Source organism: Electrona antarctica (assembly GCF_951216825.1).
Source record: "Electrona antarctica genome assembly, chromosome: 14".
Classification (NCBI taxonomy): Eukaryota; Metazoa; Chordata; class Actinopteri; order Myctophiformes; family Myctophidae; genus Electrona; species Electrona antarctica.
In genome coordinates, this window is record NC_136795.1 from 19,526,352 (window position 1) to 19,652,148 (window position 125,797).

General features: G+C 42.4%; 2 protein-coding genes across 2 annotated transcripts; both read left to right on the plus strand.

Moving 5' to 3' along the window:
- Nucleotides 1–37,266: 37,266 nt before the first annotated feature.
- tlcd4b (TLC domain containing 4b) lies at nt 37,267–67,835 on the plus strand. The gene is made up of 7 exons (XM_079519839.1): nt 37,267–37,695; nt 47,266–47,421; nt 55,309–55,398; nt 62,173–62,231; nt 63,353–63,447; nt 64,031–64,104; nt 66,140–67,835. Exons 2-7 carry the CDS (start codon nt 47,273–47,275, stop codon nt 66,513–66,515), a joined length of 843 nt encoding a protein of 280 aa, XP_079375965.1. The 5' UTR covers nt 37,267–37,695; nt 47,266–47,272; the 3' UTR covers nt 66,516–67,835.
- A 17,210-nt stretch (nt 67,836–85,045) lies between these two features.
- cnn1b (calponin 1, basic, smooth muscle, b) lies at nt 85,046–98,369 on the plus strand. The gene is made up of 7 exons (XM_079520546.1): nt 85,046–85,365; nt 91,875–91,996; nt 92,645–92,711; nt 93,907–94,044; nt 94,657–94,773; nt 95,354–95,500; nt 96,436–98,369. Exons 1-7 carry the CDS (start codon nt 85,306–85,308, stop codon nt 96,682–96,684), a joined length of 900 nt encoding a protein of 299 aa, XP_079376672.1. The 5' UTR covers nt 85,046–85,305; the 3' UTR covers nt 96,685–98,369.
- The last annotated feature ends 27,428 nt before the right edge of the window (nt 98,370–125,797 follow it).

The window sequence follows — 125,797 nt, forward strand, 5'->3', positions numbered from 1 at the left end:
ATCAGGCATAACTCTATATACCTCAACCTTTACATTTACTCTCTAAATGTCTAATATAATCCCACCCTGAATCTGTTCCTAAATGTACATCTAACTCCCCAGGTCTGTTATTTATAACATAAAACAACCATTTATCTTGTGAGGACTCACAATGTCTTGTTTCTCTAATTCTACTGTGGTGGTGTGGGGACATTTGGCCCTCACAAGTATAGTCAAGTACACACACACACACACACACACACACACACACACACACACACACACACACACGCACGCGCGCGCGCACGATATGCCAGATGTGTCAGTAGGAGTCATAACAGCAGTGGGCCCCAGCTGCTCAGATGCACAGAGAGAAGGACCAGCGTCTACTTGTCGGAAGGAGACGGACGTCAAATCCTCCACGCGCGCACGCACGCACGCACGCACGCACGCACGCACGCACGCACGCACGCACGCACGCACGCACGCACGCACGCACGCACACACACACACACACACACACACTGTTCGGCGCCCTGCTCTCTCTCCCCTCCACCCCTCTTAGTTAATTTAACCAATATCTACAGCTATAGTATCTAAACCTAAAACACTGGTTTTCAACCCTTTTTCATATCAAGCCACGGAACACCATTTGACGAGATTTAGCCTTGCAGACCCAAAACAACAAATATTTTGTTATTGTTGGATAAGATTTTGTCTGTATTGATGTGGTACCATAGGAGAGAAATGTTGATCAAAATGTAGCACTGCCCCTTTAAGGGTAGTGCATAAAATGGGTGACCAGGTTTGAGGCCTCATGTTGAAAAAGGAAGCAAATGTTAAGAGGATCAGAGAGAAAAGGGGAATTTCGTATGCTGAAGGGGTGAGGAGGACGGAGGACTGTCAGGAGGAGGCAGCAAAACACGAAAGGAAGGAAAAATCTAATGGAAATGGGCAAAACATTTGGATGGACAAGAGGAAGTTCCTTGCGTTTATCGCGATGGTTATCAACCGTGCTATTGAAATACAAGGACAATCAGAAAGGATAAAGATGGTACTGGATGCGGCCAGGAAATTCCTGGACATTGAGGACATAACAGGAGAGGATCTTGATTATACCCTGAGGGAAGGGTTTGCACCGGCTCAGACCATTGGGTCTGGGTGGTAGAATGGATTGAATCATTTTGCAAGGGGATATGGTGATAGGCACTGTAAATAAGTTGCACTGTCTGAGAATCAAATGTTATTGTGTGGAAAGTTCCACACTCAGTTTAGTAGGTGGCGGTAATGCACCATTTAGGTTTGCCAACCGCCATAAAACCTGAGAGAAGAAGAAGAAGAAGAAGAAGAGGCCTCATGTTTGTCCAGAAGCCTGATTTGAGTGTTTGTTGGGGACCTGGAGGCATAAGGTGTATAGTATGTGGTAAGAAAACCTCAAATAAATGTTGATGCTTTAATAATTTATCTTGATTATATGGGGACTGCCTGTATTTTAACTAGTGACATTTTAAATTTGATTTTCAGAGTTCGGCAGGTGTGATGTTTTGTGAGTGTCATTAAAGGGTAGGGGAATGGGTTTGTTGGATGCATTTGTTTCCTGATATTTTAACCATTGAGTTAACTTTCCCCGCCAGGATTGATTAATTAATTCATTGCGTAACGTATTGCCAGGATTTTCCCCCAGTTCAACCCTTATTTTGAAGAGCCAAATGTTATGTTGTCTAGTGTGTGTGTTGTCGCATATAATTTCCGGTCTCCCGATCAGGGCAGAGAAACCATGATCGTGACTCGCAAGGATCACAGCATCGGCTATGGGCCGTGGAATAAACCTTGTTTTGACCAGAAATGCCATCTGGGACAAGGAATAGGAGATAAAATGGATTGAAAGAAACTGATAGAACGGCCACGGATGCATGTGTAGTTCAAGATGGTGTGCTGACATCAGCTATAGCAACCCAATGCTAATGTGAGTGAGTAGCATCTTAACTCGATCGATCAAAAGCTCTGTAAAAGACCAATTTACGTTAATCCCTGCCAATGGCGCTGGGCCAGAATACAAATGACGTGGTTTCACGCAAATGGCAGGGAAAGTGTAGAGCCTGCCTGCTTGCCCAGGGGATAAATGTAATCTTGACCATCAGGTCAAACTTTGTGTCAGATCCTGTGATAGATGAGATATGGCCTTTGACAGGATCATGTCTCAATAGAAGAGCAGGGAGAACAGATACAATCGCTGAATCACCCCAATGTACAAGTTATGTTGTATTAACATACTCTACCATACAGATTGGACAAAATTACATTTTATTCATTAAAACAAAGTTACATAGTGCCTCTTTAATACTAAACATACATTAACTGATAAATATATTTTTAGGTTTAACACAGAAAGTAATTAAAATAAGCCCCACCTTTACCAGCTGCGACATTAAAGTGATGAACACATGAATGAATTACTAATTACAGCGGTTCTCAACCAGTGGTCCGGGGACCACCAGTGGTCCTTGAAGGCATTCCAGGTCGTCCCCAGCTAAATGAAGAGTTGGTAACCAGATGGACACTTATTAGATCTTTTATTTCTTGCGAGTATAAAATGAAACCAAATGAACCCGTACAGGTCCATTTGGTTTCCTGTACGGGTCCATTTGGTTTCATTTTACACTCAATCAAAGGATACATTATTGTTAAACACCTGCCTTAGGCTACTTCATTTACAAGAAGTCTACACCATTGGAGAATGTAGAAGAAGAATATTGTTATCTTGATCAATGTTTGCCTGTCTCTCCTATGGTACGTATGTCATGGAATTGCGGACAAAATCTTATCCAATGACAACAAAGTCTTGGGTCTGAGAGGCAAGTCTAATCAAATGGCTCAAATAAATAATGGGCCTTGTTATGAAAAGGGTTGAAAACCACTGCTAATCCAGTGATATGATGAATGTGTACTTTGGTGCTGTAGCCTTACTACAGTATAGAGATACAGTAAGAGTTTTCTACCCGACAGCAACGTTATACATAATGATTGTGACATAAATTGCTACAAATCTGAGAACATCTTCCACCACTTGCCAAATGGACCCTGGAGGGGTCTGTAACTGAGAGTGTACAAAATGACAACTAAAGTGCACATGAATTATGAATATGGATGCCCCTGTCAGTGCAGGCTGCTGCTGGTGCAGCCTATTTATTGGGTGCTGGCTGGTGGATGATATGGTGAATAACACTTTCTTCTCCCTGCATTCGTTATTTGTTTTCTGTTTCAGTATACTTTAGTTGGAGTTGTTGTGTGCAGCAGCAAGCAGCGCGCGTGGGCGTCGCATGGAATAGAGACTCTGCGTGACACCATGCAAATTTATGGCACCCTCTATCTCTCTCCCCTCCACCCCTGTGCAAACGCCTACGCACGCACGTTCTCGTGTGTGTGTGTGTGTGTGTGTGTGTGTGTGTGTGTGTGTGTGTGTGTGTGTTGCATGATGAGAGCATGTACACACACACAGACAGGGAGACCTGGCGCGGGCTGCTATGCCACCCATCTGAGTCCAACTGCTCTACATTAATAACCACCAGGCCTTACGTAATGTGGCATAAAACTCAATATTAAAATTCAAACCTCGGGGGAGATGCTAGCTCAGCTGCAATGGGACGTGGCGGCTTGATATCGCCCCATCACTCTGTTTTTCCGTTCCTTTTCCCCCCATCCCAATGTCTATTAAACACAGGGGCTCCTGTGCACAGTAGTAAATGCATCTGTGTGACGCACGCGGGCGCGCGTGCGCACATACACACATACAGGGGAGGAGGAGGGAGATAAAAAACTGACTGCCCTTCTGACTGTAATGTCACTTGAAGACAACGTCTCTGCTGCCACCTTGTGCTCATGGTCAGAATGACAGCAGGAGTAGCCTACAAACGTGAAATCAATGGATTTGTTTTGGAAAGAATCCAGTCATTACTTGTGAGCTGCTGTGCTGCCAATAGCCAGCCTCTGTGGTAATAGGAAGAGTGGGCACTAAGGAAGAGTGGACACCTGCATGTAAAATTGGCTATTTGATCCAAAATGGATAAATAAACGAATAAACAAAAAAATAAACAAACAAACTAAAATAAAGATTTCTAAAACAGTCTTAAGTTTACATGATTAGAATATGATTTAACATTTGACAATTAAGGTCTAATATTTCTACAAATGTTACAAATTGGGTAAGTAAGTACAACCATGCATTTACATCATGTATACTTTAGGCTACAATTTATTTATTTTACTGTATGTTGGATATTTTCACGATTTTTGCCTCTGTCACATTATTTGACAATTTGGCCAATGTTTGACCAGTCTTTACTATAATTTGTTGGCTACTTTTTTTTTGGAATTAGGTCCAAAAACTGTCACTTTACGCCGGTCATCTGGGATCCCTCCTGTTACACATACAGTATTCATCCATACTGTTGACAGGCCGTATAAAGCAGTGTTCTCAACCTTTTTAGCTTGAGACCCAAACGAGAATTATGTCTCCCGAGTGAGAATAGCCAATCTACTACCGATCTACAAGCTCACAGCGTTGCAATGTATAAAGTTATTTTGAAAAATGTTTGACTGTATTGTATTTTTGAAACAATAAAAAAACAAATTCTAGGAGAACAAATTCTAGGAGACATTTAGGAGATATTTACACACAACCCGTTGGGTCCTGTTACAGTACAGTACACTACAGTATTCATTCTTACACATTCACTGTACATAGTATTGATCGTGATTCGGAGATGATATATGTGCAGTGTCCGCCAGGATACACAGTGTGTGGTTTATAGCCTATCTGTACAGTCAATCATTAGCAACAGTGTATATCACGAGTAGTGCTGGGAATCTGGAATCGGATCCAAAATTGAGGAACCGAAATCTGTTCCATCACATTTTGAAGTGTTTCCAGAACCAGATTAATTACACCGTCAGAGCTTCTAAAACCTTTTAATTTCAAGGACCACCATAACTCAGAGTGTACAAATGTGTACATCCACTCAGAATTCCATTTGTACACTAGGAATCGTTAACACATTGTTAAGAGGGAATCGTTAAGGTACAGGAATCGTTAAAAACCTAAAGGGTCCCAACCCTAATCACGAGCAGCAATATAGCATCTATCAGTAATAAAATATTTACAGCGGCTCACTTAGGCGTCGGCCACTGTCCTGGTACTTTAATTTAGTGTATGTCCCAGTTAGTGCAAATGTGGGACTGTGCCAGAGTAGAGCCGGCGTCATTAATCCTGAGTCATTCATTTGGTCATTAATCCAAGAACAGAGCAGAATGTATGAGGGCTTTGGTTATGTAGCCTGATGGCTATACTGGCATAAAGGACTGATCGAGTTGTCCTCATGCCGAACAACTTTCGTGTTCTGACTTTTGACCTCTGACCTTTAGATCACACCATTTTGAATTGCATGAAAAACAGTTCAAATCTATCTACTCCCGGGATCTTCCACCATTTTGAGCAGTTTGAAAAATGCTTAAACCTGATTTTCTGCCAGGATGTTTGAGCAATTTGCGTGAAACGTTCTACACACAATCTATGAAATCCCAGTTGAAGTTTGTACGGTTTAAATAAATAAATAAATAAATATAGCTGCAAGCAGCGATAACAGGCACTGTTTCAGTCCTGAAAACGTCAATTTAAAAAATCCAAATATGGGTATAGACTATAGAGACACACGGGGACTACAAATTTCACGCCCCCAAATGAGACAGCGGCCCCATTTCTGGTCCGTTTCAACGGTGTACTGCAGCTGTCAATGCAATCCCTATGAGAGGCATCATAAAATACCCTCATTTCACTGGTCCATTACTGAGGCTGTAGCGATTTTTTTTGGTGTTCTAATAAAGTCACGGTCGCATCCCTTGAGGTTTTCAATACCCAGATATTTTTGTTGTGTTTCGTTTTATATGCTATGTATTTGTGGAAAATTATCTAAACCGCATCTTGCAGCCTCACTCCCAATCTTCTGCCGTAGTCTGTGCCCAGGTCTCGTGACATCACTATGACATCATCAGGGTTGATAGTAAATCAGGGATCAAATGCGACCTGCTGTTGCAATTAAGCCCATATGGAGATCCCTGATGTCATCAATATCACTGACACCACTGCACACCAGATTAATAGTTTAACTTGCTTCTCGCCCTCAGGGCGTCTGAGGCCTAGTTCACACCTACACAACAAATGTTCGGTCCTTGTGTGATGTCTGATTGCTGTTTGATTGCTGCTCCAATTCATTTTCAATGGGAGTCACATGGTTTGACCAAACATTTTTGTTTGATGAGGGGGGAGCAATCAGCGATCAAACACAAATGTTTGATCAAACCATGTGACTCCCATTGGAAAAGCATTGTGGTGGCCCAAAAAAACTAAAAAACGACCAAACATTGCTTGATTGGTGTTTGGTACGTGTGAATGAGGCCTGAGGCTTCGTACACACATTGATCTGTCCGACCGACCACTGATTACATTTTTATGATTTGATGCCTCCATGTCCCACAATGCTTTGCGCGATTTGGGCGGTGCTACGATACGCGGAAATAGATGCACATATGTTCAGTGTAGTTTTCTTGACTGCAGCAGCAGCTAGCGGTAGTTTGTCGAGGCCGTTTTTCACACTCAAAGTTCACTTAGAAGGTCCGGATCAAGGACCAAGGACCAAATATTTGCATTTTGATTTTGGTCCGTTTGGTGTTCACACTGGACTTTGTAAAGCGTACCAAATATGTAAACAAATGACACGTGGACATGTTAAGCGAACCAAATAGTGAAAAAAAGAAAAGGTCATTTTACGACGGAGGGAAAAATAACATGAGGGGGTGCGGGAAATCACTGTCTACAATTTTTGGGCGCAACCTTCAGTCACACAGAGAGAAGAGAACAGCAACATGAATCATGATTGCAGCAACAAATTGCATTAATTCTTAATAATTCTTTTATTAGCCAAATAAGACAACAGATGAACAGAGGAGCAGGTGTTTGAACAATAATGTGCTTGCTGCTGGTGCATACAATTCACCGGAGACGTATAGCCTACAACAAAGTATCCCCGAATCCCGATAAAAAGGACTTTTCTTCCATGTGTGCACCTTAACCTGATTCGATATAGGCCTATGTTATTTCTGCGCATCAAATCGACGGGCATTTCCATGTCATCTTATGGTTTAAACTTGAAGCCGTGCTGGTCAGTTAAGCTTCAAGTCAGAACAGCTCCGCTGCAGTTGACCTATATCACGTCTTTTGCTATAGTGATGTAATCAATTAATCATTTAGGACCACCTGTGTAGCTTATTTAACATTTGCTCCATTGGCTCTTTATGCGTGCGGCCGTGCGCTAGAGCGAGACAGGATGATTTTAAATATTTCTCTGTCTGCGTCTCTCCCATAGAGCTATAAAATATATCGGGTCTCTCCCCCCACATGTGCGCGCGTGGTGGCGGTGGTGCATGCTTAAAATAAACAGATCTACAAGCTTACATCGTGTACCATACCGTAAGTACCATTCGTGTCGATAACTTGTATATCTGTTATATTTGCGCATGTGAACCTCGTACGCTGCCATTACATTTCTACTCTAGGCTACTCATAGACATATATGCGTCTACTATTAAAATCAATAGTGATCCCCGTAAAAAAGACATGCTTTTAGAACTAATTATTAATGCAGCCTCACAACTGCCGAGGCCCGACGGCTATTTTGGCTATCGTCCTGTATTTCTGTATATAGAATAGAACTTAGTACCAGACTGGACTCACTCACTGGAGACAGCCGTGCGCAACTTGGACTCTCCAAGTTACGCACGGCCGTAGCCAAAAGAAGACATACAAGCGATATAATAGTCTGTGTCACGTAACTCAGAAGACTACAGCCTAAACCCCACCCAGTGCTGTCAAGAACGGAAGTTCTCTCCTATTAGTTGGCGGTTAAAAAACACCCTTCTGTCCGATCTGAAGTCCCACCCTGTTCGTTGGCTGTTTTGACTACAAGGTGTCCGATGTGTTTGTTGTGCCCTCCGCCCCCACATCGGACAGGTTTGTCCGATCAAACGACGTGACTCCCATTGAAAATGAATTGGAGCAGCAATCAAATAGCAATCAGGCATCGCACACGGACCGAACATTTGTTCTTTAGGTGTGTACGCAGCCTTACTGGTATTGTAACATACACTACCATACAGATTGGTTAAAATAATGTTTAAGCCTATCATTCATTCAAAATAAGTTCCTGATTGCAGCTTTAACTCATTTACTGACAACATTGAGTCGTATGTCGTATGTCAGTCACTGCTTTCCATGGCAGCGTGGACTTTTATTTTGAAAACCCCCAAATGTACTGATAATTTTGAGTTATGGTAGATCTGTTAGTTTGGTATTTTTGTGGAATTGTTCAAATGTTCCCTTTGGCCCAGACCGTGTTCCTTATAGGACATATTTTGTCATCTTGCCCTTTTATCATCAGTTTACTCATAGCCTACTGCCTGTTTACTCCGGGTTGTTCTCCTTATCCTATTTATGTCATGTCACCATCCACATGCCTAATTATCTCAGACCTATATTATCCTTTATTATTTTATCATACTTATATTATGGGTTGCCTGACGCCAAGTTCAGATTCACTGTCTGTCCCCAGTCAAAGTTAACTCGCATACTGAGAGGTCTATTTTGATATGAGAACTGCATGTATTTGACCTTGGTGCCTAGTGAGAAAAGTAGATAGGAGTCTTTCTCTCTGTCGAAAGTTTACCGCTAGCAGGGAAAGAATGTTATCTTCAGGTTGCCATAGCAACGCCAGCCTCTGAGCTTTCCCGGTTTATGGCCCTCAATGACGGAACCAAGGAAGCTGGCATGATACCAGTCTCATCATCCATGTGCTGGTCCAATGAGCGCTCGACAACCAGCGCCAGCGTGGCATAGTGCGGAAATTAACTGTCTATTCAGCCAATGAAAGTTTATCAACAACTGACGTGATCTACAGTATTAATGCCTGTGACATACTGTGTCCGGGAGAGAGAACCCTGTGCATTTTGGTGGCACAGGGTGAGAGATTTTGTAATTTGGCTGTATGTGGATCTGTTCTGTCTCTCTGATCTGAAAATGAATCGACATAATCATATTCTGCTCTGACTGGACAATCCTTCTTCCTGGTGGTCTCATCTTTTTATTGGGTACTTAAGGTATTTTTCTAAAAGAGTATTTCCTGCTTAAAGTAATCCTGTTAAAGCTAATTGTGATCTTTGTCATCTAAAATGTTTGGTAACCATTTTTTACCATTGTCAGAGGCTCTCTGCCTAGAGTTGTATTTATTTGTACTCTCTGATTACTTTCTTAAAAGTATTTTTATAGTTTCAGTATTATACAGTCCTTTATATCATTAGTGAATCATTAATTGTCCCTTCTGCATTTTAGGCAACAAATTGGTTTTATCTTAATTATAATTCCAACAAATTGGTCTTCGAGCCTTCCCTTATCTGTTATCTACATATTTATGTAACATGTACTTCCCCAAAAAACAGGAATCAAAATCACCTAAAGCTATAATGTCGTAGCCTGGCTAATAAGCCAGACTCAAATCACACTGTCGTGTGGTATTTGAGTCTGGAGATGCTGTGTATGGATCTTGTTTCCTGGGGGGCGGGTTCAAACATTTTCTCTTTGACGCAATTGGTCAGAGCTACTGTCAGTCAAAGGTCTCAAGCATTGAACGTCACTGTACCAAAGCCCGCCCATATTGCATACCGTGTCCCGATTGGCCCCACCAGTTCTCTGGTGTAGGAAATGGGCGTACAATTGAGCCTCTCCAGACCGTAATCCGCCGGCAGGCAATTTTTTTTTTGCCAACGGCTGATTCGGTCTGGCTTATTAGCCATGCTAATAATGTCGTGTGTTGGAAGAAAAAGCTGGAATTCTGTGTGGCCTGAGGTTGATTATCAATTAGGGACATATGAAGGTCACCTGTGCCAAATTCCATGCTTGTATCACCAACTGAACCATCATGTATTCAAATCAGCAATTTCCCGCCTGACTAACCTGAGTGATTGTTTGTTGTTGTTTTTTATTGGTGGGTACCTGTAATAAAGAGGCAATTAGCCTCCCTCAGAGGTAATTAGATGTTGTGAGCTTTTTCAAAGTTCACATTACTCAGTGAGCTCGAGGCAGCTTAATGAATTCTCAACAAGCAAAGACCACATCACTGTGAAACTTGTTTTGGTGATGAATTGGGGTTGAGGATGTGAGAATGAATCACGGTTTTAACCACTTAAATCTTAATATAATTCGCATCACCCAGGGGTCTATACTTGGTCCTCCCCCAATTTTCCCCCAATACACCAAATCTCTTCGCTAAAAATAGTGAATCTATAAACTGCTGTTGTGAGCTTGTGGATCCTATTTTCGCAGAATGTTTGCAGATGATGACATACACAGACTCAAGGCTTCATGTGGTTGAGGGGCTGAATCGGGGGGTGGAAGAAGGGATGAATGTGGTAGAGCTGATAACGTGGAGGGAGAAAAGGGTCCAGGACGCTTAAATAGGTGGGAATACGTAGGTATTTTGTTCATAACTTCAATATAAAAATGACTTGGGTATTATAATTTATTCTATTGTTCTTTTTCATGTAACAAACCCCCTGACCTCCCTTAATCTGACGGCAATCACAATTCTAAACAACTGACTGTGTGTGTGTGTGTGTGTGTGTGTGTGTGTGTGTGTGTGTGTGTGTGTGTGTGTGTGTGTGTGTGTGTGTGTGTGTGTGTGTGTGTGTGTGTGTGTGTGTGTGTGTGTGTGTGTGTGTGTGTGTGTGTGTGTGTGTGTGTGGTGTGGTGTGTGCGTGCGCGCGTGAATCACACTTCTTGCATACCATCCTAGATATCAAACAACCTCAGGGATAATAGCTAACATACAGTATTCACTCAGTCTACTACTGCAGTTAATCAAACCTGTTTTGTAACCACGATTAACACACAATCTCTTATGGCTTTGCTTCCAGAGCGTACCAAGCGTCATGGTTGGCTTGTTTTACTATATTTCAACAAGTTACATCACAATATTAGCATTTCACTGCTAAGCTGGTGTGTACTGCATGTCACTGGGATTACCAAGCATGTGCTGCCGCGTCCCTTTTCAAAACAATGACAGCATTGAGGGTTTTCAAAATCCTCATTGTTAGTTCATTGTTACCAAATACCATATATATATATATATATATATATATATATATATATATATATATATATATATACCCTTTTCGCGGTATCGTTTCCAAAAAGTAAAGGTCCGAGCTATACAGATGATAAACTTAGGATAGGCACGTAAAATGTTTAGATAGGGGTGAAACAACCGCTTACAAAGCTTCTGAAGTTAGCCAGTACTTTTCCCAAAGAAATCTTACGGAAGCAGTACTGCGCATGAGGACGGGTGTTGACTGGACTTTTTTTTTTTTTTTGCCTGATTTTAGCAGTTGTTTCACCCTAAGTTTATCACCTGTAGCTCAGTTGTGATACCTTTACTTTATATTTCAGAACATTTAAAGACACTCAAATAAAGGAAATACAGTTAAAGAAAGTAAGGGACCAGTTTCGAATTGCAGCCGTCAATATAGGTGCTCTTTGAGAGCAGTTTGGAAGGAGTCTAGGGATTCACATTTCTTAATGGCTGTAGGGCATGCCACATTTTAGTGGCATAGGAGCGAAATTAATTTCATCCCTTGTTTGAGCCGAATCTATGTTGTAAGTGATTTGTTGAACTCCCTCTGGTGTTGTGATTGTGGATTATTTTGAGGTATCTTGGTGTGGCACATTTTGTAGACCAAGCCCATTGCAAGTTGCTGTACTCTGTCGTCAACACTAAGCCATAGCCATTCCAAAATGGGCAGGGGTGAGGTGGGTTCTGGGAGTATAAAGGCCAAAAAGTAGCCTGACCAGTTTGTTTTGGGAAGTCTGGAGCCTTGTTTTAAGGGCCTTTGAGGTGCTGTGGTACCATGAGGTGCATGCATAGTCGAAGAAACCTTGAGGGCTATGAGGGCTCAATATGAGTATGAGGGCTCAATATGAGTATGAGGGCTCAATATGAGTATGAGGGCTCAATATGAGTATGAGGGCTCAATATGAGTATGAGGGCTCCTGTCCTGTCTTCAAGGTGTTTTTGTTGACCAGTGAGGAGATCCTGCATGTACACTTAGGTAATTTCATCGTTTCGTGTGATAATATTGTCAACCACTTTAACTGAGAAGCCGTCGACCTTGCTGAGATTACTATTTGATTCAAAGAGAAACCACTGTTCTAAATCCTCAGCTTGTTGCTTTATAATACAGTAGCTAAAATCTAAAATGACACTGAATACAAATTTATTTTTTATTTTAACACATCTGTAGTGTATGGTAGAAATGTCAATCCAATATAAGTAGTACATCTCATCTGTAATGGTTGGATGTGATCTCCCTATTCTTCCAATGACAAATGTAGACCTATTGTCTGGTTGTAGTAGACCCTTACTCATTGTAGCCTACTGCCCTAAACTCATAATCTGCCTTGGCTGGCTGGGATGCTGGCTGGGATACTGTTTTGGTAGAATAGTAGAAGTTTCGTCTCCCACAAGTGGAACATGAAATGTTTAGCATACTACATCCTGATCAGCGAGTCCCAAACTGTTTGTTGAAAGCATTTCCTTCTATTTCTGTCAAATAAAGGCATAGAAAATGCACCAGAATAACTTGCAAACACTGCAGCTATAACACTACAGGGTTTGACTGTAGTTCTCTAGATTAAGCCATGTACCTTCCTCAGGACAGAATATGTTGTTTTGCACCTTAATGTTACAGTTTCCCCCATAGCAGCTATATTCAAACGGTTTTAAGCTGAAATCCCACCACCCACCGCCTCCCCCCACCCCATCAAAAACCCCTCAAGCCTCTGTTTCTCTGTTATTGTATGGGTGCAATCCAGATAATTTAATCATCTGTTGTGACTGGCGGGCTTTTTGTATCCCCCCCACCGACGGTCCATTTGCCCAGGCTGTGTGTATCCTGTAGTGTAGTAGGTTATCTGTGGGGGAGCAAAAAAATCCAATCAGAGCTCTAAATGTGCCTGACCCGAGGCCATAGCTATGCTGACATTTCCTGCATGTCCGGACTGCAGGCTCTGTCTTGACCACATGTCTCCCTCTCTCTGCACAGTAAAACCCTGAGTGTTCACTCCACTCTGAGAGAGAACACTGCAACCGAATGGACCCATTATGGTTATGGGTCCATTTGGTTGCATTTTGTCCTCTCACAGAGCTTACAACATTGATAAATTAACATGAATTGATGGGTTATTTTACTGGCTAGAAAGAAAGGTTCTTTTGCAGTAGTCCTTCCTCAGGCATGACCTGCTCAACCGATATCGTGAAATGACAAAACGACAAACTCTTACTGTACATGCACACACAGTTTTACTTGTCGTTCATGTCTTTTGCTTCCGCCCACTTTTGAATTAGTGCGGAGATCTGTCATGTAACCGTTTGTCCGTCCTACCCAGTAGTGGAAAAAGTACTCACATTTTGTATGTAAAAGTATCAATACTGCAATATAGAAATACTCTGTTAAGTAAAGTAAAGGACCAGTAATCAAAATGTACTTGAGTAAAAGTACAAAAATATTGGTATCAAAATACTATAGTAGGCTATTGCCTATTACTCATTATGCAGAATCTCCCTTTTCAAATGTAGGCTTAGTTACTTTCCACCACTGGTCCTACGTACCTGGATTCGAACCATAGGATTCAAACCCTGGACTTCCAGACGGGAGACCAAACTTCCGCCTCTCTTCAGGGCGTCTTCGTCCTCGCTTGGCCAGGGGAGATATCGCGCTCATGAGCTTCGGTCAGCAAGAGTACTGCTTTTCGACCGGTAGGTGTTCTTCCCTGTGAGAATGTACATTATTTTCACTGTTTAGCCTTGCTAATTCTTCTCTTTTGTGTCACTTTTTGACACTTCTTTCCATTCTAAAAAAAGATAAATCTGAATAGCATTTACATAACAACACCTTTGCAAATGCCCTCCTTTCTCTCACTGACAATGTTCTGTCAATTTAATCCACTGTCTTGCCAATGGCATTACGTGTGAAGTTCTCAAATGGCACATCTGTAGACCTGAAATACTGCCGATTTTACACACAAAGTTGTCTTTCTTGTCTCTCTCCTGTCCAGACTTCCAGCTAATGTCCCCCAGGGAGAGAAAACAAAGCAAGCCGCTCACAGTCTTCATCTAAGGGCCGATTCATACTCCTATTTTAGAGCCGAATAAAAGTCGGTTCGGCCCTAAACAAAAGTGAGCGACATACACAGCCACAATAGTAGAGGGAGCTGGTACCACCCACTTTTAAAACAAACATGGGTAAATTCTCCTTCTACAGCACTGCCACCCAAGCGTGGAATGCCCTGACCTCTTCCCAAAAAAAATAAAAAAAAGCAGATCACTGGCATCCTTTAAAACAGGCCTGAAAATCCACTTTTAAGCAGGCCTAAAGGAGAGGAAATGATCACTTCTCCCTTAGATAGGCACTTATCAGACTGAGTGGGAAGGACTGCAGGACATATACTCACCAGTATACAAAGGCCAGAGTAGGACGCAATCTGCATGTCATGTTTATGAATTGATTGCATATAGGGCCCGAATGGAAACAAGACAAGACAGCAAGGACCTTTTTTTTGGTGCTATGCCTTTTTGAGAAAGTGCTCTACTGTATTCTGTTGCTGTTTTACATTTCTGTCCAATAAACTATTCAATCAATCAATCAAAACCTCATTATGTCCAAAACCGATCTGCTACTTGTGATGCTTCTCTGTGATGCTGTAGTATGATCAAGTATGAATTAATTAATTAATTTTATTTGTATAGCACCTTTCCAAACATATAGTTACAAAGTGCTTTACAGACAGGTTATAAAACAGGAATCATAAAAACATCAAAACAACAAAACATCAGAAGCAATAAAATATGAAGAAAATAGCAGGTCAATAAAACAGTTAAAAACAATATTAGGAAAAACACTTGGCATATAGATGTGTTTTTAAAAGCGTTTTAAAAGAAGACACTGATTCTGCTAATCTAAGAGCCAGTGGCAGGGAGTTCCAGAGCAAAGGTGCCCGAGCCGCAAAGGCCCGGTCACCCCGAGTGACCAGACGTGTTGCAAGAGGAACTAGGAGGGCCCTATCCGAAGATCTGAGGCAGCGCACAGGGTTATGGGGTTTCAGCAAGTCTGTTATATAAATGGGAGCTAGACCATGTAGAGCTTTAAAAGTAATCAATAAAATCTTAAAATCAATTCTGTAGCTCACAGGGAGCCAGTGAAGAGTAGCTAAAATAGGAGTGATATGCTCACGTAGAGTAGAGTAGAGCATTCATTTACGAATAAAAGCACTGTCACTGTCACTCCCCATCTCCAGCTAATTTCCCCCATTTCTACTGTCTTATCAAATAAAGGCAGAAAAAGCCCAAAAAATAAAAAAAAAGTTAGAATATGGAGATAACGGCCTCGGCCGTGGCTCAGCGGTACAGGCACCCTGGCTGGTAGCCCAGTCTGGCAGTGTGCCGTGGGTTCGACTCCCGATCCTGACGGCCTTTACTGCATGTCACCCCCCCATCTCTCCCCCCATTTCCTGTCAACCTACTTACTGTCTATCCCTCTAGAAAAAATATAAAATAAAGGCGAAAGCCACAAACACATTTTTAAAAGAATATGGAGATAAGAGGTTTCTGCCCGACAGCGACCATATATTTCTAGGGCGATGCCCAATGGGAACGCATGCCCACAATACCCGTTGTACCCGTTATCAGAGTACTTAGTGTACCCATTATCAATAGTAGTTGGATACCAGTCTGTGACGTCAGACATTCGGAACACGTTTGCACGTAAACAAGTTTGGACTTTGGAGTAAACATTATCATAGTAGAGCAGGGTTTTTCAAAGTGGGTGCTGTCGTGCCACCCTAGGGTGCTGTGATGCAAGTGCAGGGGTGCCGCAGAATAATTGGAATGTAATATCACTTTGTATTTAAATCCCTAAACGGCCTTGCCCCTTCCTACATCTCTGAACTAATAACAGCTCCCCCTACCACCAGAACACTCAGATCCTCCACTCTCAAACTCCTTGCAGTCCCCCCTTCAAATCTAAAAACCAAAGGTGATCGGGCTTTCTCTGTAGCTGGTCCCATACTTTGGAATAATCTTCCAACCCACATCAAGGTTAGCCCCACCCTGGAGATTTTTAAATCTAACCTGAAAACACACCTTTTTAGTCTGGCTTTTAATACAGTGTGAAGTTTTAGTGTTTATTGTTGTTCATTGTTTTAGTTTTTGTTGTTATTTTGTTTGTTTTGGCCTGTATTACATGTTTTATTATTGCACTGTGATAGACTACGGTCTACCTATTTTGGAAAGCACTTTGGGTCAACTGCTGTTGTTTTTAAATGTGCTATATAAATAAAATTGACTTGACTTGACTTGACTTCAGTTTAACCACTTCTTAGACCCTCTATACTTATTACTTGCACTGTGGGTTCTATTTCAATCTACACCAAATATAGCTGATCTACAAGCTCACAACGTGTCATAATGTGACACATTGCTTATATAGATCATATTTTTGGCGAATGTTCCCCCCAGAATAGGGACACTGGGGTTCAAGTGCATGGTTAAATGTTAAAAGTATAAAGTTATTTTCAATTTGTCATAATGGAAACAGATATTCTCTCAGGTTTTCCTCATGACATGACGTTGTATAGTAAGTGTTTCTGTAGCGTGAGGCAGCTTGATGTACAAGTACACCCCCTGGACATGACGCTAGTATGTCGCAGGGACTTAATTACCCCCAATCCAACCCTTGATGCTGAGTGTCAAGCAGGGAGGCACTGTCTATGGCAAGCCGTTTTAACATTTAATAGCTAGACTGGATGTGTATTCCAGATATCTGTAATTTAGTTCTTCCTAGTCAAAACTAACGTTTCAGATATCCACAATGACATTCCTCCTATCCAAAACTGTAATTTAAGATATCCACAATGACATTCTTCCTATCCAGAATTGCCATTTCAGATATCCATAACGCCATTCTTCCTAGGAGAAATTACATCACTTTTATGGCAAGCCATTTGAACTTTTAATAGAACCACCCTCCTGTCTGTAATATATGTTTTAGATATCCAAAACCACATTTCTCCTAGTCAAAACTGCATTCTCACTAGTAATAATTGTAATTAAAGATATCCATAGTAACATTCTTACAGTAGAAATTGTATTTCAAGATATCTAGAATTCATTTCTTCCTAGTAACAATTAACGTTTTGGATATCTACAATGACATTCCTCCATCAACAACTGTCATTTCAGATATCCATAACCTCATTCTTCCTAGGAGGAATGACGTCACGTTTCCCATTCATGTGTATGGGGCTTTTAGTTTCAGATATCTGTAACTGCATTCTGGATATCTAGAATCAACATTCTGGATATCTGCAATTGAATTATTACTAGGAGAAACTACTATTTCGGATATCTACAATGCAATTCTTACTAGGAGAAACTACCATTTCAGATATCCAAAATGATTTGTACTAGTCATAATATGAATTGTGGATATCCATGATTAGATTTCTACTAGTCACAATGCATTTTTGGATATACAAAATGTAGTTATGGATGTCTAGAATGTTTTTTTAATTTTGGATATCTGAAATGGCAGTTTCTCCTAGTTTCTTGAAAAGAATGTATACGCAATAATACGTGTCTGCTAACTGTGAGGGCCCGCTTGCCTGAAGGAAAGTTTTCCATGAACGGTAAGTAAGCTTTCATTTATACTAGATCGCACGAGGTGACACAGTCTAATAGACAGCTGAGGGATGTATGGTTATTTTAGATGGATGTGTACAGTACAGCTAGATAGCAGTGAGCACTCTAGGCGAGAAGATAAACATGCTTTTGGTAGTCACAGTGAACTGCAGCTTTAAGTGACATGCTTGCATCAGATGGCATTCATAATGTAATAATACACACAATTCATTGTTGTGATAATCAGCAGCAGTGTGGTATGAAGACTGCGTTACCCTGAATGAAATAGCTAGTAGGCTATTGTCTGGGGATTTAATTGAATTAAATCGATGGTTCACTTCTCAGACATTTTCATGTCGAGGACCCCCAAATTGATACGGATTAGGCTGTGGACCCCACCTGAAAAGATTTTGTGCCAGCATGAGAGCATTTTGTTGTTAGATTAGATTCATATACGGAATCCTATTACTGTCTGTACTGTAGATAGGGAAATGGAAGAACCATGCATGTCCAACATTGAGGAAACAGAAATTTGTTCCATCACATTTTGGAGCTGTTTCTGGAACCAGTTTATCTCACTGTCAGAGCTGGATGTCATAACTTCTATACAATTTCAACCAGTGGTTCTCAAACTATTTCAAGGGTCAACTTAACTTCATTCGTACACCGTTAAGGACTTGGACATGGAAAGTGAAATCTACATTCTCTCATTGGACTAACTAACTTGTATCTGATGAAATACCCCCAGGGGTCCCCTGACCCCACTTTGAGAACCACTGAATGAAATGACGATTTTTTTATGGAATGACATAACATTCCACAGGAAATGATGAATCACATATGAGGCACACATGGGACAGTTAATGCATAATAGACCATGTAATCACAACATTCCTGTCATAACCTCCCTGTCTGTGCTTGGCCTATAGCTTTTCTGACTCTCCACTTTTCCATCCTAACAAAATTGCTGATTTTATTGTCATAACATGCAATAATTGTGCCGTGGCTTCCCTGTGGATCTTCATGTGGCCAGTCTATGACATCAGGACTACAATATGACATCATTCATCTTCACGTGTGGGCAAAAGTTAAGCCCATTGACTCCATTGACTTCCAGTATCAAATTAAAGTTTTGAATAAGTATTTGAAAAGGTAAAAAACATGTCAAAGAATGATTTGGGGGCTTATGTCCTTATGGCCTATATTGGCAGCATGCACAATGAATGTTGTGCTGCAGCGGTTTATGAGATTAGCCCCAGATGCATGGACACAGACAGACAGACAGACCCTCTCCTATACGGTTTTCATCTGTGTGCTGTTGTTGTGTTTTACGATACTGCTCTTGTGATTGGCATGTGTTCAGCCGTAATTAGCCAGTGATGTTTGGTTAATCTCTGAGGCTCACCATGATAGGATTAGTGCTGGTACTGTCAACTGACACTCTCTCCTCTCTCTCCATCTGTCTCGCCCTCTGCGCCCACACTGTACATTTTAAATACTGTTGTTTATTTAACTCACCCATAAGGGTCCATTTTGGTTCCATTTTGGTTCCAGTTAGATCAGATCTTCCTGGACTACAATGGACTACAGTTTGTTTCCTGTAGTTTTTTACTTAGTTTTTTACTTACTTAGTTTTTTACTTTTTTTCTCATTCCTAACTTCATTAAAACAGAATTATTATTTATTTATTTATTTATTTGACCTTTATTTATACAGCTGAGTCTCACTGAGATACAAGATCTCTTTAACGATGGAGCCCTGGAGCAGAATAAAAAATGAACATTTCAAATAATTTGCAACAAAGCTTTAAGGCTAGAAAGTAATAGCACCATTAAAATACTGAATATGCTAGGGAAGCAGGTGCACTGTCCGATGGAGTCTGCCAACAACTCAGTCAGTAAACATTTAAAAGACCTAAACGAGATCAGTTCCTTAAGCTTCAGATCTGTCTGCTTAGTTATTCCAAGCTGCAAGGCCAGTGCACTTGAAGTGCTCGTTTGCCAAGTTCAGTTCAAGCTATAGGGACAGTGAGTAAGAGCCAGAGTTGCTTGAACTTAACAGTAGTTACTTGTTTTGTTTTAAATATAGCCACAAGGCGGGAGGCAAACAAAGGATGGATTTTTAAATGAATGAATACTGTAGCAATAGCAGTGAGTGACGTTGTAGTCTACAAGACTACAACATCAGGCCAAAGAAGACCAGCCTAACCCTGGCACACAAAGTGCAATATGGTGAGTGAGAAACGTGCAACCTGTGACAAATGTTAGGCTGCTGTGGTACACCGTATCTAACCAGACCTAGTCGCTGTTTTTCCTTTATTTTTTGCGGATGGGTTCTCAGATTGAACCAGAGCAAACATTTGGCACTGGCGTGCCATGCATATATAAACCAGGTCACCATAATCTAATAAGGGAAGGAAGGAAGTTGCTTCAATCTTTTTTTTTCTTGGCAACAAAGGAAAATTATTTCTTAAAATAAAACACCAGTTTGAGCTTGACAACATTTTCAATGTGGCATCCAAATGTTAACCCTTTAAAACCGGTAAAGTATCTGCGTCATTGTAGATTTGAGCTATATATCGTATATGTCGGGTGGAAACGTCATATGTCCAAAACTGTTCAGGATTCACATTCAAAAGGAGCAAAAGTGGCAGATCTACAAGTTCAAACCGTGTTGCTTCACACTGTGTTTCCAGCCTTTAGATCGGCTGTTGATACTTTTGTGTGACACTGTACAGTAGTATCAGTATGATCAAGTAAGGCATTAATTGACAAAAAACACAAAAAGGTTTCTGCTCGACAGCAATGATAGTAACATAGTTTCTTTCAGAAAACTGTGAGACTGCTTCAATTTGGAGTTGGACTACTTCAATTTGGCTACAATGCCAGGTTACAATGCCAGGAGGAGAAGCCACTGTCTTTCTGGAGCATTCAGCACAGGTTTCAAGCTAAGCAGCTGGGATCCTATGACACTAAAAGCACTCTGCAGATAGGCCTGCTGAAGAGACTGCATGAGTGAGAGTGGCACCACAGCAATAAATATAATAGGATTCGGGTTAAGTGCCCCTTTAACACAGGATTTTAATGTGCATTCTCAGACTTGCAGCAGTGGAAAGCAATAAAGTACATTTACTCAAATACTGTACTTCGTACTATTTTGAGGTACTTGTATGAGCACTCAATGTTATTCATCTATTCCAATAGAGGGTATGCGCATGCTTAAAGTGAATGGCACATCGAGTGGCAAATCGAGTGGCAAAGCAACATGCAAAGTGAGTTTAACATTGTTTAATGTTGTTTAATGCAATCAGATAGGACTTTTCTGTTTGGATGTATGGGCTGTCAAGGCAGAAAGTTGTTTTTTGCCACTCAGTAGGCATTCCTGCATAACTTCCGGGTTTGATGATGATGTCACGCGCATACTCTAGTTAAATAAAATATAATATTTTAGGATGTATTATTAACTTGATTAGGACCTGAGGCATATTCTATTTTGGCTTCTAAATCAGTGGTTCTCAAACTTTTTTCATATGCCAAGGACCCCCAAAATGATGTATTTGTCAGCGGACCCCATCTGGAAATGTTTTGTTCTAGGGACAAAGCATTCAAAAAATAGCAGATGATGAGATATGAGCTTGTACATCTGCTATTTTTGAGAACTATTATGAACCATTGTTCTAAATCATAAGAGTTCTCCATAAAAACTATGTATAACTAAGTATAGCTCAAATCTGTAATGAACACTGATGCTTACCTGGTTTTAAAGAGTTAAACACCAAGAACTACAAATAAAGTAGCTCAACAATATGTTTCTGTATGAGAGTGGTTTTCAGCCATTTTCATATCAAGGTGCATTATTTATTCAGCATTTGAGCCACGGAGCACCATTTGATGAGATTTAGCCTCTCAGACACTAAACTTTTTTTTTTTTGTGATTAGTATTTTATTGGATTTTCTTTTTCAGACACAAACACCCACAATACCAGTCAACTGTAACAACAATACAGAACAAACAAACGAAGAAAAATAAAATAAAAAATAAGAAAAATAAAAAAAGGGTTTGACACAAATCGACAGTCACATTAAAAAAAATTAAAAAAAAAGAAAAAAAAAGAACCACAACTAGGAGGGAAGGAAGGGGAGGGAGGCTGTGTTCTTCTCGATAGAGACATATGTGAGCAGACGAAGATCTACTGTGGGGGGGCTGCCAGTAGTCTGTCATTACGTAGTGCAGTGCTATCATACAGAAGGAATCTGTCCCACTTCTGGTGGAACTGACAGACACTAAACTTAAGAATATGTTGTTGTCGTTGGATAAGATTTTGTCCACAATTCCATGCTGTATTGATGTGGTACCATTAAGAACCAAATGTATTTTACATTCTCAGGAGTTACCAACTCTCCACCACCTGGAACCCCTCAAGGACCACTGGTGGTCCCTGGACCACTGGTTGAAAACCACTGCTGTATGACATTTAAGGAGGTTTTTATATCTGGACTGCATGCTGGTACTGTTTCACTCAATACAGGATGTGATCTCTCTGTCTGTCACTCAGCCCTCTCTCCTTTCCTCCGCTAGAATAGAATGACTCTATAAAGGCATCAATCAATAATATTGATATCTTATAATAGCTGTCCATTCCAGTGATTCTCAACCTTCAAGTATTGCGGATTTGATATGCATGCTGCTATTCCTGATCATTCCTTTTTGATTATTATTATTATTACCCTTATAATAATAATTATTATTAAAGGAGTAGTTCACCCCAAAAATGACTTGTTTTTTTTGTTTTGTTTTTAATTACACACCCCTTGAAAGCCTTGAATTCCTGGAGATTGCTTTGTTTTTGTTGCTTTCCTAAGTCAATAATTTGACATACAGAGAAGGGATCCCCTACGTGAATATAACACTCGGTTAAAACTATTGCAATATAATTGGCTGATGAGGGTGTATATCACTCCAGAGAAATTAAATAAATTTAGTGTAGATATTCCAGATACTTGTATCAGATGTGGTAAAGACAAAGGTACACTTTTCCATTGTCTGTGGGCATGCCCAAGAGTGAAAGAATTCTGGGAAGAAGTAAGGAGGGAGATTCAGAAGATATTGTTGATAAATATTGAGCTTGACCCGAAACTGTTTCTATTAGGTCTTTACCCACCTGGCCATAAGATTCAGAGTAGCGAACAAAGATTTCTAGATTTATGTTTACTACAAGCCAAAAGGGCTATAGCTTTATCGTGGAAAAAGATAGGCAAACCCAGTATTGCTCAGTGGTTTAGGGAGCTGTCATTGTGTCTTCCTCTGGAAAGAATCACTTATACTTTGAAAAATAAACAAAAGATGTTTGATAAGATATGGGGACGGTTTATCCAATATATTACGGTTAATGATTTATCTTATTTAATGGTGGAAACTGAAAATGTCTAATTGTATTCTCTGCAGCTATTTGGTCTTGTGGCCATAAGGACTCTGTTGTTGTTACCAGTCTAAGTGCCCTTATTTTAATATACTGTATTAATATGTATGTACTGTATGTTTGTTTTGTTTTTTGTTTTGTTTTTTAAGTAATTGTATTGTCTGATGTATTATGTATTGTTCTGTTGTATTGTCTGTTTGTACAAAAAAAGAAAAATGCAATAAATATATTGTTAAAAAAAACAAACAATAGCCACAGCACTATAGAGTCGATCGACAACAACGGGAGACAAGAATAAATCTATCGAGACTAGCGACTGGACCGCGGAGCGCCGTCTAACACAGGATCTTTTTTCAGAAAAAGACGGGATGATTTAGATCGCGATTTATGAACGTTTTAAGATTTTCGTTTTCATCAGCTAAACAGGGGAGGGAGTTTTTCGATGACGCCTCACTCTTGCGCGTCACAGAGGAGAGCCCAGCAGGCGCGCCCGGGCTATACAGCCATGCGATCTGTTCTCGTATCAATAAACTTCGTCTTTTAGACAATACTTCGTCCTGAGCGTCGGGCGTTACTAATAGAAAGGACAAAGAACTTCGTCCTGGGCGATGGGAGTGTTAACTATGCATGGCGATGTAAAGACCGTGCGTGCACTGTGTCTTCTCTCACCCCCAACGGAAGTCAAAACGGACTCTGTCGAGGCCTTGAGTCTTTGGGTGAACCGTGAACTATTTGACTTGTGTGTACGTGTACATTATGTATCAATAAAGAAAGGCCACAGGCTCCCATTTGATATGATTCTTACCTCTGGGACCTCTGGGAGACCTCTGTGAGCACACCAAGGACCGCTGGATGGACTGCAGGTTGAGAACCGCCAATCTATTACATATGTATAAACTCAAAGAATGTATTATGCCTGGTTCAAAGGTTTCCTTGTTCATTGTAAGCTGTTTTTGGTGCAAATCGCACTGTCGCACAACAAGCGTCTCTAAATCAGAGCACATGACCTCAGGGGAAATGCAGAACCTTAGTTTTTCCTCTTTCTCGAGTGCGCTATTTAATCCTCAATGTTAAACCTATCTATCTGCAATTCTGAGAGTACAATTCTGAGACCCTCACGGGTCCATTTGGTTCCATTTGTCACAAACGAAGACTCTTAAACGAAGACTTGGATTTCAGAGTGTAAGCTATGGATCAGCGTGGGAGTGTGTGAATATTTTTTGGTGTGACGGTGGTGGAACAACCAGACGGACTGCATTGGATGACTCACAGAGGATGACAGAGCAGGGGGGGGGGGGGGGGGGGGGGGTCGGGGGGCTATACACAGATTGGTCTGTCCACAACCGTGACAAAGAACCTAAAAAACACTCCCAGCTGAAGAGATTAAAGTCCTATCTATACTGAAGTGCTTTATACATGCACATCAAATCACTGTCGATGCATGCCTCTCTGTGTGTGCTCCCTGTTGTTGGCCACTGTAAAGCAAGCAGGCAGGCAGGCAGGCAGGCAGGCAGGCAGGCAGGCAGGCACACACACACACACACACGCATGCACACACACACACACACACACACACACACACACACACACACACACACACACACACACACACACACACACACACACACACACACACACACTGTTAGGAGAATATTAATTCTCCTCTTGCTAATATACAATTAATTCTCTATAATTTTTCATTTTAACATGTTGCTCTCATAATGTAAATGCTGACTGCGAATAGCTCTCCAGTGGCCCCTCGTATCATAATTAATACCATTTGACAGACACACTCCCCTGCCTTCTCCAAGGTCAGAGGCTCTGAAAGAGAACGGGCATCTCTCAGACGCTTATCTTATCAGGTCGGAGACTCCCATGCTACAATTCATCAATGGGTCACTGTCTCGTTCCGGCCTAAACTGCACTCCTTGCTGGAAGCAAACCAGTTGTTCTCGTGTAATTAACAACTTGTCATGTTAAGACCCACCTACTTGTGGATTCTGTGTCATTCATATAAGCACTGAAAGTGCATTTATTCTTTATGTCTACCCAGCGTCTCGTGTCGAGAGGTTGTGTCTTCATCATTTTGTACAATCTTACCATGGAATAAATATACCATCTCAGACCAGACCATTTCTCCAAGAGCTTTTAATTGTCATCGTGTGCATAATTAATCTTGGTCTAACAATTGGCGCTGCGAGCAGAGGTCATCCAGGTCACCGCCCTCCAGGCCCTTCGGGTGTTTTGCCGTCGGCTGATTAACCATCTCGGAGGCTTTCTGCCAACCGGCCCCGGACCGCACATAGAAAACAGCGAGGGGGAGCCGCGTTTCCAAACACCCGGAGGGGCCAGGAGCACAGCGGACTGGATCTCAAAAGAACAAACAAGACATGCACACGGTGAGGTTTTTCTAAAAACTATAAATCTTGTTCCTGTGAATCGGGGGGGAATATTTAAGGTTGTAAAGATAAATTGAGTATTAACTCATATGTCGGGACCGTGTTTACATATGTCGGTCTGAACGGAGGTCCGTTTCAGAGGTTAGTCTAATGGTCTGTAAGCATTCGAGGTAGTGGTGAAACAGAGATTATTCTAAGGTCCGCAAGCATTCGAGGTAGAGGTGCTGCGAAGGTCAGTTTTCTGATGGTTAGTTAATGGTCTGCAAAGCATTCGAGGTAGTGGTGCATAGCAGAGGTTAATCTAAGGTCCGCAAGTGTTCGAGGTAGAGGCACGCGGAGGTCAGTCTTAATATTTAAGGTGTTCTTGACACTTTAAGTGACTGAGGGTATTTATGCTTGTTTAACCCACGGTATAACCAGCCTAGCTAAAGAAATTTAACTAGAAAAGGTCACTGAGATCGTTATCAGTGAGGAATAAAGATGGGCAACCATCGGTCATCATCAAGATTAGGTGATGAGGGACATGAAATAAAACACGGTCCTGTAGTTTTTTTTAGCTGTCTGTCTGAATGGTATTTTATGGGGTTTTGACTCACTGGCACTGCTATTGTCATGCAATGGTCGGATAGGGCGTAAAACAGTGAGGGACGCGCTGTATGTGCGTGTTAAAAAGAGCCAAGGGCAATTTATGGGTTTTTCTGAGAAAGGTACACTGAGTGTGAACCAAGTGATTGAACTTGGTGAAAAGCTAACCCAGACAAAGTTAAGTCTCTCTAAGTAAAGAGAGCATAGACAAAGTCAAACAAAATAAAAAGTCCTAAATGTGCAAAGTTGATGCAGAAAGAGGCAGTAACAAGAGAGATACTGGATGAATGTGTAATGTGATCTCCATAAAGAAGTGTTTGCAATGTGGATGAAGGAAGAATGAGTGGATGACGGAGCAGAGCTCAGACAGAGAGAATGATGTGAAAGTGATGTCTAAAATAGAATCAGTGATGGATGAGAATTCGCAACCTCCCTCTTTACATTTTTATGGGAGCCCCTACTCGCATGTGTTTTGTCTGTATCACCTCTGCAGGCACTGCTGCAGATCGACCCAGATCTTGGTTCCCCCCCCATACCAGCCATTCTACGCCCTGCCTGCCCTGTCCAGCAAAGCAACCAGCATTCCAGCACGAGCAGAGCCCGCAGCCCTCCCCGCTTCACAGCAGCAGCTATTAACCCCTTCACAACCTATGACAGAAATGGACGTGCATCGTTGGGTTAATGCTTCAGCACCCCAAACGATGCCTCTGCACAAAGTGGACAGCAGCAGCCCTGTCAACACACATGCCTGTGACCTCTGCAACCCCACGGCCTCCTACGCCATATCTCCATATCGACGACCCTGCCCACTCTGGAAGAAACACAGTCTGCACAGATGTGGGCTGCCCTCAGCCTATGGACTTGATTCAACTCAATGACGCAGGCGACACCCAACGCTCGTCCTGCACTGACATTTCAGACCCAGTGCTGTCTAAACAGTGACAGTACAAAAGGGCACACCAACATATTCGACTAACAGCCTATAGAGGACTGGCACGGTGCCCCGATCACAGGGCGCCTCACAAACGTATCATCTGCCAGGTGCTGGGCCCGCCTCAAATGAACTGTATCCTGACCCATGGGCCCAGCAAGAAGAGGAGGATGAAACCAACGTACCACCGGCCGACATGCAGACAGCTGACGACAACGAGAGTGGTGAAAAGGGAGGTGAAAGAACCAACAGCTGAATGGAGAGCGGCTTGCCCGTTACTGAGGGGGAACAGAGGTCAGGGCCGCACGGGGAGGGGTCAGGCGACTCCAAGGGAGACCACGGAGACCAGGGATGATGGAGATGACGGGCGCTGGGCCGGATTGTCTGGTGAGGGGAGGCGGACGAGAGAGCTGGGGCCGATGCTGCACTGTGCGTTCAGACGTCGAGTCAGTCACAGGTTAAGGTTATGCACTCCATACACCCACTCAAACACTACATAAACACGCTCCAAAAGGCACACATACATCCCCACACGACCTGAGAAATAAAACATGTCCCATGCCGTCACGCAAACAAACATCCTCTGAGCCATTTTCATTGCACTATACCACACTTAAATTGCAATCAAGCAGATCATAATCATGCCTTAAAAACACCACACGCAAACAAACACCCTCTGAAACATGAATCACGACCCCACGCCTCATTTCATTCATACACCCCCTGTGCCATGACAATGCACGACACCACCACTTAAGTCTCACACAGAGAAGATTGTTTTTTATTATTATTACTATGTGTTTTAGAATGTCCCTTGTCCACATATGCCTCACAGTGTTCGTTTATAAACTGCCCATGTATTTTTGACCTGGTGTTCAACTGCAGTTGAGGGAAACAGTACTCAAATGTTTAAAGTAAAAGTATCGATACTGCAAAATAGAGGAAAAGGTACATGTTGTTGGAAAGATGGCGAGAAAGGCCATTTTGTTATGTATTTAATGACACGTATTTACCAATATGAATATGAAAAGCCCAATACCATAATGTCGGAAGGGGCAGCGTCTTAAAGCTGCTTTTGGAAACTAAGGGGTTAAAACAGAAAACTCCAAATACCATTTTGGCGTGTAGAGCCATAAACTATTAAGATAACCTTTGAGTTATCAACTAATCAATCATCTGGACTCTGGAGGAGTCCCGTTGAGGAGAATTTGTAAGAAGGTAATAGAGTACAAGTACTCAAGCCAGGACTGTAAAACCTCATTAAACAAGTGAATATTAACTTTATCTTTAATGTTAATATGTTAAACTGTAAATCTATATTAATATCTTTTAAGGATGAATACTTTAGAGGAAAACTACAATACATTGGTTGCTGTCCCTGTCTGCAGCCCACTGGGGCACACCCCCCACACTCCTATACAGCAACGATGCCCCCAAGTAGAAAACACACACAAGCAGCATTCTAACTGTTGTCTGTATTTCTGTTCAGTCTGAGTAAAAGTATCAGAGTATACCAGAATACCTTAGAATGAGTTTGACACAGACGATGAAGGCCAGGAGAAAACAATACTTTATCTACCCGCCAGCTGGGGGGAAGAATTAATACTATCTGTTTTACGCTGGGGCAGAAATGAGATGTAAACTCATGGCACGCAGGGCAAAGTTATTGGGAACATGTAACCAAATCCCACAAAATAACAGATCTACAATAATTCAAAATTATCCATCACATGTACTCATTTTGAGTTTCAGATGGTTTATACATGAGGTTCCAATGTCCTAAATGTATTGTAATGGTTAAAATATACTACGCTTTGTGATAAATATGAAGCTGGAAGTAACTGAGTTTCAGTATAATGTTAGGTAGTGAAAACTGTGGTTTAAATGTTGACAGAAATGTAGGTGATCAAAGTGTGATTACTACCCTCTCTGGGGCAAATAAATTAATAAATAATGACCATGGTGTCTTTAAGGTAATTAGTAAAATTACATAACATATGTTGCAACTAAAGGGAGGAAGGCCTACAGCTGATTCAAGACACATTTTAACCCCCCATTGTGGTAGGGTACTACCCTACCTATCGATGTGTCAAATTAAATTCATATCTATTCCAGCTGGATGATTCTAAATTAGCTTACACGCTGCTACATTTGTGACACGCTCCACAGACATGTTTTCGCACCGGTTATGTTCTTCATAGCCACACGGTGACCATGCTCTGGTGTCTATTATTATTGTTAATATATATGTATATATATCTTTTAGATTAATTCCCTTGTCTTTCTTGGCTGCCTGTGCGTCAACATGCAGAGCAATATATTAACTGTTATCTCATAGGAGTATAACCCCCCCCACGCATTCCTGTGGGCTGCAGGAAAACTGGACTGACTGAGGGGACCGTGCAGGCGTGCACAGCCGTGACTGACTGGCAGGTTATACCAGGATCTTGACATTTTATTTTGTTTTAATTCTCCAACGCTTACACGTATGGCGCAGGCAACATGTGCTTTCCTTGCTTGTTTTATCACACCATTTGACAGGCGGATGCATGCCGACAGTGGCAGACTTTGATGGGCACGTGATCATGACCGCTCCTTGAAAACTCCCATGTCCTCTCTGCTGACATGGCGTCCACCAACAGACGCAGTTTTTATTTACGGCTTTGGTGTTTTTCTACTTTCCTTTTTGTCCGCTTTGTTGACAAAATGAGAAGATCGCAGCTGTGTCTGCTTGTGAGACAGCTGTACTGATTTCAAATTACTTTCTCTACCAATTCTTGACTTACAGATTCCGTATGCTCACTTCCTGCTTGAGCAGAAGAAACCTACTACATCCAGTATCTATAGGTAGGTATTGATTAGGTAAGTTATGCGCAGGCGTCCACATTATTCCATAGGCATACCGCTGGAGCCGACCAGGAGGAAACACCGGAGCAGAGGCCAAACCCTTGGCCTCGGAGCTCATAACATATTTGTTCTGCTATAACTAAAAGTCTTTTCAGGATGAATATTGCCCTGCCCACCCAGGGGCCACAGCTGTCTGCATCTCCAACCTGATGACCTCATATTCAAGGATATCACCAAGATTAAAAATCTCTCCCGCGCCCTATTGACCAGCCCATCGGCAGTATGAGCCCCAGAAAGAGAGACATGGAGTCATGCCACACACTACAAAGGATTCGACCCAGGCCTTCCGGTGATTGGCGGCTTCATCGACGAGGAGATTCGTTTCTACTACAACCAACCTGGCCCAGACCCCTGCCCATCCATCCATCTTCAACCGCTCATCCGTAGTCGGGTCGCGGGAGCAACAGCTCCACCAGCTCACCAGTCAAGGAGCTACGATCTGGCTACTAGCTCCCCGACACGGAGGGCCAGAGTAGTGGACACCCCTTAGTGGCCAGGAGGCTGATTCGACGACGAGGTAAAGTTTGCGCTGGAACAACACGACCAGCTGAGGCTTTTTGTCATTGTCTCCAGTTGTACCGTCTCTACCTCTCATTGGCACAACCTTGCACATGTATACATACACATGCACACCCCCCAACTACCTCTCACTGAACTACCTCTCACTGGCACGTGCGCACACGCACACACGCATGTGCAAGCCTCTACTGCACACGGAAGCACTCGTGCGCTCATTGGATTTCCACACGCACGCCGACCCGGACGGACCGAACCTAACAATATGTCACTGGGATGAATGGTGTACCTTCTAATGTCTTAATTGATGTTTGCATGCATGTCACATGTCCACCTGTAGCTCTGCCTGGATTTGGTATCTTGTTTATCTGGGTTATGTCAAAGGTGATGAGGGAGCGGGCCACATGGCCACAAATGGTGTTTGAGGGTTTTTGATTCAAAGTGATTTCACAAATGGTGTTTGAGGGTTTTTGATTCAAAGTGATTTCACAAATGGTGTTTGAGGGTTTTTGATTCAAAGTGATTTCACAAATGGTGTTTGAGGGTTTTTGATTCAAAGTGATTTCACACATAGGGCAAATTAATGGGCGTCTTCTCGCTAACCGCATGCCAATTTGTTCTGTTTTTTTCCACAGGCCAGACAATGCTGCTGCTCCCGTGTTGTGGGTTCACTGTCTGAATTTAATCTAACTTAAATGCTATACTCCTTTCCTTGGCGTTAGACAGGAGACAGGAAGGTCATTGTCTTCACAATGCCAAATCTCCCTGTTTGATATCTGCAAACGGTGTTTGTTTCCCAGGTGGAGATTTACAATGGACTACTGTACGTAATCAGAATTCTACCTCCCACTAGGTTCCCGGTCTGAACGAGAAATTGTGTTGGCAGCGGGCTAAAGGGAGGCCTGTTGTTGCTGGTGATAAATATGCTGCTAGGGTGATGATTTCATTCGATATAGGAAAACTTGCACTTTGTACGAGGTTGCACCTTTACGTTGGGTACTCGCCCCTCTGGTTGTCTTTTGTGTTCCATTTTACATTTGGTTATTGTTCAAGTATTTTGATTGTGATGTATTTTGCTTTGCTTGAAAACGTGTGGGTGTCCTCTCTTGGTAAAGTCAGCCTGAAATGTCCAGCTGTGATTGATGTGATCTTTTGCAACCACTGGGGGGAATTCCACTGGTGTGTGTCCTACAGCAATCTCCGTTGTAATTGTATATTCACATTTGATTGTTTAGTTTAAGTTGTTTAAATAAACAAAAGGGAGGATTGTTAGGAGAATATTAATTCTCCTCTTGCTAATATACAATTAATTCTCTATAATTTTTCATTTTAACATGTTGCTCTCATAATGTAAATGCTGACTGCGAATAGCTCTCCAGTGGCCCCTCGTATCATAATTAATACCATTTGACAGACACACTCCCCTGCCTTCTCCAAGGTCAGAGGCTCTGAAAGAGAACGGGCATCTCTCAGACGCTTATCTTATCAGGTCGGAGACTCCCATGCTACAATTCATCAATGGGTCACTGTCTCGTTCCGGCCTAAACTGCACTCCTTGCTGGAAGCAAACCAGTTGTTCTCGTGTAATTAACAACTTGTCATGTTAAGACCCACCTACTTGTGGATTCTGTGTCATTCATATAAGCACTGAAAGTGCATTTATTCTTTATGTCTACCCAGCGTCTCGTGTCGAGAGGTTGTGTCTTCATCATTTTGTACAATCTTACCATGGAATAAATATACCATCTCAGACCAGACCATTTCTCCAAGAGCTTTTAATTGTCATCGTGTGCATAATTAATCTTGGTCTAACAACACACACACACACACACACACACACACACACAAATACTCTATTTTCGTCCATGCTAATTCCCTTATCCCTAAACTACTTTGCCTTTTTTACTATTTTGAAAAACATTTTTGAATAGCCTAGTTAAAATAGCCAATCTACCATGCAGTAAGACGCCTGAGGACGAGAAGCGACCTCACCCTAAAAGGCGAGGTTGCGTGGACACATCCGCCTCGTTGACAGCAGACTGCTGGGCGAGCGCTGGCGCTTTGGCATGGGGAGTCAGACCAACATGGAATGAATTTGGCCATATAAGGAGTATGTCTTGAGTGTACAGGGTTGGATGAGGTCAGATCAACATATGGAATGTCAGAACAGGTCAGCTCCATACAGTATATGGAGATCTAAGGGTGGTAGCGGGGACATTGTCTTGAGTGTACAGGGTTTGATGAGGGCGCAGGTAGGGCCGGGCCTTAATTTTTGGGCCTGGTGAGGCCTCTAGTTTTCGCCGGCTGCTGGGTGCGGCTGCACTAATAACTTTGGGGCAGGCCTAGAGTTTGAATGGACAGGTGGCCCTGTTGAGAACTCTAGTTTTTGCCGGCTGCCGGGCAGGGCTGCACTAATAGCTTTGGGGCAGGCCCGTCTAGAGTTTGAATGGACAGATATAAGTCAAATGGGAGACATCGAAGAGGAAGGATGGATGGGGAAGGATCAACATATGGAATGTCAGAACAGGTTCTGACATATATCCATATATGGAGATCTAAGGGTTTGAGGTCAGATATATAGTTGCTGGCCAATATTCATGACATCAGGGATCTCCATATATGGGCTTAACTGCGACAGCATGTCGCATTTAATTGATGTCACGTGATGTCACGATGACCTGGGCACCATATGTGGGCTGATGTCACGTGATGTCACGATGACCTGGGCACCATATAGGCCTATGTGGGCTTGCCTGCGGTGACCAACCAACACACACTGATGGGAAATGCTAGATCAAGGTTCAAGGTTGTACTTTATTGTTACATCTTGTGTACAGGTACATAAGAGTAAAACTTATTTTTGTTTTGGCTTCCTTACAGACAATGCAGCAGCATAGATAGCATAACATTCAAAACAACAAAACCACAGCAAGCACAGCAAACAATAAAGAGTGCAAGAAAGATGTGTACATATGTACATGTCACATATGTGCATGTTTTCCCTGTAGCAAAGTTAGGTAAACTTTTTGTGAACAGCTTCACAGTAGGTTATGTTCCATATATACAACACAATTTAGTTTAAGGAGCAATTGAGGCTATGTTCCATATATACAGCAAATTTAGTTTAGAAAGGTGCAAAAATTATCATGATAGTGCAAGAGGAGGGTGGGGGGCTAGCGTTTTCCTCTGCCCGGTTTCGCTTTGGTTCTTATCAGTTCGTTCATGTATCTGATTGTTCGGGAGAAGAAGCTTTTTTGCAGTCTGTTTCCAGTGGATTTGAGACTGCGAAAATGTTTTCCATGCGGCAGCATCTTTCAACAGCCTGCGGTTGGGATGGTTTGGGTCCTTCATAATTCCACAAGCTTTGCTGACACAGCGTTCGCCATACAGGGCTTCGATGGGGGGAGTTCACATCCGCTGATGCGTTCGGCTGTCCGCACAACCCTCTGCAAAGCTTTGCGGTTGAGGTCGGTGCAGCTAGCTGCCATACCAGCCAGTGAAGCAGCCAGTCAGGATGCTCTCTGTGGTGCCTCTGTAGAAAGCTTTTAGGACTTTGGGGCCCCTGCCAGCTTTCTTAAGTCTCCTCTGGAAGTAGAGGCGTTGTTGTGCTTTCTTCACCACCCGCTCTGTCTGTCCAGGTGAGATCCTCAGTGATGTGCACCCCCAGGAATTTGAACTCTCTGACCCTTTCCACTGCAGCACCCCCAATCTGGATGGGAGAGTCATGGTCTCTGGGAGGTCTCTGGGAGGTCTCCTGTAGTCGAAGATCAGCTCTTTTGTTTTGTCAACGTTGAGAGCCAGGTTGTTCTCCTGGCACCATTGTGCCAGTTTATCCACTTCTCTCCTGTAGGCTGATTCATCATTGTCTGTGATCAAGCCTATGACTATAAAAACATTGTAAAATGGTGCATTTATATGGCGCCTTTATCCAAGGCGCTTTACATAGATTGTGCATTACATTCACCCATTCACACACTGATGGCAGCGGAAACCATGCAAGGCACTAACCAGCACATCAGGAGCAATTAGGGGTTCAGTGTCTTGCGAAGGACACTTCGACACTAACTCTGGGGGAGCCCGGGTTCGAACTGGCAAGATTGTGGTTACCATCCAGCCACTCTACCCCTGAGCCACCAACGCTGTCAACTGCAAACTTGATCACTTTGTTGGAGCTGAACAGTGCCACGAATTCCATAGTTACAAGCTCACAACGTGTCAATGTAGATCGGCTAGTTGAACTATTCAAAACATATGTTCAAAATAGTAAATAAACTAAAGGCAAAGTAATTTAGGGATAAGGAGTTTAGCATGGACGAAAATAGAGCCCATATGTACAGAGTGGAATAAAAAAGGAGGGGATCATCTGTTCTAAGGGATAAATGCTGCTGAAAGGTGGATTTTCAGGCATACATGTATATGTATGTATGTATGTATGTATGTATGTATGTATGTATGTATGTATGTATGTATGTATGTATGTATTTGGTTAAAATGGGTAAGGTTTAAAAAAAGGCAAAAGCATGCTCTGTTGCACTGGCCTAAAAGTGGGTCCTCTAAAACTGCTTCAACTTCTGAGAATGTGTGTTTGGTTCATTAGCCACCAGATGGCATACCTTATAAGTATGTATGTATGTCTGTATGTCTGTATGTATTTAAAAGGGGGGCTTTTTTGTAAAATCCCAGCCTACAATATCTTAATATATTTAAAATCCAAAGTAAGGTTACCAGTGAAGGGCAACCTGCCTATTCACTGGGGACTATGCAAGGCAGAGGCGTCCACCCCCCTGAGTCCAAGTTAGACTAGACCGCATACCTAAACCATGGTCCGAACCCATCCTCTAAAACACAATGGTAAAATGGATATACTTGGTAAAAAATGGACATTAATAAAACAACCTAAAAGAGTAAAAGTTCACAGCAAGGCCTGGATACAATTTATTTAATTGAACAGAAAGATGAACATAAAAATGAATGAGGTGTGAGTGTACTATGTGGGTGTTTGATAGTCATCTTCTTTCATTTAGACCAGTGGGTGTTACTGTTTGCAATTTTTTAATCCATCTATGCTCCATTAGTTTCCGCTGTCCACTGGTCCATCGGACTCCACATTCCAGACCTGAAACGATGAGGTTAGCGATGGGATGGGATTGAAAGTGTGTGTACAGGGTAGTGTGTATGTCTGCTCGTTTGATGTGATATAGGTGTTGTTTGAGGCGTGTTTCTAGTGTGTGACTGGTTTCTCCTATGTAATGTTTATGACATTGTGTGCAGGTGATGATATAAACTATATTGGGGGTGGTCAGAGACAGGGGATCCTGAATGGGGGAGGAAGTGTGACTATGGGGGTTGTTGATGAATTTGCGGGGCTTAAAATGGAGTGTATGTGGCTGTGGGGGCTTGGGAGGTAAAGTGGAGAATCTGGAATGCACAAGGAGGTCTCCCAGGTTCCTGTTCCTTCTGAGTGCAGAGATGACCTGATGTGTTTGTAATGCGGGGTAGGATTGTTGTGTAGTGGCGAAGTTCTGTTTGAATTTATGGTGTAGTGGTTGGAGAGTATGTGAAAATGTAGTTATTAATGGGACTAGTGTTGTAGTGGTAGAGGAGCCGGTGGACTAGTGTATAGAGTGAGAAGAAGAGTTGGAGAAGGGAGGACATAGAGGAGAGGGTAATGCGTGGGCCCCGTCCAGGTCCGTCCCTGTCCCCGCGCCAGAGAGCAGCCTCTGCTCCTGCTGCATGCTCTGATGTTGCTGGGGAGGAAAGCTAGGGCTGAGGTTAGGGTTAGAATTAGGGGTGGGAGGGTTAGGGGTGGGCGGCAGAGTGTCCGAGAGTATGTTGGTGGAAAGTGACCAAGTGGGGGAGAGAGAGGCCAGGGCATTGCTCTTGATTGTCCGCAAGAACCTCTTGCTATAACCTCTCCTACGGAGGACTGTGAACAGTGTGTGTGTGGCCTGATTAAAATGTTCCCTATTTGATGAAATCCTGAAAAAACCCTATTTGATGAAATCCTGAAAAACCCCTATTTGATGAAATCCTGAAAAAACCCTATTTGATGAAATCCTGAAAAACTTTGTTGGAGCTGAACAGTGCCACGAATTCCATAGTTACAAGCTCACAACGTGTCAATGTAGATCGGCTAGTTGAACTAGTTGAGTGGAATAAAAAAGGAGGGGATCATCTGTTCTAAGGGATAAATGCTGCTGAAAGGTGGATTTTCAGGCATACATGTATATGTATGTATGTATGTATGTATGTATGTATGTATGTATGTATGTATGTATGTACAGTATGTGTGTGTGTGTGTGTGTGTGTGTGTGTGTGTGTGTGTGTGTGTGTGTGTGTGTGTGTGTGTGTGTTATGATGATGATGATGATGATGATGGTGGTTATTAATAATAATAATGCTAAAATATTGTGACCTTTGAAGGAAAAAAAAGTAATAAGGCAACAACATGTAATAAAATAATCTGTCGCTGTGTGATCTTATCACAGCAGCAGTCGTGTGGCGCATGTGTGTGACAGTGTGACTGTCATTATCATCAATAATGCTGCAACATTGTGGCCTTTGTTCCTGGGGGGCGTGGCTTACAGCAGATAGGAGGCGTGGCGCGGTGCTGTGCGGCTGCGAGGGGGAGGGGCGAGGACATGGTGTCGGGCTTGTCGGCACGGCGTCACGGGGTCAGTGTTGTGTTGGAACTGTCAACGGCGAAATAAAAAACGGGCTAAAAAAAAAACTTTCCCCTCTACTCCACACTTCTTTACCCACTTATAAACGTGGACGCATGGCGATCCGGAGGACATCGTCGGAAGGAGGACCATATCAAGCCCGAGAGATGAGCGGCTACCGCGGGCTGTGATCTGGCGTGGCCGTTCCGTCCGCCCCCGTCGCACGGAAAGGATATCTTTTCTTGTCTTGTGCTTTATGACACGGGAGAGACAGAGACACAGAGAGAGAACTGCAAAGCTAGCAGGTTAGCACAGGCTAAAGTTGTGTTGTGAAGTGAAGAAGGCGGATCGGACCCCGGGGGTGTGGGTGTGGGGGGGCGGCAGGCAGCGGCTGCTACAACGGGAGGCTATACCCCCATACACACACGCACAGCCAGACAGACCCTATGCGACTGACTGATATCAGGTAATGATATTCCTACTACTACCCCGGTGATCTGTGTGTCTGCGTGCCTGCATCGGCCCGACAGACAGACTAGATCACCCGATCCATATTATGAATGTTTTTTTTATATCATTGCAACGATGATAATAATAGATCTCTCATCTCTGACTCTAGTGATCGCAAAGGCAAGCGGTGATCGCGAGCCCATTTTTCCTCGCGTTGTCGCGTTGAATGCAACACAGTGGTGGTGGTGCTGTGGTGGCAGGGATAGATGGGGGCTAGTATGCGGCTCCGTTTTATTATGATTGTACAAGGTTGATGTCGTTCGCCGATCAGAGCCGATATACACCCGTTGTAGGCTTGTAGATCGGCGAGCGACAACCACAACTCGCCGTATACGTGCAGCTGAAAGGTGGAGCCCCCGTGCGTGTGTGCGATGTGTGCCTTTTGCAGCGATATGCTATCGGTATTAAGGCGTTTTTGTCGTGGTGATACAGTGTTGCTTCATTCACAAAAGCGGTTACAATGTTGATTGTTGACGCACTGCAAAGAAGAGAGAGGGAGAGACCCTCTCTGCTCTGCAGGAAGCCCACCCCCTCCCATCCTCCCCCCGCCTGGTGGTGGGCGAGTTGTGCATAATAATTATTCTGTTTAAATGCTTTCCATAACAAAGGCGGCACAAACCAAAGGCAGCCAATTAAACACACACAATACCGCTCCCGTCCATGTCTAATGCAGTGTTATTATCATTCTATTTTTACCGCACATTCTTCTTGTGATATGATCCATAAGGAATCGGTGCCATCGGAAATGTATACCACTACAATAACACAAAGATCGCCATATTTTTATTGAGCTCTAAAAATCCGACACTTGTCGTCCATCGGTTCAGCCCTCGGGAGATAATGGCTAGCTTGTGTATATACAAGTTGATTTCACGACAGGTTTTTTTGTTTGTTTTTGTTTTGCCTTGTCTTGATGGAGGCTGGCTGCTGGTGGTAGGCTAGCTAGAGCGACCAGCCAGCAGCGAGTGGCCCCCTGGTGCATCAATGCGGTAGATAGACATGGGCTGCATATGGGGGGCGTTTTAGCTTTCCACTGCTGGAGCGACAGAGAGGAGGAGGAGGGGAAGGAAGGGTGCATGGGAATTGAACCGCTATTATTTATGTTGGTCGATATATGCCACGGGGTCATAGTTTGCTGACAGCAGCAGATACTCCCTCAACAAGGTCAAACGTGGCTGGTTGAGCCTGCTCTCCGTGCCTGTCAGATGTAGTAGGACTTAAAGCTGTGTGTGTGTACCTCTCTCTCTCTCCCCCGCCCCATGTGGCAGGCATAAAGCTGCGTCTAACCCAGGTGAGGATCTACCAATGAATTATTCAGGCACATGCAGCAGATGATCCAACTAACATGGCTGAGGAATGTGCTGCATCGAGGGGACAATAATAAGAGGCTGTCTGTCTGTCTTGGGACCCGACAACAGGACCCAGGATGGTGGTGTGATGCCACCACAGCCCACAATAATTGGCTACTTAGGATGCCATGCTATGAGCTGGCCCGTTTCTCAGAAAAGCCCCACGACAAGTTGGGGAGTTGTGTTTTGTATTACAGGGGTTTGTGTGAAATCTTTCCCCATACTCCGAAAGAGTGCAGTGCACAAATGAAACCAAATGGACCCATGCACACTCTTCAGAGTTACATGCCCGTTACCTTCCCTTTGGTTCCATTTTACACTTATATTCTGTGATATAAAGAAATTGTAGGCTACATGTTGACCAGCCTGCTCTTCAATTTCTAAAATCATTCAACCCCACGTATCATGTCAAGTTTCAAAAACAATCCCAGATGTTGTTAGGGGAAAAAGAATAACGCCCGAACGTTCAGCGCAAGGCCACCACCCGCTTTATTTATTTATGTACACTGCTGTCATTTGACTTAAAAGGGGTCTGCATGTGACAGTTTGTCATGAGGCGTGTGCGTGCGGTCCTCTGTTGTGTAGTGCCCCGTGCCGTATGGCATAGGAGGAGAGACGCGCACGACACGTGGAGTCATGACACTGGACCCCCCCCCCGCCACCATGTAAAAATAGAACTTAATGTAGGCTAACATGCCTGGAGTGTCATGTGTGGGCAACAGGCCAGCATGGCTTTGGGACAACAATCTTATGCCTAGTGTTGAGTTGCTACTCATGTGTGTTAGGGGTGGGACGATATGGGTACCTCACGATACAATATATATTGCGATATTAGGCCCTCGATAACGACAATATCACGATATTCGATATATTGTATGAAATTTCATCAACGATATATCACGATATCTGCAACTACAAAATACTTGGAACTGAAAAAACACTATTTTCATGCTCGGACACAAGGAGGGACACACACATAGCTGTCTATAGTGGTTGCACCACTCAAACACTAAATTAATACTCAATAAACTCCCCCTTTGCCCCTTTCATACCCTCATCATAATACCTCACAAACACCACCAATTGACCATTATCACTGGTATCATTATAATACCTCACAAACACCACCAACTGACCATTATCACTGGTATCATCATAATGCCTCACAAACACCACCAGCTGACCATTATCACTGGTATCATTATAATACCTCACAAACACCACCAACTGACTGACCATTATCACTGGACTGGTATCATCATAATGCCTCACAAACACCACCAACTGACCATTATCACTGGTATCATTATAATACCTCACAAACACCACCAACTGACCATTATCACTGGTATCATCATAATGCCTCACAAACACCACCAGCTGACCATTATCACTGGTATCATTATAATACCTCACAAACACCACCAACTGACTGACCATTATCACTGGACTGGTATCATCATAATGCCTCACAAACACCACCAACTGACCATTATCACTGGTATCATATTCATCATAATACCTTGCAAACACCACCAACTGACCATTATCACTGGTGTCAGTGGACTTGTCCACTGCTGGGGAAATGCATTCTGCATTTTGTATTCCCACAAAGCTGTTTCTAAACATGTTGTTCATCACTTCATTATGAACAACATTTAAAAAAAAAATGTTTTCCTCTATCGATATTTTAATAATCGATATTGATTATTTATCGCGGGAGGACGTATCGATATATATCGCAATATCGATATTTCAGCACACCCCTAATGTGACAGGGTTTCTCAAAGTGGGTGCCGTGGAACCCCGGGGTGCCTTGACGCAAGTCCAGAGGTGCCTCAGAATACTTTGATAGTATTTGGAATGTATCGATTTCACTTCAGTTTAACCACTTAGACCCTAGTCTATAGTATACTTAGCAGCAAGACCACCAACACTCTTCCAAAAATAGACAATCTACAAGCTCTGAGTCTGTAGACCTTTTTGGTGAATGTTAGCCCCAGAATAGGAATGCTGGGGTTCAAGTGGTTAAATGTTAAGTATTAAGTTATTTCGTAATGGACTAGTATTTAAACTACTAGTTTTCCTCGTGATACATACTGTAATTTAGTGGAAAGAAAAAGTAACAATGTAATTCAGCTGTGCTCCTGTATTCAAAATTTACTGCAGAATGACCCATTTCAGACATTTTCAAAATGTATACAACACTTTTGAAAATAGCTCTGCATTTGATTGTGAGCATGATTTTTTTCTAAGTTCTGGAGTTTGGAAGTTCTCGTTGACTATCACTCAACGGGCCGTGCGTACCACCTGTTTTGAATGTGCACATAATGCAGGAGGCAGCAGGAGGTTGCTTTACTGATAACGAGCGCTTCCATACTCTGATACTTAGAAAATAATCATCTGCAAGGAATTTCTTGACAGGAAGTAGCTCATAAAATGTCTATGGTGGATTTTTATTAAACAAAAACTTTACAGATTGAAAGATTCTAGCTTTCCCTACAGCTGCAATGTTGTTGATTTTGACGTTGTTTAATATAATTAGAGAGGACTATTCTGTTTGGATGAATGGGCTCTCTATGGGAAGTGTCACCTAGGTATCACCTTGTTGCTGGCAAGATGGCTGCGGTCTAAATATGGAGAATAGGGCTGAAGTGGTTAATTTGTGTTGTATTCATAAAGTTCATCTGTCAAAGAATTGTAGTGGTGCAGTGGTCGGAGGTGGTGTCCCTAATCTTCCACTGAGGAATTTACACCCTGCTGTTCGGATAGGAGGACACCAGACTTGGTAGCCTAGTACTGCCCCAAGCTAGCTGCAATATCTTCCCCTGTCCACGTGTCCAACTTAAAGGGGAATACCACCCGTTTTCAACATTTTACTGTTATTAATATACCTTAGAGCTGGAAATAATAAAAAAGACCCCCCATTCTGTGTTTCCTAGAACTGGAGGTCTGAAAAATATCATTAACATGGTGAAGTACATCTTGATGATGTCATCAAGATGTATTATTTCCACACAACAGCTCTAAGGTATGTTAATGACATAGTAAAATGTTGAAAATGAGTGGAATTCTCCTTTAAGCTGGGAGACGTACAGGTTCAAGTCCTCCTTGGTAGGACATGAAGCTTTAAGATTGCAGATTTAAATGCTATGGCATCGCATGTCTTGGTTATCTTGGAGTCTCAAGATGTTGTAAAGCAGTGGATTGCTGCGTGTGGAACCGTCGTGGAGGTGAGCGTAGCGATGCCACACTGAGCGGGACATTCTCACCAACACTCACTCACAGGCCTGGAGAGATCTGTCTAAAGGGTTTTGAGAGTAGAAACCTACTCTGTCCTAATCCCCCTTGCTGAGAAGGGAGTGATGAGTGTGGCTGATTGCTTGATACTGTGCTCTCGCTGCCGGTCAGGTTGTATGAAGCCTGATTTATACGTTGCATGCCGGAAATAGCCAATCTACAAGCTCACAACGGGCTGCATCTATGACTCGTTGTGAACATGTAGATCTGCTACATCTACACAGCCGTCCGTCAGAGCATAAATTAGGCATGAGGGTGTCCGTGATGGAGGCTCGACCAAAATGGGGCAAACGGCAGAACGGTGCTTTATATATAGAACCAGTTTAACTTTTATAGACTAGCACAGTTCTAGCTGGCCTGCTCGAACTTGAATAAATGGCTCAAAGGCAGGGAGAACCTGAGAAGCGAGATTTGTATCTGCCAGATAACGTCTGTCTCTGTGACAGCGAATGGAGGATGGACTTTGAGTGTTCCCCTGCACCGCTCCCCTGGTGACCGCAGTCGACCCTCTGTCCCTCTAGACTTCGAGCTGGAGACCGTTTTAGTGTCTGTTTTTTGTTCTTCGGTGATGTAGAGTGGCTTCAGTGTGAAAAGATGAGGGTTCTAGTTTGCTGCGTTGGGTAAAAGAGGATGTGTGTGTGTGTGTGTGTGTGTGTGTGTGTGTGTGTGTGTGTGTGTGTGTGTGTGTGTGTGTGTGTGTGTGTGTGTGTGTGTGTGTGTGTGTGTGTGTGTGTGTGTGTGTGTGTGTGTGTGTGTGTGTGTGTGTGTGTGTGTGTGTGTGTGTGTGTGTGTGTGTGTGTGTGTGTGTGTGTGTGTGTGTGTGTGTGTGTGCGTGCGTGCGTGCGTGCGCGCGTGCGCGCGCGCAAGCATGTATTTGTGCACGTGAAAGTCAATGTCCTGAAGTGACCGTTGGAGAGGCAGCTGGCTGTGGACAGTCTGGTTAATTTCCACGGCTACCTTTCATAGGGTGGCACCATTACCAAATTTAATTTGACGATTAAATTCTTTCACTGCCAAATACGTGATGTCACGTATTTCTAATTAGACCAGTTGTCTGCCGAATATGCGATATCGCGTATTTGATCGCTTTATATCAATATGAAACGGCTACGCTGAAAACCAACTTTTAGTCCTGTCCTGGTTGCTAGCCAACGCCTTCGTCACCCCCAGCACCAGGACGCGTGCGCACGCACCCCATAGGGTCCCATTAAATGTTGGATCTTCTTTGGCTGTTATCTCTGAAACTACGGGTGCTGTCCGTGGTTTTGACCAAACATCTGATGTTTGAATGTGATTTGTGATTCTTTTCATCCGCTCGCAATCGGCATGTTACCGTTTCTGGCAAAAGGAAACATCGTGAGCTAATGCTAACATTAGCCGTTTCTTCTTCTCTCAGTCTGGGAGGCCGGGAGACCGGATAAAAATGAGTCATTGAGCCATTTCCGTCGGCAGAAGCTAACTACCTCCAATGACCACTGGGCGGTGTTTTTGGCATTGAACGTATGAATAAAAAAGCCTTCGTAATCGTAATCAAAACCTGTACTGGGCAGATATGACAACTAACTAATATATACAAAGAAATGTATTACTTAAATGATATTATACTTATGTAAGTATAGCAGAAATAGCTAATCTACAAACGTGCAAGTTACACGGGTCACGACGTGACGAGTTGTAAGCATGTAGATCTGCTATTTTTGGAAAATGTTCAACATGGAAACTATTGACGATTGTGCAAAATAATTGCAATATTCTCAAATAATTGCGATTAGGCGATTATGTAATAATTGTGACAAGCCTACTCCTTCATGGACTAACACACGCACGCACTCACTCTCACACGGGTACAGTGTTTCCGGCTCCTCGTTTGTTTACATTTGCGTTGTTATGCTTCCTATCTCCCTGCCTTTCCGGCCACAGTCTATGGTTATTCATTCAAAAGCCTTCCTTTCACCCTCTTAACCACTGAGACCATTATGTTGACCAGGGTCCCCCAGGGGTCTATTCTTGGGCCCCCTCCTTTTTCCCCTCTATACCAAATCTCTCCTGTCTCTATTCCATCTACAACAGGGCTGAACTAAATTCTGAGTAATATACATTTTATTTCTATATAAAAAGCAGTAAATGGCATTGTTTTGACAAGATGGTAAGAGTATGTTATTATTAGGATATGTAAAATTGAGGTTACCTTTCGAAAATGTCATTTATTCAATCCAAATTTCCAAAACAATTGCAAATAGGTTGTCAATCACACGCAATTCACGGCAGGAAAGTTTGGTACGTGAATAAACATGCTTCAAAATAAAAGCAATCCACGCATAAGGACGGGTAAAATTAGAAAGTACGTTTTATTTTCTAATTTCCAAGTAACCTTTCACGGGCCGGTCAGAGTCAGTCAGCCAAAGGGCCGCATTTGCCCCCCGGGCCATATAATGCCCAGGTTTGATCTACAAGCTCACAATGTGTCGCAACACGCTGTGTGCTTGGGCTTAATGGGCTATGTTCGCCGAAATTTCTCCCGGCGAATGTTTACCTATTAAGCCCTGAGTAAGGCCGTTAGGGTTCAAGTGGTTATAACCTCCTCTTGCAACATCTTGACAATCCTTTTTTTCTGGTAGGTTTCCTCCTTCTCACTGCTGTTTTCTTCTTCTTGTCCTTGTCGAGGAATTTCTGAGTGTGTGATTACTAAACAGTTGCATGTAATCCCCTTGTGAAATGCACACAAGAATGAAGGGCTTTGCTATATTAACCCCCACATGCTATGCCCCTCTGCTTTATCCCAGTCCCACACCAGTAATACCCAGCATCCCTCTCTGGGTTACTCCTTCTTACCCCTCCCTCCGCGTGTACTCTATATCGTTGCTGTCGGGCAGATCTCCAATTCTCCATATTCTAACTTTTTGTGTCTTTTTTCAAATGTATTTATAAATGAATGCCCTACTTGAATGTACTACACAGTACAGTCACACAAATGTATCAACAAACCAAGCTCAAAACGTGGTGCAGCGTTTTTCGAGCTTACAGATCTGCTACTTTTGCTGTTTTTGAATTTGAATCCTGAAAAGTTACTTTATTAAAGGCAAAAATGCATTTTTGCCTTTAATAAAGTAAGTCTTGTGGAGCTCTAGAAACAAGTGTGCAGATGTTTCTTCCTCTTCTTTAATAGCTATAGCTACAATGCCATTATGGACAATTGTGTGGTGACAATTTACAGTTTCAGAATGATAATCTCTCACCATGTCCCCCATTACATGTTCCCCCTGTACAGAAATGGTTTGTTAAGATGATGATGATGAGTGAGGAATAAGTGGTGTGGTGGAATAAGTACTCACAGTTACTTAAGTAAAAGTATACCATAAAAGTCCACAAATATAAATACTCTGTTACAAGTAAAAGGCCTGTATTAAAAGTGTTACTTGAGGGAAAGTACAATGGTATTGCGCATCAAAATCTACTAATTAACTAGTAACTAAAATGTTCAAATAATTGTAGTGGAGCAAAAAGTACAATATTCCCCTCTGATATGTAGTGTGCACTGTGCAGTAGACTAGACATATTGACAATATTGACATATTTTACATAAGTACAGACTACAGTACTTGATAAAAATGTACTACTTTCCACTACTGCAGCACAGAGCCCTGTCCTTAACCCTATCAAAACACCTTTGGAACACTGAATGTTGAACCAGATCTAATCGCCAAAGTGCCAAGTGTCCGACCTCATTATTGCTCTTAGTGACTGAATGGAAGCAAATTGCTGCAGCAATGTTCCAGCTAGTGAAAAGCCATCCTCGAATAGTGGAGAATGTTATAGTAGGAATGATAAGTTTTCCATTCACCGTCCGGGACAAAGGGTACTAATTAGAAAGGGTGTACACTGATGTTGGGCTATTATTACAGTACAGAGTGGGGTACGTTGCGGCAGTGTTTTCTCAAACTTTCAAATGTCTTAACTCTCTTAACTGACAGTGTACAAATGGAACTAAATACTGATGCACCGAGTTACAGACTTGTAACGGTCAATTTAGAACCAGCCAAATAAAAGGGACCCTGGGAGTCTCTCTGGGCCCCACTTTGAGGGCCATAGCTTTAGGGTACTCCTAGTCCTACGGCAGTGGTTCTCAAAGTGGGGTCCAGGGAGGGAACCGCATGGTCCTTCTTTGAGGGGGGTTCCAAATGGAACCATACAGATCTGTAGAGTGTAGTGTAGACTAGAGTATACAAATGGAATCACAAAGGTCCATTTGGTTCCACTCTGAGTTTCAAGTGTTCTTGAAATTAAAATGTTTGATAACCATTGCTGTCTGATGGGCACTTGGCGTTTTCATTTTGTGTGTCTAATATCTTTGTGAATTTTTATGAATCTGCCATTTCCATTTATTTATTTATTTTAAATTTTCTTTGTCATATTTTGACAAACCTGAAAGCACAAACAACCTGAACGCAGAAAGAAATGACTGGAAATAAGAGGATATATTATATACATTATTATATCCTCCCTGTGCAACTTCAAAGAAAGCCAAACTGAAATGTATTTTATTCACAATGTTCAACGACAGGGACATGTTAATCGCAGTCATTTGAGTGGCAGTTAGGCTAATAGTTGTGTAACACTTCATAATGGTGACAGCCCTACATGCTACCGCCCACCGCTCCATCGCTGCTCTGGTCGTCATGTCCTGGTGGAGTTAATTTGCCAACGTCATTCATCTCTCACCCTTCTCTATGCGTCTCTCTCTCTCTCTCTCTCTGTCTCTCTCTCACTCTCACTCTCTCTCTCTCGCTCTCTCTCTCGCTCTCTCTCTCTCTCTCTCTCTCTCTCTCTCTCTCTCTCTCTCTCTCTCCCTCCCTCCCTCCCTCCTGTCACCACCACAGGTGAGTGATGGAGATGCGAGAGTTGACGGTGGTGTCTGGAAGCTTTGTGGGATTCCAGTTCCTCTTCTCGGTGGCCAGCCCGTTCCTCTCCGCTGTCGTCGCGCCAGGAGGCTATGGTTCCCTGCCACCCACCAAGCTCACCGAGTGGAACTCCAGGTTGGTCCAAAATCGTTAAAATCATAAAGGGTCCCAGCCCTACTTATAGCTGTTATTTTCACTCTGAAAGTGTAAAAATGCACCACTGGACACATTACAGTTTACTTAACCACTTACACCCTTTTTGAGTGGAGTTCCTCAGGGCTGTACACTACTACTAGTGTCTTGTCAGTTTTCTGTAATTGTGGGGAAAGCCTTCGCTGGAAATAGCCGGTTGTGAGCTTGTCGATCGGCTATTCGCACAATGCGGATACGGATGTTGAGGTTTTTGTGAGACAAAATCACAAATGACATCAGAACTTGGCGATTACCATGGACAGCGCTCGTATTTCCAGATTTATAATGCGTTGAAAATCCTACTTAGAACAAAAGTCTATGGGGGCGTGTAGAAAGATCCCATAGCTGGGGGTGACGGAGGCGTTGCCTAGCAACCAGACCAATGTTAAAAGCTGATTCTCGGCCTAGCAGCCCTAGCTGCTTCATGGGGTAAAGGGGGGGGGGGGGGGGTACGAATATGTTCGTACCTAGCGCATAACGTCCCATAGCTGGGGGGTATGAACATGTTCGTACAAAAACACATCTTGCACACCTCAAAATCACACAGCTTACCTCACGTCATCAAAATGCTATTCTAATGTCTGATTTCGTGGTTTTAGGTCCATTGTGCCATAAGCATATCCCACTCCAATGTTGGCCTGTTTTCACTGAATATTCGCCTAATGACATGCCCAGAATAGGGACACTAGGGTTATTTTGGTTAATATCCCTGTCTCTGTCTGTCTGTCTGTGTCTGTGTCTGTGTCTGTGTCTGTGTCTGTCTGTGTCTCTCTCTGCCTCTCTGGCTGTCTAGGATAACAGGTGAAATTCCAATCTGGTACTTGACAGCTACACTGGAATAAGCATTGGCTCACGGACAGGGACAGCCCATGCAAGGCCATACAAGCTGTAGTACAGTATCTGGCACGCCTACTGTACTATAATGTTACATGCTGTAACACTGCAGCACTGGCAAATTATTGAAGCACCCCGTTCCCTTACAATAACATGAGTCCTACACACACTTGCTGTCTCAATGTATGGTCCATAATTGAAAGTGTTGTCTGTTCTACTAGATCAAATATATCCCAAAATATATATATAATATATATAATATATTTGAAGATTTACTGTACAATTTTAGGGAGAATGTAGATGAGCTGAGTAGCTTGCAAGTCGTGTGCTTGTTTCTTACCGAGCACCGCTCCACTTATTCAATATTTATAAGCAATATTTATACCATGACCACAGCGAATACAGTACTTGCTGGAGGACTCATTATATTCAACTACAAACCTTTAACATGGCGGTCTCATCACCATTCTAAATAATAGGCTCAATAAAACTGTATTAGCAGTTATACATTAGCTATGTACAAGCTATTTGTTTATAACTTTCAACCTTTTTGGGAACATGCAACATAATGTGGTGTTATGCATTTGTTCATGTGTGTGATCTTACTCAGCTGGCAGTCATTTGTAGTTTGACTTTGGTTGACGCCATACGTTGACTTAGCGCTGCTAATAAGAGGTACAGATTTGTTTATTTGTCTTACTTAGGAATGTGTCTTTCCTTGTCAGTCGCCTTAAACGTGAAACCTTTCCAAACGGCACTCTTGCTGTTTGCTTTTTCAATGTAAACCGGTCATGGTGGCTCTTGTCATATTCAAGCAAGACTGTGACGAGACCCATAAAACTGTTTTGAAGTGTAGGACAGGAGACTAGAGCGGAGCACTGTGAGTGGGGGGAGGAGGTGGGCTGTCGGGTAGGGGTGTGTGTAGTGCCTAGCATACAGTATGTTTGTGAATGTAGACCTTTTTACAGTATATAAAACAAATCATCATTATTGAACATTTGAATCTGATTTGACTAAGAAAGGTCCAGTCACCCACAGCCCATGATCTGCTCCAGTGTGCCAACAGCCCGGGCTTGTGGTTGTACTGGTCAGCTCCCAGCTGTGAATGTGTGTAGTTGAATTAATATGAAGTAGGGCATTTCTGAAAAAAGATTCCCGTATGTGTATGCGTGAAGTAGGAAGTAGGCCGCCTTTTTAGGAGACCAAAAGCAGGTTGGAGTCCAACCAGTCCTATTTCCAATGGAAGAATGAATGTGAACACAGTTTCTGAACGATTCTTCCAGAGAGACAAACCAGGAGAAAATCTACTTTATTATCAACCTCTCTTTCTCTGTCCCAGCAACACACTCTTCGGGATCTAGCACCAGTAAACATAATGACGTTCACGAGATCTGCTGCTTTTCTGGTGCCCAGAAAAGATGGTGACCATTTGTAGGATTTGTGTATCATTTTGGCTCTAGTGGCCCCCATTGGGATGGTCTATCTTTCTAAATCAACCATCTTTGCCATGGAGATGTATGAGACCACTTTCACTTCCTTGTTTCTGATTTGTGTCGCAGACAGTATGAACACTCAAGACTTGTAAGACATGTGGTGCGACATTTTGTTTGACAGGCTCAAAGCATAAAGTGGTGTGTGACGTGTAGTGTTCTCATGATAATGCCATGTCTGCCTTCGATACAATATCGATACCGTTTTGACAACTACGGGGGAAAATTGACGAGAAGATCAATACAGCAATACATAGTTTTTATTGTTTTGTTTTTAAATGTTTTTTTGCGGCTGGGGGAGAGAGATGGGGGGGTGACATGCAGTGGGGGCCGTCGGGATCGGGAGTCGAACCCGCGGCACACTGCCAGACTCGGACTACCAGCCAGGGTGCCTGGACCGCTGAGCCACGGCCCAGGCCCATAGTTTTTTATTTTATTAAAGGCTGTGAGTGTGTTGTTTTCATTGAAGAACTATTCTCTTGACCGTTCTGTCCAACACTAGCGCGTGTGTGTGTCTGTGTGTGTGTGTAATTTTAGAATTGCAACTCAGGAATGGGGCAAACATTCAAGCTTGTAGATTGGCTATTTCCGGCCTAGAGATTTGCTGTTGAGGGGAATATAGGAGCGAACATAATAGTATACCATATTTCTGCTCAAATATCTTTGAGCGGCCGTGGTATGGGGCAGGATGGGATATGGGCCATAATTGGATATGGACAAAAGTTACAAAATCAAATTGTCACAGGCTCAGCGATACTTTTGACCATACAATTTGGATCTCCTATTTTCTTTTGCCAGTGCTGCCCACAATGCATTGATGCAACGCGTTGTGTGCTTATAGATGGTCTGTTGTCGCTAAAGTAATATAAAACACTTCATGTGATCACAATATCCAAAATCCCCGCAAACCCTGTGTGGATTATATCGGAACCTATTTGATGGTATTATTTGGTCTAGTACTCCATGTCAGAACCCTTTTAGAGGAAGGCAGACCGTACACCGTACATCTGAAACCAGATATAATAATTAAGGAAAGTGTATGCATGCCATGTACTATGTGTACTATGTAAACTTCATTTTTTCCAGCCATTCAGTTGCAATTTCTTTTGCAACCCCCCCACCCCCCCGAGGGGTCACAACCCACGGGTTGAGAACACCTGCATAGTGGACTATTTACTATTTAACCCTTCACACAGAGTAATAGTTGACAGTTATCTGCTATCTGTCCATATAATATTAGCATAGTGCTGGAGGGGAATGGACCGTGGTATAGAACATAACCAGTCAAAGGCCAAATGCTCACTGTTTGGTCCACTGTTGCCCACCATTGCATAATAGCCCAATTTCTGCGTATCGATGTGTGTGTGGGGTTTTTTATGTAACCAAGACCTTGCTTCTTCTAAGCGAGAGAAGAGGAAAGAAGACAGCCAGAGAGAGAGAGCAGGTGTTAAGAGAATATTCAGTATGTAGCAGGAATATGTGCTGTCGTGTTCTTCATCATTATCACAGGCCTGACTTACAGCAACGTGATTATGAATGTTGACATACATTCATTCATACCCATACGAAACACGGGTCATCACACTTGCCCGAATATTCTGGCATTATTATATATGCACTTTTTCAAATGTTCAACAAAAACAAAAGGACTTGGATACCTATGGAGAGTAAACTGTGATAGGTTGTCACTTTCCAAAAATAATGATGTATACAAGCTAACGTCTACCAAAGTGTCTTAGGACGAAAGTAAGGAATTAAAAAATTAGGCTTTAGTTGAATCCTCATGCGTGAATTACTTAATTATTACTAAACACAGCCAAATGCGTTTCTCTACGGGGCTCCGGCCACCTTTGGAGTGACCTAAGCAGGCTGCGACTTACACCGTGACCTTGGTTTTCCTTTTTTTCCTTCACGAGGAGGGGGGGGGGGGGGGGGAAGTACGATCCGTCACCCGGGACACGGCGGCGTGACGCCACGCGGAAGCGTGGGCTGCCGTCGTGATCACAATAACAAACAACACAGAGACGTGACTCTCCTCCATGCAGGAGGAGGCGTAGCGGCTAGAGAGAGGCCTCGGCCTGTCACAACAACACAGCCCCACACAGACTGTGAGCTGCACTGTCACTCGGCTGACCAGCCACCCCCCCCCCCCCCCCCCCCCCCACCCCCAAGATCCTGCGTGGTCATTCCATTCTTAGACGCTCGATTCATGCTCCCAGCGAAGCGGAGCTGGCACTTGTGCCTGTGCCAGCAGTTATAATGGGCTCATCCGCCCACACACTACCGCCCGTCTTTGGTGACGAGCCCTGCGGGGCCAGCTGCTGTGGCCAGTGGACCAGGGCTGTCTGTCACGATTACAACATTTCAGTTGACGATTCATTGTCATACAAATAATTGAGATGTGTGTGTGTGTGTGTGTGTGTGTGTGTGTGTGTGTGTGTGTGTGTGTGTGTGTGTGTGTGTGTGTGTGTGTGTGTGTGTGTGTGTGTGTGTGTGTGTGTGTGTGTGTGTGTGTGTGTGTGTGTGTGTGTGTGTGTGTGGCGCATTGAACATTGGAACGTATTAATACATTCCTGTTTGTCTTTAGGGCTTTGTGATAAACAATTGCACAGGACACATATGCAATAATTTGCATAGAGGTTAAAGAAATGACTGATACTTATTGATTTTATACTTAATTAAAAGTAGAGGAAAATTTCTGATCTGCAGTCAACGCACCGCGAAGTGACGCATTGTACACTTGTAGATCAACAATTTCCACTAGTTTTCTATGTTTTGAAAATGCATAAATGTTTCAACGTGCAAACGATTATGGCTATTATGCAAAACTAATTACTATATCAAATGATTTAGACGATTATGTAATACTTGTGACAGGCCTACCCGGGGAGGGGTGGGAGGGTCACAGTGGAGAGGCCGTGAGCCTGGCCGGGTAGAGATAAGGACCATTGGCGGTCTTGAGTGTCAACTCGCCCAGCTCATATAAGCACTCCAAGGGTCAAGGCTGCTGCTTAGCCATGCCGGATAGGATGCAGGTTTACATATGCACACACACACATGAGGACACAGATAGTACACAATAGATAAGTAACATGATAATGGATGGATAGTACACAAACGGATGAGTGTGGATGGACGGATAATATTAGACATGCACAAACTGTAGTGTGCATAAGCTTTTAGCTGCCTGCTGCTGCCGTTTCCATTCGGCCCACATGTCACCACAATCTTTACCCATGGACATGGTTCTGCTTCTGTTGGGGCTAGAGCGACGTTCGCGATGTTATGAACATTATGGGTATTGTCACAGCCAAGTTGATCCTGTGCTCATCCTCCATACTGGAACGGCTGTGTTGTCATTTAATCATTCCCATATCGCCACTCAGGTAGCCCACATCACCCGGTCTGACATGGCTAATCTATCCAGCCAGTGACCGTGACATTATTTACCTTTAACTCATGGATTCAAGTTCTCAGTCGACACAACAGATTTCCGTCATTTGGATTCCATAGTCTTCTATGGAAGCATGGCGTGCACCGGAAAAAAGCCGATCTACAAGCTCACACAGTTGGCGTATTGCATTGAGCTTGTAGAACGACCATTTTTGGTTATTAGTTACCAGCGGTATTTTAAGATGAAAGAGTATACTAGATTTTATGTATGATATGTTCAGAAGCATCTTAAAGCCTGGGATCTGGGATATTTCATAAAAGCAAAGGTTAAAGTCTTGATCTGTGATTTCCTCAACTGGTTGGCTGTAGTTTATGCAAAGACTAAAAAGGTAGATGGCATATTGTGTAGACATAGCATTCTATAGTGTACACTTATACTATACTTATAGTGTAGACTTAAAGGGCTGTATTTTGAGTGTCTTAAGTACCAGGTCTTATTACTTAACTTAAGACCTGGAGGCGTGGCCAATGCTGTTTGGCCACTCAAAATAGCTAAACAGCATTGGCCACGCCTCCAGGTCTTAAGTTAAGTAATAAGACCTGGTACTTAAGACACTCAAAATACAGCCCATAGTTTCATTGTACAAATATTCTACTGTTAGACGCATGAATTAAAGTTCTCAGTCGCTACGACTGATTTTAGTCACTTGGATTCCATAGAGGCCAGCGTGTCTGCACACTGTGCACCAAAAGTAGCAGATATTCAAGCTCGCAACACGTGGCAGTGCGTCATGTTGTGAGCTTGTAGATTGGCTATTTTTAGTCAATAGTTATTTTAAGATGAATGAGTATTTGAAGTGATCAAACTAGCAACAGAATACAAGTTTAGAAGCATCTTCCAAAAACATCTTCAGCTGGTCGGACTAAACATCATTACGTTTTCAGTCTTGAGATTGTATTTAACTTTATTCCATGTAGACGGATGTTAGGTTCTTAGCTTACTTTGATCCTAGAAGACTATTTCTATGTATTTGATGTTTATGGTGTGATAACTGTGATTAGTATTACCATGTGTTGTTCTTGCTTACTATAAGTAGCTGTAGACTAAGAGCGTCTGCTAAATGCCTAAATTGAAAATTGTATGTAGAACATATCAACATGGGTTTAGAACAGGGGTGGGCAACTTTGACGATGGAATGGGCCACTATAGTTCCACACTCACTCCAAAGGTCCACTATACAGTAGTTCCACACTCACTCCAGAGGGCCACTATAGTTCCACACTCACTCCAGAGGGCCACTATAGTTCCACACTCACTCCAAAGGTCCACTATACAGTAGTTCCACACTCACTCCAGAGGGCCACTATAGTTCCACACTCACTCCAGATGGCCACTATAGTTCCACACTCACTCCAAAGGTCCACTATACAGTAGTTCCACACTCACTCCAGAGGGCCACTATACAGTAGTTCCACACTCACTCCAGAGGGCCACATTGCATGTATTACTGTCTCAGCAAAAATAGCCAATCTACCAGCTCAAAGCGCGTTGCACGCGTTCTGAGCTTGCAGATCTGCTATTTTTGCTATATTTTAATTGAAATCCTGAATAAAGCAGGTCATGTTTGCATGTTTGGAGTTGTAACTGAAATCAATAATATATCAGTGTTCTGATATTAACCTGAGGGCCACATTAAGTGAAGGTGGGGGCCGCATGTGGCCCCCGGGCCGCCAGTTGCCCATGTGTGGTTTAGAATGATAATACCTAAACGGCATAATCTTACAACATGATGTGATCACTGCCTAACAAATCAGTTTTAATTTTTGCTTTATTCCATGTTGACTGCTTTAAACCTGCCGTGCCTATTTTGGGCATGTCATTATAGGTAAAAAAGAAAAGAAAAGAAGAAAAAGGCCAATCGACAAGCTCACAACACGTTGTTCGTTAGATTTGAAGCGCCATGTGCTTGTACTGTAGATCTGCAATTTATTTGCCCGGCAACACTGTCATACAACAAATTATTGTCACGGGTATCAATTCAACGCTGTAAACTCCTATTGTTCTGCATCGTCAAATTGACGTGTGTGTGTGTGTGTGTGTGTGTTCTCTTAGGTTGGTGTCCACCGTGCATGCCCTCATCGTGGGTCTCTTCTGTCTGTACATCCTGTGGTACGATGACGCCGTCAACGCCGACCCTGTCTGGTAAGAGCAACTAACGGCGAAAATGGAACGGGAACGGGAGGGGCCGGGGGGCACTCAAATACCGAAAAGTCTGACTGTGTTGGCTGATGAAGGAAAAGGGTTGATGAATAGCCCGAACGGCCAGACAACGTGAAACGCGGGGTGGGGGTTATGCAATGAGCAGACTCTTAAATAGGCCCAAATAATATCCATTAATGTGGCGTGATGCATTCATCTCGTTGGCAGTGGGACAGAGTGTTGACAAGTCGTTTTTCTTTACTATATATATATATATATATATATTAGAAGAGGAACTGAAACAGGCCAGCCGCCGGTCTGACTTTGCAAACCAGCGGCCGTGACTGGCCCACAGCACGACAGGGGAGGAAATGGAGGAAGGGAGAGAGGGAGGGGATGGGGGCGTGCGGTGAAGGGAGCCAGGGGAATGATGATGATGCGATGCCATTCCCTTCATCAGGGAGGGGACGATGGGTGGGGGGGGTCTCATCTGTCAGCCAGTGCAGCTTCCAGAGAGGTGTAGATTCCCCAGATTTGCTCTTTCATTGTCTTCTCTCTCTCTCTTTCTCTCTCGCTTTCTACTGCAACTGCTGACTGTGTGATTTGCCTCAATGAATCCTTTAAAAGTGGAATGGTAATTTATTTCTTGCCGTGTAGAATTTGATTTCCCAGCTTTCCCCCATCAGATGTCTCTCTCTCTCTCTCTCTCTCTCTCCCTCCCTCTCTCTCTCTCTCTCTCTCTCTCTCTCCCTCTCCCTCTCTCTCTCTCTACTCCAGTCCACTCCCTACTTGTCTCTCTGTCTTCTCATCATTCCCTCGTGTCCCCATTCCTCTTCGACTCATAGCGGATGGAGTCTGACCAACAAGGCTCCTTTTCACATCACACAATAGCAGACTGGTCTTCTGCCCCCTCCCTCCCCTCCCTGCTGCCTGAAACTGACACAGCACCACCTCCTCGCTCTTTAAAAAAGGCCTGTTCTTATGTGCTCCATCGGTATGGCGAACATGGCCCGTGAGAGCTTGTAGATCGGCTCTTGTTCGGGGGCGCGAGACGCGGCCATACGACAGAGCATAAATAAAATGAGGCATTGCTCTCCTTTTGTCTGTGCTGTCGGCCCCGGCTGGCAGCCCTGATGGAGCGAGGAGAAACCCCAGGGTGGGCAAGGTTGCGGGAAGAAAAGATGGAAGAAAAAAGGGGGGTGAAGGAGAGGAGCAGGCCACCGGCGCGCACACGCACACAGTTACTTTACAGGAACTATTTTGTCACGTGGCAGTGATTCTCAAAGGACCCCCAGTTTTTTACACATTTGGGTGAAGGACCACCCCCATTTGATAATAATTTATCTCTAGGGCCCCAATTTACATTATAAAACCGTCTCTCAAGAGTGTGCTAATGGAACCATTTGGTTCACCCGTAACTCCCTCGCATCACTTCCTGTTATTTTTACCCCGAACGCCTCAGACAGGGCAGACAAAAGGCATTTGTTGTGTTTTGTTTTGCTTTTCATTAGTTACACCTTTATCCAAGCCTTGGGTTTTCTTTCCTCTTCCTTCACGTGTAAAGTTAAGAAACTAAAACATGAAGAGCTTACCCCCACATCCCTGCAGTAACCAGTAGCTTAGCTAGCATCAGCGGTGCAGCGCTACATCATATGGCAGTCTTAAGTATTAATGGTGGCCTCATTGCGACACAGAGGTGGTGTAAGCGTTAATTCTCCGGTCAATCAGATTGGGTTGCGGCATCGTTAAGATCGGTCACGCGGCCGCCTGCCGCACCAGAGCCAGCCACAACGTTCACAGCATGTCATTATGTGTGCTGCAGCTTAGCAAGCTCATGTGCACAGCCTGCGTCTTTGTGCACACCTTCACAATACTATTGTTTTTAGAACTGGGACATGCACCGTGAATGGTACATTTATATAACGCCCTTATCCGACGCACATTGCAATGTGCAGCATTTTCCCATTCTCTCACTCTCTCATTTCTCAATCGGCTTGATTGGCAGTGAAGTAGAAACAATCATGCTGCTGAGAAATGACCAGGACCAGTATGGGAAAGTCCTGCCCAATACGGCTGGATGATATGACTTGAAATCAATATCACGATTATATAAAACCTTTGACTTGACCACAATTAATGAATGGTTATTTTAAAAAGAAAATGGTGAAAATAGACTATCTACAAGTAGATCTGAAATTACATGTTATCGGAATGGCATAGACTCACCGATACCAGCATTTTAGGCAATATCGGCAGCTTTTGTGATCATGGTATTGGAACAACTCTAGTATACGTAGGCATATATTGTGATCTATGTTGCTAAAGAAGAGCAGTGTTCTTCCAAGAAGTGATGAGGCTCCGAGGAGAGTGCTATGAGCTTGCCAACGACTGGCAACATCAGAACTGAAAATTCACGCCTAACAGATTGGCCATAGTCCAGAGAGTCCATAGTTAGAATGTGGGGTGGTTTCAAAGTTACAGTACTTTAACTGGATTAGACTGATGTGATTATCAATCAGCCTTTGGACTTTGCCACCCCAGCTCTGGCCTTCTGGTGGCTGTATCAGGCTCTGTATCTTAGAGAGGGTGTTACTCAGTCATATCTGGCTCTATATCTTAGAGAGGGTCATATAGAGTCATATCTTCAATCATGGCATAGGCATATCTTTATGCTGTGAGCCCAAGACGTCCACAGACGTCCTGGGAAATCCCGCAATGTAGTGCCCAAGATGTCTGTGGACGTCTTTTTTTTTTTTAAATGTCAAAAAAATGAATGTAAAAAGTGGGCACCCTGGGTTACTATTTTGAAAGTGTTGTGTGGGCACACAATGTGTGCTTTTGCAAAGTGATGCATCATAATGAGCAAGATAGTAACAGCACTCTGTTGTTACGTTGACTAATTGGATTCAATTAAGATTTAATTGCTTTATTACTAAACCCAACAAATAAATGGAACCAAATGGACCTGTTAGGGTCTATTTGCTTCTATTTGTACAGATGGATGAATGAACACTGAGGATTTTACGGTGCATACCAATTACCAAGTTGTATCTCATTTTGGTCACGTGCATTTGACATCTGCATTTAGCTGATGTTCTAATCCAGAGCAAACTACCATGAGAGAACGGTGACTTGCTCAAAGGCACTTTGGGACAGATCTTTTTTTTTAACACAATCAGTGCCGGAAGTCCTTCAAAATAGGAGCTCTGGGGTGCCGGAACAACATGGCCGCTTTTACTCGGAAACCCATGACCCGGAAACAATCAAAAAAAAGTTTACTTTACATAGCTAGCTTACATTGCGATCGTTTTAGTTTATACGATATATGATCCAAAAAGCGTTCATATTTTGCGGGAGAGACGGATGAGGAGCAGAAATGAAGCGCCAGTATATCGATCCGTTCAACACCACGGAGAGCGCCCTGGATTAGGAGAGACGAGTCATTCTTTCCGCATCATAAAGGATGCGCTAAGACGTCCTCACACGTCGGATGTATGCGTCGATTGGGACCCCTAGGACGTGTGGTGGCGTCCTATGTACGGAAACGGTTAATAATTTTTATCCCACGATTTTGCAACCCATTTTTTCACCCAGTGTCAATTATCTAATGTAATCCTGGGCGCTACACTTCCTCTGACCTCATGCTTCCTTCTATGCATGAGGAGTCCAAGCCACTTCTTTTCACCTGACAGGGGGGAGTGTCTCTGGCCGGACGAAGCGCGTGGAAGGAACACGTTATTCCGACCAGTTCCTATCCCCTCACATGGCTATTGATGGAATACTTTTTCTATCTACTATAGAGGCCAACCTTCCACCTAACCCTGTCTCTGCAACGTTAGGTAGGAAGTATTTCTCATACTACCAGTAAGACGCCTGAGGGCGAGAAGCGACCTCGCCCTAGAGGGCGATCTCTCGTGCACGCATCCGCCTGGACTGCTCGGCGAGTGCTGGCGCTTTGGAATGGGGGGTCAGATCAACATATCTGCCTGGGTGACAGCAGACTGCAGGGGGAGCGCTGGCGCTTTGGCATGAGGGGCAGATCTTAATTTTCGGGCCTGTTAAGAACTAGTTTTCGCCAGCTACCAGGCGCGGCTGCACTAATAACTTTGGGGCAAGCACGTCTATAGTTAAAATGGACAGCTAGAGGTATCCATTCCAGAGTTTAACCTGCGACAAGGGAGACATCGAAGAGGAAGGATGGATGGGGAAGGATCAACATATGGAATGTCAGAACAGGTCTGACATACCCAGTATATTATCCATATATTGAGATCTAAGAGTTTTTAGGTTTGAGGTCAGATGTAGAGTTAGTGGCCAATAGGGATCTCAGGGATCTCCATATATGGCCTTAACTGCGACAGCAGGTCGCATTTACTATGACATCAGGTCATATCCATCCCTGATGATGTCACGATGACCTGGGCACCATATATGGGGGCTGATGTCACGTGATGTCACAAGGACCAAGGTTTTAGGTTTAGATAGGACACACACACACACACACACACACACCTCTGACAGACATAGTGCCATGTGCTTGCCTGCGTATTTGAATATGTATGTGTGTTGTGTGTGCCAGGCTGAGGCTACCAGCGGTGTACGTTTACAACGCACAGAAGCCCTGATGACCCGGGGCACTGGCTATGCGACACTCCGGTGGCCGGGAGGGAGGCGAGTGTCGGATGTCCGTTGAACCGGAGAAACGTCGGTGCATTGTTGTTTTTGAATGGCTCCGTTTAGCAGATGCCTTTTAGCCAGGGCACCTGGCGGCCAGCACTACAGCTCCTGGGGGCACGGGGGGGGGTTCCACGGTCTCAACATGACCGCTTGCTGTTCATTCACTACAGCTCCTGGGGGCACGGGGGGGTTCCACGGTCTCAACATGACCGCTTGCTGTTCATTCACTACAGCTCCTGGGGGCACGGGGGGTTCCACGGTCTCAACATGACCGCTTGCTGTTCATTCACAACTTTTCAGGTTGAGGTCGGAGCCATCTGTGGTGGTGAAGGAAGTTCTCAGATCTTATTACTGAAGTAGAGAAGAAAAAGGAGAAATGACAGACTCGGTGGTTAGTGTCTGCCCTGAGATTTGTCCCGGCCGAGGTCATGGCTTACAGCCGCAGAGCCACAGGCCCAAAAGCTCAAGGAATAGAGATTAACCTGTGATGTCATGACACACTTTTTATTTGTGTTTTTTCTATTCACTTGGTCATTAAGGTCCACAGAATGAGAGGTGACAGAACTAGGGGGGTTTCATGATTCTGAATCCATTCCAAGCATTAGTTTTGCACGAAAAACACTCCTTGGCCTAAATTCGGCCATAGCCACTTGCCCAAATGTGCTGACCTCATCACATTTGTGATGACGGCTCTGGCGATGTTTCCGGCAGAGCAGACCTCATTCTGTGGACCTTAATGACCAAATTAATAGAAAAAACACAAATAAAAAGTATGTCATGACATCACAGGTCCTCTCAAATTTTGGGTGACTGGCTCCCCGGCTAATAAGTAGTCATATGACATGAGTGGAGCCATGTGCATTTTCAGAGCATGATTTCATTGATCAATCGTATTTTCAAGGTTTTAAATTAAACATACCATGAATGAAATTCTTAGTGTTTTTTTTCAATTATTTATGGGCCTACTTGCAATATCCCCAGGGCCCACCAGTGGACCCTGGCCCACAGGTTGAGAATCGCTGATGCTTTACACATGAAACGAATGCTTAAAAAGTCTTCTCAGACGCATTAGCCGTGTTGTGTACAAACAGTGGCGTTGACGCGCCCTCCCCGGCTGATAGAGGGCAAACAGAAGGCCTTCCTCTGTCAACATTTGCCGATGTGCTTTGTGTCAACACGTGGCTTCGTGCATGCGAACTGCCACTCGCCACCAGGTCACCCATGGAAACCAGCTACAGTATAGCAAAAAAGAAAAAATACTAATCAGGGATTCAGTTATGACTGTGTTTGCCCTCACACATGATTTGAGTTATAATTATATACGCGTTATATTTGGGTGTCACGCACCGAAGAGGCAGATCTGCGAGTTCACAGTGGGTCGGGCTGCAACGCATTGTGAACTTGTAGATTGGCCATTTTGGCAGTGTGATACCGACACCAACACGCGCAACGAATCTGTAGTAGTCTGCAGCATTGCGTTGTGTGCCCACGGGCACAAGTAGTTTACCATCATTAGAACATTGTTTGTAAATTGCTTTAGATTTCCCAAAATGTGTATGAAGCTTTCCTCCCCTTCTTGTTTGAGCAATAGCTCACAACTGTTTTTTGTTTGGTGTTTTAAGCGGCAATCAGTAACTTTTAAGTCATGTCCGGGATTCGAACCCTGGTTTCCCGCACGAGAGACCAAAACATCCACCGCTCAGTCAAGAGGGTTATCCTGGGGAGATGTTCAGGCAGGGCTACTTGTGGCCTATCCAACACCAGGGTCTTAATGTCTCAATGGAAGAGTAGGGAGACTATCTCCAACACCAGGGTCTAAATGTCTCAATGGAAGAGTAGGGAGACTACCTCCAACACCAGGGTCTTAATGTCTCAATGGAAGAGTAGGGAGACTACCTCCAACACCAGGGTCTTAATGTCTCAATGGAAGAGTAGGGAGACTACCTCCAACACCAGGGTCTTAATGTCTCAATGGAAGAGTAGGGAGACTACCTCCAACAACTGCAGATGTGCTAGTTATATTTCATTAACACACTCTGCTATACCGATTGGTTAAGATTTATTCATTAAAATTACCACCTCTTTTTCTTCTTTCCACAGGGGGGATCCTAATCTGGTCAAACTCAACGTAGCCATAACCTGTGGTTATCTACTATATGGTGAGCTGTGTGTTGGTCTTCTGTCATACACATTAGGGCTGGACCATATGAGTTCAGTTCAATATCACAACTATGCCAGGCTTTTGCCTCGATTACGATTAACAAATGAGCATGCATGTACCGTGAAAATTGCAGGTCTATAAATAAGCTACAACGCTTTGTGACTCGTGATAATAATAATAATTATTATTATTATAATAATAATAATAAAACTGTATTTGTATAGCACCTTTCATCACATGAAATGCAGCTCAAAGTGCTTTGCAGAGCAATGAAAAATACAAGCAAATTCATAAAACAACATTAAAATAATAGCAGTGAATAAGGCAATACAGTGAGGACATGAATAACAAGGATTTTAAAAGCTCAAGTAAAAGCAAGTGTGAAGAAGTAGGTCTTGAGCTGTGCTTTAAAAATGTCTACAGAGGCTGCCTGTCAAAGGAGTTTGTTCTTCACCGTCGGCCTGTAGAAGCAGAAACCTGCTTCACAGTGTTTTTAAGTTGCCATTTTTTTTGGCACATTGATTAGGCAGGCCACTAGTGGAGAACCTGAGGGGGCAGTTTGGGACATATCTAGGTAGGTACGGTACGAATACTTATGGAGAGGAAAGGAACTGGTTGGAATAACGTGTTTCTTCCACGTGTTACGTCCAGCCATGGAAATTCCCTGCTGCCAGATGAAAAGAAGGGGCTTGGACTCCTGCATAGAAGGAAGCATGAGGTCATTCCGTTGCTCTCCCCAGGTTGGCAGAGGGAGTGTAGCGCCCAGGATTACGTTAGATAATTGACACTGGGTGAAAAAATGGGTTCAAAATCGTGGGATAAAATGTATTAAGCTAGGAAGGTGCAACGTGTTGTGATCTTGTAGATCGGCTGTTTTGCTCACCACTGTTGTACAATGAAGTGTAATACAGGACATAAGTGTTACATCAGACTAATCGATTTTCGTGTCAACTCATTGATATATAAGACTTTTATATTTTTAAGAAACCTGCTTCTCGATTATTCAATGAACTTTACTAGGCAGACAGGGATGAGACAGATTTTGGTTCTAAATGTCAGTTTGGATATATGTTTGGGTCCCTGTGTGCCTTTCAACCTTCTCCACTCTTCCTCTCCTAGACCTTGTGCTCCTGGCATGCAACTGGAGCACTATGGGTGACAGCTTTTTCGTCTGTCACCACTTGGCGGCGCTCTACGCTTATGGATACGTCCTGGTGAGTCCACACTCTCCTCAAGCAGCTAAACCACTGACTGCTTCGATGGGAACTTAACCTGTGACGCCACATGCTTGGAAGGAATTGACAGTATTGTATATCCACTGAGATGTTTTATACAGTGTATGGTCTAGTCGCTGTCGGGTGGAAACCTTGTATATCCTAAAGTCTTACTTTTTCAGGGAATGGACTAAATAACCTGTGTTCCAATTAATGGGTCCAATAGTTATTATTTAGTCACAAGCTCGTGTTAATACTTTTCAATTCATCAGTTCAATATTTATAAAACCGGCAGACAGATTTTTTCAAAAAAATATATGTTAATGACGTTTAGAAGATTTAGAACACTTTCCTGGGGGTCTTTATGTGTGTGACACTGTAATGTGCTGAAATATAAAATAGGAAATCTTGATATACAATGTTTGTGCCCGACAGTGACGATATGCATTTTAGGTAGTGGTACATGAGTAAAACTTATTTTTGTTTGGAATTACTTCAGACAATGCAGCAGCATAGATTAGTACTTATTTAATTATGTCTATTTGTGGTAACATGTTTTGTTTTTTCTTTTCTTCTTCTGTAGACCCAGGGTGTGCTTCCCTATTTTGCCAACTTTCGTCTCATCTCAGAATTATCCACACCTTTTGTGAATCAAAGGTAAAGTGGTCCCGGTGCCTGTCTGTCTATTCTTCAAGTTTCACATGTATCAATGCCATCCATGTCTTGCCTGGCTTTACTCAGCCAGGCAAGACAAATTAAATTAAGAACAGATTTCTCATTTGCATTTGTGGCCTGGCAAAGGTTTAGGCCTTTTGAGGGAAAGGGAAAATAAGGGGCTAAAATAAAGCGGGTTAAAACAAAAGCTAATAAAACTCTTTAATAAAATTCTTGCTCGTATCTTTTTCTTTTCAGGCCTATGACGGGGTGGGTTGGGAGGGATTAATTTATTGTTCTTTATTTACAATTTGTTTTGATATATGTTTATGTTGCATTTAATTGTTATCATTACTATATTTTTTATTTTATTTTTTTTATTTTTTTTGTCAACGGTGGTTGGTGCAGGGGTTTTGGGGGTAGGATTTAAAAAAAATGAGGCAAGGGGCAAGCCACTGATAGTAATTTGAATTACACTTTGTGTGCACTTTCTTGGTATGCCTGTACCTGTGCCTTTCATCCAAAAAATGAAATAAAAATATATCCAAAAAGCTAATAAAACACAAAATCCCAGTAAAAGAAAATGTGCAATCAATATAAAAACACAATAAAACATAGATTTAGCCACCAGCTTAGATTTGATTTAATTAGAATTTGGTGAAAGATAGATCACAATTTAATCAAAATCACAACATAACTAACTTAAACCCAGGATAACACATTAAAACATAATGAAACAACTTTTCCAACTCACAGTTGTCAACAACACACATGGGGAGTGACCTCCCTGGTCAATGTTTAGCTTTTGATAACAACGTACTAACTACTAGGTCATGAATGAACGTGCGCAGCCTGCTGTGCTGTATTCAGGGTATTCAGGGCTTAGCCACACTATTCCGGGAAACTCTGGATGGCAAACTACTAGCATGGTGACACCGGTTCTCAACGTAAGGTCTGTTGAGGCAGTTTCAGGGGGTACGCAGCTGGGAAGTACTATGAAAACATGCGAAACCTGTCCGTCAGTCAGGTCACGCCTCCATATACCGCCTTGTGACATCACGTGCCTCCATATATGGTTGTCAGTCCATTACGCCTTGTGACACGTCATACCACCATATATGGCCGTCAGTCCATCACGCCTCGTGACACGCTCCGTATATGGCTGTCTCCATATATGAAGATCACGACACTGACCTCATCAAACCCTGCATAGCCATACATGGAGAAGTCTGGATCATCACCTAGATCTGCATATATGGAGCCGGCCAGCAACTCTACATCTGACCTCAAACCCTTAGATCTTTGTATATGTAGCTGACCTCTTCTGACATTCCATCTGTTGATCCTTCCCCACCCGTCCATTCAAACTCTAGACGGACCTGCCCCAAAGTTATTAGTGCAGCCAGCAACAAGCCTAGGCTACTATGGGTCCGAGTTGTTTTCCCCGTGTGGGTGTGATGTATAGGTCTGATGCCTGCCTGGGGGGCGGTGTGGAAAAGGGGAGGTGGAATGTTGCACGGAAAACTGTGTCCCAGTATTAATCAGTGTCCGTCCCAACATGCATTTCACTGGTGACACGTGATTTGCGGGGAGATGAGTTGTTTTTGACGCAAATTAATTTAATTAAGATGATTGTTAGAATGTTTGGCGTGTGCAATGCGGGGCAGATTGAGGTTGGAGGACAGGGCTGCGCGGCGCTAGGTCCCCTGAGTGTTTTTGTGCGTTGTGGAGTTGTGAGGAGGTGCTCTAGGCGAGCAGCTGTCTTGCTCTATGCTAGGGAAGGGACAGACTGACTGACTGACAGACAGACAGCGGTTCTTGAATTTAATAATGATGCATGAAACCCTAATGGTCTCGGATATTTCATAAAAGGCAAACGTTAAAGCCTCAATCTATGATTTCTGTGGGTGGCTCCTTTCACAAATCGCACATTAGGAATTGTATTATTATTCAGCATTATTCCACGCTTACAGAAACGTGCACACCACGTAGAGTAGAGCCCCACTCCGTATTCCAAATCCTCTCTTCTCCCCACCAGGTGGTTCTATGAGGCGCTGAAGGTCCCCCGTCAGAACCGGCTGGTGGTGGTGAACGGCGTGGCCATGGCGGTGGCCTTCTTCCTGGTGCGCATCGCCGTCATGCCCACCTACTGGGCGAGCGTCTTCGCCACGTTCGGCACGGAGGCCTTCGACCGCCTGGGCACCGGCCCCCAGGTGGCCTGGATCACCTCCTGCATCGCCCTGGACGTGCTCAACACCATCTGGATGTACAAAATCGCCCGTGGCTGCTACAAGGTCCTGACGGGCGCCTCCCGAGGAGGCGGCGCCGGGCGCAAAGCAGAGGCCCTGCCCCCCTCTGACAAGCCCCTGCCCCCCTCTGACAAGCACAACCACGTGAACAATCACACAGACTAGTGGGAAGAGAAACCACGGGGGCTAGCGGAGCACAGGAGGAACTGATCTCCAAGTACTGATGTCAAGAGGGGCGGGGGCGTCCCTCCTCCCTAACGTACACACACACACACACACACACACACACACACACACACACACACACACACACACACACACTTCCTCCTCGCCTACCGCTCCATCTACTTGAAACTGGCTAGCGGTGTCGGGGCGAGAGACCCACCGGAGGGAGGCCTCCCTCGCACACACAGACTGGCAGAGTTTTTGTCCACAGATTGGCAGCCTGCTGCATTTGGTGGGAGTCTATGAGGCACAGGTGTGCTGTTGTGTACTGTTGTTGACTTATTACTCATCTGTTTATCATCACATCTCTCTCTCTTTCTCTCTCTCTCTCTCTCTCTCTCTATCTATCTATCGATCTATCTATCGCTGTATCTTGCGTCTGACCCCCCCTCCCTGCTCTGGGCTTCAACCAAAGCCCGGTCATCTGAAGTGCCTGTGAACAATGCAGGAAAGCAATAATGCGTAGAGGGAGAGTCATCGAGTCAACCCCAAAAACTCCCACCTTTTGGAAGTCGAGCATCTCGTTTCACACCACACCACACCACACCACACCACACCACACCATGTTCTGGAAGTCCTCCTTGTGTTGCCCTCTGCGTGTCCCGTCCATGCTGGCGTGGAGCGGGGCCCCTTCGTGTTTGGGCCCTGCTCCAGAGGACCTCAACGCAGAACGAACGAAAGACACCGCAATGCCTCTTAGGACAGAACACACTCTTACCTGCTGTGGCCTCCTTCAAAACACACATGGCGCCTGCCTGCACCGCCCGCCATGTCCCTCTCCGCCTCTCCTTTAACGTCATCTAGGTCCGGGACGAGGGGGAAGTGAACGCCAGCCACCAGCCAAGCGCCACTATATGTGACCCGCACGGCCGCAGGGGTTCGTTTTTTGAGAGTATCCAGCCGTCACTTTCAAACTTCTGCTAAAAAATCTAATATATATACAATACGGTAAGCTAGTACAGCAGATTAAAAGAAAAATAATACCAGAGAGAGAGAAGATGACGAGGACAAACGGACGGCAGGGGAATGATCATCCTAACAGCTAGCATCTACACTGCGTGTCGCGTTTTGCCTTTTCAGTATCCCCCCCCCGACAGGCCCATATTCCTGTTCAGGGCCCGTTTTGGGCTCACTTCGAGGTGAGCCGTTCTTTCTGAGGACATTCTTTTCAATTTGTTTGTATTAAGTTTGACTTTCCTCAGTTAATCGTGTGTGTGTGTGTGTGTGTGTGTGTGTGTGTGTGTGTGTGTGTGTGTGTGTGTGTGTGTGTGTGTGTGTGTGTGTGTGTGTGTGTGTGTGTGTGTGTGTGTGTGTGTGTGTGTGTGTGTGTGTGTGTGTGTGTGTGTGTGTGTGTGTGTGTGTGTGTGTGTGTGTGTGTGTGTGTGTGTGTGTGTGTGTGTCACCCTACATCACCCGGCCATTAAACCCCAAGTCGCCGGGCGAACATCACAACCTCCCTCTGCCTCACTGGTTCGACGCCAACTCTACCCAGCCTTATCTTTTTTTTGTTTTTAGTTTTAGTTTCGTTTTTTTTTTGTTCGGTTCAGTTCGGTTCTACCTCGCCCTGCCTCCCCCTAGTCACCTCCATTGACTTGTTCAATCCCTCCATCGTGAGAATGATAAAGCAGCCTTCTTTTAGGGATTTTAACCTTTGAACGAGAATCTATTTCTCCCCCTATTATGCCTTGTTCAGTGGGCCTGAGACACTTTATAATACTCTCTGGTTTTCCCCCTGCGCTGACTGGATCTGGCACTTTTCCCAGCCAACGGCGCCAAACAGGACAGCTCTATAAAGCTCTGTTTAAGCCCAATTTATATTTATTTGCCACACGGCTATGGAGCACACCGGAAGTTGCCAACCTACAAGCCCACAACGCGTTGGGGATGCAACACGTTGTGTGACTTGTAGATTTGCAGTTTCCGGCGTGCGACGGAGCTTAAATTAGGCTTTACTCACTACTACACTGTGTCTATTGTGTCTCTTAGTAAGGCACCTTTTGAGGTCTTTTAAGCGTCCCATTTCTCTCCGACATTTCTGGGAGAACTTATGGAGGCAGGTTTCTGGCATTGTCCGGCAACGGGGGCTGTGTTTCTCCTAGCTTCTGCAAGTGTGCGTGTGGAAATGTGTGTTATTGCGCGTGCACGTGCATGCTATGTGTCTGTATGTGTGTCTGTTGCCTTTTTTTTTTAAATATATATATATATATATATATATATATATATATATATATACACACACACACAACACCACATGGTGCTCTTCCTTCTGCAGAATGTCAGGTGTAGAAACGCTAGCAATGTGACATTAAAGTAAAAGAAATCACGTACGATCAACTAATTTCTCTACACCCTTCTGAGAACGGCCCACCGTCTGTGTGGAAGGCAAGCTGCGTCCCGCTTAGTTTTTTTGTATGAGCTGATTTGATCAATTGAAATCATCGCTGAGCGCATGATAAAAGGTTAACTCTATTTTTTAATGCCTTAGTAAACACAGCTGGGATAGACAGATATTTGTTTGATATTGCATTTTTCAAAACTTAAAACAATTTATTTTAATCCAGTATGCTTAGTCTCTTGGGAGCATATTGAATGCATGTTCCTGCAATTATCATTTTTTTGTGTCTATTTTTTATGCCCATGCTCGCCTCTCCCCTCCTTTTGCACGACTATGGATACACGTCAGCACTAAGGGCATTTGTGGGGTCCCGCACACCTGTTGGTGATCTCTTGCTAGCACAACAGAGAACATTACCTATACTTAGGCCTGATTTGACTGGGTTGTGGATGTACACGTAGCTGATGTCCAAGCGTGCAATGCAACACATTGTGAGCTTGTACAGTTCAATTCGTAACTATTTGACGTCAAATACTTACGAATAGTTACATCCTGACGGTCAAATAGAAACACTATATGGCCCACTAACCAAATCACTGAAGAGCGAAGGAAACAAATAACGTGACTCTACAGAGAGCGGGAACGTTTGCACACGCCGCTAGAGTGTTCCTGATCTTATTCTTATTTTATTTTTTTCTTGTTTTGTTTTTTTAATCCCTGGCACTGTGTCTGTGTGTGTATGTATGTGTGTGTGTGTGTGTCTGTGTGTGTGTGTGTGTGTGTGTGTGTGTGTGTGCATGCGTGCGTGTGTGTAACTGAACGGCTGGTGGGATGGGAAGGTAGACACTGTGGAAATACAAAGCACACACTCCCAGACGGAGCGATGACTCTGTGACTCCCTGTACTTGCTGTCTACCACCACAGAGGAGGGGCTCATCTTTGTTGTGCCTTCACGCAAACTGGGTGGAGGGGTTGGGGGCGCGATGCAGTTGGATGGACATCTTTTTGGATCAGCATGAACTTTTTAATGTAAAACTCAAGTGACTCTTGTCTTTTCTCCTGCTAGGATAATCTCCTCTATATTCTATATATGTATACTGTGTGTATATATTTTTCTACCCTGCCTGCACAATGAATAATCCGGCCAAGTATTATTATTATTATCCAAAGCTGTTCCCTCTTGTGTGGGAAAAGACGGTGTTGTGTTTGTTTTTCATGCTCTGCTGAACACAGGGGCATGTTTCTTATGAATGTTGATTGTGGGATGTTTTAGTGGCAGTACGATGAACTGCAAAATGTCCGGATCCCAGGATGATGAGACTGGAGGAAAAAAAAGATCAGAGATTTTTGACTCACTTCATTTATTTACGTGGGTAGCGGGTAGCTACTGTAGGCTCCCTGTCATCTTCCAGGCCCCCCAATACTCAAAAGCTGTGAATAATTATGAAACAATACTGTAATATTGTTTATTTAGTCCAGGAATTCTAGCAATTTAACAACTAACTACAGTGTCGGTGTCGAGTTTTGTGAGATGTTTTTTTTTTTTTTTGCTTGCCTGTAATTCTGTGACACACTCATAGCCTTTTTTTGGTTTTTGGTTTGTTTTTTGGTTTCGTTTTTATTCCAGCTTTAGTTGCCTTTATGAGACTGGCGTTTATTCTCTGGTACGTCTTGGTACAAATTGCACCGATAGAAATATGTGCTGCCTCATTGTCCAACCAATGGACAAGCTATTGATTAGAAAAGTCTGCTTTTTTTTGTCCATGAGTTTCCTACAAAATATATTTCAAGATCCATTTTTGGGTTTTTTATCCCACAACTTTTGATTGATTCAAAATCCCTAAGAAAGATTGGCTGCCGCCGCTCTGAGGCCCGAGCCCCCCGAATTGTGGACAAAACATATTCTCATATCAGGAACTGAACGACCTCGGTTGCCTTCGTGTCGTCCTCAGGGAGGCCGGCGACGCCTGTGGTTTATTTACAGAAGGTACAAATGGCCTCTGGCTCACTGTCATCTTATCAACAGTTGTACAATATGACTATGGTAATGAAGCTACTCAGCAACCCGCCCTTTGTTTGCATGACACAGTGTCTCCTCATTACGTGCTCCTTCAGCACAACAACAGCTGCGTCCGAGTTGTTTTAGGTGGGACTGTTTTTCTGCACCGTTTGGTTGTGCAGGAATGTCAAGGCTGCTGCTGCTCTGTGGAATTGTTGAGTATTAATGCAAAGCTGCAATCCGTGAAATGTCATGTCCTGCCCAGGATTTGTGATAGAACACAGTTATACCGATCTTTCAGGATGTGAAAACCTTGCTTGGCCTGGGGAGACATAGCGCCTATCCTAAAGTACTGCGCGTTGACCAGGATGTGTCCTAGCCCAGTGATTTTCAACCTGTGAATCAAAACTATAAATTACACTAATAAAATCAAAATTGTTGAAAAGGTTGCGTCCTACCCGACGCGGTCTAAAATGTCTCGATTGAAGCGTAGGGAGAGCACCTCCCACCACTGCAGATGTGCAAGTTCTATTGTATTAACATACTCGTCAGCGTTTCGTTCAGTGAAAACAAGTTCAGGATTGCAGCTTTAAATGTAACTCTTGTCAGCGTACATTTGGTACACTGAGTTACAAGGGGATACATTAACACAGGATTTTGCAGCTTCATCAGTGTGCCCCGTCCTAAGCCGGACCCTGTCTTGTCCCCCAGTAGGCTCATGCTGTATATGAATGAGAAAATAATACGAGCCAAAATAGATTCAATTTGTATTCAATTTGTCAACTGAATATGATTGTAAAGAGAATCGTAAAGTCGTTTAAGAAGACGATAGAAGAAATTAACTAACTAAAACAAAATTGCATGGAATTTATATTTCCTTTTTTTCCTCCTGCTAATCACACTATTTTTTGTTTTGTTTTATTTCCTCTTTTAATCCAATGCAATGTCTCCTCAACCAATGTGTCCGGGAGATTTTAATGTGAAGCATGGAACACTACACAGGCCTTCCCGTCTCAGCAATACCATGTGACTCGAGATTGTTGTCATTTAGAATGACCACTACTAATGATGATGATGTAATTGTAGCGCTGAAAGTTGAGACCTTACTTGAAAGTATTGCTCTTCAATAAAGTTGAAGACAGAATTGGAAAAAAATAATAAGTTCATTGTCTCCTTTTTTATATTCTGTTTTCCTGTGGGATGTGCACACGGTAACATCCTTTGGGCCCTATTATGCGTGTCTTAAGTACCAGGTCTTATGACTTAACTTAAGACCTGGAGGCGTGGTCAATGCTGTTTGGCCACTCAGAATAGCCAAATGGCATTGATCACGCCTCCAGGTCTTAAGTTAGGTAATAAGACCTGGTACTTAAGACACGCATAATACTGCCCTTAATGTTCATTTGACTCCGGGATGGAATTTGTACCCCCCCTCCCCCCCGGAGTTAAATACAGAAATACAGTCCACATTACCTGTGAGAACTGTTCTCTAATGACTTATTGAGCAGTTGGGGAGAAACGGAGGAATCAATGGATTGTGTTAAAAGGATAATCCGCCCTGAAACGGAAATTACTATACATGCTATTCCAGCGAACTTGGACAGTTGATAGTGAATATCTATGGACAACTGTCCCCCTAAAAATCAGAATTCATTTATGACAACAGGTGACTCTTTTTTAAGTTGGTCCATTGAATTAGTGCCAAACTTTGGTTTATAACATCTAAATGAGTTATATGTTTACAGCTCTGAATTATATAAATCACCATGGGTTCTGTATAGGTTTTTATTCATGTGGTTTGTTAGGACATATGCACTGCACTCTTGCACTAAATAAAATCTCAACTGCAATGGTGTAGAAATAGCACATTGCATTTCCTTTAAGCGTGCATGCAACCTGCAGACACTATAACCTGAGGGGAGAGACTGAAACTCAATAAGAGGCATGTGAGTGATCTCTGGAATTGTTTTCCCCATAGGTTTGCCTAATTTTTTGAGAGAACATTAATCATGGATGCGTGTCATTTATGTCTTAACAGAGTAGTCCTGCCTGAAGTCAACCACTTCAATGAAGAAGTCCTCCACTGGACAAGGGGGGAGTGGTATATGGAGGGCCAAAACTGCCATATCTATAAATAAATCAATTATTAAATAAATACATTTAATTATAAATAAATAAATCCAAAAATAAATAAATACATATGCAAAGAAATGTATAAATGTATTTATTTTTTAGATATGGCAGTTTTAGCCCTGCCTAGTGGTATGCAGTATTGCATTGGTCTTTGTATGCGGTGCAATAGCGTAGCACCAGAAATCAAATCACCAATGCAACACTGGTGATATGCTTGGTTTCCCATGCAGGAGACGGTTTGTATCCCTGGGTGTTGTTACAGAAGCTGCCTATGCTGGTTCATGCATAGTGAAAATGAAATGTACACAGAGTGTGTGTGTGTGTGTGTGTGTGTGTGTGTGTGTGTGTGTGTGTGTGTGTGTGTGTGTGTGTGTGTGTGTGTGTGTGTGTGTGTGTGTGTGTGTGTGTGTGTGTGTGTGTGTGTGTGTGTGTGTGTGTGTGTGTGTGTGTGTGTGTGTGTGTGTGCGAAACATTCAAGGTTAGGTTACATAAGGATACAGATGAAGACAGACGGGATTGGAGTGGGATTGAGGAGTGAGTGATTGGCCTAATTAACACAGAAGGTGATGAGCAGGGGGAGCTGGGTTCAGAGTGGGATAAAAGACTGACATGAAGGGAATCGGCTGAACTGAGGTTGAAAGACAGGGGGAAATGGAGAGAGAGAAAGAGCTGAGTGTACAGCATGAGCCACTGTTTGCTTCTGATTGAATCCAGCATTGTGTGTGCGTGTGTGTGTGCGCGCGTGCGTGTGCGTGCGCGCGTATGCTCGGTCAAGGGGCTGGGTCATAGCTGCCTGGAGAGCTTTACCAAACATGGTCACATAACTCAGAGAGACTCAATGAAAATCTCTCCGGCACACATTTCACGGTGTACAGAGTCCTGCTCTTACTGTATAGTACATCATAATGCTCAACTCCTTCGACGTTTAAGTGTTACTCCCACCCCCAATGGCCACATGTGCACGCACGCATGCAGTGTAAACAAACAATATAAATAACCTCCATGCTCATCCCCATTACAGAAACGCTGCACTCTCAAACCAGTCACTACAGCACTGCACAGAGTCATCATCTCATACAGATATTAGTGATAGTGTATGAACATGTCACTGTTCATGGTCTGGCTGAATTGATAGAATAGAGTAGACCACTCTTACCTCTTACTATACCTGTGTGTGTGTGTGTGTGTGTGTGTTTGTGTGTCACCCGAGATTCAAACTCGGGTCTCCCACGTCAAAGTCCAACATCTTAACCACTAGACCAAAGGGATATCCCTATGGTCCAGGGGAGATATTTGACTGTTGAGGCCATCAGGCTGAGGCTGAGCCACTCTGCTACATGTGCATGAGTGCACAGTCATAGATACTTAATTTATACCTAAATTATGTAAAATCTAACTTTACCACTTTTTCAATAGATGTCTGTTTTGAGTTGGCTCCTGAAACAGCCTGTCTTCTGAGACAGCTCTATATTGAGCTGCATAATGTTGTATAAAACAATGATTAATTCTATTGGGGATTTGGGGATGTGTCTTTTTCAAGAAGAATTTATGCCAAAAGGGCAGTTTCCAAGCTTGGGGGAAACAAAAACATGAAAATCCAACATGCCAAACTTTTGAGAACTTATAAACAGGAACAGATTTAACAAGGTACTTAAACCCACAGCCATTCAAATCTTTATTTTAAGCACATTGTTAACAAGAAACACTATAGCTATGAATGACATGTCTCACTTCATAATCATAAATCACCTGCTATCCAATGCCGAGTCCCACAATTGAGAGCAGTGGTTAGTTACTAATTGTAACAGAACTTACTATAGGAGAGTTTAGATACTCTATACCTGTGGCTCTCTACGTTAAGACACTGTGAGATCCAAAGGTTGCGGGTTCATATCCTCATCCTCATTACTTATTTTATGAGAAGTCTCCACAATTAGAGAATAGAAAACAATTCATATTTTGATCAACATGTGCCTGTTATCTCTCCTATGATACATCACTACAGCATTGAATTATGCAGAAAATCGTATCCAACGATAACAGAATATTGTTTGGTTTTGGGTCTGCGATGCTAAATCTCCTCAAATGGTGAATAAATGATGGGCCCTGATATGAAAAAGGTTGAAAACTGCTGCTTTCCCAGCAGGAAGTTTAATTTCACTATTACTTCAGATGCAGGTTAGATGTTTTTTAAATTGAATGAATAATAACTTTGTTATCTCCCCACCCATGTTATGGTCCCATGCGATTCCATCAAGCTTTATTTGGTAACCTGATCTTCTTTTAACACCTTTTCCTTTTATGTCCAGCAGTAGGCCTGGCCTACTATACTATAGTGCCAAAGTCCTTCAACCACTGTACTGTATATTTGATCTTGGTTTAGCCTACTGTGCAGTTTTGTTTTGCTTGGTTTTGTTTTACATTTGGCTCCCCAGAGAAGGTTTTGAAGGTGCGACCAGATGATTCGGAGCTGACACTTTTCAGTTTTATTGCCCAAATGCAGGTTTGTTTGGAGTTCCCAGTCACACTGTACACAGACAGGTTGGAATGATGATGCCACAAAGCCTGCCGAAATGAATTCCTCCCATCTGGGCCGGCTGCTGAGCCCTTCTACCATAAATAGCCAGATAGACCAGTGAGAGTGAGGAGGGGGAGAAGGGGAGGGGGGCAGAGAGAAAAGGGGGGCGGGAGGATGACTGGAAATGCCCCTCTGATCATGAAACAACACGCTTTTTCTTTTCCTGTCTCACTTTCTTTTTCTCTCACACGTTCTGTGTTTCTCCCTCTTTATAATCTCTCAACATTTGTGGCAGCTCTTACCCCAGTCTGCATTTTGTTAGACCTTATGGGCTCCATTTTCGTCACCGCTAAACCCTGTATCCCTAAACTTCTTTGCCTTTTTTTACTATTTTAGGGATAAGGGGTTTAGCGGTGACGAAAATGGAGCCCTATGAGTCATATGTATCGTTATCCCCCACACAAGCACGCATGCACACACGCAGGTCTCTGTTCCCTGTTTTACCCAGAGCTCTCCAGGGTATCCTCTCGAGGTGTTCCACTTGGCTACTTATTTTTTATCTCTTGACTCATCATTTCGAAATTAAGTTATAGCTCAGTCCTGAGTCCCTGAAAGAAATTACATTACATACCAGGAATTGTAAATCGGCCTAAGTGTTCTTTGTGGAATCATGCGTTCCTGAAGCCATGAATCTTCATGAACACCATTACAGCAATGAACAGTTCAACCAAGGTGCGCTCAGTACAGCGCAAATCTCCGCCCTCCATCTTTCTTTCTATCCGGAGCATGTGATGGCCATGTCGTGGGGTTGTGTGCGTGTATTAAACACGCACAATGTGGGGAAAGGATATAAAGGACTGTCATTACATCATTATGGTGCAAGGATGTATGGAGACAAATCTTTGTAGAGTGAAAAGTAATGTGTCATGTTTAGGACAAACATGACGTGGCAATGCTAGAACCTAAAGACCAATTCATAGTCCAGACGTAGCATAGCCTACACACACCAGACTCCACTGGGGTCCGCACAAATATGTCAGAACAAAACTCCATTGTTCCGAATGTGCTGTGCCTAGCTTTCACTTACTCTCAAATTGACATGCAAAACGTACATGACATCGCAGTGTTAAGCTGTTCTGTCTTTAGACTTGGCAAATGTAGTGTGCTGTGTGTGCTTTAAAATTGCAATTGTTCACAAACTATGACCAGACACCTTTCTAAACATCACATCTCACCAATAAGATCAACACTTCACATTATGTCCACCTGCCTGGCAGACATCATTCAACACGGCACCGTCATTGGAATGTTTCACATCACTGAAGTAGGACGTCGTGCATTTATTAATTCAGGCTCTGGTTTAAATTGATATGACAAAATGTTGAAAACGATATGTACACACAGACCGGTAGCCTCTGTTTAAGAGGAACCCAAAGCCAACATATACAATCCGTGAATTCTTGACCAACTGGCGGAGTAAACATGTGACGGTACCGGTCTTCTATTATCAGTGGAGGGATTTCTCTTTCTCTGTAGCCTCCTGTTCCTCTCCTCTCGTAGCCAGGGCTGGTCCTTCCTTTCTCCCACCATGACCAAATAAAGTGTCCAAATTCCTCGTGTGCCTCTTCGCTCCGTGAATTGTTTATAAGACCCCCCCACATCTCGCTCCCATCTGTGTGTGTATGTGTCTGTGCGAGTGTGTCTAGTGGTTCTATATTCCACTGTTCATGGTGATGGTGTTGCGTAACTGAGTCTTTTTGACTCAGGCAGTATAGCCACAGCCTGCTTGGTATGAGGTACATCGCTATAAAGCTATTCATAATATACTAATTCATTTAAGGTCCACTTCTATTTTAATCTGATTCAGTTTATTGACCTATTTGCTCACACATACAGAATCTGTCGTGGTGAGATTGTTCTCTCACAGAAAAAACAATCTGAGAAATGAGAAAATGGCAAGAAATTTGATGATGGTGGGACCGTGGGTAACTGTGCCCTTGAAAATAACCAAAAATGACCAAAAACATTAGCTAATTTTAAAGTGATGATGCCAAGTTCACCATGTGCTGTTTTTCGCATCAAATGATGTTCCTGAGACAGGCGAGGGGAGGGATAAGTCCTGCCAAGGCCTAGCAGGCACCCTGGGGCCCAAGGAGACTTTGGGGGCCCCTGAAATGTGAACAAGTAGAGATGAGTCCTTTGGACAAGTACATTTCCCATTCACTTGTCTGGGCACAATAGTCACTTGTCCTGAGCATGAGTACATACAAATACATGTTAAATCGACTAACTAAGTTGGTTTTGGTGAATACATGTTTGAATATTAGATGAATATTCTCAGTTTACAAGTTAATAGCCCTAGGCCTAGAATGTCTGTGATCTTAAATACATTTCATGTATTCCAAATACACAGCCATAGATCGGTTGGCAGACTGACCTTGGCATTTAAACTAGCAGCATTGTGTGTGCACTCACCCAATAATGAATTCCTAAGAGTCGTTTTGGGGAGTGGGGACTAGTTTCATATTCATTTGAAAGTTCTGGCAGAAAACGTTAGTAAAATATCTCCACTTTTCCACGAGATGCACACGGACAACATTCTCTCCGGCGTGGGGCCTGGAATGGTGCAGGACTGAACATACAGTATCAAAACTTGCTTCTTTAGGAAGCACAAATGTATGTGTGTCCCATACATTTGTGCTTCCCTAACACAGACTTTTTCCAAAGGAAGTTTTCATATTTTCAGTCCAGCTTTTCCTCGTGGAAAAGTGGCGATATTTAACTTAACACACGTTTTCTGCCAGAACTTTCAAATGGATATGAAACTAGAGAGGACAATATCTGACTGCAGTCTTAGGAATGAATTACTGGGTTAGTACACACGCAGTGCTACAAGTTTAAATGCTGACGTGGTCAGTCTGCTAACTGTGCGGATAGGACCGATCTATGGCTGTGGATTTGGAATACATGAAATGTATGTAAGAACACAGACATTCTAGGGCTATTTACAGTATTGGAAAGGTGATTATTAGGAAAGCCAGACAATAATGCCAGACATTATTGCCAGACAATAATGCCAGACATTATTGTTGGCTGCTAGGAGCGTCACAGAAAAAGCAAAACCAAGAGTCACTTGTCCAACAAACAAGTAACATTTTCATGCACTTGTCTGGAAAGATTTATTTCTTGTCCCGGACAATAGCCTTAATGTCAAGCCCTGAGGCTGAGGCAGGTTATAAACCATATATCTTTTTTTCTTTTTTGGTGAATGGTGCGGCAGTGCCATTGACAGCAAGGGCCTTGCTGCTTTCAGTTGAGATAAAGTATATTAAACAGATACTGTAATAAAACCCTAAATATAATTTAACAAGCCAACCTGGAATGTCTGATAGTTTGCTGTGCTGTGGGGTCTGGTTTGGAGAGGGGCCTATAAATAATTGGTTGGATTTTTAATTTATTGAGGCCAAGGCTGAATGTGAGATTGAATGCGAGTTTGGATAATGTACTGTATGGGGAGCCCTCCCACTCTGTCTTTTTTTGTATTGTCTCATGATCTTATCTCATCTTAATATGAACAGCCTGATAGCATCCCTATTCTGGCATGTCGTACAAACATTCTGCAAAAAAATAAATAAAAAATCTGACTTGACTTGACTGATTTTGGCAAATAGATATCACACGAAGGGGAGAAATAGGAGGAACCAAACAAACCTCTGGTGCATCCCGGTCAACTAAGTAGGTCTATATAGGGATTAAGTGGTTAAACGTTTGTTATGGTGCTTTTCGGCATGTTGTGTTTGGTGGATAAAACTCTGCTGTATGCCAATATCCCTGTGGTTACCTCCACACTCACTAGTGTTACCCTGCGCCCAACCCATCCATCATCTTTAGTTTTGCAGAGGAACAACCGCAGTGCATCTGGACTTTGTCCTCATGCACCGTGGCATCAACATCAATCGATTACTTTTTTACTGGACATTTACTGCGGGGATGCCCCTCTTCAACAGTATGCCTGTCCAGATTTCCCAGGGAAAGGTCTTGAACTGGTTTTCTCCAGTTGGCGAGAATCCACCTGCCGTTTTCATTAAGAGGCCATAGTGAAACTGTAGGTCATGATGTGGACCTCGGAATCCACATAGAAACGTCACCGCTCCAATGTTGACCTCGGACTTCATGTGAGCAGCCTGTGATGTCAGTCTTCTACAATGTATCTGACTCCAAATGTGTGCAATGTTTCAGCCTGATCAGAGCCCCACTAACTTCCATTATGAAATTAATATTTAAAAAAAGTATAAAGCAAGTGGAAACCAGTTAGTGTCTGTGGTCTACTTACTGGCCATGTGCACAACAGTTTTGGCGCAGCGTGCACAAGATATTTGATGCGTTCATCAGTTTGCGAGATTAGGTTTTGGTTGACAGACAGAACACACACACAGACGCACGCGCGCACGCACGCACGCACACGCACGCGCACGCACACACGCACACACACACACACACACACACACACACACACACACACACACACACACACACACACACACACACACACACACACAGCCTCTCGTAGACAGCTAGCCTCTTACAGAGCCATGCTGTAAAAATCAATGGTGATGTCAGAATACATGTATGTAATTGTGAATGTTGTGGTGAGCTAAAGTCCCTTCGCCAGCTGTTCGGAGCAATTATATTCGGGTCTGTGTAAACAATGGCTCCGCTGATCGATGTAAAGCCTTCCCATTGTTGCCGGGGAACAGTGTATGATAGATAGGCTACCTATTAATCTGCAATAGTTACTCTCCTATTGTGAGTGGACAAACTTTAGCCTGTGGTCTTTCTGTCTATGTATGTCTCTGTCTCTCTTTCTCTCTATGTATGTCTCTGTCTCTCTTTCTGTCTATGTATGTCTGTCTCTTTGTAATGCTCTGTCTCTCTTTGTGTCTTTGTATATCTCTGGATCTTTATATCTCTGTCTCTTTGTATATCTCGTCAGGTGCTATGCACTCAGGGCAAAACACATTGTGGTAATAAATACATTTATGCAGTAAGTTGTCCATCTCTATTCCCTGGAGTGTGCAGTCCCTTCCTTGGAAGGTCCATCCTTTTTACAGTTTAGACGTTAAGATGACCTCAAACATGTTTTAAAGTGAAATATTCCTTTACCCCTAAATACTTAGATTGGCTGGGGTCCCTCGGGAGAGTAGGGGGCTCACCTACTTTTTTCCCTCTACACCAAATATCTTATGTGCAAATAGTGAAGAGAGGAGAGGAGAGGAATTACACACTGGTTTAAAACTGGATAACTATGTCATAGTTCTCAGGCTGATGTCAGGTCTACAGTAGCCACATACAGTCAAAACTATGTCAAAACAATTCCAGAACAGCTGCCACTGTGCAGCATCATATGGGTACATGCCAATGTGACAGGTAGGCCATGATGCACGCCGTGTGAATGCGATGACAAGCTGAGAGGAAAGAAAGCATACAAGCCGACAGGCTTGTTTCTCACCTTTAAATAGGCCGACAAGGCGACAACATGCCAGTTTCACACCATTTAAAGTACTATTGCTGAAAATCAGCAATAGTAATATGTTCTGAAAGGCTGATGCCAAGTCGGACTGACTCGAACAAGATCCAACTTTCCAAAATAGTCATAGCCGGTCTCTGAAAGGTTTATGATAAACAATGATTATAAAAAGCAATGAGGACTAAGTAGTAACAGATTTGTGTCTCTCCAAATTAATTCTAGTTTTGGAACCTCAACATGCATACTGTAATGTGTTTCCATTTGTCATTGTTCCCTATCCTTTCAAATTCAAATGAGTTGGAAACTGACAAAATGAAACATTATGGCATTAGGCATGTACTGTTCCATTAATTAATATTGCGTAGTTTTGGTTTTGTTTGCTATGATTACTTTAATATTATTTTTGTTTATTGGTTGTGTATGTTTAGTTTGGAGGTCCCAGTAGGTCGGACCTAGTGGCCTAGCCTTCATCCTATATCACCTGCTCTTGGGCTCAGTCCCACTTTTAGGATCATGATTTCTCAGCTATAATAACCCCTCTTCCCTTCTGTATTTTAACTAGAATATATTTTTCTACATGAATTAAACTTGACACTTGTTACATCAGCCTCTGGTTCTGTTCATTCTGAACCTGCGGCCTACCAAATTGGTGAACCCTGCCTAGTTCAGTTACATTGTCCAACATATACAGTACTAATGATATGGTTTATGTGTTTGTAGGATCCCTCACTCCTATTTGTGAGTGTGGCGTAGTCATTTCATAATATAGACCTGCTACATCAGTATGGAAACATCAGGCTAGGCTATAGGCAGTATAGGCCTAATGGGGTTCTAAATGACAGACCACCATATCAGACAAAATCACAATTAAAATTTCAATTTTAGCTTGACAAAATGAAACTTTATGAAAAATATAATATGTGTAGTGTTGTATTCCATTGCTGCTAATCATCTATGTTGATCTGTCAGTTTGTTGTCCACTGCTGGTCCACTTGCTGTTGTCAGATTCATATGCTCCCTGTTAATTGTCTCCGCCAGGCCGGATGGCTAAAGGCTGAAGACTATGTTTTCGTTCCTGTCTGCCCCCGTGTGTGTGTATGATCAGCTAATCTAAGGTAATCTCTATGTTTCTCACATCGAGCGCTAACCTTTCACTATAGTAAAATCCACATTGTAGATCCACGTGGAAAAAGAAAAAGTCCAAGGCCAGCCTGCATGGTGACAGGCGGTGTTCAGTGATCTGATGGTAACCAGTTAGTCACCAACGCTTCTTTCCTATTGATTGATATCCGATCAAAGTTCACCAATGTTGAACTCCAAGCTTCATACGCATTGGAGTTCATACACTTCAACTCCATCAATGCGGCGCAATGATGTTCCACCCCTTTGCTCCCATAAAATGGAAGTGAACGGGGAAGCTGATGCTTCTAAACGTGTAAAGCACTAGCCTGGTTTCCAGACAAATTCTGTGAATTTGTTTTGTCATTAATGACAAAACAAATTCACAGAATGTAGCGAATCAGGCTGGAAAGGCACCAGGCTAGTAAAGCATGTGTATTATGACTTTGTACATTTCACTTGCTCTAAAAGCATGACAGACACTAGGCTAGGCAGTGAAATGAAAAACTAGAAGATGAAAAATAAACATGTAATTCATCTTTCGTTGGCAGCATGCTTTACTTTATTGCTGTTGGGGTGGCTGTTGAGATTGACTAATAAGCACACCAAGTCCAAGACAGTCCAGGTAGGTCAACTGTTTGACCTTTAGGAGTAGGACTATATCATTTTGTGATCCTGTATCATATCATTGCCATATGCCACAATAATCAGCCTGTTGTGTGAGTGTGACCTACCTGTATAATTTGTTGCTATATAGATAAGATATAGATTTATTTTCCAATTATGTAATTCTACATGTTCTAAAACAGTGGTTCTCAACATGGGGCCTGGGGACCCTTCAGGTGTCCTTGAGGGTATTCCAGCTAAAAGACTAATACATTTACGTCACCATTATGACATGTGTAGGCCTATAGGCTAGAAGTAATTACAATTAGAGAATATACTGAGCAGAGAATTGATCATTTCACCGTTATCTCTACCTATCGGCTGTTGCCAGACTAATAATGTTCTAAATGTCATGCTTTAAGTAGCATGTGACGTGTCAAACTAGGGTTTTTTCATGATTCTGAATCCATTCCAAGCATTCGTTTTGCACAAAAAACACCTATGGCCGCAAAAAATGGCCATAGGCCGAATTTATTGAGTAGGCTATATTGACTGGGTATGTTTTGGTATTTAGTTTTTTAGTCATTTTGTAATATTTTCTATAATGAATTTGTATTGAGTGGTAACCAGATGATGTGATCTATCGTATAAGGACAACTGACTAACCTAAACTAACACCTTTCACTGTTTTTCCCACCGTGCCATATTGTATTTGGAGACTGCATGCCATGGGTTTTGCCAGATTTCTATGATTACTTTATTCATTTGCATATTTATTTTGATTTGTTTATTGGCTGTGTAAGTGTGTATGTTTAGTTTGGAGGTCCCATAGGCCCTAGCCTTCTTCACCCTATATCACCTGCCCTCTTCCCTTCTGTATTTTAACTTGAATATGTTTTGTGTTTGTATAGGATCCCTCACTCCATTTCATAATATAGACCTTCTACATCAGTACGGCAACATTAGGCTAGGCTATAGGCAGTAGTAGGCCCAATTGGGATTCTAAATGACAGACCACCATATCAGAGAAATCATGACTATAAACAAAATGCCACAAAAATATGGGGCAAAATGTGAATCCCTTGACTCAGAGTGGCCGAGTCCTTCAAAACCGCTCTCAAAGGTGCACCTACAGACGGCTCCAATTCGAAACTGGCCCCTGTAGTCTTATATGATGATTTCCTTTTTTGAGTGGTGCAACCACTCCCTTACGGAGCTATGTGTGTGGGTGCCTGCCTGGCTGGCTGGGTATGAGCACGAAAATAGCATGGTTGTTTTTCACCACCTGTGCGCAACCTAACACACACACAAACACACACGCACATATTAACTGTATATGATGATTTCGGGTGTGCCAGTACAGTACAGTGACAGTACAGTACAGTAGAGGGTACAGTAGAGGGACCCCCACACAGTGATTTCTCAACCGTTTCGGACGTGGGGCGGCTCGCCGAAATCGGCCCGGCCCCCTGGGCGCGTTCTTTGGGGTCTGAATGTTCCGGGGACCCCCCCGGGGACTCCACAGGGACCCCCACATGGTAACTCTCTCATTTCTCTACCGTTTCGGACGAACCGGGTCGGCACCCTGGCCGTGGTCCTGTGGGTCTGGAACTTCTGGGGACTCCCCGGGGACCCCCACACGGAGTTGCACCACTCACTTCACACGGGTGTGACTTTTCATAGTGTAGGCTATATTTGCACGTGTTGTTCTGATTAATTGAAAATGGAGGATCCTGTCCATGATGTAAAGAAGTCTCAGTGCTTTATCATGGTTTCGTCCTCAAAGTAGCAGTTTTTGTATTGACTTGTGCTTTCTTTTGAAATGTATACCCATTATATACGGTGAAATGCAATTTTCAATCAATATAAAAAGGGTTACGATACACCTGAGTTAAAATAATAGCTGTACAGTATAAACAATAGCTCAATAAATAAATACATAATAAAACACATAGGCCTACAGCACATTGCTACTTTATCAATCACAACTGCCAATGTCTGTCCACTCCGACAGTGGTCGACCGCCGTCATTCATACCACATAATCGCAGGAAATTGCAGCGCGTCACAAAATGAAAAGCATCTTTTTGAATTACCCTTAGGTGGAAAAAGTGACAGAGTGATCAAACTGTAATGCCAGAGCGGTGACATCACTCCGATGGAGAGGATTGGACGGCGGCCGCGGCCAATGGAGAACGCGCAGCTGGGAAGAGTTTAAAAAAGATTGAGAAAAGTGTCAGAAGAGTTGTTCCAAAAAAGCCCTGTGCAGGGTGAAGCTGAACTCCACGGCATAGCTTGCATAAATCTGCGGTGCTGCGCATTTGATTCAAATTATATCCACGGATTGGTCCGGTTTTGGTGGGATTTTTCTTTTGTTTTTGCCTGGATAGATCTGGTGGTGTAATCCATTTATTTTTTTAAAGCCCCATTCCTTCTTCCAACGCGGCAACGCCACTGTAAATAATAACCCCAAAGAGAAGAGAAAGACCGCAACATGTCAGGACATTTCAGGAGCGGCCCTGCCTTCGGTCTCTCTGCCGAGGTCAAGAGTAAGGTAAGATAATGTTTGTATTGGGACAGGATCATTACGTTTAGATGACACTGATGAAAGAAGACATGTTCTATATCTGTCATCGCGTTGTGGCCTCAGGTCGCAGTTATCAATCACTTGCTTGAAGCGCAGTGGGAGAACCCATGTGCACCTGACGCACATACAGTATAGCTAAAGGTCGGCTGGGACTCAGTTAGGAGGGTATAAAAGTGATATTTATAATAGGCTATACATATATTACAAGTGTTAAAGCTATATTGTGATAATAATCATTGCCATAGCGTGCTTGTTCAGTATGTCCCCGACCCCGACTCAGTCTCCGCACGCCTTTAATAAACAGAAAATACATTTTCAGGTGGGCTAGCAATTTCAGCCAATCACGAGAGAGTACCCATGCACGTATCGGCTTCAATTCATAGTGTTCCAGTTCCAATTTTGTTTGGTAATTTCTTTGTGTCATGCTTCCAATTGCACTTGTTTAAAGTTCTCTCTCCTGATGGATAAAATTGGTATCCCGACCAGAAAATTTATTTATTGTTTAATAAAGAAATAAAGAGCTGGAGAGACAGTCCCATTATCATACACATAGCAATGAGTATCAGAATTATAGAGCTATAACACTTATTTTAACAAAAACAAATGCCTTTAAACAACTTATGTTCTTAAAATCCTGTGTACAAATGGAACAAAATGGTTAAATTTGTACAATCTCAGGGTTACAGTCTTAAGGGTCAATAGGGTTTCATTTGTAAACAGGTTTCAATTATAGGCTAACCCAATATTTAAAGTCTACATATAGCTTACTTTTTACTCATCACAGCCGCAGGTAGGACAGATGTGAGGGATATTTGCTTTGCAGACTAAATCACTACAATAGATCAAACTGGATATAAATTGCAAACAGATAAAAAGAACATGACAATTTTATTAGTCATTTTTATTCAACTGAAAAGGCCACATCACAGTACAACATAACAGCCCCATCACAGTACAATAACAGCCCCATCACAGTACAACATAACAGCCAGCTGTCATCGGCTCCATTCAATTCAAACGGATCCGGGTTCCAGGAAGAGGTGACAACATGGACTAATTGTGGTTTAGGAGATTTTGGAAAGGCCTGGCATGCTTTGGGTGTTTCGTCACATCTTTTATACAGTAATACCATGACAGAAAAGAATGTGTATGTCGAGCGAGCCTATGAATCAGAGCTGCTGACAGTAGGCTTCTTTAGTTTTCTTTTTTTCTGGGTGAGAAAGGTCAACATATTCCAGCTTAGTGACTATCCGCTGAGAGGTTCTAGTCATCCCAGTCATTGTCAGCAGCGTCTGCCAGCTCTGTTGTCTGTCATTGCCACTTTGATCACACACAGAATGACGTTCTTTGAAACCTGCAGTACCTTGGATTTCAACATGGCGTCCAGAGACCCCCAGGGGAGGGGCCCTTGAGGCGGTTCCAGTAGGTTTCCCCATGAAATTATTGATAGTTAGGAACCAAATATGGAGTTTTACCTGTCTGTAACTCCAAGTTCCCAGCGATAAAATCAAATTAGGGTCAAATGAGGGTATGTGGCCTGGCCCTAATGCATATGAAACTTGGGGGTCCTGAAAAAGTTGAAAAAGTTGAGACATGGCGTTAGGCCATTTTCACTTCAGAGACAGAGAGGGAAAATAGTGTAACCATATTATTACTATATTATTAGTCTTCATACCATTTGTCTTCATGATTCTAGTCTAGTCAGGGAAACTTAGCACAAGACTATACTGAAATGTATTGGCCTCATTCATTCAACAGGCTAGAACATGTTTTTATTCCAGTTATATTCAGTCAGTAGAATACTAGTCTCTTGAGACAGACTCTTGACTAACATCAAATTCGAAGGAAAAGAGGGAGCTGTTTTCCTTTATTTTTTGATGATGGGTTCTCAGATTGGTAAAATACTAACTACACCAGGGGTGTGTGTGTTTTTTCTTCAGCACCAAGAGGCTTCAGATTTAGTTTTTGCCATGCTACTGGATACAACATGTGTCCCCAATTAAACATGAGCTAACCCTAAGGCCTTTGCGGGTCATGCTAACTAACGTAGTAGTAAAGTAAGTTCCATGATGACGTCAAGATGAAGCAGAGCAACTTGACAGGTACATCAGCCCCTCAGACCTCCTTTTAAGGAGGGCCCAGACTCACGTCTCAGAGCTTGAGAAAGTGTTCCTACTCTAAACAGTTTACACTGGAGTCTAGCTCTGACAAAAGCCTCACCAGAACAGAACGGAGGTGGACGTGACCATATAGAATGGACGACAGGCAGGCGCTGCCTCTGCCAGCTACGGGCTGGAATAGATGCACCCTACCGTTAATGATGAGTCAGTGGGGAGGAGAAAGGGAAGGGGTCATAAACGGTGTCAATAAAAAGAAGAGACAACAACAGATCTAATTGAACGTTGCACGATCTGCATGCAGTGCTTTACTTAATACTTACCTGCAGAGCAGCAATATGCGATACCATAACGAATTGTTCCAATGTCTGTCTCCTTCACTGTACAATTGCACATACGAGCAAGGCAGCAGTTACCCATTAAGAGCAGTGGAGAATTACCATTAAAACGGCACTCTGGAGCAGTTTGGGGTCTTGGCCCATGGACTGGGCGGACCGGGGTGCGGACTAGGGACCTTCTGATTCCCAGACGGTCTCTCGACCCACTCAACTATGGCCGCCTCATGGAACAATGTAATCTCTAAACCAGTGTTTTTTTTGGTTCAGGGCACCCATGTAAATAACATTATTATTCATGGCACCCCTGAATTACATTTACATTTTTACTTTACAGCACCTTACATTTATGTCATATTTATGGTTACCGGTACGTAAATATGTAAATCTTTCCCCCTAATTATGTCACAAGGAAAACTTGAGAGAATATCCATTTCCAGCAGTTGAAAAATAACCTTTTTGAAGTACTTTTTCCCCCCACTAGAGCTATTACTGGTTAGTTTAGGCTCTAGAAAGAACTATAGAAAGAGAGCCAACAGGGTCTCAGGCCTAAGGACCGTAAGGCCACCATAAAGATAACTATGACGTCATCCACACTGATGAATGATAACGTACTGTGAACAGGTTGAACGTCAGTGATGTGTTAAACATGTGTTGAACGCAATGATGCCCTGTATATTCTGATAGATTTTGATTGGCAGATCAGTGTGATCAGTATGTTTTCATCAAATAGCTTTCAAAGTTGATCCCAATGATATCATTCGCCACTGTCGTCATTGCTAGTTGTGGTAAAATGTTTGGAATGACATATTTATAGTTATAGTTATCTATAAAGTTATCGTTCCCGTGTGGACGGCCCTTTACAGTGTGTGTGTTTTGGATCCCTCCATGGTGACTCCAGTAATTATGCTTCAATGAGCCTGGGTTCATTGAAGAGGTCACAATGGTTTGTTTGGCTTCTGTTTCTACTCTGAGAACAGTGTTTTCCTGTGGCCGTACATTTGACTCAACTGGACTCGTAGTCGTGGCCCTTTGCCACACTAGTTGAGCTCTTGCGTGGCTTTAGCTCTTATTAAACATTTGGCTTAAAACGGAACCGGCTCGGCTCGCATTCCCAAGCGCTGTAGCGAAAAGGACAAACAAGGTTAAATCAATCAAAACTGAACCAGAATACCTTGGCTGGGGTGGGGTGGGGTGGGGAGTGCTGTCGCTCTTGGCTTGTCTTTATCGGACATGGTTCGCCTGAAGAGCTGGCACACTGCAAAAAGATTCCGGAAAGTCCGTTGGGGAGATGGAAAGTCCGGTGGGGAGATGGAAAGCGTGAGATTGGGGGAGAGAGAGCCAAGGAAGGGGTAAAAGGTGCATCACGTATGCAAGGAAGTGTCAGGCAGAGTGTTTAGAAGATTTAGAACACTTTCCTGGGGTCTTTGTGTGTAATATGTGGTTTTAGATATTTTAGACACTGCCTGGGCTTACTGCTAAAATCAAAAATATCTAGTAAAAGCACATGTATATTACAGTGTCAAGTGACAAGTGTCCCTTTAAGGATCTGTAACTCTGAGAGCTTACAAAGGGAACTAAACAGACCCTTATGGGTCCATTTGGTTCCCTTTGTACGCTCTCAGAGTTAAATGAACACTGAGTATTTTACAGTGTACCTGATGATATCAAGGAAGCTGTCATCCTCTCTTATCTTCCTCCAAGTGAGTGAGCGTGAAAAAGAGGGAGACCAGCCGACAAAGTGAGTGAAAGGGAGATGAACCGAGATAAACGGGGAGAGAGATATGGAGGAGGGAAATACAGGGATATATTAGAGAAAGGGAGAGAGCGAGATCTGGAGGGGGGGGAGAGAGAGAGAGAGAGAGGGCTGGAGGGGGTGAGTGATCCAGAGAGAGAGAGAGAGAGAGAGAGCTGTTTCTCCCAAGTTTGGTGTGATGGACTGGGAAGCTGAACGAATCCCGCTGCTTTGAATTACCCGTTTGTTTTGGCTGTCGATCTGGCAGGCCCTCTTCCAGACAGGGAGTTTAGACCCAGAATGATCAGAAAAAGGAGGGAGAGCGCAGTAGAGGGGATATGAGGGAGGAGGGGAGTTACACCACCAACAATTCAGAGCATTAGGACCATGTGTTTGTGCCAATAAGGAAATACATGGAGAGCAGAGAGAGCAGAAGCCTAGTGCGTTTCTGCATGCAGGAATGTCCCCTGGCCATTTATTTTTCATTTCACGTTTTTGTTTGTTTTGTTTATACCCTTGATCCGATTGCCCTTTTCTTATAACTCTTTCAAAGAGAAGTGCGGCGGAATGTGGACCCTTATGAGACAAGCTCGGGTAAAAACATAGTTATTATAGACATCTAAAACTACATTTGGGCATGGAATATGAACAATAAAAACACCATAATACTCAATATTACTCACAAGGGATTGTGAGTGCAGGTATGTTGTTGCTTGCTGGCCTTATGAAGTAAATCCGCTCCAGTAATAGGCTACTCTTCAGTTGTGCTTCTGTAGATACGCCCCCCCCACCCCCCAAGACCAGGAACATGGTTTATATAAATGCACCAAGTCTCTGTACCTACGTGTGTATTTACGTCTGTAATACACGTAACTTGAGAACCGTTTGCCCCACTGACTTCACATTTGACACACGCGTTCCACACCACCACAGGGAGTACAGTGCCTGGTGTCGAGTCCGTCGGATACACCGTTGTCCAGAACCAGCACAAAAGCCTCTGCCCGGGGTCTGGACCTGATCACCCCTATTTTTTTCACCAGAGGAAAAATATTCTGTATGAGGGTTTTCTCTTGACAATATCGGTAGAGGGCGCAGTGGAGTAACTAAAAGTATCTTTTTTTTCCGGTGGAGAAATAATACCTTTTTGGCCAAAAAGTACCTCTAATACGTGTGCTAGGGGGCTCAGAGTGCTTCCACTAAGGAAAGTAGGCTTTCTAATGACACAACCTGCCTTTTGTATTGGTGATAAGCAAAAACTTTTTTTTAAATTTACGCTAAAGACGAGAGGCTGGTCATCGGTAACATAGCTCTAAATGCAACGCCATTAGAGCTATGGACCAGAGCTAATCCTGGTGCTGCTGGGTACAGTACAGACCTGCTGGTTGACAACCACTGCCTCAAGGTTCATAAGCGTAATATCTCCCCCGACCAAACAGGGATTCTGTTTTGCGTAAACGGTTGATTTTTGCTTTGGTCTCACACATGGGAACCTGGGGTTCGAATCCCGGGTAGGATATAAAGCTCACGGATTGCAGTATTAGCGTATTTATTGGGCATTCAGGGGTGTTTAAAAGTCACTCAAGCACTTTATAAAAAGGGGGAAAACAGGTTGTCCAATTGGAGCCACCGTTCAAATGGAATTTAGTTCATGGCGTTCATTAATGAATCCAGAAAGGTCTTGCTGTTTTGACTCTTATGGGTCCATTTCATTTGTACACTCAGAGTTACATTAAAAGCGCAATACAGACTTCTTGGTGTGAATAAAACTTTAACCAAAACATTTTGAACCAATCTGTATGCTAGAGCAAGAGGATGTTAATAGAACTAATAACACAAGTGTGGTGATGATTGGAGGTGGTGGTCTGCCAAGTCTGTTTTCCCTGCTTTTCTATGAAGACGTTTACGTACTGTGGATCCTGTGGTCAGGTCATCTACTGGTTGACAAGACGTATTGCATAAAACTCAATGGGAAATATGTTTGCCTTTCCTAATAGGATAGGATAATAGGATCCTAATAGGATAGGAAAGCTCAATGTTGTCACTGCTTCCATGGGGTACGGCGACTGGGTTCATTGTTCAACATTAAAGTTATGGATTGCATCTTATCACTGAGGATTTCAGTAGTGTACTCTCTCTCTCTGTCTCTCTGTCTCTCTCTCTCTCTCTCTCTTTCTCTCTGTCTGTCTCTCTGTCTCTCTGTCTCTCTCTCTGTCTCTCTGTCTCTCTGTCTCTCTGTCTCTCTGTCTCTCTCTCTCTCTCTCTCTCTCTCTCTCTCTGTCTCTCTTTCAGCTTGCAGGGAAGTACGACCCACAGAAAGAGGAGGAACTGAGGCTGTGGATTCAAGATGTGACCGGCAAGAGTGTTGGGGAGCCCTTCATGGACAGCCTGAAGGACGGGGTGCTGCTCTGCGAGTGAGTCAAATCCTCAGTGTTCATTTAACCCTGTAGAGTGTATAAATGGATATAAATGAACACTCACAGTACGTTAACAGCGGGCGACCAACGCCGAGCATCGCTTGAATTTCATTGGCTATCGCCCAATCGCCCACTATCGCCGGGCGACGTTGCCCAAAGATGAATTATTTTTATCTTTTCGGCCGACGTTCCCCCGCCCACTTTTCGACCATCGCCTGTTCGCCTGTTATCGCCTCTATGGCCAGTAGTTGCCGGGTCCCATTGACAAAATGCACTTCCGGAAAATGTGTCTGGCTGTCGCCCGCTGTTAAAACGTACTGTAAGGAACACTGTGTGGAAGGTTTGGAGAGATGGAGAGAGAGACAGTAGCTGAGCATAGTTTTAGCCATAGACGTATACGTAAGTGTTTCCCTTTTTGGGGGGCCAGTTTCACTTCAGTGAACCATAGGAAGCATAGGAAGCATCGTATACAGTATACATATTGTTTAATCCATAGGCCTTTGTTCATTTTGTACCAATGTCTGTTATTGTATAATATTGTGCTATTGAGCATGCATGCTGTAGCTAACTAACTTTAGAATATAAAACCGTATACTGCCTGTAATCTCTGTATTTATGGTGTATTATTATTTACCCTCAACTCAGACTCATCAATGCACTTCAGCCTGGCTCTGTGAAAAAGGTCTCCAGCTCCAGTCAGAACTGGCACCAGGTGAGACAATCACTCTGGAAGACATGTGTCATTATTACTATAGGCTGGCGCTGCTATTGTAATGCACTTCATTAGTGTCCTATACAGAGTAAAAGCCTCAGATTTAATTTAACTTGGCGACTGTACAAATGCACCCATAAGGGTCGATTTGTCTCCATTTGATTTAATTAGATAAACTAACAGAGGAATGTGCTGTGTTCATTATTGTTATTAATAGCCTTCACTAACTATTATAATCAATGCACAAGTTGTATGAGCAAAATCAAATCGTGGTCCTTAAAAGATAGAGGAAGCTTAGTTCCATAAAGCCATTTTGGCCTTTTGATGAAATGTTAATGATGGGAAATGAATGCAAAGTGAAAAACACACCATGCACAGAATTTCCATGGGGATGTGGGGTTGTAACATCCCCTATAATTATAATTGGGCCGTAGCCCCCCCATCCTCCAATAAATTAGCATGAGCAAGTTAGCCCACAGCAATTTTTGCACCCAGGCCCCTTGTGGCAGGAAAGCTTTTACTCCCTTCATTACAAGGCAAGCCCAATTAAATGTGTAAGACCACGGAAAATAGTATTTGAAAATGGGTCCAGTTAGTCCACTGTTTCAGAGAGTTGTGGGATGTTTTCTAGAGCACGTGTAACCATAATGTAGTGCATTATCTTGGCGTGGAGGATGCATGCAGGGCTTATTTACATTCCAGACGGCAGCTGCCTTATCAAATTGAGACCCCTCTCGTCTCAGCGTGGCTCTCAGCTCCTTTTGTTCGGGACTGAAAAAGCAAATAGCACTTTTAAGGGTTTGTTAAGGCTCTTCCCAAGAATACGCTCCGTGACATTAGCATTACTGGAATGGATGCAGCCATTCAGCAAGGGGAGGCTCAGATACGACAACAAAAAGCAAGATCCCAGCAGAACTGCTTGGAAGATAGAGACAGTGCATGGCCGACTGTGAAACAAACCTTCACAACAATTATGATAGTTTGATGACTGTCTCCGAGTCTTGTCCATTTTTGTAAAAAATATTTACTTTATCCTTGTGTATTCACAATTAAACAGCACAATATCCATCCCTGCACTGTCTCTCGTCGTATTTAAAACAAAGTTCTATGTGGCTACGATCTGCCAAGACAATAGGCTTGAATTGGAAAATTGTTCCATAATTCCATTTAAACACTTCTCTGCTTTTCACATTAGCTGGGAAACATTGGAAATTTTGTCCGGGCCATCACAGAGTACGGTGTGCAGCCACAAGATATCTTCGAGGCCAACGATCTGTTCGAGAACTGCAACTACACAACGGTCCAGAGTTCGCTCATTGCTCTGGCTGGAATGGTGAGGACTAGAAGTGCATTCATTATAGTCTGTAAATGGGAATGTCATTGATATCTGTCGGTTGTACTGTGACTATATTTAAAAATGATGCGATGAACTGACACAGAGTACAAATGGAGGCTGGAGGTGCTCATCTCACAAATACAAAGAGGGACGTATAGGTTGCTCTTCAAGAGATGTTCAAGAAATAGCAATGTTATGGAAGGGAGGAATAAAATATCATATTTTGGTTCAACAACTTGAAATTGGGGTTCATGGAATAAAGCAAAGTTAAATCTCATGTTCTTGCCGTTATACACACAGCCAAACAATTGAGGAAATCACAGATTGAGACTTCAATCTTTTTGCTTTTATGACATCTCTGAGACTTGTGTCTCAGTCTATTGCTAGTTTGACCACTTGAAATAAGTATTAACCGACAATGGGAGCTCTACAAGCTTGCATGTTGCAGTGCGACATGTTGTGAGATTTTAGATCTGCTATTTTCATAATAGACATGGTGGCTTTACTGGCTTCTATGAAACCCAAATGGCTGAGAACTTTAATCCATGGGGGTTTGATCAAAATGAAGGCTATTTCCACTGGATTCATGTCTGTTTCTTCATTCGTCAGGCCCAGTCCAAAGGCTTCCACTCCAACCACGACATGGGAGTAAAGTACGCTGAGAAAACCCAGCGTCGCTTCACTCCCGAGAAGATGAAGGCGGGCCGCAACATCATTGGTCTGCAGGTCAGGACTGCAGAAGATTTCATTATCATATTAGATTATTATGTACTGTTGTCAGTGTATTTTGTGTTTGCATGCAACTTTATGAACAAATGGAGCTTTGTTCACTAGACATGGTGTGTTAGTTAAAGAAGAAATGAAGACACATAGTGCAGCTTGCAAAGTAGCTAACTTGCTAACTAGATGGTTTAATAAATGGTACTGGTAGATGATTTGTAATGGTAGATGAACCAACTTCAAGAGTGGCCACTGGGTGATTTTTTTTAATTATTCAAGCTTCCCACAAAGTGTACTTGCAGTCTATCTTTAAAACGGTATCAGATATACACATATGCAGCAGATAACAAATGGCTCACAGTCATACATAAAGTGATAGTGCCAGTGTGATGGGAGCTTATATTACATGGTGACGTGACTTGGCACTTCAACATCCTTACAACCTGACTGGAGGATTTGCTTTCACATATCCATCAGTTGGCATGTGGCCATCAAACATCTTCCCCCAAAAAAACAAAAAACAATCTTCCTTGTTTTGACAGTTTGACAGCTTGACAGTTCGACATGTATTTTACTATGTTTGCAGATGGGTACCAACAAGCTGGCGAGCCAGAAGGGCATGACATCTTATGGTACGCAGCGCCACGTCTATGATTCCAAGATGGGCTTGGAAGCTCCCCTGGACCAATCTACCATCAGCCTGCAGATGGGCACCAACAAGGGGGCCAACCAGGTGAGGGAGAGCAGTTTGTCATATTTTCACTGTGGAGCAGAAACCTTGTATCCATCCATATTCTTTCTAACTATAACCCTATTTTATACTTCGTCATATTACAGTGTTGCGCAAAAGTAGCGACAATAGCGCATCTATAAGCTTAAAAAGGTTGCGACACATTGGGAGCTTTTAGATTGGCAGTTTGTTAAATCGGTCTGTGGGTTTCATAAATATTTAAAGGTAGGGTAAGTGATATCTTTTGTTGTTAAAATGATACGTTTTTTGTTAAAAGATTAAATCACTATATTAATAAAAAGCTGGAGAGACATGGAGACATGTTACTTTTTTTTTAACCTTAATTTTTATCCCATGATTTTGCAACCCATTTTGCAACCCATTGTCGATGATATCATGTAATTCTGGGCGCTACACTTCCCTTTCCAACCTGGGGAGAGCAACGGACTAACCTCATGCTTCCTTCTATGCATGAGGAGTCCAAGCCGCTTCTTTGCACCTGACAGGGGGGAGTTTCCCCAGTTGGACGTTGAAGACTCCTGTTACTGAACAAAGCAACATAGCAATGAGTACTATCACAATATAGCATTGTGATATAGCATTTTAACACTTATTTTAACCAAATAAAATCACTTAAACTACCTTTTAACCAATGAAAAGTCACAAGGACTTGTGACTAAATAATTACTTCATCAGATCCATTGGAACACCCCCCCACCCCCCCTACACAGCGATTCTGTGTATGGGTGTGTCCCATTTCTCATATAGAAATTAAGCTCATTTGATTTGACACACTAATCCTATTAAGCCCTATTTAATTCATTGCATGATGATTAGCGAAAATAGACGATCTACAAACTCCCATGTGTCTCTCTCTCTCTCTCTCTCTCTCTCTCTCTATCTCTCTCTCTCTCTCTCTCTCTCTCTCTCACACACAGTCTGGTATGACAGCCCCTGGCACCAGGAGGCACATCTTCGACAAGAAGCTGGACCTGGAGAACTGTGACACCACCACTGTGTCCCTGCAGATGGGAAGCAACAAGGGCTCGTCCCAGCAGGGCATGACGTCCTACGGCCAGCCACGCCAGGTCTTCGACAACAAGTACTGTACCAGCCCTACTGAGGAGGAGGCCTGCTTTGACAATGGGGACAAGGCCGAGTTCGATGGCTACCAGTACTCTGACTGAAGGGAACATATCGGACTCCTTCTCCTTCCTTCCCCCTCGCGCTTTTGGCTCTTACAAACCACAACTACACCAGCTGCCACTGACGACGTGACACTGACGACGTGACATTTTTAATTGACTTGTGACCGACATAGTCGCCATCATCATCATCGCCGCCATTCCCCGGCTGTTTCAAGCCATTTTTCACTCGGAAGGGATTTACTGCTTGTCTTTTCTGTGAGTCAAAGAAGAATGTTTACACCAACCTTAACGTCAACTTTTTCATTTAGTGGTCAACTTCTTTATCCCAAACGGTACCAAACGTGTATCTTTTTCTGAGAAATTTGATGAATTGCTACCAAATGAACCCAAAGAAAAGCATTGTTGAATATCTTAAAGTTTTATGATTTATTTATAGATTTGTCTGTGTTGTTTTGCTTAATAGCTTTTATACTTGCAGTGAAATCTGAGATATATTTCTGTTGACATGCTGGCTTACTCGCTTTTTGAAAACATGAACATTAAAGGAACAGATTTTTGATTGAGTGGAAGCAAATGACCAACTTGCTTAGCACTTTTAAACTAGTACATGTTCGTTCCACAGTGGACTCTTGCATTCCAACAGACACCTGGGATTATTTTGTGGGGATTCCTGCAGGAAGGCTTGTAGCTTTTGTCTGTGTGCACGTACGTTACATTACGCTGGCATATTGTCTGTTGATCACATTCACGTGCCTGCCAACTCGCCACTTTACTGGACTGTTTGTCAATGGACCTTTGTGTGTTTTTCAAACATTCTTTTTGGGGAATTTGTGATTTCAGGATGTGCTTCTAGATGTTTGGCCCTATTTGGGCATGCTTGCCCTTTATTCCTAAACTTCTTTGCCAAACATCTTGAAAAACATGTTCAAATAGTTCAACTTGTGAGTTTATAGATCGGCTATTTGAACTATTTTAAATGTTTTTCAAAATAGTAAAAAATGGCAAATAAGTTTAGGGATAAGGGGTGGTGCAAGATATAGCACATTGTGTGTTGTCCCAAAACCATTCCCAAGCCCAACAGAAATGTAAGAAAAAACACCACTATTTTTAACCCTGATTGATGCTTTGTCACAGGGTGGTGTAGCTCACATTACATAACAATTTCAAGCAAAAACAATATTAAAATGCAACGTAGCATAAATGACTCCTCATATAGTGCCAAAAGTGTCCATTTTATCATAACTATTTTGTTGTGATGCATTCGTATTTTAGGAGACATAGTCCACTCACCTTGTGCCTCAGTGAACCTCAGCTTTTATATACATTGTTGCTCGGTTTGCACTTTATTTAGCATCACCTTGCATACAGAAAACGCCTTAGAACCGCAGTATGGACCCAGCTCTGTGCCTTGACAATTGCTGACATGAATCAAAATATGCAGATCATGAGATTATTACTGTATCTATATTTTCTGTATCATAATACCTTTATGTGATACTGTCAGCCCACCGAATGTCTTGAATGTAATATTATTTTAAGGTCATAAGTGCTACCAGCTGTAAATGGTAATCATTTTACCATATCAGGCGGCAAATTATGAAAGGATTCTAAAGAAGAAAGTCAGGTAGCTACAGTGTATGACCTGTCTGTCATCACAAAAATGGCCTGAATTTATTTGTTTGTTAATTGGCTTTGGACTGCAAAATAAAAAAACATATTGCCAACCAGATTTATTTTTTCCTCCCCACAGTACTGTTTGCCAAAATAGGAGTCCTAAAGAATCCTCCATTCACAAACCTTCAACAAAGGGATTCATCACCAATATTTAATTGGAACTGTTCTGCCATCTAGTGGCTGAAGGTAAACATTGCACGCTTAACCACTTAAAGCCCTTTATACTTACTTAACCAGAGTCCCCCATAGCTCAATACTAACTTACTAAGCCCCCTCCTTTTATCCTAAATAGCAGTTCTACAAGCAAGCAAGTTTTTTAGATGTACACATGATGGAAGAACTACACCGATATTTTACTAAAGTAAACGTAGCAGTACCACAATGTAGAAGTACACTCTTAATTTACTTGAGTAAAGGTACAAAAATATAAGTCCAGAAAGTATTGGCATCAAAACTTACTTAAAGCTGTAGAAGTACTCTGCAAAATGTACTTGAGTAAAGGTACAAAAGTATAAGTCCACTATTCAAAATTTACTTGAGTAAAACTACAAAAGTATTGGCATCAAAACTTACTTAAAGCCAAAAGTAAAATAATCATTATGCAGAATGTCCCACATCACGTCTTTAACAATGCATTAAAATCTTTTGAAAATAGCAGATCTACAAGTACAAGCACACAAAACGTGGTGATGAAACACGATGTGAGCTTGTAGATCGGCTATTTTCAAATGGCAAAATTTAAATAGGACTGGAGTGGTTCATTAATGTTTTGTAGTAATAATCAAAATCTACAAAGAAACAACAAACTACTGTAGTAGGCTAAAGTTTTCAAATAATTGTAGTGGAGTAAAAGTACAATATTTGCCTCTGAGATGTAGTGGAGTAGAAGTTCTACTCCACTACATCTCAGAGGCAAATATTGTAGAAGTAAAAGTACTTTAGAACTAAGTAAAGAATTTGACTTCCGTAGAGTACTTGAGTAATTGTACTGTATTACTTTCTACCACTGTGTTCATGTTACGTTTCCAAAATATTACGTTCCATTTCCAAAATGTTATCCACTTTCAAGTATTATACTCTAGTAAAGTACAAGTACATGTACTTGCGCTTTGTACATTACATTTATTCGAGGGCTGTACTTAAGTACAATTGTGAGGTAATTACTTTAGAAATTTCAATACTTATACTTGTACATCTCAGAAGTAAATATACTTTTACTCTACTATAATTATTTGAAAACTTTAAGGCTGAGCTCACACCTTTCATGCAATTCTGTGCTCGTTGGATGCTCGTTGGATGCATGTTGTGTTGTGTCATGGCCGCCCAATGTATTGCCAATGGAGGTCACATGGTTTGACCCAACATTGTGTTGTGTGAGGGGGAGGGGCGCAGTCGTGCGCCCCTCCCCCTCACACAACACAATGTTGGGTCAAACCATGTGACCTCCATTGGAAATGCATTGGGCCGCTGGGCGGCCATGACACAACACCCAACGAGCACAGAGAATTGCATTAACCGTGTGAGTGCACCCTAAGGCTGAGCTCACACCTTTCATGCAATTCTCTGCTCGTTGGATGCTCGTTGGATGCTCGTTGGGTAGTGTCATGGCCGCCCAATGTATTACCAATGGGAGTCACGTGCTTTGACCCAACATTGTGTTGTATGAGGGGGAGGGGGGGCAGTCAACACACAGCCGAAAGCCATACAACCATATATCTATGCATACAACAGCTTGTAGGCGCAACATCCACCCAACGTCCACCCAACACAGAGGGTGGGGTTAACCACCAACCAATAGGAGAGAAGGGCTGTTTTGTATCCCAATGGGCGGAGTTTAGTTGTAGTCTCCTGAGCCCCGCAGAAAAGTCCGACTGGAGAGTGACATAGCTTTTGAGAAATGATGATGTCACCGCTTATTAGCGCATATCATTTTTACTATAATTAGGTGAGAAATGCAGCTTGTGCCTGCATGGAAACTACACAGATATCTATCCAAGTGTTCATGTTTATATATCACTGTTAACAACTTTAAAACGTATTATGTTGCATCAACTGCAGTGAGCAAAGGCTCTGCTCTGCTGCATCCAATAATAAATATATCAGCCTACTAGTCCAGTGCGGACTATTTCATTTGCATTGGTGCCGAGTGCTAAGCACAACCGATTGTTTTAATTCAAAGTGGTATGTATTCTGTGAAATGTTTATCGTCATTCCGTGTATCTACAAGCTCCAAGTGTTGCGTCCACATGCAGCGCGTTCCAAGCAGAGGTCCTCAAGTATATGTAAAACACTGCCAGTCCTCAGCGCAATGGCCCGTTGCGCAAAAAAGTTCAGATTTTACTTGTGTGATATTCAGATAATCTTCAACCGATTGTTATAATTCGAAGTGGTATATATTCTGTGAAGTTTATATTTGCATTGGGTGTACAAGTCATGTTTTTAATATGCCTTTATCAAATGATATAGAGAGATGGGTAGTGCCCAAGTCCTGTTAGCCATGCAGCCTATATGATCTGTGGTGCAGGCCTATACACTCTCTCAATTAGGGATTTTCCCAGAGGTTAATTTCACTGATGTGTACAACCTTTATTCAAATAGTTTAATTTGTATTGGAGTGCGAAGCTTGAACAATAGGTTCATTGCGGACCGCTACGGATAAACTGTGGATATTAACCTACCAATAAGCACCCAGGCCAAATGCCATTGCGCAGTAGCCTACACCAACAAGTCTATGCGTGGTGTGTGCATAGCCGCATGTGAAACTATATCGTGCTGTATTTTGCTCTCCATTTCATGGTCATGGTCATGCGAGGAGAGAGAGAGAGAGAGAGAGGGTGCAGAGAGAGAGAGAGAGGTGTGAATGGAATCGCATCGTGCGTATATGGCACATATCTCTCTCATGTTTAGGTAATTAAGGGCGCACCATTGAATGTGCCTACATGCTGACAATGTGCGCGCGTGAACTTGTATTAGCCAGCCTACACATTATAACGTGACATTTATTATACAGCTCGAAAATATAGCCACTCTACAAGCTCACAACTTGTTACTTCTATAGGTCTGACTCTGCTATTAATTTATGTGCAGGACTTGCCAAGTCGCCAGAGCAATGGTAAAGTGTCTATCATTTTTAAATTGAGAAAAGTCGAGAGTAGGGATTTTGCACATAGTGTGACACACACTATGTGCAAAATCCCGACTCTCGACTTTTCTCAATTTAAAAATGTCAGCATGTAGGCACAGTGACATGCATTCAATGGTGCGCCCTTAATTACCTAAACATGAGAGAGATGTGCCATATACGCACGATGCGATTCCATTCACACCTCTCTCTCTCTGCACCCTCTCTCTCTCTCTCTCTCTCTCCTCGCATGACCAAGACCATAAAATGGAGAGCAAAATACAGCACGATATAGTTTCACATGCGGCTATGCACACACCATGCATAGACTTGTTGGTGTAGGCTACTGCGCAATGGCATTTGGCCTGGGTGCTTATTGGTAGGTTAATATCCACAGTTTATCCGTAGCGGGTCCGCAATGAACCTATTGTTCAAGCTTCGCATTAATACAAATTAAACTATTTGAATAAAGGTTGTACACATCAGTGAAATTAACCTCTGGGAAAATCCCTAATTGAGAGAGTGTATAGGCCTGCACCACAGATCATATAGGCTGCATGGCTAACAGGACTTGGGCACTACCCATCTCTCTATATCATTTGATAAAGGCATATTAAAAACATGACTTGTACACCCAATGAAAATATAAACTTCACAGAATATATACCACTTCGAATTATAACAATCGGTTGAAGATTATCTGAATATCACACAAGTAAAATCTCAACTTTTTTGCGCAACGGGCCATTGCGCTGAGGACTGGCAGTGTTTTACATATACTTGAGGACCTCTGCTTGGAACGCGCTGCATGTGGACGCAACACTTGGAGCTTGTAGATACACGGAACGACGATAAACATTTCACAGAATATATACCACTTTGAATTAAAACAATCGGTTGTGCTTAGCACTCGGCACCAATGCAAATGAAATAGTCCGCACTGGACTAGTAGGCTGATATATTTATTATTGGATGCAGCAGAGCAGAGCCTTTGCTCACTGCAGCTGCAACATAATACGTTTTAAAGTTGTTAACAGTGATATATAAACATGAACACTTGGATAGATATCTGTGTAGTTTCCATGCAGGCACAAGCTGCATTTCTCACCTAATTATAGTAAAAATGATATGCGCTAATAAGCGGTGACATCATCATTTCTCAAAAGCTCTGTCACTCTCCAGTCGGACTTTTCTGCGGGGCTCAGGAGACTACAACTAAACTCCGCCCATTGGGATACAAAACAGCCCTTCTCTCCTATTGGTTGGTGGTTAACCCCACCCTCTGTGTTGGGTGGACGTTGGGTGGATGTTGCGCCTACAAGCTGTTGTATGCATAGATATATGGTTGTATGGCTTTCGGCTGTGTGTTGACTGCCCCCCCTCCCCCTCACACAACACAATGTTGGGTCAAAGCACGTGACTCCCATTGGTAATACATTGGGCGGCCATGACACTACCCAACGAGCATCCAACGAGCATCCAACGAGCACAGAATTGCATGAAAGGTGTGAGCTCAGCCTGAGCTCACACCTTTCATGCAATTCTGTGCTCGTTGGATGCTCGTTGGATGCTCGTTGGGTAGTGTCATGGCCGTCCCTCCCTAGATGCATCCATTTCCCACAAGGTTTTGCGGGAAGTGGGCGGTGCGCTAGAGCGGAATGCGGAAAACAACAGACCCACGTTTATCTGCGTGTAGTTTTTGGTGACCAATACGGCGATATGTGGAGTTGTACACTGTCATAATAAAACGGATGGCTTTTTACATACAGAATGGGGCACTGGCTTGCTAAATGAATCAAACTTTCTTCGAAAGACGTCATCCTCTTCTGAACAAGCCAACACACAGAATCAGTGCCTTTAAATCTGGTACTGATTGTTGAAATGACTGGAGACAGCCGTGCGTCATTTCATCATCATCATCATGTCCACACCCAAACGCAGAAACGCATTGAACACAGGATAAAATCACTGCAGTAGCAGGTTTCAATTGTAGGCTATATTATACTTGCTTTTATATTTACACTTATGAGGTGCCAATCATATTTTTTAATGAAGGAATAAGTACCGCATTTTAAAAGCCACCTAAATTGTGAGTGGAAGTGGAACATGTTTCTTTCATTGTCTGTCAGCATGTCACACTATGTGCAAAATCCCGACTCTCGACTTTTCTCAATTTAAAAATGATAGACACTTTACCATTGCTCTGGCGACTTGGCAAGTCCTGCACATAAATTAATAGCAGAGTCAGACCTATAGAAGTAACAAGTTGTGAGCTTGTAGAGTGGCTATATTTTCGAGCTGTATAATAAATGTCACGTTATAATGTGTAGGCTGGCTAATACAAGTTCACGCGCGCACATTGTCAGCATGTAGGCACAGTGACATGCATTCAATGGTGCGCCCTTAATTACCTAAACATGAGAGAGATGTGCCATATACGCACGATGCGATTCCATTCACACCTCTCTCTCTCTCTGCACCCTCTCTCTCTCTCTCTCTCTCCTCGCATGACCATGACCATGAAATGGAGAGCAAAATACAGCACGATATAGTTTCACATGCGGCTATGCACACACCACGCATAGACTTGTTGGTGTAGGCTACTGCGCAATGGCATTTGGCCTGGGTGCTTATTGGTAGGTTAATATCCACAGTTTATCCGTAGCGGTCCGCAATGAACCTATTGTTCAAGCTTCGCACTCCAATACAAATTAAACTATTTGAATAAAGGTTGTACACATCAGTGAAATTAACCTCTGGGAAAATCCCTAATTGAGAGAGTGTATAGGCCTGCCCCACAGATCATATAGGCTGCATGGCTAACAGGACTTGGGCACTACCCATCTCTATATCATTTGATAAAGGCATATTAAAAACATGACTTGTACACCCAATGAAAATATAAACTTCACAGAATATATACCACTTCGAATTATAACAATCGGTTGAAGATTATCTGAATATCACACAAGTAAAATCTCAACTTTTTTGCGCAACGGGCCATTGCGCTGAGGACTGGCAGTGTTTTACATATACTTGAGGACCTCTGCTTGGAACGCGCTGCATGTGGACGCAACACTTGGAGCTTGTAGATACACGGAATGACGATAAACATTTCACAGAATATATACCACTTTGAATTAAAACAATCGGTTGTGCTTAGCACTCGGCACCAATGCAAATGAAATAGTCCGCACTGGACTAGTAGGCTGATATATTTATTATTGGATGCAGCAGAGCAGAGCCTTTGCTCACTGCAGTTGATGCAACATAATACGTTTTAAAGTTGTTAACAGTGATATATAAACATGAACACTTGGATAGATATCTGTGTAGTTTCCATGCAGGCACAAGCTGCATTTCTCACCTAATTATAGTAAAAATGATATGCGCTAATAAGCGGTGACATCATCATTTCTCAAAAGCTCTGTCACTCTCCAGTCGGACTTTTCTGCGGGGCTCAGGAGACTACAACTAAACTCCGCCCATTGGGATACAAAACAGCCCTTCTCTCCTATTGGTTGGTGGTTAACCCCACCCTCTGTGTTGGGTGGACGTTGGGTGGATGTTGCGCCTACAAGCTGTTGTATGCATAGATATATGGTTGTATGGCTTTCGGCTGTGTGTTGACTGCCCCCCCTCCCCCTCACACAACACAATGTTGGGTCAAAGCACGTGACTCCCATTGGTAATACATTGGGCGGCCATGACACTACCCAACGAGCATCCAACGAGCATCCAACGAGCAGAGAATTGCATGAAAGGTGTGAGCTCAGCCTAATTCCGAATGAGTACTTTCACTTAAGTAAAATATTTGAGTAAAAATACAAAACACTCAAAAGCACTTTCAACCATTTTCATTTCAAGGACCCCAGGTTTGACCTGAATTAGGCTACAGCCCCCCATGTAATGCAATTTCTAACTTTGCGACCCCAATGTATATTATAAAATCAAAGTTAATTTAACTCTGAGTGTACAATTAAATGGATCCATTTGTACACTCGCTGACCCCCTTTCCACTGGTTGGTTCCCAATGGGAACCGGTTCAGTTATTTTTGGTTCATAGCCAGAGCTCCAAAATTGGTGGTAAAAACCAGACCTATATTAAATTGTTTATAGGATCAATACAAGTAAATTAATACATGATAACCCTTCCACAGTAGTAGCTTTTTCATATTTTCTATTATTTTGCATATTTTTCTACATAACGCCTCATTTGCATATTTAAAATGTAAAATGTGTAATACAATAAATCATTGTCTTCGTGTAAGTAATCAATTGGGGAAGTGTCATGGTGATAACAATCTAATATTTGTTGTTATCGGTATGGTTGAATAGGTATGGTTTTGCCCACTCAATTCATAAAATTTTCCAATTTTGGAGCTCTGGATCATGGACTAAGAACCAAAAAGAACTGAATGAGTTCCCATTGGGAACCAGCCGGTGGAAAAGGGGCCTCTGAGTTACGGACCCATAAGGGTCCATTTGGTTCCTAATTATCATTTAGCTGGGGACCCCCTGGAACTCTCTCAAGGACCCCACTTTGGGAACCACTGCACTGGAAGACACGTGCTGAGGGCCCAGGGTACACATTGATTGGTGGGCCAGTCAAAATTGTTTGAGTTTGAGTATCACTGTAGCAGGAGTCCCGTAAGACAACACTCATCTTCTCCTCTGTGGGCAGAGATCAGCTCGGTAAAGCTGTGAATGGCATTTCAGGTTTATATTAAGGTTTGGCAATAGTGGTACAATACTTTTTTTTTTTTTTACATGACTATGTTTACCTCCTTGGATATTTAAATAACTCAGAAACTATACAAAACATTTCAAAGTAAAAAGTTCCAGCATGTGTAACAGTAAGCTGAATTATAAAAAGTGTGAATGGAGTTTCTAGGTGAAAGTGCTTTTTTGACGTGCCAATCCCTTCCATTGAGCCCCATTGTAAATTTCTCAAATTTTAATGCACTATATTTCTAAAACTATGAAACATTTCAAAGATTCCTTTTCAGGGAAACATGTCCACCGTAAGATGAACCTAAAAAGGTTTGAATGGGGTTTCTAGGTGTAAGTATGTAGGACTAGTAGCAGTAGCAGATCTACAAGCTCATAGCGCGCCACCGAGTGGCTCACTACGATCTTGTAGGTCTTGTAGGTCTATTTTTGAAAAATGACATAGAAACAGCTTTTTCAGAAAACTGTCAGGATGTAGAAGACATTTTTAGAATCTGATCTCAGGTCAAAATGGGTTAAAAGGCCGAATAGATAATGACAGAAGAGCCAGAGACTTGTTTCCATTGTGGTTCATAAACATTCCAACGTCTAGAGATAAACAACAGCAAAAGAAACAATAGACAAATCTCCTGTTATTATATTTTTTGTATTTTATTTTTGTATCAATGTTGTACTCAAAGGGAACAGCAGACTGTGTTGTGGCAGGTAGCAAGTAGATCAGTGACTTAGCACACTGGCTGCATGATCTGGCCGGAGATTGTGGGTTCAAACCCCACTCAAATCTTTACTTGCCAAAATCTGCCATTGACCCCCATTCTGAATTTCTCAAATTTAAAAGCACTATATTTCTAAAACGATGAAACATTTCAAAGATTCCTTTTCAGGCAAACATGTCCACCGTAAGATGAACCTAAATAGGTTATACCCATGGCCTTGGATGGCATACGATAGCATGCCTTTTTTCATCATTTTTGAGGATTTGAAAAAAAGAAGACGAAAATCACCCCGAGACCATGGACTATAGCCCATGGTCTCGGAGTGATTTTCAACCTTTTTTCAAATCCTCGTTTTTCATCCTTTTTGACCATGGGCTATAGCCCATGGTCTCGGGCGGCATACTATAGCATGCCGTTTCCGTTTTTCATCATTTTTGAGGATTTGAAAAAAAGAAGACGAAAATCACCCCGAGACCATGGACTATAGCCCATGGTCTCGGAGTGATTTTCAACCTTTTTTCAAATCGTCGTTTTTCATCCTTTTTGACCATGGGCTATAGCCCATGGTCTCGGGCGGCATACTATAGCATGCCGTTTCCGTTTTTCATCATTTTTGAGGATTTGAAAAAAAGACGAAAATCACCCGAGACCATGGACTATAGCCCATGGTCTCGGAGTGATTTTCAACTTTTTTTCAAATACTCGTTTTTCATCCTTTTTGACCATGGGCTTATAGCCCATGGTCTCGGGCGGCATACTATAGCATGCCGTTTCCGTTTTTCATCATTTTTGAGGATTTGAAAAAAACACGAAAATCCCCCGAGACCATGGACTATAGCCCATGGTCTCTGAGTGATTTTCAACTTTTTTTCAAATACTCGTTTTTCATCCTTTTTGACCATGGGCTATAGCCCATGGTCTCGGGCGGCATACTATATATAGCATGCCGTTTCTGTTTTTCGTGATTTTGGAGGATTTAAAAAAAAAATGAAAATCATGAAAAAACGACATACTATAGTCCATGGTTTCAGACAGTATACTATAGTATGTCATTTTTTCATGATTTTGGGGCACTATGTCAGAGCCAGGACTTGAACCTGTGGCCTCCTGATTCCCAGGCAGGCTCTGTACCCAGTGAGCCACTGTGCTTGCTGTGTACAAAAAGCAAAAAAGATAATCATAGAAGAGCCAGAGACTTGTTTTCATTGTGGTTCATAAGCATTCAAACCTCTAGAGATAAACAACAGCACAAGAAACAATAGACAAATCTCCTGTTATTTAATTTTTATTTTTTTGTATGAGTGTTGTTACTCAAAGGGAAAGGCAAACTGTGTTGTGGCAGGTAGCAAGTAGCTCAGTGACTTATCACACTGGTTACATGATGTGGAGGTTGTGGGTTCAAACCCCACTCAAATCTTTACTTGCCAATATCTGCCATTGAGCCCCATTGTACATTTCTCAAATTTGAAAGCACTATATTTCTAAAACTATGAAACATTTCAAAGATTCCTTTTCAGGCAAACATGTCCACCGTAAGATGAACCTAAATAGGTTTGAATGGGGTTTCTAGGTGTAAGTATATAGGACTAGTAGCATGCCAAAGTTTGTGCTATTGCCATTGAGAATGCATTGGGCGTTTAAGTTAAATAACTCAGAAACTACAAAACATTTCAAAGTAAGAAGTTCCAGCATGTGTCTCCACAGTAAGCTGAATTATAAAAAGTGTGAATGGAGTTTCTAGGTGAAAGTGCTTTTTTGACGTGCCAATATCTGCCATTGAGCCCCATTGTAAATTTCTCAAATTTGAAAGCACTATATTTCTAAAACTATGAAACATTTCAAAGATTCCTTTTCAGGCAAACATGTCCACCGTAAGATGAACCTAAATAGGTTTGAATGGGGTTTCTAGGTGTAAGTATGTAGGACTAGTAGCATGCCAAAGTTTGTGTTATTGCCATTGAGAATGCATTGGGCGTTTAAGTTAAATAACTCAGAAACTACAAAACATTTCAAAGTAAAAAGTTCCAGTATGTGTCTCCACAGTAAGCTGAATTATAAAAAGTGTGAATGGAGTTTCTAGGTGAAAGTGCTTTTTTGACGTGCCAATATCTGCCATTGAGCCCCATTGTACATTTCTCAAATTTGAAAGCACTATATTTCTAAAACTATGAAACATTTCAAAGATTCCTTTTCAGGCAAACATGTCCACCGTAAGATGAACCTAAATAGGTTTGAATGGGGTTTCTAGGTGTAAGTATGTAGGACTAGTAGCATGCCAAAGTTTGTGTTATTGCCATTGAGAATGCATTGGGCGTTTAAGTTAAATAACTCAGAAACTACAAAACATTTCAAAGTAAAAAGTTCCAGTATGTGTCTCCACAGTAAGCTGAATTATAAAAAGTGTGAATGGAGTTTCTAGGTGAAAGTGCTTTTTTGACGTGCCAATATCTGCCATTGAGCCCCATTGTACATTTCTCAAATTTGAAAGCACTATATTTCTAAAACTATGGAACATTTCAAAGATTCCTTTTCAGGCAAACATGTCCACCGTAAGATGAACCTAAATAGGTTATACCCATGGCCTTGGATGGCATACGATAGCATGCCTTTTTTCATCATTTTTGAGGATTTGAAAAAAAGACGAAAATCACCCGAGACCATGGACTATAGCCCATGGTCTCGGAGTGATTTTCAACTTTTTTTCAAATACTCGTTTTTCATCCTTTTTGACCATGGGCTTATAGCCCATGGTCTCGGGCGGCATACTATAGCATGCCGTTTCCGTTTTTCATCATTTTTGAGGATTTGAAAAAAAGACGAAAATCCCCCGAGACCATGGACTATAGCCCATGGTCTCTGAGTGATTTTCAACTTTTTTTCAAATACTCGTTTTTCATCCTTTTTGACCATGGGCTATAGCCCATGGTCTCGGGCGGCATACTATATATAGCATGCCGTTTCCGTTTTTCGTGATTTTGGAGGATTTAAAAAAAAATGAAAATCATGAAAAAACGACATACTATAGTCCATGGTTTCGGACGGCATAGTATAGCATGTCATTTTTCGTGATTTTGGAGGATTTAAAAAAGATGAAAATCACGAAAAAACAACATGGTTTCAGACAGCATACTATAGTATGTCATTTTTTCATGATTTTGGGGCACTATGTCAGAGCCAGGACTTGAACCTGTGGCCTCCTGATTCCCAGGCAGACTCTGTACCCAGTGAGCCACTGTGCTTGCTGTGTACAAAAAGCAAAAAAGATAATCATAGAAGAGCCAGAGACTTGTTTTCATTGTGGTTCATAAGCATTCAAACCTCTAGAGATAAACAACAGCACAAGAAACAATAGACAAATCTCCTGTTATTTAATTTTTATTTTTTTGTATGAGTGTTGTTACTCAAAGGGAAAGGCAAACTGTGTTGTGGCAGGTAGCAAGTAGCTCAGTGACTTATCACACTGGTTACATGATGTGGAGGTTGTGGGTTCAAACCCCACTCAAATCTTTACTTGCCAATATCTGCCATTGAGCCCCATTGTACATTTCTCAAATTTGAAAGCACTATATTTCTAAAACTATGAAACATTTCAAAGATTCCTTTTCAGGCAAACATGTCCACCGTAAGATGAACCTAAATAGGTTTGAATGGGGTTTCTAGGTGTAAGTATATAGGACTAGTAGCATGCCAAAGTTTGTGCTATTGCCATTGAGAATGCATTGGGCGTTTAAGTTAAATAACTCAGAAACTACAAAACATTTCAAAGTAAGAAGTTCCAGCATGTGTCTCCACAGTAAGCTGAATTATAAAAAGTGTGAATGGAGTTTCTAGGTGAAAGTGCTTTTTTGACGTGCCAATATCTGCCATTGAGCCCCATTGTAAATTTCTCAAATTTGAAAGCACTATATTTCTAAAACTATGAAACATTTCAAAGATTCCTTTTCAGGCAAACATGTCCACCGTAAGATGAACCTAAATAGGTTTGAATGGGGTTTCTAGGTGTAAGTATGTAGGACTAGTAGCATGCCAAAGTTTGTGTTATTGCCATTGAGAATGCATTGGGCGTTTAAGTTAAATAACTCAGAAACTACAAAACATTTCAAAGTAAAAAGTTCCAGTATGTGTCTCCACAGTAAGCTGAATTATAAAAAGTGTGAATGGAGTTTCTAGGTGAAAGTGCTTTTTTGACGTGCCAATATCTGCCATTGAGCCCCATTGTACATTTCTCAAATTTGAAAGCACTATATTTCTAAAACTATGAAACATTTCAAAGATTCCTTTTCAGGCAAACATGTCCACCGTAAGATGAACCTAAATAGGTTTGAATGGGGTTTCTAGGTGTAAGTATGTAGGACTAGTAGCATGCCAAAGTTTGTGTTATTGCCATTGAGAATGCATTGGGCGTTTAAGTTAAATAACTCAGAAACTACAAAACATTTAAAAGTAAAAAGTTCCAGTATGTGTCTCCACAGTAAGCTGAATTATAAAAAGTGTGAATGGAGTTTCTAGGTGAAAGTGCTTTTTTGACGTGCCAATATCTGCCATTGAGCCCCATTGTACATTTCTCAAATTTGAAAGCACTATATTTCTAAAACTATGGAACATTTCAAAGATTCCTTTTCAGGCAAACATGTCCACCGTAAGATGAACCTAAATAGGTTATACCCATGGCCTTGGATGGCATACGATAGCATGCCTTTTTTCATCATTTTTGAGGATTTGAAAAAAAGACGAAAATCACCCGAGACCATGGACTATAGCCCATGGTCTCGGAGTGATTTTCAACTTTTTTTCAAATACTCGTTTTTCATCCTTTTTGACCATGGGCTTATAGCCCATGGTCTCGGGCGGCATACTATAGCATGCCGTTTCCGTTTTTCATCATTTTTGAGGATTTGAAAAAAAGACGAAAATCCCCCGAGACCATGGACTATAGCCCATGGTCTCTGAGTGATTTTCAACTTTTTTTCAAATACTCGTTTTTCATCCTTTTTGACCATGGGCTATAGCCCATGGTCTCGGGCGGCATACTATATATAGCATGCCGTTTCCGTTTTTCGTGATTTTGGAGGATTTAAAAAAAAATGAAAATCATGAAAAAACGACATACTATAGTCCATGGTTTCGGACGGCATAGTATAGCATGTCATTTTTCGTGATTTTGGAGGATTTAAAAAAGATGAAAATCACGAAAAAACAACATGGTTTCAGACAGCATACTATAGTATGTCATTTTTTCATGATTTTGGGGCACTATGTCAGAGCCAGGACTTGAACCTGTGGCCTCCTGATTCCCAGGCAGACTCTGTACCCAGTGAGCCACTGTGCTTGCTGTGTACAAAAAGCAAAAAAGATAATCATAGAAGAGCCAGAGACTTGTTTTCATTGTGGTTCATAAGCATTCAAACCTCTAGAGATAAACAACAGCACAAGAAACAATAGACAAATCTCCTGTTATTTAATTTTTATTTTTTTGTATGAGTGTTGTTACTCAAAGGGAAAGGCAAACTGTGTTGTGGCAGGTAGCAAGTAGCTCAGTGACTTATCACACTGGTTACATGATGTGGAGGTTGTGGGTTCAAACCCCACTCAAATCTTTACTTGCCAATATCTGCCATTGAGCCCCATTGTACATTTCTCAAATTTGAAAGCACTATATTTCTAAAACTATGAAACATTTCAAAGATTCCTTTTCAGGCAAACATGTCCACCGTAAGATGAACCTAAATAGGTTTGAATGGGGTTTCTAGGTGTAAGTATATAGGACTAGTAGCATGCCAAAGTTTGTGCTATTGCCATTGAGAATGCATTGGGCGTTTAAGTTAAATAACTCAGAAACTACAAAACATTTCAAAGTAAGAAGTTCCAGCATGTGTCTCCACAGTAAGCTGAATTATAAAAAGTGTGAATGGAGTTTCTAGGTGAAAGTGCTTTTTTGACGTGCCAATATCTGCCATTGAGCCCCATTGTAAATTTCTCAAATTTGAAAGCACTATATTTCTAAAACTATGAAACATTTCAAAGATTCCTTTTCAGGCAAACATGTCCACCGTAAGATGAACCTAAATAGGTTTGAATGGGGTTTCTAGGTGTAAGTATGTAGGACTAGTAGCATGCCAAAGTTTGTGTTATTGCCATTGAGAATGCATTGGGCGTTTAAGTTAAATAACTCAGAAACTACAAAACATTTCAAAGTAAAAAGTTCCAGTATGTGTCTCCACAGTAAGCTGAATTATAAAAAGTGTGAATGGAGTTTCTAGGTGAAAGTGCTTTTTTGACGTGCCAATATCTGCCATTGAGCCCCATTGTACATTTCTCAAATTTGAAAGCACTATATTTCTAAAACTATGGAACATTTCAAAGATTCCTTTTCAGGCAAACATGTCCACCGTAAGATGAACCTAAATAGGTTATACCCATGGCCTTGGATGGCATACGATAGCATGCCTTTTTTCATCATTTTTGAGGATTTGAAAAAAAGACGAAAATCACCCGAGACCATGGACTATAGCCCATGGTCTCGGAGTGATTTTCAACTTTTTTTCAAATACTCGTTTTTCATCCTTTTTGACCATGGGCTTATAGCCCATGGTCTCGGGCGGCATACTATAGCATGCCGTTTCCGTTTTTCATCATTTTTGAGGATTTGAAAAAAAGACGAAAATCCCCCGAGACCATGGACTATAGCCCATGGTCTCTGAGTGATTTTCAACTTTTTTTCAAATACTCGTTTTTCATCCTTTTTGACCATGGGCTATAGCCCATGGTCTCGGGCGGCATACTATATATAGCATGCCGTTTCCGTTTTTCGTGATTTTGGAGGATTTAAAAAAAAAAAATGAAAATCATGAAAAAACGACATACTATAGTCCATGGTTTCGGACGGCATAGTATAGCATGTCATTTTTCGTGATTTTGGAGGATTTAAAAAAGATGAAAATCACGAAAAAACAACATGGTTTCAGACAGCATACTATAGTATGTCATTTTTTCATGATTTTGGGGCACTATGTCAGAGCCAGGACTTGAACCTGTGGCCTCCTGATTCCCAGGCAGACTCTGTACCCAGTGAGCCACTGTGCTTGCTGTGTACAAAAAGCAAAAAAGATAATCATAGAAGAGCCAGAGACTTGTTTTCATTGTGGTTCATAAGCATTCAAACCTCTAGAGATAAACAACAGCACAAGAAACAATAGACAAATCTCCTGTTATTTAATTTTTATTTTTTTGTATGAGTGTTGTTACTCAAAGGGAAAGGCAAACTGTGTTGTGGCAGGTAGCAAGTAGCTCAGTGACTTATCACACTGGTTACATGATGTGGAGGTTGTGGGTTCAAACCCCACTCAAATCTTTACTTGCCAATATCTGCCATTGAGCCCCATTGTACATTTCTCAAATTTGAAAGCACTATATTTCTAAAACTATGAAACATTTCAAAGATTCCTTTTCAGGCAAACATGTCCACCGTAAGATGAACCTAAATAGGTTTGAATGGGGTTTCTAGGTGTAAGTATATAGGACTAGTAGCATGCCAAAGTTTGTGCTATTGCCATTGAGAATGCATTGGGCGTTTAAGTTAAATAACTCAGAAACTACAAAACATTTCAAAGTAAGAAGTTCCAGCATGTGTCTCCACAGTAAGCTGAATTATAAAAAGTGTGAATGGAGTTTCTAGGTGAAAGTGCTTTTTTGACGTGCCAATATCTGCCATTGAGCCCCATTGTAAATTTCTCAAATTTGAAAGCACTATATTTCTAAAACTATGAAACATTTCAAAGATTCCTTTTCAGGCAAACATGTCCACCGTAAGATGAACCTAAATAGGTTTGAATGGGGTTTCTAGGTGTAAGTATGTAGGACTAGTAGCATGCCAACGTTTGTGTTATTGCCATTGAGAATGCATTGGGCGTTTAAGTTAAATAACTCAGAAACTACAAAACATTTCAAAGTAAAAAGTTCCAGTATGTGTCTCCACAGTAAGCTGAATTATAAAAAGTGTGAATGGAGTTTCTAGGTGAAAGTGCTTTTTTGACGTGCCAATATCTGCCATTGAGCCCCATTGTACATTTCTCAAATTTGAAAGCACTATATTTCTAAAACTATGGAACATTTCAAAGATTCCTTTTCAGGCAAACATGTCCACCGTAAGATGAACCTAAATAGGTTATACCCATGGCCTTGGATGGCATACGATAGCATGCCTTTTTTCATCATTTTTGAGGATTTGAAAAAAAGACGAAAATCACCCGAGACCATGGACTATAGCCCATGGTCTCGGAGTGATTTTCAACTTTTTTTCAAATACTCGTTTTTCATCCTTTTTGACCATGGGCTTATAGCCCATGGTCTCGGGCGGCATACTATAGCATGCCGTTTCCGTTTTTCATCATTTTTGAGGATTTGAAAAAAAGACGAAAATCCCCCGAGACCATGGACTATAGCCCATGGTCTCTGAGTGATTTTCAACTTTTTTTCAAATACTCGTTTTTCATCCTTTTTGACCATGGGCTATAGCCCATGGTCTCGGGCGGCATACTATATATAGCATGCCGTTTCCGTTTTTCGTGATTTTGGAGGATTTTTAAAAAAAAAATGAAAATCATGAAAAAACGACATACTATAGTCCATGGTTTCGGACGGCATAGTATAGCATGTCATTTTTCGTGATTTTGGAGGATTTAAAAAAGATGAAAATCACGAAAAAACAACATGGTTTCAGACAGCATACTATAGTATGTCATTTTTTCATGATTTTGGGGCACTATGTCAGAGCCAGGACTTGAACCTGTGGCCTCCTGATTCCCAGGCAGACTCTGTACCCAGTGAGCCACTGTGCTTGCTGTGTACAAAAAGCAAAAAAGATAATCATAGAAGAGCCAGAGACTTGTTTTCATTGTGGTTCATAAGCATTCAAACCTCTAGAGATAAACAACAGCACAAGAAACAATAGACAAATCTCCTGTTATTTAATTTTTATTTTTTTGTATGAGTGTTGTTACTCAAAGGGAAAGGCAAACTGTGTTGTGGCAGGTAGCAAGTAGCTCAGTGACTTATCACACTGGTTACATGATGTGGAGGTTGTGGGTTCAAACCCCACTCAAATCTTTACTTGCCAATATCTGCCATTGAGCCCCATTGTACATTTCTCAAATTTGAAAGCACTATATTTCTAAAACTATGAAACATTTCAAAGATTCCTTTTCAGGCAAACATGTCCACCGTAAGATGAACCTAAATAGGTTTGAATGGGGTTTCTAGGTGTAAGTATATAGGACTAGTAGCATGCCAAAGTTTGTGCTATTGCCATTGAGAATGCATTGGGCGTTTAAGTTAAATAACTCAGAAACTACAAAACATTTCAAAGTAAGAAGTTCCAGCATGTGTCTCCACAGTAAGCTGAATTATAAAAAGTGTGAATGGAGTTTCTAGGTGAAAGTGCTTTTTTGACGTGCCAATATCTGCCATTGAGCCCCATTGTAAATTTCTCAAATTTGAAAGCACTATATTTCTAAAACTATGAAACATTTCAAAGATTCCTTTTCAGGCAAACATGTCCACCGTAAGATGAACCTAAATAGGTTTGAATGGGGTTTCTAGGTGTAAGTATGTAGGACTAGTAGCATGCCAAAGTTTGTGCTATTGCCATTGAGAATGCATTGGGCGTTTAAGTTAAATAACTCAGAAACTACAAAACATTTCAAAGTAAAAAGTTCCAGTATGTGTCTCCACAGTAAGCTGAATTATAAAAAGTGTGAATGGAGTTTCTAGGTGAAAGTGCTTTTTTGACGTGCCAATATCTGCCATTGAGCCCCATTGTACATTTCTCAAATTTGAAAGCACTATATTTCTAAAACTATGGAACATTTCAAAGATTCCTTTTCAGGCAAACATGTCCACCGTAAGATGAACCTAAATAGGTTATACCCATGGCCTTGGATGGCATACGATAGCATGCCTTTTTTCATCATTTTTGAGGATTTGAAAAAAAGAAGACGAAAATCACCCCGAGACCATGGACTATAGCCCATGGTCTCGGAGTGATTTTCAACCTTTTTTCAAATCGTCGTTTTTCATCCTTTTTGACCATGGGCTATAGCCCATGGTCTCGGGCGGCATACTATAGCATGCCGTTTCCGTTTTTCATCATTTTTGAGGATTTGAAAAAAAAAAAGACGAAAATCACCCGAGACCATGGACTATAGCCCATGGTCTCGGAGTGATTTTCAACTTTTTTTCAAATACTCGTTTTTCATCCTTTTTGACCATGGGCTTATAGCCCATGGTCTCGGGCGGCATACTATAGCATGCCGTTTCCGTTTTTCATCATTTTTGAGGATTTGAAAAAAAGACGAAAATCCCCCGAGACCATGGACTATAGCCCATGGTCTCTGAGTGATTTTCAACTTTTTTTCAAATACTCGTTTTTCATCCTTTTTGACGGGCGGCATACTATATATAGCATGCTGTTTCCGTTTTTCGTGATTTTGGAGGATTTAAAAAAAAAATGAAAATCATGAAAAAACGACATACTATAGTCCATGGTTTCGGACGGCATAGTATAGCATGTCATTTTTCGTGATTTTGGAGGATTTAAAAAAGATGAAAATCACGAAAAAACAACATGGTTTCAGACAGCATACTATAGTATGTCATTTTTTCATGATTTTGGGGCACTATGTCAGAGCCAGGACTTGAACCTGCAGCCTTCTGATTCCCAAGCAGGCTCTGTACCCAGTGAGCCACTGTGCATGCTGTTCTTGAAAGGCCGAATAGATAATGACAGAAGAGCCAGAGACTTGTTTCCATTGTGGTTCATAAACATTCCAACGTCTAGAGATAAACAACAGCAAAAGAAACAATAGACAAATCTCCTGTTATTTTATTTTTTGTATTTTATTTTTGTATCAATGTTGTACTCAAAGGGAACAGCAGACTGTGTTGTGGCAGGTAGCAAGTAGATCAGTGACTTAGCACACTGGCTGCACGCGCCGGCCGGTCGTGTATAGTCGGCACAGCCGGACAGCCAATGAAACGAAGGCTTGCCTTTGTTGCCAGGCAGTTTTGCCATCTTTTTCACCCAATCAGAATTTTTCACTTTTCTTTGTAGGGATTTGGAGACTGGAGTTCGATTCCCCCTCATGGAAGATAGATCCATAGTTAAAGTTAGTTATTGACCAGTTAACTGCCTGGTAATTGCATACCTGGATGTAAAATAATAATAAAATATGTTGAGTTGTAATTGTACCACTGTGTCTGTGACTTATTTCTCTGCCCTTGATTTTCTATACTGCTGTAAATTTACATTGTCAGTAGTTATGATTGAATTGATGAATTTGGATAATTCTTTCCATCTAGATGACCAAGTTGGGTCCGGGGACCCTCAGGGGTCCTTGAGGGAGTTAAATGATAGTTAGTAACCAAATGGACCGTTATGGTTCTGTAACTCAGAGTGTACAAATGGAACCAAATGGTTCCATTTGTACACTCTCATAGTTAAATTAACATTGATTTAAAAACATAAATTGGGGGACCCAGAGATAGAAATACCAGAAATGGGGGTCCGTAGACTAATGCATGTCAAACTGGGGGGGTCCTTGAAATTAAACGGGTTGAGAATCACTGCTATAGCCGGGGAAAAAAGGAAAGAATATCTCTTATGGGGGGTCCCTGGCATATGTTTTCAAATGGGGGTCTGCGGGCTAATTAGTGTCAATTTGGGGGTCCTTGACATGAAAAAACCATTGGTAGATAGCAGTAGTACTCATCATCATTGCCATCTAGTGGCTGTTATAAATCATAGCACAGCAAATGGAAGGCAGCCTCTGTAGACATGTTTAAAGCTCAGCTCAAGACCCACTTCTACACCCTTGCTTTTAATTGATTTATTTGTCTTTTAAAAAAAAAATGTATTCATGTCCTCACTGTATTGTTTATGCCCTGCCTTTCTTTCTTTTTTGTGTAAAGCACTTTGAGCTGCATTTCATGTCATGAAAGGTGCTATACAAATAAAGTTTTATTATTATTTTTTATTAGCAACAAAACATTTCTGTTGAACTGTTGAAAATAGATAAAATATCAAAAAACTGTGGGATACAATATATAGTGCAAATGTATCGGCTAGCAGCAGTTGAAATCCCATCCTAAAAATAAAACAAATGAAGAAGGTATTGCTCTGTTTATGTAACAGAATTTCTTTATACAGATGTAATTTGCTGTAAGCAGTGTAGGGGTATAAACAGTGTACACACAATGATTTGTATTCCTTAAGGTGCTTCCATTCCATTCCTTTCAGAGTGCATTCTCTCTCTATGAAAAAAGTTTTAGTCATTTGTTTTTATCAACACTTGTATGTGTGTGCGTGCGTGTGTGCATGCGTGTGTGTGTTCCTCAGGCACAGTAGAGGCGTACAGACAGTTGGACTGTGAGGTGATGTGGCAGCCCTCCTCCTCGCGTCCAGAAGGAGACTTTGACCTGTGCGTCCATGAAGGCAGCGCCCAACGCCTGCACTGCGTCGCCACGGTCTGCCGCTCACTCACTCGTTAACTAAAACACCTAAAACAGGCAGGGAAAGCATATTGTTTTTTAAATGACCGGTTAGTTTGATTAGAAAGTTCTGCATTGTCCCTATAAGTCATGCATCAAATCACAAAACGTGTCGGCTGAGTAGAGATACAGAATGGATTCTTCTAATGGTTTGTTTGATTTATTGATTGAATACTTTAATAACAGCTTGCAAAGAAGTACAGAGATACAGATAATGCTAAAAGGATAACACAGGCCTTGTTTCCATTCTGGTTCTATGTATTCAACTCATCAAGCGTGGGCAGTGTGTGTACTATACAGGCTACACATCTGTCAGACCCCACTTCTGCATTGCTGTACTGAAACGTCACACCTGTCCTCAGACGATTGAGGGTTGTCCACTCCATGCAGGGCAGGTGCTGGCTGGCCAGGAACATCTGTGGGATCCTTGATGTAGTGGTGAAGCCTGGATGTTCTGCTGCCTTGCACTGATCCCTCCATCTCGCCATCACCCAGGAAGCCTTGGAGGTGTCAGCTGGTGTTGTGTGAAGCAGTTCCTGAGCCTGTGTGGCAAAGGGGCACAGGGACTGGTGTTTTAAGGATTATGTTATACTTTAGCTTTTGAAAAATAGCAGATCTACAAGCTCATAGCGCAGTGCTGCACTACGAGCTTGTAGATCTGCTATGTTTGGAAAATCTTGAAAATGTGGCGCAAATATTAGAATATATATTCTTTCAGAGCGAACGTTTTAAACTCCAATCTTTGCTTACGGGGGAAGACGACTTGCAGCAAGCTATACACCTTGAAAAGTACAGTCATGACTCTTACTAAACACCAAAACTCAAGTGTACACTTAAACTGTATGTTGGCTTGTTTACTGTTGAGTGAGAGACCCACAGTTTGGAAAACACTGCATTAGCTGTCTGGGTGTTATACATATTGATATGACAATTAAAATTGTATTGCTATATCACACAAATGATGTTGTATTACTGTTGTATGGTAGACAATATATTTGGGTTTCAAGTGTGGTCATCTGAACACAGCGTCTTTACACTCTAGTGAAATAGTGCATTTCATATTTAATGTAAACATACAAAGAGGACTAAGGCGAGGCAGTCAGCAGGTCACAGCGCTGTAGGGCTTCGAACCCTATATCCAGCAGAAGCTCGGATAGTACTCTACCAGTGCTTTTTTTGCTTTGCAACACCATGCCTTTACTTGCATGTGAATTATTGATGACACCATGATAGGAGTACAATAACTTTGCATTGTGAATAAAACATATTAACCACAGTGTGGTTGCAGTGTAATGCTAACGATGTAATCACAGGGCTGTCTGCTTCATGTATTATAATTAAAAGTGCATTCTGGTATTGTGAATCAATGTACTTAAATGAAAGCACCAACTTCAGTGTTTACTGACTGACCTATAATAACAATATAGCCTCCAATAGCACAGCGAGGGGTCCGGGGACCCCCAGATTTTGTAAATAGCATCAACATCAGCTAAAGCCACTATAAAGCCTATTTGAAACTAGGCGATCTACGAGCTTGTTGATCAGCTATTTTCAACAAATCAGACCATTAAACTCAGTCAAATAAATGTTAAATCATGAAATATAACATCGGGTCTTGTGTAGGGTCTAAGGAGTAAACACTGATACAGTGAGTTATTATTTTGTCTGCTGGTTGCATGAGTTCAGCTCCATGTACAGTAACAGCTCAGCACAGTACTCAATTAACAGATCCCTGATCGATCTAAAAACGAATCCACTATGCCCCAAGACATATAAGCATTAAAACGTTTCCTTTGACAAGTCAGAGAGTGATCTGTTCGTGCCCATTGAGCCATACAACGTCTGTTTACGACGATGCTAACACGCTAATTCGATTAGCATCCCTTCCTTTGTCAAAGACGTGCAAAATAAAAAATCTGTCAATGTATACACATTATGTTACACGTCTTTATCGGCGTTTCTGTGGTCGAGACAATGCATTGTACCGACCTGTCAGTTTCTGCTGCTGCTCGGGACTTCATGTATATGACGTAAACATTAAACAGGCAGAGAGACATATATGAATCCAGGCATTAATCTCGTCCAAAAATATATAAAACGTAAACGCCAAAATCGCGAGAGAGTCAGCTATTCATTACAAAATATTTCACAGACCTTGATGTGATTGTTCGCTGTGATAAAGTAACACAAAGGTGATGATGATGATGATCAGGACAAAATACAACGAGACGAGAGGATAAACATAACTCGAGAGAAGAAGAACAGAGGCATTTGGCAGCGACATTCAGAACAGCGCCACAGCCAGCCCATCCACACCCACTCTGTGGCCAGACGTATATTACATCGGCAGTGAGATTAGGACAGCGCCACAGCCAGCCCATCCACACCCACTCTGTGGCCAGACATATATTACATCGGTACCGAAGTTTAGGACAGCGCCGCGGCCGCCGTCCGTTCATTCTCTACTACCGTAGAGAATGAACGGGACCTCGTTTAGGGCCGTTTAGCTAAACAATGCGCGACGGCCGCGCGCCGGAGATTGTGGGTTCAAACCCCACTCAAATCTTTACTTGCCAAAATCTGCCATTGACCCCCATTCTGAATTTCTCAAATTTAAAAGCACTATATTTCTAAAACGATGAAACATTTCAAAGATTCCTTTTCAGGCAAACATGTCCACCGTAAGATGAACCTAAATAGGTTTGAAGGGGGTTTCTAGGTGTAAGTATGTAGGACTAGTAGCATGCCAAAGTTTGTGCTATTGCCATTGGGAATGCATTGGGCGTTTAACTTAAATAACTCAGAAACTACAAAACATTTCAAAGTAAAAAGTTCCAGCATGTGTCTCCACAGAAAGCTGAATTATAAAAAGTGTGAATGGAGTTTCTAGGTGAATGAATTTTTGACGTGCCACTATCTGCCATTGTAAATTTCTCAAATTGAAAGCACTATTTTTCTAAAACTATGAAACATTTCAAAGATTCCTTTTCAGGCAAACATGTCCACCGTAAGATGAACCTAAATAGGTTTGGGACCGCATAATATATTTTGTCATATTTTCATGATTTTGGGACACTATGTCAGAGCCTTTCGCTATTCCGCGATTTTCACCTTTTTTTTAAATCCTCCGAAACCGTGAAAAATGCCACCCTATAGCATGTGCTCCGAGACCATGGACTATAGCCTGTCGCTTTTCAGTGATTTTCACCTTTTTTTCAAATCCTCCGAAACCATGAAAAATGCCACCCTGTAGCATGTGCTCCGAGACCATGGACTATAGCCTGTCGCTTTTCAGTGATTTTGACCTTTTTTTCAAATCCTCCGAAACCGTGAAAAATGGCACCCTGTAGCATGTGCTCCGAGACCATGGACATGGACTATAGCCTGTCGCTTTTCAGTGATTTTCACCTTTTTTTCAAATCCTCCGACCCTCCGTCACCATGGACTATAGCCTTTCGCTTTTTCCGCGATTTTCACCTTTTTTTCAAATCCTCCGAAACCGTGAAAAATGCCACCCTATAGCTAGCATGTGCTCCGAGACCATGGACTATAGCCTGTCGCTTTTCAGTGATTTTGACCTTTTTTTCCAAATCCTCCGACCCTCCGACACCATGGACTATAGCCTTTCGCTTTTCCGTGATTTCACCTTTTTTCAAATCCTCAACAATGATGAAGAATTGCGCACTATAGCGCGCTGCTCAATGACCTTGACCAATATCAATGACCTGCATAAGACTAGTAAATTACCTTGACCAGTATAAATTACCTTGACCAGTATAAATTACCTTGACCAGTATGCGGTCAGTGACCATGGACTTTTCCGTGATTTTCACCTTTTTTTTAATGATTTTGGAGGATTTGAAAAAAAGATGAAAATCATGAAAAAACGACATACTATAGTCCATGGTTTGGGACGGCATAATATATTTTGTCATATTTTCATGATTTTGGGACACTATGTCAGAGCCTTTCGCTATTCCGCGATTTTCACCTTTTTTTTAAATCCTCCGAAACCGTGAAAAATGCGACCCTGTAGCATGTGCTCCGAGACCATGGACTATAGCCTGTCGCTTTTCAGTGATTTTGACCTTTTTTTCAAATCCTCCGAAATTGTGAAAAATGGCACCCTGTAGCATTTTCTCCGAGACCATGGACTATAGCCTGTCGCTTTTCAGTGATTTTCACCTTTTTTTCAAATCCTCCGAAACCGTGAAAAATGCCACCCTATAGCATGTGCTCCGAGACCATGGACTATAGCCTTTCGCTTTTCAGTGATTTTCACCTTTTTTTCAAGTCCTCCGAAACCGTGAAAAATGCCACCCTGTAGCATGTGCTCCGAGACCATGGACTATAGCCTGTCGCTTTTCCGCGATTTAATTTTTTTTTTCAAATCCTCCGACCCTCCGACACCATGGACTATAGCCTTTCGCTTTTCCACGATTTCACCTTTTTTCAAATCCTCAACAATGATGAAGAATTGCGCACTATAGCGCGCCGCTCAATGACCGTGACCAATATCAATGATCATGAGCAGTATAAATGACCTTCATAAGACTAGTAAATGACCGTGACCAGTATGAATGACCTTGACCAGTATAAATTACCTTGACCAGTATAAATGACCTTCATAAGACTATTAAATGACCTTCATAAGACTAGTAAATGACCTTGACCAGTATAAATGACCTTGACTAGTATGCGGTCCGTGACCATGGACTATGGCCTGTTCGCTTTTCCTTGATTTTCACTTTTTTTCAAATCCTCAACAAGGATGAAGAATCGCGCACTATAGCGCGCTGCTCAATGACCTTGACCAATATCAATGACCTGCATAAGACTAGTAAATGACCTTGACCAGTATAAATTACCTTGACCAGTATAAATTACCTTGACCAGTATGCGGTCAGTGACCATGGACTATAGCCTTTCGCTTTTCCGTGATTTTCACCTTTTTTTCCAAATCCTCCAAAATCGTAAAAAACAACATACTATAGTATGCCCTCTGTGACCATGGACTATAGCCTTTCACTTTTCCTTGATTTTCACCTTTTTTCAAATCCTCAATGATGAAGAATTGCGCAGAAATGTAAATACAACACATTGAGCAGGGAACTGCAGGGAGTTGAACCATGTAAATACAACACATTGAGCAGGGCACTGCAGGGAGTTGAACCATGTAAATACAACACATTGAGCAGGGCACTGCAGGGAGTTGAACCATGTAAATACAACACATTGAGCAGGGCACTGCAGGGAGTTGAACCATGTAAATACAACACATTGAGCAGGGCACTGCAGGGAGTTGAACCATGTAAATACAACACATTGAGCAGGGCACTGCAGGGAGTTGAACCATGTAAATACAACACATTGAGCAGGGCACTGCAGGGAGTTGAACCATGTAAATACAACACATTGAGCAGGGCACCGCAGGGAGTTGAACCATGTAAATACAACACATTGAGCAGGGTACTGCAGGGAGTTGAACCCCGTTCCGGTAAACCAGAAGTACGACACCAGTGCCTTAGTTTTTGTGTTGTTGTCATTTACAGGTCCATTCGTTGAAATGTAACATTTACATTTCAACAGTAAAGTAATATATAAAGAAGAAAAACATAGGACAAAACTAACATTTTCGAATTACCGGTATTTGCTATGATTTTTTTTAACTTTCTCTTGCCGACCTCACACATTTCATTCGATGATTAACAAAAAAACAGTGTTGGACCTGTAAGGGTCCATTTGGTTACACGTGCGTGTGCGTGCGTTTGCGCGTGTATGTGTGTGTGCGTGTGCGTGTGTGCACGCTTCGATAACCAGTGTTGGACCTGCCCGTTTTGTTTCATCTGTACACTCTGAGTTACAGACCTGTAAGGGTCCATTTGGTTACATGTTTTACACTCTCAGAGTTACATTTGGTTAGCATGTGCGTGCACGCCGTCTGTGCGTGTGCATGTGTGTGTGCATGTGTGCACGCTTTGAGTACAGCAGAAAAAGTACAAGTCAAACGCAATTTTTGTTTTCACTGTGAGTGTCTTAGACATTGAGTTACGCCCTGTGCGATCGTGCCATCGTGGTATTGGTACGATAACAAATGTTATAAGAGCGAGGTAAGAATTGTGTTCCTGAAGAGAATATCAATGTTGCATTGAAAAGATAGGACAGGACGGTACTCTGGTATAAAGATAGGAGGACAGGGCGGTACTCTGGTCGCTTTAAGCGCTGTAGTTCACATTCAGAATGTGTCTGTGGTCTGGTAGTCACATTGTGTGAAAGGCACCTCCCCCCCGCACCACCCAACAAGCAGACTTCCAGAAGATTGAGTCTGTCCTTGAAAGTGCCCTCCAAGAAATGTCAAGCTACTACA

Bases quoted from the DNA above. Each gene is read 5' to 3' on its own strand.
- tlcd4b (XM_079519839.1), top strand. From the start codon at position 47,273: ATGGAGATGCGAGAGTTGACGGTGGTGTCTGGAAGCTTTGTGGGATTC. The intron at 55,399-62,172 runs GTAAGAGCAACT...TTCTTTCCACAG, and splicing joins GTCAACGCCGACCCTGTCTG to GGGGGATCCTAATCTGGTCA. The intron at 64,105-66,139 runs GTAAAGTGGTCC...TCTCCCCACCAG, and splicing joins ACACCTTTTGTGAATCAAAG to GTGGTTCTATGAGGCGCTGA.
- cnn1b (XM_079520546.1), top strand. From the start codon at position 85,306: ATGTCAGGACATTTCAGGAGCGGCCCTGCCTTCGGTCTCTCTGCCGAG. The intron at 94,045-94,656 runs GTGAGGACTAGA...TTCATTCGTCAG, and splicing joins TCATTGCTCTGGCTGGAATG to GCCCAGTCCAAAGGCTTCCA. The intron at 95,501-96,435 runs GTGAGGGAGAGC...TCTCACACACAG, and splicing joins CCAACAAGGGGGCCAACCAG to TCTGGTATGACAGCCCCTGG.